Raw genomic sequence first — 144179 nt, 5'->3', positions numbered from 1 at the left:
GGACCACGACGCCAACCTCCAAAAATTCCTCCAGACCGCGAAAGCCTTGAACCTCACATACAACGAGGACAAGTGCGTGTTTAGCACAAACCGGCTAGCCATCTTGGGATATGTAGTGCGCAATGGGATAATAGGCCCCGACCCCGAACGCATGCGCCCCCTCATGGAATTTCCCCTCCCGCACTGCTCAAAAGCCCTAAAACGCTGCCTGGGTTTTTTTTCATATTACGCCCAGTGGGTTCCCCAGTACGCAGACAAGGCCCGCCCCCTAATACAGACCACGAACTTCCCTCTGTCGACAGAGGCTTGCCAGGCCTTCAGCCGCATCAAAGCGGATATCGCAACGGCCACGATGCGCGCCATCGACGAGTCCCTCCCCTTCCAGGTCGAGAGCGACGCCTCCGATGTAGCTCTAGCGGCCACCCTTAACCAAGCGGGCAGGCCCGTGGCCTTTTTCTCCCGAACCCTCCATGCTTCAGAAATCCGCCACTCCTCAGTGGAAAAGGAAGCCCAAGCCATAGTGGAAGCTGTGCGACATTGGAGGCATTACCTGGCCGGCAGGAGATTCACTCACCTCACGGACCAACGGTCGGTAGCCTTCATGTTCGATAATGCACAGCGGGGCAAAATTAAGAACGACAAGATCTTAAGGTGGAGGATCGAGCTCTCCACCTTCAACTATGAGATCATGTACCGTCCCGCAAAGCTGAACGAGCCGTCCGATGCCCTATCCCGCGGCACATGTGCCAACGCACAAATTAACCGTCTCCAAACCCTCCATGAGGACCTCTGCCACCCGGGGTCACTCGGTTCTACCACTTTATAAAGTCCCGCAACCTCCCCTACTCTGTGGAGGAGGACCGTACAGTCACAAGGAACTGCCACATCTGCGCAGAGTGGAAACCGCACTTTTTCAGGCCGGATGGTGCGCACCTGATCAAGGCTTCCCGTCCCTTTGAACGCCTTGGTCTGGATTTCAAAGGGCCCCTCCCCTCCACCGACCGCAACATATACTTCCTGAACGTGGTGGACGAGTACTCCCGTTTCCCCTTCGCCATCCCCTGCCCTGACATGACAGCGGCCACAGTCATTAAAGCCCTTAACACCATATTCACACTGTTCGGTTGCCCCGCATACGTCCACAGCAACAGGGGGTCCTCCTTCATGTGTGACGAGCTGCGCCAGTTCCTGCTCAGCAACGGGATAGCCTCGAGCAGAACGACCAGCTACAACCCCCGGGGGAACGGGCAAGTAGAGAGGGAGAACGGCACGGTCTGGAAGACCGTCCTACTGGCCCTACGGTCCAGGGACCTCCCAGTTTCACGGTGGCAGGAGGTCCCCCCGGACGCTCTCCACTCCATCCGGTCGCTACTGTGTACTAGCACTAACCAAACGCCTCATGAGCGCCTCCTTGTCTTCCCCAGGAAGTCCTCCTCTGGTCGAGAGGGTTCGCCTCCTCCACGCGAACCCGCAGTACGCTTACGTGGAGTACCCCGACGGCCGACAGGACACGGTCTCCCTGCGAGATCTGGCGCCCGCCGGCAACACGCACACCCCCCCGACACCAATCACCCCCTCCCTGCCACCGACGCACCCCGCGAGCGCCCCCTTCCCGGGGGGATCGGTCCTCCTCCCAGGTCCGACCAGAAGTGAAGCGGAAGCAGAAACCGTAAGGCTCCCGGAGACGACAACACGGGAACAAGCACCACCACCGGGGCCGAGGCGATCGACGAGGATGACCAGACCGCCCGACCGACTCGTGGCATCGATGTAACACTACTATATTGTGGACTGTAATGAGAACGTTTTCCTTTTCCCCCTTTTACTGTAAATAGTTCAAAACAAAAAAAAAAACTCTGTACATGCTGTGATGACATGCAAAGGTTTTCCTCCCAGGACCAGCCTTGTAAACCCTTACCACCATACGAAGCACCACCCCGCCGGGTTCATTTTTAACAAGGGGTGAATGTGGTAGTATGCATTAGGGGTCATGTGGGACTGTGAAGCCGTGATGTCATTGGCTGACTGATCCAGGGTCCTGGTTGGCTGTTGACCTCTAGCTCCGCCCTGAAGGCGGAGTATAAGAACCTGGAGTTCTCCCCCGCAGGCCAGTCTGCTACTGAACTGCGGGGAACAAGTCACGCTTAATAAAGCCTCATCAACTTCATCTCTATTCGTCTCTCATGAGTCTTTGTGTGCTACAAGTGCGCAGGGCTTTTTATCCTTTGTCTCTTTCGCGCCCTTTTGGGCGGTCCTTACTCCAGGTCCAATGGATCGATAGGGTTTTCAATCACCCTCATCGATCTCAGCCAATTAGGGGGCGGATACCTCGATGGCTGGGCGGGTCCTAGCTATCATTGTCCCAGGCACGGAGGCTTTTCCAAATAAGGGGGAAGGGGCTGGCGCCGGTTAGTCTGCTGTCGTTGATAGACCTTAATGCTAATGCCATTGTCTTGGGGAAAATGGTAATTGAGTCTCAACGGATGCAAGTTTCAGCCAAATCTGGTTTGTTTGCACAATACACAGAGGCTGTGTACCTGTCTGTGTCCCAAATTGACCACAATTCCCATGGTCCTTTGCAGGTGGCACTTTTACATGGCTACACCATCTCCCCTCACACTTGGGATTTTTCACAGACTTAGAGGATTGGGTTTTGTAGCATCTCCTTCCTCTTAGATTCGAAGGGTCAATCCTATATCATCGGGTCCCATCAGTGAAGACACACCACAACGGGTTGCCCGATGGTGGAGTGTGTGAACAACGGAAACCCTGTTAACAGCAGTGGGACCAGATGATCAAATGGTGGGCCACCTCCTCCTCTGTAGCACACAACAGGGGCTGAGTGAGGGTCATCCTGCCAAAAATAACAGCCAATTTATATACAATGCTGAAATCCACTTTAGGTTCTGCAAACCCTGGATAGTGCCTTGTAAAGTCATGACATATTCATAGCTTTCTATGGAAGCTTCTAGAACTGTCTTTTATTTCAAATGGGCACTGATAAATTGTTAAGATGGCTGCCAAGGGTTCAATGACTAGGGCAGCTTCAACACAGACTACCTGAATCATAGAATCCCCAGAGCGCAGACGGAGGCCATTCCACCTACCATGTCTGCACCGGCCCTTGGAAAGAGCACCCTACTTAAGCTCAAGCCTCCACCCTATCCCTGTAAACCTACCGATCCTTTTGGACACTAAGGGGCAATTTAACATGGCCAATCCACCAACCCGACACATCTTTGGACTGCAGGAGGATACTGGAATACCGTAAAGAAACCCACGGAGATACGGGGAGAAAGTGCAGACTCCACACAGTGAGTCACCCGAGGCCGTAATTGAACACGGGTCCCTGGAGCTGTGAGGTAGCATCAGTGCTAACCACTGTGCCGTCCTTCCAGAAATTTCCTGATTGCATCACCGTGCCTGTGTCGATTGGAGGTGGGGGTGTTGCTAACTTTCTCCTTGGTTCAATTGCTCTGTTTTATTACCTTTGCTCTCGAGTCGCCAGGTATCTTTGTGATACCGCCACGAGGTTCAAGTACGAATAATGATCAATAACCCAGTACACCGATTAGTAAGATTCAAATCAAAGCACATTTATTATACACAGTAATCGCTACTCATGCACAAATTCTATGTCTAAGCTACTTCTACAACTAACAGGCCTCTACTTAGCTTCGGACTGGCCCACCAGGTCAGGGGAACAAATGGCCTTTCGTTCAGGTTCTGAGTGTGCGGGATTCGAAGTTGGTACGGATTGGTAGCTAGGAGCACCTATCTCATAGCGAGCATTGAATTAAGACTTACTTCGTTCGGTGGTCACTGCACCGGTCACGGTCAATGTTGGTTTGTGTTGCTGGGTGACCCGGGCAGGACGAAGAGGTGAAGAGAGCAATTTGAACTTGGGGCTTAACTCTTATAGTCCCCAGGGGCTTCCCGCCTTTCGGGGCGGACCCTGTACCTGGTCCCAAGTGATTGGACTTTGTCCCAATCGCTTGGTTCGATTTCTCCAATACTGGAGCGGTTCCCTGATCGATGGGCGGTCTTGAGGTGCTCGTTCACCTCCTTTGGGTTGGCTCCTGTTGGCGCCGAGGAGTCTGGCTTTGCATTGTGTGTCCAAAATGTTACTTATTGTTCCGGGGATTGCTCATCAGTATGCAGATGGTTGCTACATTGTTATGCTGATGGTCGCTGGTATCGATATTGTCCGGCCTTTGCAGAGGTAAATACACAGCAAACCTGCAGCTGCTGGTTTCTGTCTATGTTGGCTGACTTTCCCATCAGCCTTTGCCGTTCGCCATTTTAAATCGGGAGCTGGTCAATTTAGGTGGCTACACACCCTCCTTGTGAATCTAACGCGAAGCGTGAAGGATCACATAACTACGTTGCTTTCCATTCCCTGACCTGGTGAGCACTTCTTTCATGGCCTCTACACTGGCCATAACTATGCAGAAAAATTTTAACTGACAATTCTAAGGGGCGCTATGTGAGACAGGGACATGCATTACAAAACAAGAAAATGGGAACCTCTAACTATCCTGAATACACTACACTCACTTAAACATTTCATCACTCTAACTTCCTCAACCATACAAACAAAATCATAACAGTTTATACACATGTTTCCTGGCTTGGCAGTCAAGCTCAGGATCGTACAATTGCACATGAACATTTCTTTATTTACAACAAAAACGCAAATGAAAGCTCATTATTATAGATCGCGGGGGTCGGGGGTCTGGTCATACCCGAAAATAGGGGATCTGATCCTATATACCGGGGTGCGAGCGCGGTCGGCTCTCCTTCTCCATTTTCTCAGATGCATAGTCTGCACGATGTAACAGATTATCGCCAATACCAATAAGGATTCTATTACTTAGGACAGGGAGTACCAGGTTATAAACCTGGCACACCAAGATGGTGCGGTGTCGCTGGTGACTGGGCTCTGGGTACTGTGGGGAAGTGAATCATTAATGGCTGGGGGGCTTGAGGTCATGGGGTTCGCGTTCACGCGCAACCAAATGTCCATTATCACGATGCACAATCCGGAGGATGTCCTCGGAGGATGTCCTCGTGGTGCGTCTTCTTTCACTTCTCTTCTCTTCCCTTCTCTTGTCCTGGAGCTTCTGGAGTTCTGTGGAATCAAGCATAGTGTCTGTAACTATCTTGGTTTAATATCTCGTATGATAGTCTGTCTGTCCTTTAGTGCCAATTACTCCCTTTATAATTGGTCACTATGTGTGACTCCCTCTTTTTTTCAAAAACCGAATTTTAGGACAAGACACACTTTCAAATAATGAACCAGTGCGAGCCGTCTCGCAGACTGTGCGATTTACCATCCACATGTTTCAGGATGTAAATAGCATAGGGTAGGCAACCTAAGGGTTACCTGAAACAAACAAAACTTTTTGAACTAAAACTTTCCAAAATGAGGTGCGTGTGGGCCGCGACGGGTAAGAGTTGGATGGAGTCCCCGGGTAGGACGGCGACCAAGGCCGTGTCTCCCCTACCCGAGTGTAGTTGACCAGAGGGGGGGTTCCCAGGCAGGGCGGGTCCCAAGCCGTTTCTCCACTGCCTGAGCAACCGACAAGAACGGGCAAGAAATGTAGTCATCGTGGGGTGCTGCCGTAGTGGTTCTACCTTCGAACCAGAAGGGCAGTTACGAACGGGCGTCTGTCGACAGACGAGTTCCTCTGAACTGGCGTCTGGGACAGTGGCAAGTCTCTGTGGGCAAGTCCTCAGAGGTTTCGGCCGAAAGGGCATGGGGCCGTGAAAAACATTTTTGGCGGTCTGACATACAACATTTAACAAAACACTACAAACAACATAAAACATGCTGCAGGTTGCATCAGAAAGGACACCGTTTCTCCAAAGCAGTTCCTTTAAAACATCATCTGGACACCTCAGTTATCGGTTGCGAACAGAGTCGCAAAGGGGTTCTCGTTTTGGGAGTCAGACTCAAGGTCGTCATCTTCTCCCTGATGCCAAACTCTTGAATGTATCAGGGCTGAAAGGGCTGCTTGGTATGATTTGGGGTCGCTCTCATCATTTCGGACGAGTCTGTATGAGTTGTCTCTGTCCCAATAGGCGGTGTCTAGTTGTGTAGGGACGGAATCGGGGTCGTCATGGTAGGTTGGTGGTCGGTGGTGGGGCTTGTTTAAGAAAGTGATCATGAAGGGATCACTCGAATAGTGGTCAGATTCGTTGGGTGTGGGTCCTGTTGCATGGGGATAGTAGGGAGGCATGCTGTGGCTATCGTCCGAGTCACATTCGCTGTCTCTGCTGCTGCAGTCTGTGGGCGTTCCGGGGCGGAGTGTATATTTTGGGGGTGGAGTCGAGGTCGAGTCCGTGGCTGGGCTGGATGTGTTGGGGATGGTAGGGTTACGTTGGCGGTGGACGGGGCGTGGTGTGCTGCGTCGAGCATGATGTGGTGTGTGTGGTTCGACTGTGTTCCATATGCCTTCAGCTGGTTGATATGGAACCACGCAGCCTTACCGTTGGGATACTTTATCTTGTACACAGAAGGTCTTACTTTGTCCACAATGGAGTACGGACCCGAGTACTTTGGTGACAGGAATGTGCTGGGGTTGTATACGGAGAGCATGACTTGCTGTCCTATACTGTACTCAGTCGCATGCACTGTCTTGTCGAAACAAGCCTTGCTCTGTTTCTTCCTGGTGCCCAATTTCACTACGGCTGCTAGCTGAGCCGTTTTAACATTCTCCATTAATTGCTCTACTGCTTTCTCGTGTGTAAGGGCCGTCACCTCGGGGCTGGTCAAGTCTAAACCTCATAAAAATTCTGTGCCTTTCATTCTGTGACCGGTCATGAGGGTGTGTGGGGTGTAACCTGTGGAAGATGAAATTGTATTACGCAAAAACATCAGCGCAAAAGGGAGGACTGAGTCCCAAGTGGTGTTGTTTTGCTGGACCATTTTTCTGAGGGTGGATTTTAGGGTCCGAGTCATGCGCTCCACAATACCACTCGACTGTGGGTGGTATGCTTTGTGGAATTTTTGGGTGATGCCTAATATTGTGAGGACATTCTGCATGACGCGTTCCGTAAAATGGGAACCTTGGTCGGATTCAATGCTGCGGGGGAATCCCCATCTTGTAAAGATGTGGTGGATCAAAATCTTGGCTGTGGTCTTTGCAGTGTTTGTTCTGGCTGGGAATGCTTCCACCCATTTCGTAAACGTGTCTATGACCATGAGTACATATTTATAAACATTCCTGCAAGGGGGCAATGGTCCTATGAAATCAATCTGGAGGTTAGTCCAGGGGCTATTAACGGGTCGGGTGTGACTAAGCTCAGCCTTTTTGGCATATCTGTCCGGATTATTCTGGGCGCAGATAAGACAATTCTCGATGTCGTGATTTATATCATCCTTTAAATTCGGCCACCAACAAAGCTGCTTGAGGTGGGCTGTAGTGGGATCTATTCCCTGATGTCCATGACCGTCATGGAACAAACAAATCAGTTGATTCCTGTCCTGTTCAGGAACCACATAAAGGGTGTCTTTTAACACCACACCGTCATGTGTGGTCAGAGCATTTTTAACTCTCTCGTAGGGTGCTGGATACTTTCCTTTTACAATCTCCCTGAGATTGCTGTCCTGCTTCTGGGCCAGCAATAGATCCTCGATCTTCGTCTGTGAGACCTGAACTGCATTCACTGGTGCGCTTTGGGGGGGTGTCCAAAAGTACCCGTGCCTGGAACCTGCTTTAGCCAGTGCGTCGGCTTTTACATTTCCAGGGGGGGAGGAGCGATGGTGACTACAAACTTTGACTCTCACAAAAGTCCTGTTCTGTGCTCTCTATAAAATGTGACGGAGCAATGGGGCTGAGGGGAGGGGTTTTCCGTCTGCGGTAACAAATCCTCTTGCTTTCCACAGGGGCAGGAATTCCGTAAGGCTGTTGCAGACATAGAGGCTGTCCGAGTATATGTCTGCTGGGCTGGGGAAGGAATCTGGGTGTTCCACTATATATGCGATGGCCGCAAGCTCTGCTGCCTGCGCGCCTAAGTGGCCTGGAAGTTTTTATGATATTTCCTCTAGGGCGCGTCCCTGCACGTCTTCGACATAAGTACCGCAACCAGTTATGCGCTTCCCATCCAACACTGTGGAAGATCCATCCACATATATCCTTATGGGCTCACACGTGTCTGTGTTCTGGGGGCTCTGGGACGAAGATAGTCAACATCTTTCCCAAAGGTAGGGGAGTCTAAAACTAGAGGGCATAGGTTTAAGGTGAGAGGGGAGAGATTCAGACGGGCCCAGAGGGGCAATTTCTTCACTCAGAGGATAGTGAGTGTCTGGAATGGGCTGCCAGAGGTAGTAGTAGAGGCGGGTACAATTGTGTCTTTTAAAAAACATTTAGATAGTTACATGGGTAAGATGGGTATAGAGGGTTATGGGCCAAGTGCGGGCAACTGGGACTAGCTTAATGGTAAAAACTGGGCGGGATGGACTGGTTGGGCCGAAGGGCCTGTTTCCATGCTGTAAACTTCTATGATTCTATGATTCTATCTATGAACTACCTATCTTTCTGGTGGGTGTTTTAGCAATAAAGGGGCCTGTGTTGTGGTGTGGAGAGATAATTTCACATTCATGGGGGGTTCCAGGGTACTGTAAGTTGTCGGCTAAAAAGGTGTGCACCTTTGTCCATTTAACAGTGATGTCCCATCCCTGCAAAAGAAGGGTCCATCTAGCTGCTCTAATCTGGCTTACTGTACCGTCCTTGAGTCATCCGTGCAGTAAATGTTGGGTGGAGGTGTGTTCAGTGAGAATTGTGATGGGGTTCAGTCCGGGAATGTACGAAAAATACTGAACTGCCCAAAATACTGTGAGCAGGTGCCTCTGACAGGCTGAAAATCCCTGCTCCACAGCATCTAAAATTCTGGAGGCGTAAGCTACGGGCCTTAACTGTGCCGTTCCTGGAGGAGCACGGCTGAAAAGGTGTGGTCTGTGGTTGCTACCTCTATAGCGTAAGGGGAAAGCGGGTCTGGAACTTGTAGTGCGGGGGCTGCTATGAGTGCCTGTTTTAAAGAGTCCACAGCATCCGTATGCTGCGGAAGCCATTCCCAGGGGGCTCCCTTCTTTAGGAGGTCTGAGAAACCGTCAATGTGGTTTCGGGAGTAGCCAACCAGTCCTAAAAACGACCGGAGGGCTGAAACGTTCTGGGGGAGGGGCAATTTAGTAATTGAGTCAATCCTTTTATGCTCGATCTCGCATTTACCATGTGTGAGAATTGTTCCCAAATATATCACCTTTTTTCCAAAATCTGGGCCTTTTTGGGGTTGACTTTACAACCGGTTGAGTGTTAGAGTTCCAGGAGTTTGGACAGAAGCTCAATGTGCTCTTCCTTGGTGTCTGTCTGCAGTAGCAGGTCATCAACGTACTGGATGAGACATTCGAGGCGAGAGAATTTGGCTAAACCATTTGCTAGCTGTCGGTGGAAAATGGAGGGGGAGTTGTGGAATCCTTGTGGGAGGCATGTCCACGTGTACTGCTGATTTTTAAAGGTGAAGGCAGTTTGCACTGGCACGCCTTTGCCAATGGAATGGACCAGAATCCATTACTGACATCCAAAATCGTAAAGAATCGGGAATTGAGTCCCTGCTTAAGCATGGTCTTGGGACTTGATGCTACTGTGGGGGCTGCTGCGGGGGTGATTTTGTTGAGTTTCCGGTAATCGATGGTCAGTCGCCATGATCCATCGGGCTTTCTCACTGGCCAAATCACGGGGCATTATTAGTGCAGGCTACTGATCTAAGTATGCCCTGCTCTAATAAGCTTTCTATTACCTTTGAGATTTCTCCCTCTGCCTCTTGGGGAAATCCATATTGTTTTTGGGGTCTAGGGTCAGGTCCTGTTATTTGTACGGAGCCAGTCATCCATCCACAGTCGTGCTTGTGGGTCGCGAATGCTGCCCTGTTCTTTTGCAGAACTGCCCTAACCTGCTTGTCCGTGCTAAGCGTGGTCGGGTTGAACCAAAATTCGCCTACTGCGCTAATTTTGTTTGCTTATTCTCCTGTGTTGAGCGTTGCGGGGGCTCTTGCAGACTTCGCCATTTTCCAGACGCACTGGTTGACTGGATCAAATGAAAGATTGTGGGAATTCATGAAATCGATTCCCAGAATGTGTTCTGCTGTGTGGGGCAGATCGACTAAGACTACGGGGTGCTTGGTGGTGATGGTGCCGATTTGAATGGTTATAGGGGCTGTGATGTGTCCTTGCTGTGAGTGTCCTATAAAGCCGCTGAGGGTGATAGTGGCTGTAGTGGGCCACGTGTCTTTTTGAAACATGGTGGAGGAATTTATTGTGGTGCGGGACCCTCCTGTGTCCCATAGAAATTCGATGGGCTGTCCCCGAATTTTCGCTGCAATTACCGGTTGTCCGGACCTATCCCAAAGGGTGTCGCAGACCCAACTGGGCGAGCCCGAACACCGTCAGTCCGTTCCGGTCAGGTCCGTCTGATCTGAACGAGCGCTAACACTATGAATGGGCTCTGTCTTCTTCTTACACAGAGTGCCCGTCTGCTGGGCTGTCTGTGGCTTTCTAGGGGCATTGCACTCTCTTGCGAAGTGTCCCAACTGTCCACAGTTGTAACACTCATGTGACTTGGGTGGGGGGCTGTTCTTTCCTTCATTCACCCATGCGGGGTTCTGGTGTGTTGTAACTGCCTGTATATCTGCGTCGGCCTGCTTTTCCTCGGGATTTTTGGACTGCGAGTTTGCTTTGTATAGATTGCTCTATATAGATAGGACAATCTTTTCACTATCCACTTCTCGTTATGGGCCTCCTCTGAGGGATCATAACTCGCGCAAGCTTTCTGTCCTGTTCCTGTGGCATGCGAGATAAGGGTGCGGGGTCCATTTGGCCATGTTGTCTGGGGACAAATGGGCGCGAACTAAGTCGCCGAAGGCTGCTGCAAAGTGGATCCACAGGCGTCCAGCAAACGCTGTGGGGTGCTCGGATTTCTTTTGCCTGCATTTGTTGAGGCCACCCCGGTTATACCCGATCACATCCAGGATCGCGGTATGCATTTCTGCAAGGGTGCCTTCTCCTACATTCTGTGGGTCGAGAAGGGCTGCTGCGACTTTAGGGTCTAAACTTAAAATTGTGAGCTTTCCATGCTCTCGCTCATCCAGGCCGTACATGGTCACCTGATGCTTTACTGTGGCAAATACATGGTGGGGGTCTGAGGTGGGGAGTAACGGTGTGATCTTATCGCACTCGTCCCGTAATTGGGTCACTGTTAAGGGGGTGGAGTATAGAAATTCCGCATCGTCCGATGTGGCTGTGCGGTGGGTGGTGACTGGGTTCATTGGAGCCTGAACTATCTGCTGTGTGGGGGGTTGGGGCGTTTTCCTCTTTTGTGGCTTTCCCTGCGCACATGTTTCCTGAACATATCTCTGAGCTGTCTCATTTAATTCTTCCCAATCAGGGCCGTCTTCCTCATCTAACTTTGCTCCAAAGGTTTCCTGGAAGCCTGTCTGAACTGAAAACAGCGATTGCAGCTCTGCAATCTGCTTCCGGCACTTTGCGTGATCTAGCGTGCTTTGTCTTTGCTCTGTGGTGGCAGCATCGAGTGGCAGCATAGAGTGCTCTTAATGCTGCCTTTCGGTCGCTGCACTATCTCTGCAATGCTGCTGCCTGTTTTTCTGTTTCTTCACATACCAGGACTGCACGTTGCGTGTCCTGATAGGCCTTTTCATATTGAGCCTGGAAGCTGCTTAAGTGCGCCAGACAAGACTGGTGAGCCCATTTGGCATCCTCCACCTCTCCATCTTTTGCTGCCAATTTCTGCCTCAATTCTAAGTTCTCTCTTTCTACCTCACTTACATCGACCTTACTCATTCGATGTATGCCCTCAACTTCTTTGCGGAGCGTCCTAACGACCACCTCTGTGCCTCGCAATTGTGCCAAGCAGGACATGATTGCCATCGGCTTGCGAGTTTTCCGTGAGCTCTTTTTGTGGATCTCGCTCAGGTTCTCCCACCAAGTATGTCCTTTCCACCCGGGGCCTGATTCCTTGTTGTCACAGAATTCATTCCAAAGGGGCCATCCTTTCCCTTTGAGATATTTCCTGATCTCTTCCTCCCAAATGGGACATTGTCCCACTCTACTGCTGCTGGTCGCTGTGACCGCAAATTCCTCTGGGTTCATGGGGGGCTGCATTGCCTGCATTGCCATCTTTCCTATCTGAATGCTGCTCTTCAAATTTGGGACAGGGGTATTAAAGCGGTGCTGTCAATACGGGTACAGCTTTCCCTACTTTCCGATATACAAACTCCCGACAGTTTTGTCACAACAACAGTTTTACCTTATCGCCCTGTTAGCTACGCATGCATACACACACTTCTGAATTATGAGTATTGATCAGAACTGCTTGAACGCTTGTGGTTTTCTGTTCCCAATTGGATCTCTTATTCAAATTCTGGGTTCTCCCGGAGTGGTTTTGCCACTTCTAGATCGGGTCCCGTCAGATGTCGCCAAATAATGTTGCTAACTTTCTCCTTGGTTCAATTGCTCTGTTTTATTACCTTTGCTCTCGAGTTGCCAGGTATCTTTGTGATACCGCCACGAGGTTCAAGTCTGAGTAATGATCAATAACCCAATACACCGATTAGTAAGATTCAAATCAAAGCACATTTATTATACACAGTAATCACTACTCATGCACAAATTCTACGTCTGAGCTACTTTTACAACTAACAGGCCTATACTTAACTTTGGACTGGCCCACCAGGTCAGGGGAACAAATGGCTTTTTGTTCGGGTTCTGAGTCTGCGGGATTCAAAGTTGGTACGGATTGGTAGCTAGGAGCGTCTATCTCATAGCGAGCATTGAATTAAGACTTACTTTGTTCGGTGGTCACTGCACCGGTCACGGTCAATGTTGGTTTGTGTTGCTGGGTGACCCGGGCAGGACGAAGAGGTGAAGAGAACGATTTGAACTTCGGGCTTAACTCTTATAGTCCCCAGGAGCTTCCCGCCTTTCGGGGCGGACCCTGTACCTGGTCCTAAGTGATTGGACTTTGTCCCAATCGCTTGGTTCAATTTCTTCAATACTGGAGCGGTTCCCTGATCGATGGGCGGTCTTGAGGTGCTCGTTCACCTCCTTTGTGTTGGCTGCTGCTGGCGCCGAGGAGTCTGGCTTTGCTTTGTGTGTCCAAAATGTTACTTATTGTTCCGGGGATTGCTCATCAGTATGCAGATGGCTGCCACATTGTTATGCTGATGGTCGTTGGTATCGATGTTGTCTGGCCTTTGCAGAGGTAAATACACAGCAAACCTGCAGCTGCTGGTTTCTGTCTATGTTGGCTGACTTTCCCATCAGCCTTTGCTGTTCGCCATTTTAAATCGGGAGCTGGCCAATTTAGGTGGCTACAGGGGTCAGTGTGGAAGAGGAGGAGGGGTCGGATTGGGGGTGGGGGTGGGGTAGGTCAGACCATGAACGGGGGGGGGGGGGGGGGGGGTGGAACCAAGGGGTTGTCGAGTCTGGTCAGACCAGATGGGAGTGTGTCAGTCAAGGGGGCAAGTGCCAGTCTGGGAGTGGTGGATGGTCCACGAGGGTGGGGGCACCAGAGGTGGGGTCAGTCCGGAAGGGGCCTGGGTGCTTGTGTTGGGTTGGACCAGGAGAGGACCGAGGAACGACCCAGGAGGGGTCTGATGTGTGCGCGGCATCTCATGCAAGACTCAGCCTGGGTTTGTTAAATAGTCACTCTGGAGTTAGAAGTGCCCTTTTCCTTCTAACTCTTTCAGAGTAACTATGAGGGTAAAACTAGCAGAACCATCAGAAGTATGCGATTTAAATCGCTTCTGTGGGATGGTTCCCAGCCCAGCGCAATTGTCCAGAGGAAGTTAGCACTTCTGGGCAATTGCCGGCCGAACCTTTACTACTTGTAACTTATTCGAGGGATTCCCCAGTGCATCATTGGTGTACCCCATAAATGCGACGCCGGAGAACCAGGAAGTTGAGTTTTATTGGGCAGTGTGCAGAAAACACTGAGACAGCAGCTACAGCCAAAGATTGTGTCCTCTTATCCTTAAAAAGCTGGAGGCCAAACATCTTAAAAGAGCCTGATTACAAACCTCCAAAGAAATTGAACCTTCTGATCCAAACATCGCAAGTGTCTAGCTTTGTGACACAATGGCAGTTCTTTTATACTGAGACTGTCACGTAAACTATTTTCTGTACTTTTGTTTAACAGTTGAAAAAGTGTACAGCAAGTGATGAAGGCTCAAAGACTAAGGGCCCTGGTAATATTCTGGCAATAGTACTGAAGATGCAATAGTACGGGTGCAAAAACTCAGCCCCACTTTCCTGTTATTTCTCCATAGCCCTACAGATTATTTTTGCTTCTTTTTCTTCAATTTCTTTTTGAAAGTTATGATTCAATTTTTCTCCAGCGTCTCTTTTCAGACAATGCATTCCTGATCAAAATAACTTGTGTAAAAGCATGTTTCTCATGTCACCTTTAGTTCTTTTGCTCGTCAACCCAAATCTCTGTTCTCTGGTTATGAACGCTTGTCAATGTATTGCAATGAATGCAATGAAAATTCATCCTTTGGGAGAGGGGTCATGATTCTTGATCTGCTCACACCTGGTCCTTTTAACCCAGGCAGCAAACAAACATTTTTCTACCTCTGATTTGGCCTGATTGTAACATTCAGATAAGTGCAATATTTGCTGTTGTGTGACTGACCATTCTAATGGCTGGCATGTAGTCCAGCTAGCCTGCAGCTCTTAAAGGCAGCCTGCCTCTCATAGAGGGATCTACTCTCATTACAAGGAAGCTGCTGCTGAATTATAATGCAACGCACTTCAAGTGTAAGCTGAAGAAATGAAGCACCAGGGGAGAGGGGAGCATCCCAGGTTCACATGATTGGCACAGGCGGGTTTAGTGATAGAGGTCAACAGGAGGAAAGAAGTCATATTTCAGTGCAGGAGGGGGTGGAGGTTTACGAGGATCATCCTCCAAAGAAAATGGGAGCAGGTGGCAAGGGAGAGTAACTCCCAGGCCAGGATCCCCCCGCCTCCCCCCCCCCGCCCCCCCCCCCCCCCCCCCCCACCCACAGATTGTTTTCCCTCTGTGGATGTGGCTCGCCAATTTGTGGCTGAAGGATCTTCTGGTTACACTGAAGCCTACCGCGTTTTACATGTCTGACCCACTCTGCTGCCATGGAACCCGCAATGGAACGTCACCTTCAGTGGGCAGAGGATCCCACTGGCCAGAGAATCCCATCCCCATTCTCAAATCCCACCTCACCCGAATTCTCCAACCCGACATGGTGAGCAAGGTGCTGATGCTGTGACCGTGGACCTCTTGATCTCCGTCCCACTCCCCCTCCCTCCCATTAACCATACCATTCTGATCTGCTGCTTTCAGACACCCAAGGCACATCCAGCCACAGCAGCCGTGGGAAAGGGCGAGAGCAACACCACAAAATAAATTAAATAATACCATCTGGCACTCACAGCTGCCAGCTCAGATATCAACGCTGCAAAATTTATATATTAGTATAGATCCACTTGGGGCAAGTCATCGAGCCTGACTGGGCTGCAACCAGGCCTAAATAAAGGATATTTTGTGTAACAGCTCACCAGAAGGTGAAGCCAAACAGGAGTTCAGGTACAGGGTACAGAGGTGAATACTCATGAACATGTACACTGATTCACAAATGGATCATCATGCTCAGAGACCGTTTTGATTATCACTGTTGCTATACTCAAAGTACAAAGTCTTACAACACCAGGTTAAAGTCCAACAGGTTTGTTTCGATGTCACTAGCTTTCGCAGCGCTGCTCCTTCCTCAGGTGAATGAAGAGGTCTGTTCCAGAAACACATATATAGACAAATTCAAAGATGCCAAACAATGCTAGGAATGCGAGCATTAGCAGGTGATTAAATCTTTACAGATCCAGAGATGATCGCGCAACAATCACCAGGCAGGAATGTTCCCTTCCAGTCGGGGAACACTTCAGCAGTCAAGGGCATTCAGCCTCTGATCTCCGGGTAAGCGTTCTCCAAGGCGGCCTTCAGGACCCGCGACAACGCAGAATCGCCGAGCAGAAACTTATAGCCAAGTTCCGCACACATGAGTGCGGCCTCAACCGGGACCTGGGATTCATGTCACATTACATTCATCCCCCACCATCTGGCCTGCGAAATCCTACCAACTGTCCTGGCTTGAGACAATTCACACCTCTTTAACCTGGGGTTACCCCATCTCTGGATCTGTAAAGATTTAATCACCTGCTAATGCTCGCATTCCTAGCATTGTTTGGCATCTTTGAATTTGTCTATATATGTGTTTCTGGAACAGACCTCTTCATTCACCTGAGGAAGGAGCAGCGCTCCGATGGCTAGTGACATCGAAACAAATCTGTTGGACTTTAACCTGGTGTTGTAAGACTTCGTACTGTGCTCACCCCAGTCCAACGCCGGCATCTCCACATCATGGCTATACTCAAAGACACCGACAAAAGTCTTGCCATAACATCTTTGCTCAACACACAGCTATTTTGATGTTTTAGCAGATCCACCTGAGAGCCTCTGGCAGCCACTGTCAAGAATCATGAAGGTGTCTGGCACTAAGGTAGTCTGTCGAGCTCAGAGCCCATTATTTCCAGTGTGCAACCGGTGGTCAGTTGCATAACAACACCTGCGATCCAGCCATGTTGTTTCCATTTCTATTGCCAGGCAGACGGAAGCCACCCAACGTCTCGGTGTTGGAATGGAAGCTTGGCAGGGGTCATGAGATCCATCCTTGCTGCTTTCCGACTCAGGCTACTAGAATTGCTGAGGTGCTGCCCAGTAGCAGTGGCTCCATGGAGCATGTGGCTGCTGCCCCCGCAGGATGATAGCATATGTGCTCCCACCACTGACGCATCGCCAATTGTCTTGGCTGTTGCCTCTCAGCCAGTCAGTCCAGTCCGCTGACAGCCATGCTGTGATGGTGCAGCCCGAGAGGCCCAGAACTGCGAGAGGCCATCCTCCATGTCCGTCTTTATTCTCCCTCAGTTAAAGTCAATGGACTTCTACGAGCAATTCTGGAGCCACTGTCATACGACAGTGTAGGCGCACTAGGAGAAGCAAAGGCACCCACAAGAAAAGATCTTAAGGGGATGCACAAGGTGGAATATGTTCTCTTTAAGTATCTGTGTGTTCAGTAAAGATATGCAAGGTTTGAGCTGGTGCCTTTGAGTGCAACATCTTGACCCAGAGCTGCTGTGATGGGACATCATAGATGGATGAGAAAGTGAGGGATAGTGCAGCAATGGTGGTGAAGCAATGACATTTAATTGAAGCTGAATATGATTACCCATGAATGCCCATCCAGAGCGCTTCATCGTCTCAACTTCTTCTTCCTCTGCTCGAGATTACCTCTGGATACTGGACATCAGTGGCTGCGCTCCCATAATTGTGATGTTATGAGGATACAGCAAACCAGCATGAATTTTGAGATTGGATCCAAAGATCACTCTGTAAGATTCCCTCCCGAGCAGTTGCATCAGCAACATTGTTGTTTAAGAACGCAGATGTCCCAAAAGACGTGCTTGTTAGGTGAATTGGACATTCTGAATTCTTCCTCAGTGTACCCGAACAGGCACCGGAGTGTGGCGGCTAGGGGATTTTCACAGTAACTTCATTACAGTGTTAATGTAAGCCGACTTGTGACACCAATAAAGATTATTATTATTGGATGGCCAGCTTCACGATATTTTCAACATAGCTCTCTGTCATTGCCATTAGCATCATAGAATCCCTACAATGCCGAAGGAGGCCATTCATCCTATCGAGTCTGCTCTGACCCTCCGAAAGAGCACTCTACAGAGGTCCACTCCTCCGCCTTGTTCCTGTAACCCCCAACCTAACCTGGACACTAAGCGGCAATTTTTGCATGGCCAATCTACGTAATCTTTGGATTGTGGGAGGAAACTGGGCTTCCCGTACGAAACCCACACATGCGTGGGAACAAAGTGCAAACTCCACTCAGACAAGGCTGAAATTGGACCCGGGTCCCTGGTGCTGTGAGGCAGCAGTGCTAACCACTGTGCCACCGTGCCGCCCTTGTGTTGTTCGTTGGTGGAGGGAACTCTTTAGCCATCTGGAGAAGGCTAACCCCTGTCTCCACACAGCCACCATGTGATTCCTCATGCTGACCTGAATTGGTGGAAATGCCTGTGTGCTCGAGAGGAGAGAAGGCATTCACTGTCATAATGGTTTGTGCAAGGACAGCACGATGGCGCAGTGGGTTGGCCCTGCTGCCTCACGGCGCCGAGGTCCCAGGTTCGATCCCGACTCTGGGTCACTGTCCGTGTGGAGTTTGCACATTCTCTCCGTGTTTGCGTGGGTTTCACCCCCACAACCCAAAGATGTGCAGGGTAGGTGCTTTGGCCACGCTAAATTGCCCCTTAATTGGAAAAAATGAATTGGGTACTCTAAATTTATTAAGCAAAAATAATGGTTTGTGCGTGATTTCCTTGCCATGTCTGTACTCCACCCTGTTGACAGGTGGTCCCCACAGAGCTTTGAGTGTGCAGTCGATGACTTGCACTCCATTGAGAATCCAACTGTGCTGACAAAGCCTTGTGCCCATTCAACATGCTCATGAACTCACCTCTTTGCATTTATTGGGCCTCTGCCACCTCCCTGATGCAGGGATGGACTACACACTGGGAAATGTAAGGGGAAATTTGACCATTTCCTCATCGTGTTTAGGCAAGAACATAAAACGTACGTCTGAAAGTAAGAATAGAATTGAAAATTGGCACATACATATCCACAGGGTGTCGAGACCTCTTGTAAATGCAGTGTTCTGGTGGAGAACGGTAATTCAGGGAACAGGTTTCGATTATCAAGAGACGTAATTAAGGAGGGAAGAATTATTAGTTTAATCTAAGACATTTAATAAAAGTGTTGAGCCCAGGGATAAAGGAATTAACTCAGGGATTAGTTGAATGATCAAAAAACAGGTTGATTTTTGATATCATGTGAATTCCATTGTGGCAAGCTCAGTGGGAAGTTTCCCTAGAGTACAGTTGTAAATCTTTTATGAATCTTGCATTGAGAGAGTGCAAACTAATCACAAATTAAGGATACTCAGGAGGGAAATCACAGAAGGAGGATATCCCCGGTGATATGATGATAACAATAAAAGCACTTGAATGTAACAGACCTGCATTTTCAAACTCCCGGCTGGATCAGTTCAGAATTATGGGCTAAAAATTTACAGTAAGATTGGGCAGGCGTAGAAATAAAAAGAAACAGTCAACAGTTGCAGTCGATCTCAAATAAATCAGGGACTGCTGGAAATACACAACAGGATCTGGAAAGAGGAACCTTTTTGCGGGTACCTCGCCGGCGGAGGGTGTGTACAACGGGACAGTGGTGGGAGCTGAAGATCCTGGCGCCATCCAATGGTGGGCCACTTCTGCTGCCGCAGAACACCCGGCGGTGGGGTGGGGGGGGGGGGGGCTGGCTGCTGTGTGTGTGCGTGACTTTTCCCCAGAATTCAGATGGATTCCGCAAAAGGGTCCATACCAGGGCTGGATTCTCTGATCGCCGACGCCAAAATCACATTCGGCAATGGGCTGGAGAATCCAAATTCCCAGCAGAATCGGGGGCGGCGCTGATTTTGCGATGCTCCAGCCCCTCCTAGAGTACGCCGCACCACGTATCCACGGCCTCAGGCCGTTGCCTGAGGTCCGCCCCCCCCCCCCCCCGCCCCCCCCGATGCTCCGCCCTAGACCGGCCGAGTTTCCGACAGCGAGGGACACGTGTGGTCTCACCCGTCGGGAACTCAGTGTGACAGCTGCGGATTCAGTCCAGCGGCGCCGCAGTCAGGGGAGGGCCGATCCGCAGGCAGGGGGCACATTATTCGGGGCTGGGGGCACTGTGTGGGGGCAGTCCGGGACGCATGAGTCGGCCAAAAGGGGGCACTATTTCACGGACCGGGTCTGCAAGCTGTCTCCACCATGAACCACGACGTGGACGGTACAGGCCGCCGCCGTGCGCATGCGCGGCCACGGACCCGGCAATTCTCCAGGCCGTATTGGCAGCTAGAGCCGCGTGTTCTACGCTACCTTCCTGCTAGCCCCAGCAAAACAAGGAATCGGTGGCCGCTTTACACCGGTTTTCATGGCATAACACGCCACCATTCCCATGTCGGCGTGGGGACTTAGTCTCCAAATCGGAGAATCCAGCCCCTGGCTTTTCAGACACTGACAGGGCTGCTGTGTGTGTTCAAGCATTTGCTGTTGTCCATGCCTAGAAAGAAATTGTTGTTTCGCACAACATTAATAGAGGTGAATAATAACAGGAATTGGCTTCCTTTTGTGAAACCACTTCAGAAGACACATCATAGTATCCAGGATACAATGGACCAGGGTGCGAGGGATAACAAAAAGGGAGTCAATTGTACAATTTGTTATCCGATAGCGTAAAGTACTTCTGTGCTGTTTCCTGGTTCAATTTATGCAAATGTAACAGGACCCATTTGCATGATGCCAAGATGTATTGTTTGTGTATCTGCCTGTGTAGCATTGCCAGCACACATCAGAAGGTGGGAATTATTCTTTCTCGGTCAGAAGTAAACATCATCTTTCTTGTGCTCGATGTGGCAGTGAGTTGTTTGACCTGATAATGCAGAACTCGTAGACTAGAGACATAGGTTTACTGATCTTCCAATTTTGGTGCTAGGAGACGCTATAGCATTATCAGATTAATGATCCCCTTTCCTTCACACGTCAGCACAGACTCTTCATCCACGGTCCTCTCTGAAGCAGCCTTTACTATTGAGTATATCTGTTTAATTACGATTATAGCAACCTTGGACTTAAGAGCAGGAGTCGGCCATTCAGCCCTACAAGCCTGCTCTATCATTGGACAAGATCATGGCTCACCTTAAGTCCATCTTCCTGCCTGCCTCCCAATATCACTTAACTCCCTTGCTGATCAAAAATGTATTTAACTCAGCCATGAATAAATTCAATGACCCAGTCTCCACTGCTTTTTGGTGAAGAGAATTCCACAGACTGACCACCCTCTGTGAGAAAGGAATTACTCCTGATCTCCGTCTTAAAACAGAGACCTCTTATTCTGAATCTGTGTCCCCTAGCTCTAGTCTCCCCTACAAGAGGAAACATCCTTCCAGTACCCACCCTATCAAGTCCCCTCGGGATCTTATATGGTTCAATAAAGATAAGCCTTTCATCCCAGGAATCAGTCAAGTAAGCCTGTTTCTGATCTGTTTCTAACACAATTATATCCTTTTTCAAATGAGGAGGCCAAAACCATACACAGTATTCCAGACCTGGTCTCACCAAGGCCCTGCCAGCTATCCTGAAACCTTCCTACTTTTATATTCCATTCCCTTTTGTCATGTGAGAGTCCCTTTAAGTAAAGTGTGTTTTATCAAACGGTTGCAGTGATGTCATTGTGTGGGGGAGCTGGAATGTGATTCTGCTTTTTACTTTCGTTTTGAGCTAGAAGCTCTTGTTTGGCTCTGTGTTTTAGTTTTGCTTTCAGTTGGAGAGCTGCATTCAAACCAAGCAGATGTATACTGGTCTCTCTCTGTATGTTAAACAATGTGTTTAGATCACTTGATAATTTAAAAGTGATAACTGTTCTCTGTAGAGAATTCAAACCTACTGTCTTTGTTAAAAAGTGTTTGGCTTATGGATGTTGTTAGGAAAGTTACTAAGGGTTACCTATAGAGCACTGTATCTTTTTGGGGGGGGTTATCAGTGTTGGTAGTTGGTAAGATGTTTACTGTGGGTTTATAAAATGTTAACTGGATTCATAGAACAAACATTGTTTTGTTTTTAAAATACTTTAAATCTCTGTTGCATCATACCTGTAAAGTGGGCCCTTGTGCTCCCCATAACCAAAATCTACTAAAACTTGTGAGTCAGGTGAATTCCATGATATAGTTTGGTGTTCTCTAAACCCTGGCCCATAACACTTTGCAATAAACACCAACATTCCATTCATCTTCCTAATCATTTACTGCACCTGCTTACCAACATTTGTGATTCACGTACCAGGACAACCAGATCCCTCTGTATCTCAATGTTCTGCAAACTCTCTCCATTTAAATAGAAATGTGTTTTTATTCTTCCTGCCAAAAAGTTGACCTTTTTCCACATTATACTCCATCTGTCAAATTTTTGTCCACTCACATAACTTGCTTTACCTCCTACTGACACGTAAGCTTACTTTCCTACTTTTCCTTGGTGACATCGGCAAATTTAGCTACCATACATCCGTTTTCTTTATTCAAGTCATTGATGCAGATTATAATTGAGGTCCCAGCAATGATCCCTGTGACACAGCACTAGTTACAGCTTGCCAATCTGACAAGGCCCCATTTATCCCAGATCTCTACTTTCTGTGAGCTAATCAATCCTTTATCCAGGCTAATATGTTACCCAGAGCATCATCTGCTCTTATCTTCGAGTAACCTTTTATGTGGCACATTATCAAATGCCATTTGGAAATCCAAGTATATTAGATCTACAGGTTCCCCTTTACCTACCTTGCTCGTTACTTCCTCAAAGAACTCTAACAAATTAGTCAAACATAAATTCCCTTTCTCAAAGCTATGTTGACTCTAAACAATTTCTAAATATCCTGATATAAACCTCCTTAATTATGGATTCTAGCAGTTTCCAATGACAGATGTTATGCAAATTGACCTATAATTTGCCACTCTCAGTTTCGCTCCTTTCATGTACATTCACTTTGTTTTAGGTATTTCCCTATCCATTTGGACCTTTCCGGAAACTAAGGAATATTGGCAGATTATAACCAATGTATCTAATATAGTACAGCCACTTCGCTTATGTCCCTAGAATGCAGGCCATCTGCTCCTGGGGCCCTGTCAGCATTTAGGTCCAATAGTTTCCCCAGCAGCTTTTCCGTAGTTATTATTTTTAAGTTCCTCCCACACTTTACCTTTTGATTTTCAAGTATCTTTGGGAAATGTTTGAAGTCTTCAGCAGAGAAGGCAGACAGAAAACAACCTTTAAACACCTCCTTCTTTTCATATTAAATTTGGCATGAACCACGCTGGTGGTATCTACAAGGGTATCCCAACTTGAAACACCGGTTTCAGGCAGTGTACAGTTTTGTTTTTGAAATAGTGTGAGGAGTCACGTGAAACCCTAGTGAGAATAACCAGCTCAGTCATTGTGTAACAATTATTAAAGAATATTTATTAAATTAAAGAAAAGGAAAATACACACAAACGTGACTGCAACACTCTAAGCCAATTAATTATATGAATCACTAATCACACACACACACAGTTTATGTAGAATGTGTCCCTTGTTCAAAAATATATTGATGATCTATGAACTCCTTAAGAGTTCCCCTTTCCCCAAACAAAATTAAAGAAATCTACAAGTCAAATCCAATTTATAGTTACCACGCAATGGAGGGCTGATAATCAAGTCTGGGAAATGTATTTTCCTAGTTCAGCAAAGTTTTTTATTCTGTCTTTACAAAGTATTCTGGATCTAAGACTTAGATGTGGGCCTTGCCTCCTGGCTGTGCGTTGTGGACTGGCCTCTCAGGCTGTTAGACGTAAACTTTCCTTTCAGTTTCTTGAAGGTGCTGGCACCCTTTTGATTTTCATTCTGTGTACTTGGCTGCCTGACTCCCTCAAATTCCTTGATTCTAGAAATTATCATGTGTATACCTCCACTGATCCCTCAGTCATCCAGGTAAGCTGTGTCTACTTATTGGGCAATTTGCGCCTATTTCTGTATAGATGCCTGTTAATCTCATTACTGGCAATGTCGCATCCTACCATGCGGTTGAATGCTTGTTACTTGTGTAGTTAGGCAGATTTATACTTTTTGCTGGGCAAATTACATCCCATCATCCTTTGTTAAATTTGTTTTACTGTTGTTACTAGGCAGACCTGTAACAAAGTGCATTGGTGAAAAAAGAGGAATAGCAATGCTGATGCTCATGTTGGCTGATGACGGGTACTTGTCTAAGAGTGTACTTGCTACGGTTCATCATCCTCCTTGTGGAATCTGATGGAAATGAGGGCCTCACGAACACGCCTGTCTCATTTGGCCCATGCAATTGCCTCTTTCTCCGCAGTCTCAACTTCCTCAACCTCACCAACCGCATTCCTTTCAAAGTCATCCTCATTGGAGGAAACGCGAAGCTTCTCCATCTCATAATCCAGCCAGCCCTCCCCTAATTGCAGTGCCAGGTTGTGGAGTGCGCAGTAAGTCACAATGATCCATTAGGCCCTTTGGAGTGCTCCGCCAGATCTGTCCATGCATTGGAATCAAAACTTTAGGATGCCTATGCCATGCTCCCCCATTACGCAGCCAGCAGTATGAACTTTGTTATACCTTTTTTCTACAGGCTGCCGCATTGAACTCATCAGCCAGGTCCTTTGCAGATATCATTTATCACCGAGGAACCATTCTTGTATCCTGTGTGATCTCTTGAAAATGTCCAGAACATTTAATCTATTCAGGATGTATGAGTTGTGGATGCTTTCTGGGTATCTGGTGCTGACCTGTATGATAAGTTTCTTATGGCCGCAGACCAGCTGTACATTAAGCGAGTGGGAGCCTTTACAGTTTTTATATTGAAGTCCCTGTTACCAGGGAGATTTTAAAGACAGGTGAGTGCAGTGAATGGCCCCCTGCACCTGTGGAAATCCAGAAATCTCAGCAAATACAAATGCTCTGGGCTCCTGGTTTTCTTGATCTCTGTTGATATTCATGTCATTGTGGGCATTGTCAAAAAGGGTGTCTGTAACCTTTTGAATGTATTTGTGCATGGGCATTTGAGAGGTCTCCAGTGGAGCCCTGGCAGGAACCACTGGTGTAGAAGTTCAGTGTAGCAATTACACTCACAGCCATCAGCAATGGATGCCTTCCCAGTCCCCGTGGTACTGACTCCTGGAGAATGTGGCAAATGTGAGACAAGATCCCTGGACATGCAAAGGTGTCAGCAACACTGGTCCTCGCTCATCTGCAGATAACACATGCGTGTTCTGTTGACCATGGTTCTTGTGAGCTGCCCTTCAATGATGTCTCTGTAAGCCAGGAGACCTTGTTGTTCTTTGGTCTGGAGGGTATTGCTCATCCCTTTGGTGACCCAGGAACCTCTGTCACAAACTTCTTCTTTCCACCTGCCTGTAAGCTAAAATGCAGGAAGCAATAAACTCTGGCTCCATCTTCCTGATGGTCTCCTCTCTCCAGTATCAATGAAAAACAGACAAGAGTCAGTAATAGTTTCCTGACGTCCTTTTTTTGATCAAAAACTGATCAGTGATTGCGGGTTCAAAGGCTTTGTCCCCATGTCATAAAGTACCAGCCCACTGGTGACCAGTGTTGTGCGGGTACAAAGTAGTACAAAGTGTCCTTACCACCCCCACCAACACCCGCCTCAACTCCCCACACCCCCACCTCTGACCCTCCTCCCCCCAACACATCTCTTCTCCCCCGCCAACATGACTGACTGCTTTGGCCAGGCACTTGGGAATTTGAATGTGCTGCTTTCAATCCAGATGCTGAGATCATCATTACTTGCGCTCGACAACTACACTCTTTGCATAAACGTGAAAGTCAAGATTAGGAAGTTAGGTTAATTGGGTTGGGGGAGGTGCAGGACTGAGACTTTTCCTCTATGAACTGCCCTGTGTCAACTTTCCCACAGGCTTCTGAAGGTTGCCCCGTTGCTCAGTTGCTCTGGAGTTTGTTATGACCCTGGGGTATTTCCAGACTGCGAGCAAGGGGTTAAAACAAGGAAGTCAATCAGTGCCATTTTCTGGTAATACTCGTGCATGAATGGACATCATTGCTTAACTTTTTGATTCCCTGCATTGTCTTTGAAAGGTTACTAACATGTCTCAGCTGTGCAAGCTCTTCTTTTGGGAATGTACAGTTCACTTGGGTGCCCCTTGAATCCACCCCAGAGTAAACTAAAGTGTTTATTCACTCAATGCTTCTCCCATTATGGCCCCAAGTGACTTATATCACTCTGACGGTAACTTCCCGGACCCTGTGATGAATGTAGGAATTTCAGATATGTTGTATTATATGTATTTGGTGCAGTAAGGATTAAAAGCCTGAGTTAGTATGTGTATGACTGCTTCAATGATTATTTTAAAACTCCTGGTTGCAAGACAGCTCAGCTTTTTGGGAGCCAGAGGAGTAATTAAAGCGTCGTAAATGTTTGGGCTCATGGATTTTTGTTTATATTGAGAGGGTTCCCTGCGGAGTAGTTAATTAGCAATATTATGTTTAGCTTAGCAAGATGATGAAGGGCAGCACAGTGGCACAGTGGTTAGCACGGCTGCCTCACAGCTCCAGGGACCTGGGTTCAATTCCGACCTCGGGTGACTATCTGTGTGGAGTTTACACTTTCTCTCCGTGTGTGCGTGGGTTTCCTCCAGGTGTACCTGTTTCCCACAGTCCAAAGATGTGCAGGTTAGGTGGATTGGCCATGCTAAATTGCCCCTTAGTATCAAAAAGGTTCGGTGGGATTACTGAGTTACGGGGATACGAGGGTAGGGTGGAAGCGTGGGCTTAAGTATAATGCTCTTTCCAAGGACCAGTGCAGACTCAATGGGCAGAATGGCCTCCTTATGAACTATAAATTGTATGGTAGTTAATAGGAGGAGCCATGAATTGAAGCAGCCTGGGGTTGAGGTTCAGTTTTAGTTTATGGCTGGAAGGCAAGCTGAGAGGTTTCTGAAGAAATACAGTCAGAGATTCTGCATTGTTCTGACAGAGTTAAGGTCTATCTTTTCAAATAGTCTCAAAAGCAGAAAATCCTGGCCATTATTTCGTGGACCAACACTGATCCTCGTTAATCTTTCCCCATTTAAGTACTTCTAGAGCCTCTTACTATTTGTTTTGATATTACTATCTACTTTTTTCATTGCCTTCTTTCTCCCATTTTTTGTCACTCTTTACTGGTTCTGAAAATCTGTCCAATCTTCTGATCTACCACTTATCTTTGCAGATTCATGCAATGTTTTGTTCAATTTCATACCATCCTTTACTTTCTTATTTTGCCAAAGGTTATGCAACCTTCTCAAAGATTCTTTCTTTCTCAGTATGGTAAATCTTGGCTGAGTTATTAAATATCTACCGAAGAATCTCCAGAGTCCTACGTTTTAACTTAGTTTCTCAGTTCGCTTTACCACCTCTGCCTTCATTCCCTTATAATTACTTTACCAAGGTTTAAAAACACTGGTCTTAGGCCTCCACTTCTCCACCTTTAAACTGAACGCAAAGTTATATCCTGTTACGATCGGTATAACAGCTTATTAATTAACCCTGTCTCATTGCTTAGAAGCATGTCTCGGATAGCCTGTTTCCAGGTTGGTTCTAGGACATACTGCTCTCAGAGATTGTTGCAAACTGTGAACTGATTGATTGATTTTCCAGCACAACTTTGCCAATCTATTTTGCCCAAACTATATGAAGTTTAAAGTCACCCATTATTATTAAGTTACCTTTCTTACATGAAGTTATTTGTGCATGTATATCATGAGCAGGTCTGTAAACTACTCCCACAAGTGACTTATTACCATCCCTATTTATTTTCTTTGCCCAAACTAATTCTACATCTTGCTCTTTCGAGCTAAGTTCATCTCTCACTACTGTACAACTGACATCCTTAATTAACCGAGATACTATACCATCTTTTTCAAGGTTCTTATATTTTTTGAAATGTCAAATATACATTATTATTCAAGTCCCAGCCTTAGTCACCTTGCAACCATGCCTCTGTAATTACTGTCAGGTCATACATATTTATTTTTATCTATGCTAACATCTGTCCATATTGTTACAAATGCTGTGTCTATTCAGGTACAGAACCTTTAACTCTGGTGCTTTACAATTTTTGTAATTCTGGCTATTCCTGCTGGGGCACTCTTACGTTTGTGTATTCTGCCCCTTCCCGCTGCACTCTTGTTATTATTGCCCAAATAGCCACACTCTATGAACTCGTTTCCCTTCAACTGGCCACATCTCCTCTCACATGATCTCTTCTGTCCACTGTTGAGTTTGAAGTCCTCTCTACCATCCTTGTTATATGATTTGGCAGAAATCTGATCCCAGAATTGTTCAGGGGAAGCTTATCCTTACAGTATAACCCCCACTTTCTCTAATGCTGATGCCATGAATCAAAACCCATTTTTGCACACCAATATTTTTAGCCCACATTTGTCATGCTAATTTTATTTACCCTATGCCGATTTGCTCGTGTCTCAGGTGATAATCCAGAGGTGAGTATCTTTGAGGTTCTGCTTTTCAATTCATCCTCTGGCTGCTCATGATCACTAAGCAGAACCTCTTTCCTAGTCCGCTCTTTGTCATTGGTGCCCACATGGACCACAAGGACTGGATCTTGCAACTCCCACTGCAGGTTCCTCTCCAGCCCTGAACAGATGTCCTGAACCCTGACACCAGGCAAGCAACACAGTCTTCTGTACTCATGCTCTCGGCTGCAGAGAATTATCTATCCCCCTGACTATACTGCCCCCAAATACCACATTGTTCTTATTTACTTCCCCACTTGAATGGTTTACTGGACAATGGTGCCATGGTCAGTTTGCCCATCCACCTTGCAGCCCCTGCCCTAATCCATACAACCTGCACAAACCTTTAACCTGTTAGCCAATTGAAAGAACTGCATCTCCTCTACTTTTACCTTCTCAGTCCACTTACCTGCCTCACTCACAGGCGCACCCCTCTGCCCCTGACCACTGACCACATCAAGCGACCCTACCCCAATGGGTGTGACTGCCTTTTGGAGCAAAGTGCCCTGGTTAGTTTCCCCCTCCCTGATACATTGCAGTGTCTGTAACTCAGCCTCCAGCTCGGTTACTTTGAGCTGATGCTCCAAGAGCCAGAGACACTTGCTACAGATGAAATTACCATGGATTACACTGGCATCCATCAGTTCCCCACACACTGCAGCTACTACACTGCCCTGTCATCTTTATTATGTTTTTTATTTTATTTTTGTCTTTTATTGGAATGAATACATCCTACTACTCCTAATGGGCTTTGCTCCTGCTTGTAATGAAGCATAAGGACATATCTTGTAGGTGGAAGGTTAGCCCCTGGCTCCTGCTTAACTCAATTTACCACAGTGATATTTGTAAGCCAGGCTCTGCTGCGTCTGTGCCCTTAACGTTGGAACAAATGTTTATCTATTCTGGAAATTGAGGTTGAAGCTTTTGTCACCAATTAAACATTCTCCTGTCGCTTTGCTAGATGATTATTTAACAGTGAAAAATAAAAATTTACAGTCTAGGTTGATGTTGTCACAGTGCGACATTAGGCCAAGTCTTGATTTGCATAACTGATTTCAACTACTGCAGCTGAAATTAGTGTTGAAGAGATGATTGGAAGTTTTGGATTTGCACCACACTCACTTGCCTTGAAGACACTTTATTCCGTGCTTCACAAATGTCAAAGTTTCCTGATGACTGAGGCTCCATTATTTGAGTCGGTTCAAGTTTGTTTTTTTGCTCCCATCTTTTGGAAACCAGCCTGCAAGCTCCGAGCTTGGTTCTCATGTATTTATATCTGAGTTTGTGATGCCCTGTGGTGTGGGTTCCAGTTCTCAGCTGGGTGTAGAGTACGACCTTTGGTGCCTGGGAATTCTTCATGCCAACTGTATGTCTGAGCTCTGATGAACATGCTCTCAATGTGATGTATGCAACACTGTGTCACATGAGAGTACTGTTGCTAACTTTTGTTTGGCTCTTAGTAAATGTTGCTCATTGTGTCTTTACTTAATTTACTCTGTTTTATAACCTTTGCTCTAGAGTCGCCAGGTATCTTTATGATACCACCTCGAGGTTCAAGTTCAAGTGCTGATCAATAACTCAATACACCAGTTAGTACGTTTCAAATCAAAACACATTTATTATACACAGTCAATCACTACTCATGTATAAAACTCTACTTACTAGACTATCGCTAACACTGAAAGGCCTATACTTAGCTTTGGAACTGGCCCAACCGGTCAGGGGAACAAATGGCCTTTTGTTCGATTCTGAGTCTGCAGGCTTCAAAGCTGGTATAGACTGGTAGCTAGGAGCGCCTGTCTCGTAGCGTGCGTTGACTGGAGACTTACTTGGTTGGTGCAGCTACTAGGCAAGTCACGGTCAAGGGTTGTTTTGAGCTGCTGAGAGACTCTGCCAAGAAGGACGAATTGAACTTGGGGACTCTATTTTATAGTCCCCAGGGGCTTTGCGCCATTCGGGGCAGACCCCTTACCTGGTTCCATGTGATTGGACTAAGTTCTGATCACTTGGATCGATTTCTCCAATACTGGAGCTGTTCCCTGATCGCTGGGCCGTTCCTAAGTGTCCGTTGGCCTTCCTTTGTCTTGGCTCTTGCTGGCGCCGAGGAGTCTGGCTTGGCCTTGTTTTCCTCAACTGTTTCCAATTGTACCCGGGGATCGCTCATTAATATGTAGATGGTTGTTAGTTTCAGTGCTGTATGGGTTCCTGCAAGTTCTGATTACAGGACACTTTGCACCTGCTTGTTTTTCCTGCGTTGGCTGAATTTCCCTGCATTCTTAGCGGATCTCCATTTTAAAGTCGGGAAGTGGCCAACCCAGGTGGCTACAGTACCTTTAAGAAATGGGTGTTTATAAATGGGTGTGTATATAAATATCTGTAGTGAGAATACCTTTAAGAAATTGGTGTTTATTACTGCAGTGATGTCAGAGAGTGGGTGGAGCTGGGCTGTCAGCTTTTTACTTTCATTTTAGGCTGTTTGCTGCAGGGTGTGTTTTAGTTTCATTTTCAGTGTTGGAGCTGACGCCAGACAAAGCAGGTGTACTGTTGATCTCTCTGCAATGAAAATACTATCTATTGATCATTTGATGAATTCAGAATGATAAATGTTTTCAGTAGTGAATGTAAACCTTCTGTGAATGTAATGTGCTTCTGTTAAAAGGTGTTTCTTCTGTCTTCTGGATGTTGTTTGGGAAGTTATTAAGGATAACTTAGTGTTGTATTCTTTGGGGGCTCTATTTTAATTGATGGTTGCTAAGATGTTCACTGTATGTTCTAAAACGGTTAACTTGAGTTCATAGAATAAACATTGTTTTGCTTTAAAAAATACTTTTCCATTTCTGCTGTATCACACCTGTAGAGTGGGCCATGTGCTCCCCATACCACAATCCATTAAAAGTTGTGGGTCAGGTGAACTCCATGATACACTTTGGGGTTCTCTAAACCCTGGACCATAATAACTGCAAGAGCTTTGGTGTTGGGGATTGTGTTCTGCCATCTGATTTTGCAAAGATGGAATGTTTCTACTTGTTTCATGTCATACCGGTTGGTTGTCCAAGCCTTGCACCCCTGAAGAATTTCAGAAGCACTGCGCCTTTGCTCTGGGACAGAACTCCCCAAAGTCTGAGTAAGCCTGCCAAAGGCTGAGCTTGCTTTTTCCAGGTGATGGTTAATTTTATCATCCAGCATAGTGTTTATTGGAGAGGATACTCCCAAGATAGCAAAACATCGGTATAGAATGGAGAGATGTGTTGTTGATAGTGACTACGATCTCTGGGAGACTGTGGCCACAGGAGGGTTGATACAGACTTCAGACTTAATTTCAGACCAAAGTGCTCTGAGGCTAAGGGGCAAAACTGATCAACAAGCAGCTGAATGTCCTGAATATGTGCAATGAGAGCACCGCTGACAAGAATTCACTCAGTCGCTCTTCAGTAACGTCTGTGCATGCCTTGACCCATTGCAAGATCGTAGAATTTACAGTGCAGAAGGAAGCCATTCGGCCCATCGAGTCTGCACCGGCCCTTACAATGAGCACCCTACTGAAGCCCACGTATCTACCCTATCCCCGTAACCCAGTAACCCCCACTTAACTTAAGATGAAGAGGTTGTGACAGGAAAGGGATCAATGTACCATCCTAAAGCACCCAAATTTGAAATTGCATTTTGGTTTTCCCATGTAATCTGCCCATCTAGTCCCCATCAGAAAGATCTGAATTTATAAAACGCCTTTTAAATCCTCAGTATGCTGTAGAGGCAATGAAGTGTATTTAGAGTGTAGTGATTGTCAGAATTTAGGGACATGACAACCAGTTCGCACACTAAAAGGTCCCACATTTAGCAATGAGGTAACAAGCAGAGTGCTGCTTTGAATATGGATTGAGAGATAAATATCGGCCAATGTGGGAAGAATTCTCCTGCTATTCTTTGAAACAGAGTGCCGGAGAAACATCTGCACCCATCAAACAGTGCAGCTAGGGCCTCGATTTAACATTTCATTCACAAAACAGTACCTCTGACAGTGCAGCGCTGGACTGTCAGCCTAGATTTAGTGCCCAAACCTCTGGAATGAGACTCAAACTCATGACCTTGTGATTTGAAGACCAGAGTCCAATCACCACTACTGACTCTACGTTTAATTTCAATACACCAAAATAAGTTTCAACTTCACAAAATAGTAACATGGGTGCAGCAAACTATAAAAAATACACTTGTAATCAGTAAATACACCCCATAACACTGGCAAGAAGGAAGACATTTTTGAGCCAGAGGGTTGCCTGAACTTTGTAAGATAATCATCGGAGATATCTTTGCAATTATATGTTTTTTGTTGCAGCGCTCCCAGACAGTGATGTGTTTTTGAATGTTTACAGGGTTCCAACCCAGCAAGCTTGTCAGTCGCAGTATGAGATTCCCAAAGCCCATATCTTTTTTTGCCATTCGTGGAGGAAAAGCAGGGATAGAAAAGAATGGAGGAAAGGAAGGTAAGACAGCATTTGAGGGGGATGCATTTCCCAAAGGAACGTGCAAGCAATGTAGATTGCATGAAAAGCCTCATTGAGGAACTCGGTGTTCACAATCCACGGGCAATAGGGGGAAGTGTGAGACTTTAGCTGAGGATCAGTGGGAACAGTTTTGCCACAAAGGTTGTGGGTTCAAGCCCTGCTCCCAAGGCTTAAGTACAAACCTGAGGCAGCAGCTCCAGTGCCGGACTGACAGAGAGCCATCTTTCTGGTGGAATGTTAATCCCATTGTTTGCATGGGAGTTCCTCAGTATTCTGGAAAAGACTAATGTGTCATTCAAAGTCAAAACAGAAACACATTGAACTGAACTGGAGTCTCCTCCCGTTTCCGGCAGCAGAATTATTCTGTCCCGCTGGAGTAAGTGGGAGATTTGGCTGGGTGCCAAATTCTCTGTCCTCGTTAGCAGTTGTAGCAGGGCAGACTCGCAATGGAGAATCCCGGCCATTATCTGGTTAATATCAAATTTCCGTCCTTGGAGCTTGCTATTCACAGTTTGCTTCATGTTTTCCTTTCAATACAGCGGTGACCAAACTTCAGAAACACTTCATTGGCTGTAGAAAGCATTGAGGTATCCTGAGATCATTGAAGGCACTGTATCAATGCAAGTTTGTTCCCTCCCTCTGCATGTCTTCAGAGTCCTGTGAAAACACATCTCTTTCTAGCTGTGAAGATTATGATTGCACTCATTTGTTATGACACTGGATTACTTCAGGGAGCCATGGGGATCAGTGCAGTATCAGCCAAGATGTGTTTAGGTGTGAATTCATCATGTATCTGGTGCATGTTTCTACAAAGCTGGGGAATTTATCCCAGCAAGGTAATGGCAGGGTCACTGGCTTTGCATGGCACAAACTTGCAATCGAGGCCACCCACATTGTTTTGTAAGAACCAACACTTAATCCCATCAATTTGCTCAACTGAAAACATTACCATCCAATCCACTTTCACAATGTGTCTGACAAAATGCTAAGAATCCTCCAGTCACTGTTTTAACCATCTGTGTGCAGATTTGGTCTCCTTACTCAGGCAGGGATATATTGAATTGGAAGTGGTTCAGAGACGTTTTGCTGGACTCATTCCTGGAAGGAAGGCGTTATCTTATCGGGGAGGATGAGAAGGCGGGCCTAATACTCACCGGAAGTTAGAAGAGTGAGAGATGACTTCATTAAAACAAACAAACCTCTGACTCTGCTTGACAGGGTAGATGTTGAGATGATGTTTATCCTCATGGGGAACATAGAACTAGGGTCTCAATGAAATGGAAGTGGTCTCCCAATGAAGGCTGAGGCGAGGAGAAATACTTTTTACTTTCAGAGAGCCATTATTCTTTGGAATTCTCTACTCCCAGAATGCAGTGGAGATTGGATCATTGAATATATTCAAGGCTGAGTTCGACTGAATTTGGATCAACAAGGGAGTCAAGGTTTACGGAAGATAGACAGGAATGACGAGTTAAGTTCACATTCAAATCAGATAAAATCTTATTGAATGACGGAGGAGGCTTGAGGAGCCAAATATCATACTCCTGCACCAATTTCTTATGTCCTTCTGTACCTCCAAGCCACCAAATTTCCAGTTGTCATAATGGTCTGAGTTTCACTTTCTAACAATGATGAGGTTGTCAGGGTTACTTCTGGTAAAATGTATACCGTCTGGCATCCTCACATGCACAGTTTAAAGTTAACAGAATCTTAAGTGGTAATTAGAAAGGAACAACCTCTCTGAACCTGAAAAATTAACATTACAAGTGTGAAGTCTCATTGCTTCAGCAGATAATTAATGTCGCAGATTATTAATCTTTGCAAACTTTCAGATAAGACATTAACCCCAGTCCGATCAGCCCTCTCACGTGAGCATGGAAGAAGTCCTGACACGGTTTTGATAGAAGAATAGGGAAATTATCCCTCAATCAATCATCACAAAAATAGATGATCTAGTCATGATCATATTGCTGTTTGTAGCAGCTTGCTGTGTTGGCTGCCATATTTCCTGCATTAATCTGGAAATAGTTGATGCATTGATGGTCATCTTCCAGGAGTCAATAGACTCTGGAACAGTCCCTGTAGATTGAAGGGTAGCTAATGTTACTCCAATATTTAAAAAGGGAGGTAGCGAGAAAACAGGTAATTATAGACCTGTGAGCCTAACATCGGTAGGAGGGAAAATTCTTAAATCCATTATCAAGTATTTTATATTGGAACATTTAGAAAGCAGTGGCAGTATCAGTCAGAGTCAGCATGTATTTATGAAGGGGAAATCATGCTTGACAAATTTGTTGGAATTCTTTGAAGATGCAAGTAGTCCAGTTGACAAGGGGAGCCAGTCGATGTGGTATATTTGGACTTTCTGAAGGCGTTTGACAAAGTTCCGCAAAAGAGATTGTTGTGCAAAATTAAAGCACATGGGATTGAGAGAAGTGTATTGAGGTGGATAGAAAACTGGTTGGCAGACAGGAAACAAAGAATAGGAATTAATGGGTCCTTTTCAAATTGGCAAGTAGTAACGAGTGGGGTGCCACAGGGGTCGGTGCTGGGACCCCAGCTATTTACATGTCAAAGTTTGCAGATGATACCAAGTTGGGTGGGAGGGTGAACTATGACGAGGATGCAGAGATCCTACAGCATGATCTGGACAGGACATTGTGCAAGTGGGCAAATCAATGGCTGATGCAGTATTATTTGGATAAGTGTCAGGTTATTCATTTTGAAAGGAAAACCAGGAAGGCAGATTACTACCTGAACGGTTGTAAATTTGGAGAGGGGAGTGTGCAGCGGAACCTGGGTGTCCTTGTGCACCAGTCACTGAAGGTAAGCATGCAGGTGCAGCAGGTGGTAAAGCAGGCTAATGGTATGTTGGCCTTCATTGCGAGAGGTTTCGAGTATAGGAGCAGGTATGTGTTGCTGCAATTGTACAGGGCCTTGGTGAGGCCACACCTGGAATATTGTGTGCAGTTTTGGTCTCCTTTTCTGAGGAAGGATGTTCTTGCTCTCGAGGGAGTGCAGCGAAGGTTTACCAGACTGATTCCCAGGATGGCGGGACTGTCATATGAGGAGAGATTGACTAGGTTAGGATTGTTCTCGCTGGAGTTCAGAAGAATGAGGAAGGATCTCATTGAAACTTATACAATTCTAATAGGACTAGACAGGGTAGAGGCAGGGAAGATATTCCCAATGATGGGTGTGTCCAGAACCAGGGATCACAGTCTGAAGATTCAGGGTAAACCATTTTGGACAGAGATGGGGAGACATTTCTTCACCCAAAGAGTGGTGAGCCTGTGGAATTCATTACCACAAGAAGGAGTTAATGCTAAATCATTTAATATATTCAAGAGGCTTCTGGATATAGCACTTGAGGTGAATAGGATCAAAGGTTATCAGGAGAAAACAGGATTAGTCAGGATTAGGCTATTGAGTTGGATGATCAGCCATGATCGTGTTAAATGGTGGAGTAGACATGAAGGGCTATAAGGCCTCCTCGTACTCCTATCTTCTATGTATCTATTACTACAGGGATTACACTGCAAAAGTACTTAATCAGCTGTAAAGCACTTTGAGACACAATGTAAGTCTTTCATCTTTGAGCTTTTTCTGTTTTTCCATTTGTGTTTCTCACTCCATTGTTTCTCCAAAACTATATTTTGCTTTTTGTACAAACATTCAAATGTAACATATATTTTAACTCACTTTTTAGGGCAGCATGGTGGTGCAGTGGTTAGCACTGCTACTTACGGCGCTGATGACCCGGGTTCCACCCTGGCTCAGGTTCACTGTCCATGTGGAGTTTGCACATTCTCCCCGTGTCTGCGTGGGTTTCACCCCCACAACCCAAAGATGTGCAGGCTAGGTGGATTGGCCACATTAAATTGCCCCTTAATTGGAAAAACATAATTGGGTACTCTAAATGTATTTTTCTAAAAAAATATACTTTTTATTTAACACACGCACCCCCTCCACCCCGCCCGCCAAACTGTTGGTTTTCCAGTTGGCAGGTCCCTTATAAAGGATGCTTTACTGGGCTGAATTTTACCAGCTCATTGGAGAGAGGTTGGGGGGCTGGTCAGGTGGTGGCAGGGGACCCAGTGTGTTCTCGCTGCCAAGGCATTTTACCAATGAGAGTAGCGTCAACAACATGGCCACACAACAGAGGGACAATTGTGGCAGTTAAAAAGCTCATTAAGGATCATCTCCTGCTCTTATCAGCATCAGCTAAAATTTAATTTAGGTCAGCATTTATTACTTATCCCTAGTTGCCATTGAGAAGGGGGCAGTGAGCTGCTTTCTTGAACCACAGCTGTGAGGTGTAGGTGCATCCACAGTGCTGCGAGGGAGGGAATTACAGGACCTTGACCCAGCGACATTGAAGAAGCGGTGATATATTTTCAGGTCAGGATGACGAGTGACTTGGAGGGCAACTTCCAGGTGTACCAGCATCAGGAGGAGTCACTTCTATATGGGAATACGAACAACATAATAAGAACAGCTTCTTAGAGGGTTCTTGCTCGGGGGCACTCCTCATTGGCGATTCCCTGGAGATACCCTTGGTAGCATTGGCCACCTCTACGGATTAGACACCCTCAATGGAATATTCCCCCATCCCTCATTTCTGTGCCTTGCTTTTCAGGCTCTGGCTTGCTCTTCGAAAATTTACCTCATCTTCAAGAGCACCTCACCATTGAGGCACCCTCTACTTCATGCTGCATGAACTTCGAATGGGGACACTGGCGAGGCTGCTGGACTGCTGGCCATCTGGTTCGGCCAGCAGCTCTGGGAAGTGGGCCATCGCTCGAACTTGGGCGGCAGTCCTGGTGATGGCCTCGTCATTGGCTGCCGCCAGTAAAATGCCACCTCCGGTTTCTATCGTCCGCTGGTGCAGGGTTGGGTCCTGGTAACGTAACCTTCCAATTCTACACCCTCTTACTTAAAGTTTCTTCTGACTAGCCTATGAAAGGTTTCTGTGCATCTGTCGAACTTCATCGCTCAAGTAAAATCGAGGGCCTGAATTTTTCGGCCATTGGGCGTGTGCACTTGACGGGCCTGGGAGTGGAAGCAAAACGCATTCCCGTCCGCAGTTGCCCCACAGCTCAATTTCAAAATAATGGCCATCCAGCAGGAAACATGCTCTGTGAAAGGCCGAGTGCAGTCAGGGAGAGAGGGAAGTGGGAGGGCACCAAGAAAAGGGAGGGGCAGGCTGGCTTTTCCAATGTGTTTCCTCGGGGGACAGCCGCTGCCGAGCTGTCTCAGGGAGCTCCTGACCCGTGAAAAATAAATATTGATGTTAATACTCTTCCATAAGTGTAGAGACAGCACAATCAAGCCTAGGCCTCAGCTCCGAGACATATTTGTTGGTTTTATTTCAGCTATGACATTTCATCCTGCGCTGGATTAAGGTTGCAGCTAAAATGTAAAGGCCGCCTTGCCAATTGGCTTGCCTGGCCACCGTAGAAGCAGATGGGCCACGTAAAATTGTGTCCAATTGATCCCTCAATGGGCTAGATTTCCTGCTTGCCTTTTGGCGGGCACGCTTCCAACTCTCGCCTGTTGACTGAAATATTGCAGAGTGTGCGATGGCGTAGGCATGTGTGTGCAACATCATCTCCCATGATTCCACATGCTTCTAGGTCAGGCGTGCACCCAATCAATGTAAACTCCTGGCTCAGGTGAATGCTAATGGTGCTGATTCAGGCTCAGGCAAGACTGCCACTAGAACAATGCAGAGCCGACTTATCATTCATGACTCAATGGCAACATCGGTACAGCAACACAGCATTAACGTCAAGGTTGAGAGTGTCCTGCCCTGTTTGCTGCCCAGTAGCAGAATCTAAGAATTATGCTTTTTTTTTCTCTGCATAAATCCAGTCTGTAGGAGGTGTGTCCTTTTTTCTTCTGAACTGATCTGTGAGGTAGATTGGTAGAATTGTAGTCATCCTTTAAAAATATACCTGTATTAGATTATACATACAAAAATACTAATTGGAAACAGGAAGCAGCCATTCGGCCCCTCAAGGCTAGTCCGCCATTCAATATAGTCATGGTTGAGCTGATTGTGGCCTCTGCTCCACATTCTGCCTGCCACCGATAATCTTTGACTCCTTTGCTAGTCAAGAATCTATCTACCTCTGCCTTAAAAGTATTAATTGACCCTGCCTTCACCACTCTCTGGGGAAGTGAGATTCAAAGGTTCATAACCGTCTGAGAAGAAAAAAAGTCTTCTCGTCTCCGTCATCAATGAGAGGCCCCTTTTTTTTTAAACTGTGTCCCCTAGTTCTAATCTCTCCCACAAGGGGAAACATCCACCCTGTCTTGCCCCCTCAGGATCTTGTATGTTTCAACAAGTTGAGCTCTCAATCTTAAAAACTCTGATCGATACGCCGTGAGCTTATCCCAACATCCCCACCCCAGGTATCAGATGAGTTAATGTTCTCTGAACTGCTTCTAATGCATTTATATTCTTTTTTAAAATACGGAGACCAAAACTGTACACAGTGCTCCAGATTGGTCTCACCACCGCCCTGTACAATTGCAGCAAGACAGTTTGAACTGTGAGAGAATAGAACTGCAGGAGTGGTGGGATCACAAAGGAATGTGTATGATACTGTGCATAGGTGAATGCTATTCACATGAACACACCCCTGCTTCTCGTTTTTTCATCTTCTTCCTTTGAGATGTTCATCATCTGGGGTGTTGGGTGGACCAGGTGGGTACATAGATAACTGCTAACGTTGATCTGCGCCCAGAAAGATCTATCCTCAGAACGTTCTGCTGCAAGTAGGATAGAATGCCACATACGATCGAGCTTTGGATGGGTTGCTGGCTCAGGATTTTCTCCCCTTGGGTTGCCTCTCTGCCTCAGATATGCCCTTGCTTTCGAAGGAGGCCGCACTGTTTCATTTTTGGTTGCATCAGGTGCAGCGATTCTGGGCAAGCTTCTCTTAGGACTCGAAGACAATATCAATACTCCCAAGTGAAGCCTTCAAGATGTTCTTGTAGTTCTTCCTTTGAATCCGCTATGAGGGCGTGCCCCAAATTCTCCGCAGACGATTCGCTTTGGTAAGCGAGTGTCAGGTATTCTGGCTACATGACCATCCCAACTCTTTAGTGGCTGTCTCAACATGGTGTGGGTGCTTGGCGTGCCAGCTTGGGTGAGCAGCTCAGTATCTGATGATTGGTCCTGTCATTTGATCTTCAGAAGCTTCTGAGAGGGAGGTCAAGTGAAAATGGTTGAGCCTCTTGACATGACACCGATACACAATCTGAGTCTCAGCTACATAGAGAAAAGTGGGCACTATTACTGCTCTGTAGGCTTTCATATTTGTGGGCAGACTTACTTGGTTCCTGGATAGGTACATACTTATGATTGGACACAAGCCACTTGATTGGTCATGAAATATTCATGGACAGTTGTAATTGGAAGGTTTGGTGGGCAGTCAGTAGGGGTATTGCCAGCATAAGAACCATCCCCTCAGGGTGTTTGATCTGATGGAGAAAGAACAAAGGTAGAGGAGGAAGAAAGAAGCAAGAAATCTGTAAATTATGCAGGAAAATTAGAAGTAACGAGTAAAGAGGTGAACCCTGCCACCCAGGCAAAACATGGAGGTATACAGCTCACAATATCCTGTAAATCACTCCCTGAATTTTATCTTTAGTGCATAGGTTTGTCATGCCTTTCTCTGAATAAAGTTGCTCCATTGCTGGCATTTATTGTCACGTCTGGTCCTGTTGTAAGTAAGGTATTGAATCCTGACAAGAAGGATGCTAGTTTGAGCCAACAGGTCAGAAGAGGCCACACTAAGTTTCCAAACATTCTTTTTCTTTGAAATTATCCTGAGCCAGGGGGAGCAGAAATGTTCCCCTCAGGCTCCACAAGGTATTCTTTGTCCTCCCAGCCCTACCATCCCCCCCAACCTTCGGTGAAATGCTCAGACATGGCAATATTATGATCATGCAAAACAAATTCATTAGCCTTTCTCCGATAAGAACATATGTGCCCTGAAATGCACACCCACCCACGCCCACTTCCTATTTAAATTGGGGCCTTTGCGTCCTCACGCGTTTCTCCATGGCCTGGTGGGACAATGGTTAGCACTGCTGCTTCGCAGCACCAGGGACCCGGGTTCAATTCCAGCCTTGGCTGACTGTCTGTGTGGGGATGGCATGTCGCCCCCGTGTCGGGTGGGTTTTCTCTGGGTGCTCCGGTTTCCTCCAAAGAAATGAATGAAATGAAATGAAAATGAAATGAAAATCACTTATTGTCATAAGTAGGATTCAAATGAAGTTACTGTGAAAAGCCCCTAGTCGCCACATTCCGGCGCCTGTTCGGGGAGGCTGGTATGGGAATTGAACCGTGCTGCTAGCCTGCCTTGGTCTGCTCTCAAAGCCAGCGATTTAGGTCTGTGCTAAACCAGCCCCTTGTGAAAAGCTCCTAGTCACCACATTCCGGCACCTGTTCGGGAAGGCTGGTACGGGAATTGAACTGTGCTGCTTGCCTGCCTTGGTCTGCTTTCAAAGCCAGCGATTTAGCTCTGTGCTAAACCAGCCCCTCGTGAAAAGCCCCTAGTCACCACATTCCGGCACCTGTTCAGGAAGGCTGGTACGGGAATTGAACCGTGCTGCTGGCCTGCCTTGGTCTGCTTTGAAAGCCAGCGATTTAGCCCAGTGTGCTAAACCAGCCTCGTAGTGCAGGTTAGGTGAATTGACCATGCTAAATTTCCCAGGGATGTGCGGATTAGGTGGGGTTATGGCGTTGCAGGGATAGGGAGCCTGGTTAGGACCCTCTTTCAGAGGGTTGGGGCAGGTCCGATGGGCCAAATGGCCTCCTTCTGCACTGTAGTGGTTCTCTGATTCCTTATAACCTTCCTGCTCTTCCTCATCGTCTGACCCTTTCTGCTACAATGAATCTGTAGGAGAGGAAGCTATATGTTAAGAATATAAAAGCATTATTAATGGTAGCCTAATGGATTTGGGGGAGTCAGGAGGATATGAAACTTAGAAATGTAGAAAATAGGAGCATGTTAGATCATTCGGCCCATCAATTGTATGCCACCATTTAATATGATGATGGCTGATCCTTTATCTCAATGACATGCCTCTGTTCTCCCCAAACCCTTTGACACATTTAGTCTAGAAATCTGTTTCTTTCTTAAATATATTCACTGAGTTGGCCTCCACAGCCTGATGTGGGAAAGAATTCCACAGGTTCACCACCTCTGATTGAAGAAATGTCTCCCCTTCTAATGCCTAAATGACCTATCCTGTACCATGAGACCGTGACCGCATGTTATAAACTCTCGAGTCAAGGAAACATCATCCCTGCATCCGGTCTGTCCAGCCCTGTTAGAATTTTATTTGTTTTAATGACATCCCCTCTTATTCTCCAAACTCCAGTGAATACAGACCGAGCTGACGCCATCTCTCCTTATGTGACAATCCTACCATCCCAGGAATCAGTCTGGTGAAACTTTGCTGAACTTTGTCCAAGGTTTTCTGAAGTAAGAGGAGCAAAGCTGCACACAATACTTGAGGTGTGTTCCATCCAGGCCCTGTACAGCTGCAGTAAGACATCCTTGCTTCTTTGCTCAAGTCTTCTTGTGATGAAGGTCAATATAGCATTTGCCTTCTCAACTGCTTGCTGCACCTGCCAATGAAGGACACCCAAGTTCCTTTGTACATCAACATTTCCCAATCCATTACCATTTAAATAATACTCTGCCATTCGTTTTTTCCGATTGAAGTGGATAACCTCACACTTACCCACATTATACTGCACCTGCCATGCAATTGTCCACTCACTCAACTTGTCTAAATCACCTTGAAGCTTCTTTACTTCCTCCTCACCATTCTTCAAAATGTCCTTAGTTTTGTGCGTCATCAGCAAACTTGAAAATATTGCATTTGATTCACTCGTCCAAATCGTTGACATATACTGTGAATAGCTGGGGCCAAACACTGATCCTCATGGTACCCTACCTGTCACCGCCTTCCACTCCAATAAAGAGCCATTTATTTCTCTGTTTGCTGCCTGCTAACTAATTCTCAATACATGTCAGTATATTTCCCTCAGTCCCAGCAGGTACACTTGCTGCATCGAATTGATCATGCCGTCCCTCCATACTGGAACTGAGGTTCTTTTGTGTAAAATACATGATGGTGCTCTGCACCTGGGGCTCAGTATCATTATTGTTTTCTTCTCTCGGAGGGCTCCGCTCCTTATTTCGGGAGGGGTTTTGAATGAGGAGAAAAAATTGCAGCCCTCATTGTTTGTGAATTCTAGAAGTAAGGTGGTAGTAGCTGCCTTCAACATCCGAGTGTGGCATCGAGGAACCCGAGCAAAATTGAAGTCAATGGCAATTATGGACAAATACTCTCGCTGGTAGCTGTAAAATCTAGCACGAAGGAAGATGGTAGTGGCTGATAGAGACCAGTCTCCAATGACATCAGTCCAGGAGTTCCTCAATGTAATGTCGAAGGTTCAATCATCTTCAGCTGCTTCATCAATGAATTTCCCTCCATTATAAGCTCAGAATTAGGGAGGTTTGCCCAGTGTTCAGTAAGTACCATTCACAATTCCTCAGATACTGATGAAGTTTGTGTAGGCATGAGGCAAGACTTGGACGAGGTTCACAGCACACAGGTGCCAGGCAATTATCATCACTAATAAGAGAGAATTAAATGTTCTTCCTTCGATATTCAATGGCATTACCATTCCTAAATCACCACCATCAACATCCTGGGGGTTATCATTGACCAGAAACGTATTTGGACCAGCTATATGAATATTGAGGCAACAAGCGCAGGTCAAAGGCTGAGAATTCGACAGAAAGTAGCTCATCGTCGAATTTCTAATTGCCTGTCCACCATCTACAAGGCATAAGTCAGGAGTGTGATGGAATGCTCCCCACTTCCCTGGGTGAGTGCAGCTCCAAGAAGATGCTCAGGATCCAACCACTATCCAAGACAATGCAGTCTACTTGACTGCCACTCCATCCACCACAATAAACACTCACTCCCTCACCACCTGCGCTCAGTGACAGCCGTGTGTCCCATCTACAGCGGCAACACACCAAGTTGCACAGCAGCAACTCACCAAGGCTCCTTCAAAAGTTATATCCAAAAACACAGCCTCTACCAGCCAGAAGGGCAAGGGCAGCAGATGCATGGGAGCACCACCACCTGTAAGTTTCCCTCCAAGTCACACACCACCCTGACTGGGAAATATATCGACATCTCGTCACTGGCACTGGGTCGAAATCTAGATAGTTCTGTTCGAAGAGCATTATGTGTACACCTACACTACGTGGACTGCAGCGGTTCAAATGGACGCCTCACCACCACCTTCTCAAGTCCAATTATAGACAGGAAACAAGTTCTGACATTCTCAGCATTGCTCGCTCACATCTGAAGGACAATTTTTAAACTAATAGTAATAATAATAATCTTTACTAGTGCCACAAGTAGGCTTACCTTAACACTGCAACAAGTTACTATGAAAATCCCCGAGTCACCACACTCCGCCATCTGTTTGAGTACACAGAGGGGGAATTTAGAATATCCAATTCACCTAACAGCACGTCTTTCGGGACTTGTGGGAGGAACCGGAGCACCCGGAGGAAACCCATGCAAACACGGGGAGAACATGCAGACTCCGCACAGACAGTGGCCCAAGCCAGGAATCGAAGCTAGGACCCTTGTGCTGTGAAGCAACAGTGCTAACCACTGTGCTACCCAAGGCACGTCAGGGCAAAATCCTTTGAAACAAAGCTCATTCTAATGTATTTGCCATTCAAAATCTTGAGCATTTGATTTTGGCGTATGATTGACAGAGAAAAAGAACATTAAGTACATTGTTTACTTTTCTACATTGTGTTAGGGTTAATTGATACACACTACCTTTCTCAAAATCCTATCTTTGTTACATTGTTTTTTAAAATGTGTAAGTGGCTTTTTTTGCTGATCAAATTATTTATTCAGAGTAGTTATTCAACAAAAAATATTGATTGTCAGCTTACTATGATTTTTATTACAAAACATATTATTGGCAGCCAAGATACATTGCAAGTCATACTCTATGTCCCAGGTCTTAACCTTTGTTTCTCTGGTTTGAAAATAGAATAAAACCAGCATTTATATAGTACCTTTCCTGGCCTCAAGACATTCCAAAGCAGTTAACAGCACATTTCCTCTGATTGTGTTGTGAGGAACCAGGCAATCAATTTCTGCACAGCAAGCTCCCACAATTTACAATGACCAACTAAGTTGACCTGGTGATGTTGGTCGAGAGACGTTAGGAGAACTCCATTACTCTTCTTAAAATAGTTCATGGGATCCTTTACATCCATCCAACAGGGAAGTTGGGATCTGTCCCTAACATACATGAGTGGCGGCACCTCTGTCAGTGCAGAATCCACTTCGTACTGTATTCAATTGTCAGGTAAAATTACTTGATGGTCTTCTGAGTCATGGTGGAAATGCTACCACTCAGATGAGTCTAACCCTAATCCGAGCTTGAATTTACCACTAGTAAACCCCTGCTGCATGCTCCATCAGCAGAAACTAATGGATATGTCAGAATTCCAATAGATTCTCTCAAATTGTCTCCTGAAACGTTTGCTCTAATTCTGTCTGCTTTCCAAAGCTACGAGAAAACATTTCTTTTCGACCTGCTTTTGACTTCCATTCCTTCCTTCCAAGTTGATTGTTTCCCATTCAGTGTCCATTTCTCCCTTGTAAAGCAGGGGTCATTAACTTTTTTAAAAATGAACTTTGTATTAATAGCTAAAACAGTGAGAACATAAGATTAAAACATTTGCTGTAACAAATGACTAAAAGTAACACTATTGACTAAATCCTACTTACCTTTTGTAGGCAACTTATACTTTAAACTACAGAAAGGAACATTCCCATTTATTCTTATCACACATCGCATCTCCATTGGATTGCAGCCATAACAGCAAATAGTCCACAGTTGCTCCCAGATTCCAATGGGTTAGCATTTCCTTGTTTCTCCAAGTAGCAACTTTGCGTGTCCACGTCCAGGTGCTTCTTTTAGTGTTTTGAGAATTTCTGAAATCCACTACCAGCAGTAAAGCCACTCACCATGCAAGGATGAATCTCCCGGAATCCTTAAATAGCTGTGGGATGTCTCTTTTTGATGAGAGGCCGTCGCCCTTCTGTGTCTCGGCTGTGGCAGTTTGCAAAGACAAGCAGCCTCTCCTCTCTGCTGACCGGACAAAACTGGTATCTGTCTGTGATGATATTCATTGATTTGTAGGAAAGCCTGCAACCTGATCTAAAAAGGGCTTGCTTTGCACCCTTTCCCATGGCAACATTGCATTGAGGTAGAATTGTTGATGTGCTATTCTTAGCCCTGACTCTCTTTCATCTTGGAAGTAAATGGAGGGCTTACAGCACAACTGCTTACAACCCAATAATTTCAACATCTTTATGGAACTTTGGGAGATTTGCAATCAACCGACTGTAAACTCAGAGACTGCTGCTATTTATTTCCAACCGTGAACACCCTACACCATTGCTCCACACATTCGGGGCATCATTTTGATCTGTAACCGCCAAGGCCTGTTCAGTAGACTTCAGTACAGGTCACGTGACCCTCTCCATTTTACCTTGAAGTAAATACACTGTTCTGAAACATATTAATTTTGCAAACCTAGTATTTGTAACAGGATGTGTAAACGCCTCGTCTTTTGCACCTGTGCATTTCACCATTTGTAACCCACAAAGGATGACCACTCAGATTGCCTGCAGAGATTTAATTCAACCTGGATATGGGGGTAGACGCCCCTGCTCCTGTAGATTGTGAAGTTCACAGTAAATGTTAGGTGAAGGGAGCCAGCCCAATTTACACCTCAAGTTGCCATGCCCACATAATACAGTGCATCCAGGCACAGGGGCAGGATTGCCTCCCACAGACAATTCAACTGTGAAACAAGATAACAGGGAAAATAAAATAATCAGTCACCTCAAATTCCTTCCCCGATACTTCAAAGCGTTTAGAAACTGTTTGACAAGATGAAAATAGACAGTGTTCATTACTCACTTGCAGAATTTTTGACAGTAAGACTTATATCAACATGGGGCTGAATCTTTCTGTTGTGGCTGACGCCCCACTGCTGGGCAAGGGCCGACTCCTCATTGGCCACAGGCAAAACATTGACAGTGGCCAGCTAAGTCATCTTTGTTGAGGCTGCTATCCGAATTAAGGGTAGTTACCCATCCTCAAGAGCTGTCAGCCTAATCAGAGCTAGTGGTGGCCAATGCTGAGGGTGCACCTGCCTGGAGAGGGCACCTTAAAGGCTGAGGCACCCACAAAGAGGGATAAGCGGGGCAAGGTTATGCTGGGTCAAGGCAGGCAACCTCCCATGGGGGAGAAGCGGGTGGGGGGTTCACGATGTACAGGCAGCATTGTGTGGTGTTAGCTATTGCCTGTGGGGCTAGCTATTGTCCCCATGGACCACGTGGTGCCAAAAATGGTGGCACCCCATGGGCAAGTTTCTAGCTGTTTTTTAGGTTTTGGTCGGTCGTCTCCCCATGTGGCAACAAACCCCCACAATATAGCAATGTGCCTGTGGACAGAGGCAGATTTGCAGTCCATGGGGCCCTCCGCTCACCTTCATTTCTGAAACCCCCCACAACGTCATATTGCTTCTGATGCCAACCACCCTCCCCTACAGAACAAAAAGATGGAAGCCCCAATAATATACAGATTGATTGATCACTGCTTCGTAAGGAAGCCTGCAACCAGATCTAAAAATATGTATGCACACTTGCTGAATCAAAATCCAATCTTACCTCTTGTGAAATTGACAGGAAAGATGGTCCCACCCTACACACACACACACACACACACACATAAGACAGTCACACAGTGGGGGTAGGGGAGGATCAATGTAATGGGGATTAAACTGGGAATGAGGGATAAGTTTCTTCACTGTTGAGGTCGGGGGCTTTGTAGGCAGTGATCTTTTTGGGACATGAAGTGTTGAAATCTACCAGTTGAATTGGCCCCTCTCGGCTGTGCCTTCAATTAAAACCTGCCACTGTAGAATTTCCTCTGGGAGTCACTTTCACTTGACAGACCTCATTCTCAATGAAACTATCTTTGAATTCTGTGCCTGAAAATTTGAAAGATGGTTTCCATCCACTCTGCCACTCAAATGCTTGTCTGCTCTTTATGCAGATCAAGATTAACTAGTGAAGAGAAAGAGAAGAGGGGTATTTTCCTCCAGACCTCTGGAGATTTCAGGAGAGAACTGTCAGCACTCTGCCTTCCTAAGCCTTCTAAACAGAGGTTAGGCTTTCACAGACCTGTCTGGAGACTGCTTGAAGCCTTTTAATCAGTGGTTAAACTTTCACAGGCCTGACTGGACAGATAGTGTTTTAACTTGCCAGCGTTGGCTGATAACGAGAGTGGTTCAAACCTGCTTCTTACTGCTCTCGAGGTCTAAGCAGAAATGATTTACAATGGGGTCTGCGCTTCTTTCCAGAAACCTCTGACACGCACCACCAATCAAAATTGAGAATTGAACAAGTCCCGGAATTCCAGAAGAGTTGATTGGCTGCTAGCCAAATCCATCAAAATGACACAACTAGACTGTGCCAAATAGCACATTGGACTGAATAAAGTGATTGGGTCAGTTCAAATAGCACATTAGACCACGGGTGTTTCAGTTTAAAATCAAAGTCTGCAGCTTCGTAGCAGCCAACAAGAAAGAAATAACAATGAGAAACAAGGGGCAGACAAGGATTCAAAAGAGGTTCCTTACACAATCAATAATGTTATATCAATATTTAGCAGCAATTTGCTCTTCGCATTAATTCTTTGACGTAAACAGTTCCACAAAAGAGTAAAAACAGCAATATTGTACTTTTCAAACTTCCCTGCTAAGGATTTTCTTTCAGCTTTCACAAGTGTTTTTTTCCTAAATTTGTTGTGGCTACGCCCAATAAGGTTTTCTTTCCATCAGCAAAGTTTATTTTCAAAACCAAAACAGCAACACAAGACTAAACTCATAAATTCTTTTGACGAAAAAATGTTTTCCATTTGCCTGCTCCAAACGTGATTGCAACATATCCCACCGATGCCTCAAAACCGAAAAAAAGGCAGATGCTTTTTGAACACATTCATGAAATGTACAGCTCTCTCACAGGATTCAGCTGCAGCATTGCAGATGAAATTGAAGTAATCACTGGGACATGGGATGAATAATGCATAGGGACTTGCATTGTTCCATTTTGCTTATAGACCTGAATATTTTCCTGCTATATTTTTGTTGTTAGCGAAGCCCGCCCATAACAATTTTTGATGTCCAAACCTAAATTTGCCATGATTTCCAAAACCATTGCCTCCAGACACGCAGAAGTGTGGGACTGTAGCTCAACAAAACACAACATTTCTTTACAACTTCACAATAGGTGATCACTTATCTTAGAATTAATGGTAATTGGTCAACATGACTTGCATCTGGGGCGGCATTCTCCCAGCCCTGGACCGGGTCGGAGAATCCCCGCGGCCGGGCCACACTGCCCCGAAAGTGGCATGTGATTCTCAGCAGAGTGGAGAATCGGCGCCTTTCGCGACGGCGTGGTTGGTGCCAGCGCCAGTCGCGGGCCGCTCTACGCGGCCCCGCTGCAATTCTCCGGCCCGAATGGGCCTAGCGGCCGTAAAAAAAAAAAAGAGTCCCGCCAGCGCCATTCTAAACTGCTCTGAGCTGGCGGGACCTCGGCGTTGCAGGGTCGGGTGGCGGCCAGTGGAAGGGGGGGTCCGACCCCGGGGGAGGCCTCCGATGTGGACTGCCCTGCGATCGGGGCCCACCGATCGGCGCGCCAACCTCTCTGGCTGGGGGCCTCCTTTCCTACACGCCGGCCCCTGTACCCCTGCACATGTTGCGTCGGGGCCAGCACGTTGAAGGAGGCCACTGCGCATGCGCCGGCACCACTCTGCATGTGCACGTGCCGCTGGCGCCACTGCGTATGCACGGATCCCGCGGCGCACAGTTCACGCTGTATCGGCAGCTGGAGCAGCGTGAATCACTCCAGTCTCGTGCTGGTCCCCTGTAGGGGCCAGAATGAGTCCTCGGCTCGGCCCGTTCACGCCGTCGTTAAATGCAATGGCGTTTACGACAACGTGGACACTCTGCCGCGGGATTAGAGAATCCTGCCCCTGATGCTGAATCAACTATTACGGAATAGCATTTTGCATCTTTTACTTCATGAGTGAATTGACATCTGAGCCTCTCTGCTAATTCTAGTGATGATGTCATCGTAGGTTTAGTCCGTTAAAAAGTTGGTCTTACCTGAGCCACAATATTAATAACTTGTCAAATGCTCCTCGAGATATTCACTGACATATTCTAGGCAGGCTAAAACATTTACCGTTTCAATTTGACAATGATAACTGATCATGTCCTTCTAGAGGTAGTTGTAAGGAAGACAGAAGTTTGACCCTGGCAACAACACGTCTCGGCACGTTCCTTCAGTAAGAACACTCCTTTTCAAACTGAGTCGATAATGCAGAATCAATTCTTCCACATAATTTACGTCTTTGAACGAACGCACACAAGGCTTTAATATGGGGCTGAATTCTCCGCTGTCGGGATTCTCCGTTTTGCCGGCAGCGTGGGGGTTTCCCGACGGCGTGGGGCTGCCCCACAATGGGAAACCCCATTGATCAGCCGGTGAAACAGAGAATCCCGATGGCGAGTCGCAGCAGAAATCTGGTGCGGTGGGACGGAGAAACCCGCTCACATGCTTTAGAAGTTTCATGGTCAGTAAGACTTCTTCCAACATATCTCCAGTTAGAGTACCCATCGACGAATGATTCTTTCCATTCCCTAGGGTCAGGGTATAATTTGCAAACATAACTGAAGAGGTTCCTGAAAAAAATCAACAATTTTTCATTTCTCTCCACCCACAGAAAATGTGAAGAATTCTAACCTGCTTTCGACCTCCAATATCAAACTCTTTGCTCATATTTTCCATATTACCTACGTTTTCTGGTTTATCTTATGCAAAATATTCAATCACCACCAGATGTTGTCCATAAGGAATGCTTTCAGGGTAGGTTTCTTCCCTCTATTCAATGAAGGAATCTACAATATCTTGATAGTTCCATTACTATTTGGGGGAGTCCACTTCTTGTTCAACTTTTCAGGTGATGTGGTGTCTCCAGAAATCCTTTTGGATGAGGATGAATGTGCAGTTTGTGTGCTGTTCAATGCTTTGAACTTTTTGAAGTAAAATTACAGACTGTCTTTTTGAGTAGCTTCCTCCTATTGCCTTGCCTTCAATTTTTTGTATTTTTGACTAGACGATTGATAATGTCATTTCATATTGCTTAAGAAACTGATCATGATTTTAGGCAGCTAATGAAGTGTCTGAAGGAGCAATTAAGTGTCTGAAAAATCCCACCATTTTACCAGATTCAAGCTGTGTAAAATTTGGATTCACCTTTTAACTATGAAGTTGCGATTCCAATCACCGATTTCAAACAACACTCACGCTATTCTCCGCCTGCCCATTTCTCTGACTAACTCTCCCTCCCCATGGTCACACAGCTCCATTGCAAACTCTCGATCCCTCCCTAATGCAACTTGGCCTTAACACAATCTCCCCCCCCCCCCTGCAAGTCTGTAACCCACCCTCCCCACACACTCTAGTCCCCCCCTCCCACCTCACCCTCATGCTCTTATCCCCCAGCCGCATCGCCTCACAGTCTCCCCCTCAACCCCTACACTCTCCCACTCTCACAATCACTCTCACCTCGCTTGCCTGGGGTCTTCAAGGCAGGCTGCCTCACTCGTCATGGCCGCCAGGCCTCTACCTCGCCTTGGGGCATTGGTGTGCTCCTGTTGCTAGCCTGGGTCTGCTCCTCTGCTCATCAGCTCCTCGTGGCTTGATTATTGGGGTCTGTGCTTCTTGCGACTGTTGCTGTTGCTGACCTGGGTCCGCTCGTGCCGGCCACCGGAGTAAACCTGCTTGCAGACTGATTAGCAAATCTCAGCAGCCTCTCCTTTCCTTCATCATGGTCTCGCCCGCACGGGCCTCAAGTCAACAGTTCGACATCAGTTTTCCCGCTCTTTCACATCCACAAATCAGAGTCTGATTTCACACTGCATTTGATGCCGACAGCCACATATATATTTGTTGAGCCTATCAGCAAATGCAGAGTAATGAGCCCCGATTGGATGCCCAATGCACCGGTCCGGAGCAGACCCCTTCCATTGGTTGGAGCCCTGTGCCTAAGCACGGTGCTTTGTTCTGAAAACACGCCGACCAGACACATAGGCCAGGAACAGAAACTGCCACAAGTGCACTCAAGTCAACACATAAACTCATTATTGCTGTACGGACTTTGTGATTACCCATTCATGTTTACACAACAGAATAAGGCCATGCTATGAACGTGCAACACATTCCCAGATGCTTTGCAGCAGGACGAAGGAAGAAGCCATCAGACTCCGCAATGCGCAATTAACTGGTCAGGTGAGGGTATTTCAGAGGACAATGGATCTTGATTGAATCACCCTAGATAAACAGGAGTATCCTGTTTTTTTTTCCCATTAATGAGTTGGGGTCTGGGTGAGACAATGGGACTCATAGAATTTAAAGTGCAGGAGGAGGCCATTCGGCCCATCGAGTCTGCACTGGCCCACTCAAGCCCACACCTCCACCCTATCCCCGTAACCCAGTAACTCCACCAAACCTTGTTGGACAATACACCTAACCCGCACACCTTTGGACTGTGGGAGGAAACCGGAGCACCCGGAGGAAACCCACGCACACATCGGGAGAATGCGCAGACTCCGCACAGACAGTGACCCAAGCTGGGAATCGAACCTGGATACTGGAGCTGTGAAGCAACTGTGCTAACCACTGTGCTACCGTGCTGGCTCGAGCTACTTCAGCCAGCTATGGGCGTATACCTATGACTCAATGCTAGCAGACCAGTCTAAAGGAAGGAATATCAGAACGGATCTTCAGCGATAACTTGTGAGTCCCCCAGACACAACCATAGCAATAAGACACCCTAGACGCTGAGCCCACATATGATATCCACATCGAGTGATCATTGCCAGCCATCCTCCTTTACTAAGTGCGTGGAGTACCTAGAGCTCAGCTGTGAGTCTGAGTCATACTTTGTGTGAGTGAGAGAATTAAACCATCGACCTGTTTTCATGGAATCATACAACTGTAGAATTTGCAGTGCAGAAGGAGGTATTTCGGCTCATCGAGTCTGCACCAACCCACTGAAAGAACGCCCTACTTTTTAAAATTACTTTATCAGAGTTACAAAGCCAGAGCTCAGAGTGTGGACAGGGACAGACCCCTAATCCAGCTCCTCGCCTGCTCCAAAACCAATTCAACTGAATCCAATTCATAATCCCCACAAGAGAGACATACCAGATCCAGGCATTACACCTGACCTCACGCTCATCTCAGCCAAAAGGCCAAGAAGCGACACCGAACTTAAGCTCACGCTTCCACCTTATCCCCATTACCCAGTAAACCCACCTAACGTTTTGACACCAAGGGGCAATTTAGCATGGACAATCCACCTAACCTGCACATCTTTGGACTGTGGGAGGAAACCGGAGCACCTGGAGTAAACCCACGCACACGCGGGGAGAATGTGCAGACTCCGCACAGACAGTGACCCAAGCCGGGAATCGAAACAGGGGCTCTGGAGCTGTGAAGCAACTGTGCTAACCACTGTGCTACCATGCTGGCTCGAGCTACTTCAGCCAGCTGTGGGCGTATACCTATAAATTAATGCTAGCAGACCAGTCTAAAGGAAGGAATATCAGAACGGATCTTCAGCGATAACTTGTGAGTCCCCCAGACACAACCATAGCAATAAGACACCCTAGACGCTGAGCCCACATATGATATCCACATCGAGTGATCATTGCCAGCCATCCTCCTTTACTAAGTGCGTGGAGTACCTAGAGCTCAGCTGTGAGTCTGAGTCATACTTTGTGTGGGTGAGAGAATTAAACCATCAGCCTGTTTTTATGGAATCAGAGAACTGTAGAATTTGCAGTGCGGAAGGAGGTATTTCGGCCCATCGAGTCTGCACCAACCCACTGAAAGAACGCCCTACTTTTTAAAATTACTTTATCAGAGTTACAAAGCCAGAGCTCAGAGTGTGGACAGGGACAGACCCCTAATCCAGCTCCTCGCTGCTCCAAAACCAATTCAACTGAATCCAATTCATAATCCCCACAGGAGAGACATACCAGATCCAGGCATTACACCTGACCTCACGCTCATCTCAGCCAAAAGGCCAAGAAGCGACACCGAACTTAAGCTCACGCTTCCACCTTATCCCCATTACCCAGTAAACCCACCTAACGTTTTGACACCAAGGGGCAATTTATCATGGCCAATCCACCTAACCTGCACATCTTTGGACTGTAGGAGGAAGCCGGAGCACCTGGAGTAAACCCACGCAGACACGGAGAGAAAGTACAAACTTCACACAGTCACCCGAGGCCGGAATTGAACCCAGGTCCCAGGAGCTGTGAAGCAGCAGTGCTAACCACTGTGCCACTGTGCCATTTCATCCTCTGTTCATCTCGCAAATAAGAGCACCTGGGTAAAACATTTTGATTATTACACTGGTCTATGTATCTGAGATTTTACAGATACAACATTGTGCCTCATTGTAAATCCTCCTCTGTCTGTGGTCATGGCAAATGGCCTTTAATTGGCTACTCAAGTGACTCAATTGGGTATCAGGTGAGTGATCGATGTGCCACCTTTCCCATCACTGACAAAATGGCATGGTGGTGGGAAGATATTGTACATCCTTGCTGACACCTTCCCATCATTTTGCCAGCCTTCCTACTTCCCAGCCTGTTGCCAAAGGCCTGTAGAAACTCCAGCCATCGATCTGATAATTGGACTTCCCAGCATGAACCTGTACAGATCCTGTCTTCTCTGCAGAATGTTTAATTACACAGGTTGTGTGTTTCCTTAATTGCTGTGATAACTACGACTTTGCAATCAAGATGCGTTCAGCAACACAATAATGTAGGTTCTTCATTCAAGGATGTTTGTGCATGTGCACACAGGTCTTCGCTGTACACGAACCTTCTTCAGACTGCTCGCATACGGAAATCACAGAGTATCTCACATCACATCGCTTACACTGCTGTACATTAGGAACATAGCCACACCTCCGAAAGGTGTACCACTGGGGATGCTCTGAGCACATTTGGTTTCGGGAAGCAAAAGTCATTGTTGATTTATTGAGATTTATTTCTCATTTATGATGGTTGTGTGTATCAATATTTCTTGATTCAAGCTTATTCCCTGTTTCTATAACCCTTGGACAGTTGGGGAAACCTCCTGAACTGCTGGTTAATGACCTGATTGTAAAGAAATGACTTAATTTTGCATTCTGTTTGCACATTAACGCTCATTACAATTTAAAGCAGAAACAATTGGGAGATAAAGTGAAGAAATTTGCCTTTGATGTCAAAGATGTGCAGGGTAGGTGGATTGGCCATGCTAAATCGTCCCTTAGTGTCCAAAGGTTAGGTGGAGTGAAGGGGTTACAGTGATAGGGCGGATGAATGTGCTCAGAGAGGGTGCTCTTTCAGAGAGTCGATGCTGACGCGATGGGCAGAATGGCCTCTTTCGTCATTGCAGGGATTCTCTGGTTCCATGTCAGTGCATCTAACTATTGCACATAATCTGGAAACTGAAGTAATGTTTCATCCATAATGGATAATATAAAACTCCTAAAATACAGATCATGCAATCATGAAGGCACCAAAATGGGTTATTTAAATGAAGGTTCGTCAACAGGCTGTGTTCCAAGTCTGATGAAAGGCTCCTGATGAAAGTTCCGATGAAAGGTCATCAATGCAAAATTTTAACTCTGTTTCTCTCCTCAGATGCTACCTGACCTGTTGAGATTTTTCAGCACTTTCCGCCCCTATTTCAGATTTCCAGTACCTGCAGTATTTTGCTTTAGAATTCCAAATCTCCAAGGTTAAAAAGATAATCATTACATTTCCATGAAAAGACAGTTTGGCGCCACTGTTTCACTTCATTCCATGCTGCAATTAACAAAGGATGGAATAAATTATTTCACACTTCACCTGTTAGCGAACTAAACACTACACAGGTCAATTGTTCTTTATACTGACGCTGAGTAAATCTACCTGAAGGAGGTCATGCTTGCTCCAACTGCTTCCTTTACAAAATATTCTCCTGGGCATTATGTCATATTTGCACTATGGCATTGGAGGATTCACTCCAAAGGAATCTTGTTGAGAAAATCCCACGTACTTGTCCAAAAGTGAGTCCAAAAGGCCTACTGGGTTCAAGCATCATATCATCAGTATTCTAGAAGCAGACTGCAGACAAAATATATTTGCCTCGGCAAGTTGATTATCCACTGCCAATTTTGTTGAAACACACTCTCCTGCTTTCTCCAATGTGTCCCCTAACTTTGCCCTCACATAAACAACTAACACGTGCCCCTTACAAGAATTGATCAACGTTACATTATCTATCAGGGTGGCACGATGGCACAGTGGATAGCACTGCTGTCTCACAGCACCAAGGACCCGGGTCAGTTTCCGGCCTTGGGGGACTGTCTGTGTGGAGTTTGCACTTTCTCCCCGTGTCTGCGTGGGTTTCCTCCGGCTGCTCCGATTTCCTCCCACAGTCCAAAGATGTGCAGGTTAGCTGGATTGGCCATGCAAAATTGCCCCTTAATGTCCAAAGATTAGGTGGGGTTGTGGGGATAGGTTGGGGAAGTGGGCCTAAGTAGGGTGCTCTTTCAGAAGGTCAGTGCAGACCCGATGGGCCAAATGGCCTCCTGCACTGTAGGAATTCTATGGTTTTATTCCATGGTTCTATACCAAGCATGAGAAAGTGCAAGCAACTTAGACCTTTTGAGGGCTGGATTTGATTTAAATAGAATCGGTGAGCTGCCTGCCCGACTCCTGACAATGTTCTCTACGTTTGACCTGAGCAATGTTGTTTTAATTATTCTTCCACAGGATGTGGATATTGCTGGCAAGGCTAACATTTGTTTCCCACCCTTAAATCCATTAAGAATATGGCAGTTTGACCCAGATGGCATCTGACTGGCAGCAAAGTAAGTCCTGGGATGGGCAGCCGCAAAGAGGAAGCAAGGGATGGGAAAAACAACTCAGGAATATTTTTCCTGGTGCCTGGAAAAACATGTCTGGCTCAAGAAAAATATATTTCCACTGAGGTTTGAGGGCCCATTTCATTCAGCAGACTTGATTAGATGGACTGTTTTTATCAGTAGGTTATAAAAAGTGGCTCTGGAGTTCTGTATACACCATAGGATCCTGATTTTGATATATTCATGAGGTTTCTACTTAAATCAGACAGTCACCTTAGCTGCCTCTTAAGCATGTGGCAAAATACCAACAAAATCTCCGATTTAACTCCCAAACCACCAGCTTCCTCCAAATGAGGGCAGCTTAAATTCAACTCCCACTTCTTGAGCTGGAAGGTTTGACTTTTATTTGCTCCTTTAATTAATTCAAACCCAGCTCAAAGACCAACCTATGGGATTTTCCATTGAGTCACTTAGCAACGATCGGATTGTGCTTTTGGTGATGCCCGAAGGCTAAAAATGAAGGGGAGAAAAAGGTTAAATGCAAATATCTCTGAGCACCAAGCACATTTTTGAAAAGGGATATTATCAAACCCCAGTGCGGAATTATTTTCAATATATTGAGAGCACTGTCCTTTATGCAGACAAGAACTCTGAAAGCAAACTCACTATCGGTCTGATGACCTTCATGGCAGGATGTGTTCCCTTGGTCCAAACAGCGGCCGGGAATATTTAAGACGTCCTTTGATTTAAGAGGAGGAGGTTTCAGTGGTTGACTCTTGCACAGAAAGCAAAAGTCAAAACCTGAAGCTATTGTTTCCGTGGAACAGTCGGCTCAGAGAGAAAAGCTCAAAACTGGAATGCACTGACTTCAAAGGACAGCTTGAGATCGATTTGATTAAACCAGAGAGATTAAAGGGAAGTAGGGCAGACTTTTCTCTCAGATTCAGCAAATATCTATGAAAGTGCATTGGTCCAGAACTTATGTACTACACGATCTGAAACTTTGAGACGATTAATAATGCTAAGGTAAGGCTGTCACAATCAATTTAATCTCTAACATTGTCAATTAACTTTTGAAACCAGATTCCGATATGAACCAAAATCTATTCACCAATTCGTAGTCACAGTATTTAGCAATGGAGCTAAGAAACACATTTACTGATATATCGCCTCGTTCTCAGGTGTTTGAAATAATCATACATTTAGACTCAAAATGCTGGAGTTTCATTAAATGCATTTCTTGCTGCTCTTGGTGGACCTGATAGGAGCTGATAGGATCTTCCGGTCTCCAGTTTGTCATAGACCAGACGTATGACCCAAGTTGCAAGTCAGGACCCTGCGGATGTCCCAACATGCTGACATCCAGGGAAATTGGTAGGGAAGTTTGAAATTCCAATGGTCAATTCCCCTATCCCCTGGGACCCACCACAAAAACCTCTGGGTGGAATTTTCTGATCCTTCCGGTGGCTGGTTTCGTGTGAGATTGAGAGACAAAATGTTAGAATCCCGCTGGCAGGAAATCAACTCGGAATTTCCCCCTCACCACTTTCATGGCGGGCTAATGATGGGTTGGGTTTCCCGCTGATCTATGTCGGGAACGCCATTTCCGTGCATTACCATGTTGTGCACAGTGTGTCTTTAATCCATATGCAGTGGACAAATGACTGCGAGTCGACTCCGTTTTAAATCAGTAATCTTTATGCACAGGCACAATGTTAGCACCAATCAATCACACTCATCAGTTTAAGTTATACTACAGAATGCTAAAGTGCCAAACCTTGACTTAACTTTGAGTGACTGACAAGGACCCAAACAGATATTGGCCTTTATCCGTGATCTGGTTTTTGTCATCCTCGATGTTTGGTCCTTGGACTGTTCTGATACTCTCGCTCAGGTCTTCCTTCTCCAGGTGGCATGAGGGCCCTCTGCGTGGTGGCCGGTGAAGATCACCATGGTTTTGTTCCTGTTCCTGGTTGCTGTAGAGCGAGATTGTAAGGTGGTGCGGCATCTTTTACCTTCATGAATTTTGCACCCTTTTGGGCGGTCTCTGGTAATGTGTTATGTACTCTGGGATAACACAAGCTGCAACTGGATGCAGCTTTAACCAAAAGATACTCCAGACCTTGAAGTTAGCTCAGTCTGATTTATTGAACCAATGGCACAGTTAGCACAGTTCTCTATGAGTTTGACTCTCTGCTAACCTAAGTGTGGTTACTCTGTCTGACTGAACCAGACTAGCTCTTAGCCACGTGCTGGAGGTGTGATACTGTACATACACCCTGACTCACTCTGTAGATGTTCATCAGTGGAAAGAGGCAGAGTGTGAGTGCCTCGTGCCTTTTATAGTGAGATACCACCCCTGAGTGTTTAGATCATAGATCATAGAATTTACAGTGCAGAAGGAGGCCATTCGGCCCATCCAGTCTGCACCGGCTCTTGGAAAGAGCACCCTACCAAAGGTCCACACCTCCACCCTATCCCCATAACCCAGTAACCCCACCCAACACTAAGGCCAATTTTTTGGACACAATGGGCAATTTAGTATGGCCAATCCACCTAACCCGCACATCTTTGGACTGTGGGAGGAAACCGGAGCACCCGGAGGAAACCCACGCACACACGGGGAGGATGTGCAGACTCCACACAGACAGTGACCCAAGTCAGGAATCGAACCTGGGACCCTGGAGCTGTGAAGCAATTGTGCTATCCACAATGCTACCGTGCTGCCCGTGTTCTGCCTGCTCATTGGTCATGTCCTGTTCTCTGATTTCATTAGCTGCCTGTCTGTGCCTGTCTGTATATCATTATCTGCATGTCTGCATATCAGACATCTCTCCTTTTTTTAATGTTTTGTTGGCACATGGGAATATATGGGCACATGGCATATATTAACATATTTACAAGCGGTGGCATTTGTGAACGTATTTACATGCGAGACAGCTGTCTAATGTAAGAAAATAGAACATAGAAAACAAAACAAATGTTCATAAGTCCAGTCTCTGGGGCTTGCGTCTGACCCTTGTCGACCGCCGGAGAGGTGGTGGTGGGGACGACAGCGCCTTGACAGGCGGAATGGAAGCCTGGCTGGTGGCCTTGCAGTTCGAGGTATCAGGAGGTGGCAAAACAACGGACAGAAACGGAGAAGAAAGCGGTTGCGGGCAGGCAACTTTGCGCAGTGCCCATCTGTTTTGTCGCACAACAGAACCATCAGCCATACGTACAACATACGAGCGTGGCGCAGCCTGTCGAACAACGACAGCTGGAGCAGACCAGCCACCATCCGGTATCTTGATCCTGACAGTGTCTGCCGGGGATAACACGGGCAAATCGGTGGCATGAGCATCATAGCCCTGCTTTTGCTGGTTTCGGAGCTGCTGCACCTTCTGCAGCACCGGGAGGTGATCCAGGTTGGGCAAGTGTATGGCTGGAAGTGTCGTCCGCAGGTCCCTGTTCATCAGTAGTTGAGCTGGCAACATGCCACTGAACAGTGGGGTCGCCCTGTACGCAAGCAGCGCGAGGTAGATGTCAGAAGCAGAATCTGCGGCCTTGCAGATGAGCTGTTTCACAACGCGCACCACTTTTTCAACCTTCCCATGGGACTGCGCATAGTGTGGGCTGGAAATGACATGTTTGAAATGGTATGACTTGGCAAACATAGACCACTCGTGGCTGTTGAAGCACGGGCCATTGTCACTCATGACAGTGAGTTTGATACCATGCCTGGAGAACGTCTCCTTACAGGCCTTGATGATGGTCTGAGATGTGAGGTCTGAGAACTTCATGACTTCAGGGTAATTGGAGAAATAGTCAATAATCAACACGTAGTCACCACCTTTCGCACAAAGGAGGTCGATGCCAACCTTGGACCACGGGGAGGTCTCGATTTCATGCTGCTGGAGCGTCTCCTTGCTCTGCGCCGGCTGGAAGCGTTGACAGGTCGCACAGTTGAGGACCATATTCGAGATGTCCTGGCTAATACCGGGCCAGTAGACAGCCTGCCTGGCTCTGCGTCTGCACTTCACGACGCCCAGGAGTCCCTCATGGATTTGGCAGAGCACCAAGCTCTGGAGACTGAGTGGAATGACAATCCGGTCCAGCTTGAAGAGGATACCATCAATCACCGTCAGGTCGTCCTTTACATTGTAAAATTGAGGGCACTGCCCTTTCTGCCAGCCATTGGCGAGGTGGTGCATGACACGCTGCAAGAGAGTGTCATTAGCTGTCTCCTCGCGGATACGAACCACCTTCTCATCAGATGCCGGGAGGGTGCTAGCACACAGCTGCACTTGTGATTCAATCTGCCGGATGATTTCCAGCGGTTCACTAGGTAATGTGATGGAGTGGGACAATGCATCAGCGATAATGGGCTCCTTGCCAGGTGTGTACATTAAGTCAAAGTCGTACTTTCTGAGTCTGAGGAGGATGCGCTGCAATCGAGGCGTCATGTCATTCAGGTCCTTGTGGGTAATGTGGACCAGAGGCCTATGATCCGTCTCGACAGTGAATGTCGGCAGGCCGTAGACATAGTTGTGAAATTTGAGAATGCCAATGAGAAGACCCAGGCATTCCTTCTCTATTTGCGCATACCTTGTTTCGGTGGGCGTCATGGCCCTCGATGCGCAGGCTACCGATGCCCAGGATGAAGTGTCATCGCGTTGAAGCAGCACCACACCGATGCCATCCTGGCTCGCATCTGTCGAGATCTTCATCTCCCTCTCTGGGTCGAAAAATGCCAAGACGGGTGCAGTGGTGAGCTTGGCTTTCAACTCCAAACACTGTGCCTGATGTGCTGCCTTCCACTCAAAGGCAGTGGACATTTTCACCAGGTTTGTAGGGCCGTGGTGTGTGAGGCCAGGTTTGGGATGAACTTGCCCGAAAAATTGACCATGCCCAGGAAGTACAGCACCGCCTTCTTGTCTTCAGGGACCTTCTTGGCTTCGATGGCCCTGACCTTGTCTGTGTCGGGGCACATGCCCTGCTGAGAGATCTAGTCACCTAGGAACTTGAGTGTCGACATGCCAAAGCAACATTTGGACCTCTTCAGCTTCAGGCCATTGGCATGGACACGGCGGACTACCTCCTCGAGACGGGAAACATGCTCTTCAGGGGTCGTGGACCATATGATGTTGTCATCCACGTACACACGAACCTCTTCAATGCCCTCCATCATCTGCTCCATGATGCGATGGAAGCTCTTCGATGCCGAGACAATGCCAAACGGCATGTGATTATAGCAGTATCTGCCAAATGGTGTATTGAAGGTGCAGAGCCTTCTGCTGGACTCATCCAGCTGGATTTGCCAAAATTCCTGTGACACATCTAACTTGGTGAAAAAACATGCATGTGCCATCTCACTGGTGAATTCCTCCCGCTTCGGGATGGGGTAGTGTTCTTATTGAGATCCTTGGGATCAATGCAGATGCGCAGGTCTCCCGAAGACGTTCTAACACCTACCATCGAGCTGACCCAGTCAGTCGGTTCAGTAACCTTGGAAATGATGCCCTGTTGCTGAAGATCCTTGAGCTGTGCCTTCAGGCGTTTCCTCAGCGGAGCCGGTACCCGGCGTGGTGCGTGGACCACTGGCTTGGCATCAAGTCATAGCAGAATCTTGTATCGATATGGCAGCGTGCCCATCCCGTCGAACACATCCGGATACTGAATGAGGATGTCGTTAATGCCGGCCTGAAGATCCACATTGGAGGATGTTGTTGTGTAAACCCGCTGCACGAGGTTCAGCTGCTTGCAGGCATGTGCGCCAAGTAGGGATGCCCTGTCTCGCTTCACAATTTCAAAACGTAACCGTGCATGGGTGCTCCGGTTGGAGATGAGTAGATGCAGGATCCCAGTGCCGTGATGGCATTTCCGTTGCAGTCCAGGAGCCTGCAGTCTGCTGGAAGGACCTTGGGGGGCTTCTTGATGCGTTTGAAATCTGCCTGTGAGAGGAGGTTGGCAGAAGCACCTGTGTCCAGCTTAAACTGGATGGAGCAGTGGTTGACCTGCATCACCGCATGCCATTCGTCTCCAGAATCCACAGCGAGGATGGATTGAATTTGTGATGAGTTGGATGTGGCATATTCACATTTGGTAATGATGCCCACACAGTAGGCGGAGTCCAGGCATTCTCCCTGTAGATCCATTGTGCTGCCAGGATCAGAATCCTGTGATCATTGTTGCACACTCTGAACGCGCCGTCGTCGGAACTGGGAGCACTGGCCCCTGACTGGTGGTGCAGACCTGCACAAGGCTGCATAGTGTCCAGGATTTCCGCAGTTTAAACATCGCCTGCCTCTTGCAGGGCAGTGTTTCTTTAAGTGGGCGCTGCCGCAGTTCGAGCGCGTCATGATGTCAGCGTCCTGACATTCTGCACGTCGTCGCACATGTGCAGTGCGGGTGTCGGCCACTTTGTTATCCCGTTCGCATCGCACCTGCGTGGGGCCCCGGGAAAAGCGCGCAAAATGGCCGCTTTCATCAATGCTGAGACGCTGCATCCGGGAGATGGCCTGCACACTCTCTGCCTTGTGGGAGGCTAGTTTCTCATTTTCAGCCGATTTGTACTGGGTAGGGCTATTTTTGCCGTGCTCATGCACTGTGCATGTTTCAATCGCGACTGGCAGGGTCATAAGCTTGATTTTCAGTAGCTGCTCCCTCAGAGGATCAGAGTGAACTCCAAAACCGATTTGGTCTCTGATCATGGAGTCAGCAATATCACCAAAGTTGCAGGACAGCGCAAGCAGGTGGAGGTTAGTTAAGAAGGAGTTGAAAGATTCACCTTTACCTTGTAGACGCTGTGTGAATATGTAGCGCTCGAAAATTTCATTGGTGTCCACGTCACAGTGCCTGTCAAACTTGTCCAAGATGGTCTGAAACTTTGTCTGTCCTGGCCTTCGGTGAAGTGAAAAGAGTTGAAGAGTTCAATGGCTTGATTACCCGCTGTTGAGAGGAGAAGCACGATCTTCCTTGCATCAGACGCACCCACGAGGTCTGAAGCTTCGATGTACAGCAGAAACTTTTGCTTGAATGTCCGCCAGTTGGCACTGAGATTGCCGGAGGTCCTGAGCTGGTGAGGAGCCTGAATCTTCTCCATGGTGCCAGGATATATTCGCTGGTCATCACGGAACGGACTGAGGTAAAAAAACCTAGATTAAGCAATCTCCTGGTAGCATGTTGTGTTATGTACTCTGGGATAACACAGGCTGCAACTGGATGCAGCTTTAACCAAAAGATACTCCAGACCTTGAAGTTAGTTCAATCTGATTTATTGAACCAGTAGCACAGTTAGCACAGTTCTCTATGAGTTCGACTCTATGCTTCCCTAAGTGTGGTTACTCTGTCTGACTGAACCAGACTAACTCTTAGCCACGGGCTGGAGGTGTGATACTGTACATACACCCTGACCCACTCTGTATATGTTCATCAGTGGAAAGAGGCGGAGTGTGAGTGCCTCGTGCCTTTTATAGTGAAATACCAGCCCTGAGTGTCCTGCCTGCTCATTGATCATGTCCTGTTCTCTGTGTTCATTAGCTGCCTGTCTGTGCCTGTCTGTATCTCATTATCTGCATGTCTGCATATCATGACATCTAGATCATTGCCAATCAGTTGATCAGGGTTCAATCATCCTGATCGATTAGGTCCAATCAGAGGCTGCCACACCAATTTTGGGGTGGGCCCTCAACTGCCATGCCTGTAGGTGTTGGGGGCATGTAGGCTTTTTGAAATAAGGAGCTTTGGTGCCACTGTGTCTGGTAAACAATCATTTTTGACTGGATAGTTCTATTGTTCCTGGGATGGCCTGCAGATGGCCTTTTTCCTGTGTATTGCGATGTCTCGGCCGCAGCTTGCTCATCAGTGTTTATTTTAACTGCAACATGCTTGTCCTTTTCTTGGCTACATTTCCCAGCATCCTTTGCAGGACACCATCTTAGGTGGCCATTCGGCCACAACTACGTCAGTAAAAAAGCTGCTTGCCGGAATCCCAACCGCTGGAGAATTCTGGCCAGTGTCTTTCAGACAACGACCGAATGTCTGTGCACTTTTGCTTAAAGTTCTCAAACACATTTACAACACAATCGGCTTCAGTTCATTATGAATTGCAGCTGTGTGTTCATTGCTGTAGTGGCAGCCATTTTGTGTTCCCATGGTTCACTTGAGCTTTTATCTCTCTCTGGCACTAATTTGGTTTGATGTTTTGCGATCAAATTCAACATTGAACCCAGTTAGAATGTTTGAGTCTTACTACTCACAGACATCCACTTCCACCATGAACGTCTAGTTCTCAGAAGTTCAAAATAATCACACTTTTAGACTCAAAATGCTCAAACTTCATTGAGTGTATTTCTTGCTGCTCTACATATTGGGGTGGACTAATACATTGCAGTGTTGTAGTAAATGTGGCACCTTGAGCGCACATTCTCATAATAATTAGTTCTGAGCACTTAAAGAATAACCTCGCAATATAACAGGTTTTATTTTGCCCGCATAAAGGCACCTCATAGAAACACCATATACATATTTTAAAACATCTGTTATTATATGCCTATAGAATTGAATATTGATTCAAATGTAATCTGCTTTGTAATTAGGAGGTTATGCAATCCCATTTGGCGCAGTTGCTTAAGTAAGCGATTGAGGAAAAAGACGGACTGAGGTAATAATTAAACACCCTGCCTCGTGTAGCCTCCAGCTTTGTCGTTGCTGATATTCTTTATTTTGGCTGCCCCAGTGATGTGAATGGCGGCCAGCTCTTTCTCACTGAAAGCCTGACTGTACACTGGCCCTCACGTGGTTTGGGGCCTGCTGCTGGTGGCATGAGTCATTTTCTCCTTCAGAAAGAGGGGACGAACACCGGTGAGTGGGTGTTGACTGAGTAAGTGCTCAGGGCTTTTTCACACTGTGTGCACGGAGAGACTGAGAAATAGCAAGTTTCAAGCATCATGCGGGGTGGTGATTGATGCTTGAAAGGAGCAGGGAAATGAAATGAGTATTTAGAAAGCAGACGAGGCAAGTGATTAACAATTGCTACTATTTGTGCCTTTTGTGAAGATGGCAAGCAACAGGTGAATAAATGTGCAATTTACATTTAATGGAGGAGGTGAGTCAGTAGACTGTCCACTTGTCATTGGTGCTGAGGAACACGGTGCGGCGGCAGCACGGTGACACAGTGGTTAGCACAGCTGCCTCACAGCGCCAGGGACCCGGGTTCGATTCGGGCCTTGGCAGGCTGTCAGTGTGGAGTTTGCATTTTGTCCCCGAGTGTGCATGGGTTTTCTCCGGGTGCTCTGATTTTCTCCCACAGTCCAACGACGTCCGGGTGAGGTGGATTGGCTGAGCTAAATTGCCTCTCAATGTCCAAAATTGCTTGGCGGTGTTACAGGGAGAGGGTGGGGGAGTGGTCCTCGGTAGGGTGCTTTTTCGGAGGGATGGTGCAGATTTGGTGGGCTGACTAGTCTCCTTCTGCACTGGAGGGATACTAAGAAAACTCTATGAAAACATATTGCACTCACAAAGGGAAAGCAAAGTGTTGTGGTTAGATGCACTGCAGAGAAATGGTGACCCACTTCTGGCCAGAAGTAAAAAAACAGTTTGCGGCAGTAATCTTATTTCCCAGTTGTTAATGGTGCTCCATTTTAAGATATACAACACTAGTTTGTAACAGCATTCTTAATTTCCCGTTTTTACTGTTCCTTTCCTTCTGGAAGGTCGTCGAAGCGCTTCCTCGGCTGAACCCAAGTCCTTAGGGTGATGCCATCATTCTAAATGCCTGGCACCTCTGCCCATGTCTGCTGCAGAATTTGTTTCAGCCCCTACCTATAGAATAGAATTTTGGCAATGCAGAAGGAGGCCATAAGGCCCACCGAGTCTGCACCCACCCTCTGAAATGAGCACACTATCTGGGCCCGTTCCCCCCACCCTACCTCTATAATCCCACCTAACCCAAGGAACACTAAGGAACAATTTCAGCATGGCCAATTGACCTAACTTGCACATCTATGGACTGTGGGAGGAAACCGGAGCACCCGGAGGAAACCCTCGCAGACACGGGGAGAAGGTGCAAACTCCACATATTTACCCTAGACTGGAATCGAACGCGGGTCCCTGGTGCTGTGAGGCAGCAGTGCTACCAACTGTGCCACCATGCCGCGCTGCGTGGGAACAGGATCTTCCCCCATGCCCTTACCAACTCCATCAGCAGCACGACTGGCATGCCAGTGAAGTGACCTGAAATGTTAACCCTGATGCCACCCGACCAGCAGAGCATTTGCAGCATTTTACTTGTTTCAGATCTCCAGCATCCACAGTATTTTATTTTTGTCAACCTAGGCACACTTCCCTGCTTCATTTCCAAATTATCTGTCCTTCCCCCTGCAGCCACAGGGAGGCAGTAGAGTTGAGAGAAACCGTTTTTTTACGAGATGCTTTACTGCTTTATATATTGGGGCATAAATTCAACTGGTGGCCATGTGGCAGTTACCACTGTTGTATTATATTGTATATATGGGTATTACGGTAAGGCTCCTGTCCTCCAGGTACGGGGGTAGATCCCTGCCTGCTGGCTCCGCCCTGTAGGCGGAGTATGAATGTGTGTGCTCTCCGAACAGCAGCCATTTCGTAAGCTGCTGTAGGAGGCCACACATCTCTGTGTAATAAATCCTCGATTACATTCTACTCTCGTCTCGTCGTAATTATACTGCATCAGGCCATGAGTTCGGAGGGCCATTTGGAATCCTGCCCTCTGACTGGCAAAGGTGCCTGACTCAACGTAATCAGCCCACCAATTCAATTCAATTCAAATGAGGCCCCAGCATCAAAAGGCCTCCAGAGGAACACTGAGCAGTCCTGCTGTATTGTCGATAAAAAGCCCAGATCAGCCTGAGGATGGAATCCACCCCGTTATGTCAAAATGGAATTTACATTGATGTGGGGATGTTTTGAGTATCACTGTTGTGTTTCAATTGCTACAGTGTATTTAGCTCCATGTAATTTTAATGCTGTGGAATAATGGTTGAACTTTGATGGAAGAAAGGTCACAGAGAGCTGTTGCTGATCATTAAAAGTAGAGCTATTAAATTGCTCAACGGGCATTGAGCTGAATTCTAACGTCTTGCAAAAATGATAGCCTTCTGCATATATCAAATCAAGTGTGTCCAAACACACAGCGAGACCAGATTTAACTAACCACGCAATCTTCATTTTCAGACAATACAAGTGCAGCAAAAAGAAGCTGTGCCAAGTCATAGAATCATAGAATTTATAGTGCAGAAGGAGGCCATTCGGCCCCATCATGTCTGCACCAGCCCCTGAATTAGCACTCGACCGAAGCCCACACCTCCACCCTATTCCCGTAACCCAGCAATCTCACCTAACTTTTGGACACTATAAGCTGTCCTAATTAAAGGAATGTGTTTACCTCCTCCACAAATTAAAATGATATCAAATTAATATCTGTTGGAACAACAATTTTTAAGTTGAATACATAAGTAAGGTAGTTTCATAAGGGTTTAGTGTGAGCCTTGGTGCCTCGAAGTCTGGGCAGACCTGTGGCTGAAAGGTAAGCCTTTTGGATTTGTTCGTGTATGCACATGTATGTAAGTGAGGTTTTAAAAAGCGCTGAAGTTAAAGAGATGAATTAAAAAGGGGACAGAAGTCTAGTAATTTTGGAAAAAGAGCACGAGGTGGAAAAAACTGTGTTGTTGCCTAGTGATAGTGGTCAGGCGACACAGAGACACAGGGCAGGATTTTCTGGCCCTTCCCACTGGCGGGATAGTCCGGTCACCGCCCAAGGTGACTCCCCCCAACCTCTCTTCCCAGGATAGGGGGGTAGTTCAGGGTGCAAATGTCAGAGAGTGAAGACAGGCATTCTAAGCTTTCTGATAACACATACATCAAGGATACTGGGGGACTGAGTTTAGAGAACTTGTGCTTGGTCTGCAATTGAGGTAACAGTGAGATTAAAGTGCAGTTTTTGGTGTCTTGGGGACAGATACCGGTTGGGTGAATTGCATCGAATGAATATTCAGAAATTCACCAGGAGAAAACCATTTACAACTGTGCCAGAACAAGCAAGAATCCTGGGGTCAGGGTTGTACACACCCACCATGATGCGTCGCCCTAGGTGAATGCGCCGAACCATTTAAATTACTGGTTAATTCAGTGGGACCGTACTTTCCCGCCAGACAGGAGGTGCCTTAGAATCCCAGCCCTGGTGTCAAGTGAGTGGTAAATCCTCACTGGGTTTGTGTCTGTAAGGATAGTTCTATTGTAAAGGAATATTGGAAAATTGAATCATCTTCTTGTGTTTGCAATGAGGTACTTTCAACCTTTTTGCCTGGTATAACTATAGTTCACTTTTCTTGTTTGATAAATACTGGGTGCTATTCTCCACCCCCACGCCGGGTGGGAGAATCGCCGGGGCGCCGCGCGAATCGTGCCACGCCGCCCCGGCCCCCACACGCAATTCTGCCACCTGCCGGAAACCAGCGGCGCGCAATTCGCACTGGGCCGCTCGGAGAACCGGCGAGCGGCTATTCTCCGGCCGGATGGGCCGAGCGGCCGCTACGACACGCAAGGTTCCCGCCGGCGCCGTCCACCCCTGGTCGCTGCCGGCGGGAACTCTGCGGGAATGCTTGTGGGGGAGGGGGGCTCCTTCACTGGGGTGGCCTCTGATGGGGTCTGGCCCGCGATTGGGGCCCACCAATCGGCAGGCCGGCCTCTCCCCCCGGGCCTACCTCCTTCCGCACGCAGCCCCTGAACACCGGCTCCATGTTGGTGCGGGGCCGGCGTGCTTAAGACGTTCCCCATGCACGTGCAGGATGGCGCGGCCCAACTGCGCATGCGCGGGTTGGCGCTGCACCCATTTGGCATCGCGTAAGGACGCTGAAGCGGCGTGAACCGCTCCAGCGCTTTGCTGGCCCCCTGTGGGGGCCAAAATAGGTCGTGTCCGGGCCCTGTTTGCGCCATCGTGAAACGCGACGGCGTTCACGACGGCGCAAACACTTGGCCTCAATATCGGAGAATCGCCCCCACTTCATTTTTTGTGTTGAAGGTTTGCCAGCAGACTCCTGTGAATTTGTTCTGTAACTTTCCTTCACGGTTTCCTAAAAAGAAAGTTAAGATATATTAAGCCAACTGTCACTCTAGGCTTTGACTTGTCCAGTACGAACAACAGCTGGGATCATAACACATCATATCCCACCCTGTTCTGATGACAGGTCAACAGCCTGTGTTTCTCTCTCCATAGGCGCTGAATGTTTGAACCTTTTTCTACTTTTATTTCACACCACTTCCACCACGACCAAATTGAACCTGAAGCCTCAGCCAAATGCTCATGAATGGGAGGACCTTGATCTTTCACATTGTGTCAATAGATGCAATCAGATGTGGAATGTGCCTAATGGAATCCAAAAGAGCTTCAAGCACATGGGGTATGATTATCTGCCTCGCCCCGCCCCCCCCCCCCCCCCCCCCCGCACATGGCCTATTTTACAGCGGCAGAGAGACCCCACCATTAGCCGATGTCTATGGGGCTTTGTATCCCTCGCCAGGGAACATCCCATGGGAGAGTTACCACCGGCAGGGCCAGAAGGATAAGCAGGAAATTTTGGTCATTGTCAAGTCAGACCCTACAGCTCATGGTCTCCTCATACTGATTTCTTGCAACCCCTTTGGTCAACCTTTTCGAGGCACGTTTTTTTCTGTGGGCTTTGGGGCCTTAACATCAGGCTCAAATGGGGGTCAGAAGCTTGTCATTCAATTGAGGATGCCAGGTGGGCTTTCAGAGTCAAATGGCCAATAGTAGGCCCTCCAGTTAGAAAGCTATGTGTGCAGCATATTTTATTCACAGTGCATAAAATGTCTGTTCCATGCTTCCAGCACTTGCTTCCAGCAACTCCCACTGTTTTGTTTATTTTCCCCTGCGTTCACACTTCGGCTTAACTAATCAAGCAGTGACCATCAATAGTAAACCAAGTCACATAATCAAACACGGAAAAATTGAACATTACTAGTGGCACGAAACTCCATGCCTGCCGCCTCCATTCTTGTCCCCAGCAAAGGCTAAAAACCCAGGCCTTAGGTTTCACCCTTTGTTTTACCCCTGAAGTGGTGACAAGATAACCACAGATGCCCACTCCCCCCACTGCCCCCCCTTCCACCATTCCCCTGCCATCCCCACCCCACCATCCCCACCCTACCTCACATCACAAACAGGAAATAAAGGTTGTTGATGCTACAAGCTTGTCCAAACAAAAAAATGCCCACAGAGACTGAACCAGGAGACATTTCCCCGATAATAGTTACGTTGGCCGATGGTACATGTAGCCCTATGTCCCTCGCCGCATGTGTAAGCAAAGCTGTCCTTGGAAGTTCACAAAGCCACAGCGGCACAGTTACTGAGATACAAAAGACATTCGTATCACCTTGACAATCAAAAGCAATAACATTTACCAGAATCAGTCAATAATCCATTATGTAAGATGTCCCACCATATTAGGTGTTATCTGTTTCATGTACACTGAACTGTACGCTAAACCAGCAGTGCATAAAAGTTTAATTTTGTGTTGTAAAGCTGCATAAAAAAATAAAAGGCAGATTGGTTTGTTTTGGTGCTACCAGGGCATTCAATGCTGAAAAGGGTGAATCATAGAATTTACAGTGCAGAAGGAGGCCATTCGGCCCATCGAGTCTGCACCGGCTCTTGGAAAGAGCACCCTACCCAAGGTCCACGCCTCCACCCTATCCCCATAACCCAGTAACCCCACCCAACACTAAGGGCAATTTTGGACACTAAGGGCAATTTATCATGTCCAATCCACCTAACCTGCACCTCTTTGCACTGTGGGAGGAAACCGGAGCACCCGGAGGAAACCCACGCACACACGGGGAGGATGTGCAGACTCCGCACAGACAGTGACCCAAGCCGGAATCGAACCTGGGACCCTGGAGCTGTGAAGCATTTGTGCTATCCACAATGCTACCGTGCTGCCCGTGAGAAATACAATTAGAAAGGAAATTCTATTCAACAGGGAGTTTTAATCCAATTGGCGTGACATGGAACCCTTGGGATCAGATGAAATGGTAATTTTATACCCTGTCCAATGGGGGCAATTTTACTCTACCCGACTGTGGTAGTCACCAGTGTTGTATTATATTGTATATATGGGTATTACGGTAAGGCCCCTGTACTACGGTACGGGGGTAGAACCCTGCCTGCTGGCTCCGCCCAGTAGGTGGAGTATAAATGTGTGTGCTCTCCGAACAGCAGCCATTTCGTAAGCTGCTGTAGGAGGCCACATATCTCTGTGTAATAAAGCCTCGATTACATTCTACTCTCGTCTCGTCATAATTGATAGTGGATCAATTTAATACACAGAGATTTTTCAGAGATGGACCTCCGCATCAAGCCGTGTCGCCTGCAGCTGAATCCTCAAGGAGACAACGCCAAAAATGACTTCCAACATTGGCTAGCTTGCTTTGAAGCATACATCAGGTCTGCGCCAGACCCAATCTCAGAAGCACAGAAGCTCCAGATTCTGTACACGCAGCTGAGCTCCAATGTTTTTCCCCTCGTTCAGGACGCGCCTACCGACGCAGAAGCCATGGCGCTACTGAAGGAGAACTATGCTCAGCAGACCAACAAGATCTACGCCAGGCACCTCCTATCCACGCGGCACCAACTTCCCGGTGAGCCTGTGGAAGATTTCTGGTGTGTCCTGCTCACCCTGGTGAGAGACTGTGACTGCTGTAGTGTTACCTGCGTGGTCGATAACACGTCACTCAATCCTTGGCTGATGGTGAGGTCCTCTGAATCTTGTTGAAGAAGACTCGAACTCATCCATTAACAACAAAGGTTTATTGAGGAACTATAACTATTAATGCATGAGTTCTTTACCTTAACATGGGAACTAGGAATTGGATAACAAGATTTAACAATTGTAACTAAATGTAACTCCACTAACTATCTATGTGATTGTGATGTTTCCCTGTTTACAGCACACCCGAGAGAGAGACAGAGACCCCGTGTGGCTGCCCTTTATACCCCTGTTGGTCCAGCCCTCTGTTGATTATGTGGTGCTGCTATCTACCCATTAACCCCTTGTGTGCATGCACCTACAGAGATCACCACAACTGCCAGGCCTTTTCGGCCACTGAACATTCGGACCTGCTAATGAGAGACGCGTTCGTTACGGGCATAGGGTCTGTCTACATCCGCCAGCACCTCTTAGAAGGGGCCACGCTTGACCTCGCGCCGACCAAGAAACTAGCGCTCTCGCTCACGGTCGCCTCACGCAATGTACAGGCTTACGCCCCCGACCGCATGGCCCACCCCCCCTGTGCACCGTGGACCCCGCCAGCGGCCACCCAGCATGGACCCCATCAGCGACCGCCCTCAGCCAACCGCACTTCCACCGGCCAGGCCGTGTGCGCCTGGTGAAGGCCTCCCGCACCTTTGAATGCCTCAGCAAGGACTTCAAAGGGCCCCTCCCCTCCACCGACCGCAACACGTACTTTCTTAATGTGGTCGACGAGTATTCCCGATTCCCCTTCGCCGTCCCATGCCCCGATATGGTGTCTGCCACCATTATCAAAACCCTCAACACCATCTTCGCTCTGTTTGGTTTCCCCGCCTACGTCCCCAGCGACCGAGGATCCACATTTATGTGCGAGGAGCTGCGCTCAGTACCTGCTCAACAGGGGCATTGCCTCGACCAGCTACAACCCCAGGGGAAATGGGCAGGTGGAGCGGAAGAATGGGACGGTGTGGAGGGCCATCCAGCTGGCCCTACGGTCCAGACATCTCCCGGCCTCCCACTGGCAGGAGGTCCTCCCCGACGCACTTCACTCCAATCGGTCGCTCCTGTGCACCGCGACCAATGAAACCCCCATGAACGTCTTTTTGCCTTCCCCAGGATGTCCACCTCCGGGGTTTTGCTCCCAACGTGGCTGGCAGCTCCAGGAACCTTTCTCCTCTGCAAGCACGTGCGGCTCCACAAGGCGGACCCGTTGGTTGAGAGTGTACAGCTACTCTACGCAAACCCGCAGTATGCCTACGTAGTGTACCCCGACGGCTGCCAAGACACAGTCTCCCTCAGGGATCTGGCACCAGCTGGCACCCCCCCCCGCCCTGGCGCAACCATCCCCTCCCCCGGTGCACCCCACTGCAGCCCCCGCTCCAGGACAATCCGTCCTCCCCTTGCTCCCACCCGGGGCTGAAGAAGATTTTGACATGCTCCCGGAGTCACCGAAGACCAAGCTGACACCTGGGTCGCCACCAGCACTGCGACGCTCTCAACGACAGATCAAGGCGCCCGATCGTCTAAATTTGTAACCTCTGTAATTTTAAAACCAATGTGTATGTATATAGTTTTCCACCACCCCCGCTGGACTCATTTTCAACAGGGGTGAATGTGATACTCACCACTGTTGTATTATATTGTATGTGTGAGTATTACGGTAAGGCCCCTGTACTACATGTAGATCCATGCCTGCTGGCTGTGCCCTGTAGGTGGAGTATAAATGGGGGTGCTCTCCGAACAGCAGCCATTTTGTAAGCTGCTGTAGGAGGCCACACATCTCTGTAATAAAGCCGCAATTACATTCTACTCTCGTCTCGTCGTAATTGATAGTGCATCACCGACCAGTCAGGAAACTGATGAGCTTGGTGGTCAATGTTTATTTTGAACTCTTCCTGATTTTAAACACCACTGAAGCCAATGAGTAATATTGGGCTGGGTTTAAAATCAATTTTCCACCTCATCCGCCACCAATGAGTTTGGTTAAAATGACTCCCAAAAGATTAAACAAAAAGGAGAAAGAAGGATTCCGGTGAAAATACATAGATGGAACATACAGTGCAGAAGGAGGCCATTCGGCCCATCGAGTCTGCACCGACCCACTTAAGCCCTCATTGCCACCCTATCCCCGTAACCCAATAACCCCTCCTAACCTTTTTGGCCACGAAGGGCAATTTATCTTGGCCAATCCATCTTACCTGCATGTCTTTGGACTGTGGGATGAAACCCACGCATACACGGGGAGAACGCGCAGACTCCGCACAGACAGTGACCCAGCGGGGAATCGAACCTGGGACCCTGGTACTGTGAAGCCACAGTGCTAACCACTTGTGCTACCATGCTGCCCCTGATATCAATTAGTTTGATCTTTAGCCCTGCAGTAACGCAGAACAGAACAGAAGCATTGACTGGCACTTTGAGGGTTAATCTCAGGAATAGCACCAAAAAGAAAAATGAATTTGCAAGAATTAAATCCGCTGATGCGGTGTGTGGGCAAGGCCAGAGAATGCAAAATTAATTTAATTGGTTCTCCTGGCAGTTCACTAGTGCAATGATCAGAGTGCCTGCTTCCTAATTCAGATTTGAGTGATCAGCTCTGTCAGCCTTAACTCTGACGTGTTTCATCTGGCGTTGGCAGGGCTGCAAAAATCAAAAGCGTTCTAATAATGGGGCATCCAATTGGAAGAAGAAAACCTAACTCCTGGCATGTGATTCCGGTGGCATCCCTGAGCTGCAGAACGAGAATTTGGAATCCCGAGGCCATGGGGAAAATCGGTTTCCTACTCGTGCCTTCATTTTCTGCAAAAATTAATCGCAAGGTTTGCGACCTCGTGCCTGCAAAAATGTTCGGAAAAAAAAATGGGAGCATAACAAGATTCCAGCTGTATTGCTTCACAATATGAATGGTGTTCAATTAAACTGGAGCACACTGAATAATGAAAATATGATCATTTTTACTGGGCAAACTCAAAAGGCTGTTCCAGCTGAAGGTTAAATAGGTTGTGTAGAATCAATGATATGGCAAACTGTATGTGGTCTGCTGGAGGAGTAGACTTTCTAGGATGAATGCTCTTCTCGTTCTGTGCTTTATGTCCTTAACTGTTCAGAGCACAGCTCCAGGGAAAGAAAAATTCCATCTTATCTTGTCTGGAAAAGCCTTTTTTATTAAACAACCGCTGGCAAAAGCTTTTTCTTTTTCTTTCCTTTCCATTGTCATTTTTCTTTTGCTGCAGGGTTTCAATTGGGACCTCACCACAATTGGGATTTCTGTTTAAATTTCCTCTTTCAAAATGCCCTTCGCCTTGTAGGCGTAGTGTAATATTTCATGAATTCTGCTCACATGCAATCCCTCCAACAACAACTTACATTTATGTAGCGGCCCCTTTAACATGGTCAAACATCCCAAGTTGCCTCATTGGATTGCTGCCTGATAGAAATTGACAGCAAACTTAGGAATGGGATGTTAGGACAGCTGGTGGTCGAAACCTTTGTCAGTGAGGTAGGCTTTTAAAAGTTCATTAAAGGTAGAGAGATTGAGAGGTTTAGAGAGGACAGTCCAGAACTTCAGGCTGAGGCACCTGAAGCCAAGGCTGCCAAGGATGGTGTGAAGGGAGCCAGGGATGCACAAAAGCAAGCCTGGTCAGTTCTCGGAGGGTTTTATGGCTCGAGGAGGCTGCAGGGTAGGGCCAGGGAGCGATTTGAACAGGCGGATGCAAATTTTCAATATGCAGCATTCGGGCCCGAAGAGTAACATTGATCAGTGTACACTGGATATATAAAGCTTAGGATGATATCAAATAATGTGAGATGGGAGGCATTGTAATAGCCAAGTCTGAAGGTAACACAACCATGGGTAAACAGAAACATTTAAGAAACTGGAGCTGGCCATTTGTTCCCGCGAGACTGTTCCACCGATCGATAAAATTGTGGCTAATCCGATTGCGGCCTTAACTCCATCTTCCTCCTTATCTGGGTCTTAAATTGAGACCTCTTACTTCTGAAACTATGCCCCTTACTTCTGGATTCCCATTCCTTTTGACCCCCAGATATTCTGTCCGACTGGATTTTAGCACCCAGGCAGCTTTCTCCTGCTGACGTCCTGGCAGTCTTGGTTAAAACAGTCCGAGCCTGCCTGCTGTTCACACAGAATGGATCCATTCCCACTCCACCCAGGAGTAAAGTGCAAGACCTTAGTCTCAGCCTGAGAGACTGGGTAGCGCACTGATTTTGCAGACAGTGCTTTCCCTTCAGGGCAGTAATGAATCCAGACAGGGTTAATATAATCCCACATTCTTCATTGACTGGGAGTGCCCTACAGTAACCAGTTTAAACTACCAACACATTTACAGTGAAAAAGCAAACCTGAGAGTGACAGGATTCCCTTGAAGGTAAACAGGTTGAGGAAGGCCGATTAATGAGCTCACCAGGAAAAGTAGAGGTTCGGACAGTGACCTCTGAAGAATGAGCTGACCTAGGTGGGCGTGGTCGTAGAGGTGCTACAATTTGTGGCCCTGGCAAAAGATGGTTGAATCAGTGAGGGTTTCTGCTTCTGTACAGCATCAAGTGTCCGCATTAATGGCACATATAAGATGGATGGAGAACTGGAATATTCTGTCTATCACCCACCTTTAACTTTCCACCGCTCTTCTATGACACACACATACACAACATAATACACGCACAGAATAATACACATTTAACACACCACAATACACAGACACACACACACCATGATACATACCATGATAAATATTTAACACATCATAATATATAGACACACTCACACACTATAATACACACACACCATGATACACATAGACCATGATATACACACACAACATAACACACACATACCATAAAAATCACACATCATAATGCACACACACACAGCATAATACACACACACCATAATGCACACACACAGCATGATTTGCACACACTTTGATACACACATGCACCATAATACACACACACATTCAGACACACATAATACACACAAACCATAATGCACACACATGAACCATAACACACACACACATACCATAAAACACACACACAGCATAATACACACACGCCATAATGCACACACATGAACCATAATACACACACACATACCATAAAACACACACACACTATAATACACATACCATAATACACACACCCATCATAATACACACACATCATGGTACACACACACACACCATAGTACACACACACATACAATAATAAGTCTTACAACACCAGGTTAAAGTCCAACAGGTTTGTTTCGAATCACTAGCTTACAGAGCGCAGCTCCTTCACCCCAGTCCTTTGATCTTTGACACTCCCTTGACAACGTTGACAGTTCTTTAACAGGTCTTTGCCAGCTGGATCGATTCAGTCCTTCCCTCTCCCAGGGGTCCTGCGACCCTATCCATAGGGGTTCCTTATCTTGCCAAATGGGTATACTGGCTATTCAAACAAATCCACCAAGTCCAGACATCCTTTCATCTGTTCTAATTTGCAAAACCTGTGTTTCAAACTCCTGATCTACAAAATCCCACTTCAATGGATGCAATTGATGACTTAAATGACCAGCTTCCTCCCTGAATAGCGCATGCTTAATAGAAGTAGATTACTGCGGATGCTGGAATCTGAAACAAAAACAGAAAATACTGGACAATTTCAGCAGGTCTGACAGCATCTGTGGAGAGAGCAGGGAGCAAACATTTCGAGTCTGGATGACTCTTTGTCAAATCCCACCCATGCTTGAATTGACCCACTCCCCCACCAAGATGGGAAAAGCCAAGTTCAGGGACGGGACTTAGAAATCTTGGCCATTTCAGGGATTTTTTGCCACAACAGAGAGCCATAATGAGAATCTAGGCCATTGTTACAGAAAAAAAAATGCTTTCTTCAGCATTTTGACCTTTGCCTGAAATACAAACATTTGCTGCTGATTGAAAGGGGAAAAAGGCGAGGTAATTTTTTCAACTTTAGCAGGGTATTCAAAATGGAGGAAGATCACTTAAAATGGAGGGGTACAGATGTCTGGTAACCACATGGTCTTGTGTCATTTGTTCTGTTATCTTGCAAATAATAGTGATGAAGTGCAAATTTAGGGATTGTGAGCGCCCTGCTGTGAATGGTGTGGATATGATTGGCTGGATATGATTGGCCGGAGCAGCCAGTTTGAATAAAGCATGAAGGACGAAGGAATTCGACACAAACCATGCAGAGGGACGGGTGTAATCTCAAGGGCAGCATGTGTAGCCCGTGATTGGTTAATTGTCAATAAGGATGATTAGCGATTGATTTATTTAAATATCTGTAACTCAATGCCATATAAACATGAAGATAAATGCAAATACTGCAGGTGCTGGGATCTGAAACAAAAACAGAAAATATTGGACAATCTCAGCCGGTCTGACAGCATCTGTGGAGAGAGAAGGGAGCAAACGTTTTGAGTCTGGATGCCTCTTTATCAAAGCTGGAAAGAACTGGAAATGGGGTCAGATTTATACTGTTGTGTGGTGGGGGTGTGGGTAGGGGTGGATGTTATGGAACAGTGGGCCTTGATAGACGGCCAGCGAGAGATGGAGATTGACAAAGATGTCGTATCGGAAGACAAAGGGAATGGGAATGAAGTGATCAAGACCGAAAAGGGTGCTGATACTGGCACATCAAGACATCAGAATGTGTTAATGACAGAACAAAGGTCAGCAATGTGTGTCAAAGGACAATTAGGGACAGGGAACAGATGGGTCCAAGCGGGGTGGGGTGAGGGGAGAAGGGGTAATGGTGAGGGAAAAACGGAAGGACGGAAGAAATGATAATAAATTGATAGAAATAAAAATGGAGTGAAGGTGGAATATGAGGCTTGTCCTATGAGGAATGGTTGAGGACTCTGGGTCTGTACTCGTTGGAGTTTAGAAGGATGAGAGGGGATCTTATTGAAACTTACAAGATGCTGCGAGGCCTGGATGGAGTGGACGTGGAGAGGATGTTTCCACTTGTCGGAAGGGCTAGAACCAGAAGGACTAGAACCAGAGGACACCATCTCAGACTAAAGGGACAATCCTTTGAAACAGAGATGAAGAGAAATGTCTTCAGCCAGAGGGTGGTGAACCTGTGGAACTCTTTGCCGCAGAAGGCTGTGGAGGCCAATTCACTGAGTGCCTTTAAGACAGAGATAAATACGTTCTTGATTAATAAGGGGATCAGGGGTGAGAGGGAGAAGGCAGGAGAATCGGGCTGAGAAAATATCAGTGATGATTGAATGGCAGAGCAGACTCGATGGGCCGAGTGGCCTAATTCTGCTCCTATGTCTTATGATCTTATGAAAGTGAGAGTTCATGGTCTGAAGTTGTTGAACTCACTGTTCAGTCCGGAAGGCTGTAATATGCCTAATCAGAAGGTGAGATGCTGTACCTCAAGTTTGCGCCGGACTTCACTGGAACATTGCAGCAGGCCAAAGGCAGACATGTGGACATAAGAGCAGGATGGTGAGTTGAAACGGCAAGCGACAGAAAGATCTGAGGCCTGGTTGCAGACAGACCAAAGGTGTTCTGCAAAGATGTCACCGAGTCTACCATATAAACAGCCTGTGTGTTGATGACCATTGAGTCCGTGCACTAGGCTGTCTTTGTACTTGCTCGAATAAACATCTGGAAGGAACTTGAGTCTTTTCTAATTGACTGGGAAAATTGGAGGGAGACTGAACTCCAAGAAATGCATCCTTTCACTGATATATTCACAAAGCTAGGCACCATGTTACGTTTTTTAGTACTGCTGTCCCTGATCTGCCATCAATGAACACACGACGAGTGGTGAACATAACTGAGGCTTTAATAAACTAAATGGAAAGCCTCCTGGCCTCGGATCCCAAACTGAGGCAGCGGTGGAGACTAGCCACCTTTATACCGAGTCCGAGGGAGGCGGAGTCAGCAGGCAGTAGTTTACCACATTACATATAATACAGTGGCAGTTTACCACAATACGCATATGATATACTACAGTGGTTCGGACACAGCAGGGACAAGCCCAGGCATGTAACAGTACAACGATACAATACAATACAGTGGTTTACCATATTCACCCCCTGTTATAAAAAGAGTCCAGCGGGGGTGAAGTGGACTTAAAGATCAAGTCTGTCGGGGGCCTTGACCTTCCGCCGTGATCGCCTCAGTCCCGGCTATGGTGTGGGCACCGGTGTCGAGACCTGCGCGTCCGGGAGCGTGTTGTCCTCTTCTTCACCCAGTAGTTGAGTCGGTGGAGGGGGGGGGGGTGGTGTGTGGGAGGGGTGGGCAGTGTGTGGGCGAGGGTTGTGGTGATGGCCGTCGGTGGGCTTGCGGGTGCCAGGCCTTGAAGTAGCTGGGTAGTGGTGGAGGGAGACAGTGTAGGATCGGGGGGGGGGGGTGACGGTCACTGGGGAACCTGCAGGCGCCAAATCCCAGAGGGAGACTGTGTCCTGTCGCCTGTCATGATGTGCCACGTAGATATATTGTGGATTGGCATGGAGGAGCATGACCTTCTCGACGAGGGGGTCTGATTTATGGCTCCTCACATGCTTCCGGAGGAGGACGGGCCCTGGGACTGCTAGCGAGAACCGGAGCGAGACCCCGGAAGTGGACTTCCTGGGGAAGGTAAACATACGCTCGTGAGGGGTCTCGTTGGTGGCAGTACACAGGAGCGATCGGGTGGAGTGGAGTGCATCAGAGAGAACGTCCTGCCAGCGGGAGACTGGGAGACTTCTAGACCATAGGGCCAGGAGGACGGCCTTCCAGACCGTCGCGTTCTCCCTCTCCACCTGTCCGTTGCCCCGGGGGTTGTAGTCGGTCATCCTGCTGGAGGCGATGCCCTTGCTGAGCAGGAACTGACGCAACTCGTCACTCATGAAGGAGGAACCCCGATCGCTGTGGATGTAGGTGGAGAACCCGAACAAGGTGAAAAGACTGTGCAGGGCCTTGATGACGGTGGCAGAGGTCATGTCAGGGCATGGGATGGCAAAGGGGAATCTTGAGTATTCGTCACCAATGTTGAGGAAGTACACGTTACGGCCAGTGGAGGAGAGGGCCCTTTGAAATCAATGCTGAGGCGCTCAAAGGGGCGAGAGGCCTTTACCAGGTGCACTCTGTCTGGCCAATAGAAGTGCGGTTTGCACTCTGCGCAGACCTGGCAGTCCCTGGTCATGGTCCTGACCTCCTCGATGGAGTAAGGCAGGTTGCGAGCCTTGATAAAGTGAAACAAAACGGGTGACCCCTGGGTGACAGAGGTCATTGTGGAGGGCCCGAGTCAGTCTACTTGTGCGCTGGCACATGTACCGCGGGATTGGGCATCTGGGGGCTCATTGAGCTTCCCAGGTTGATACAAGATATCATAGTTGTGGGTGGAGAGCTCCATCCTCCACCTCAGAATCTTGTCATTCTTGATTTTGCCCCGCTGTGTATTGTTAAACATGAAGGCAACCGACCGTTGGTCAGTGAGGAGAGTGAATCGCCTGCCGGCCAGGTAATGCCTCCAATGTCGCACAGCTTCTACAATGGCTTGGGCTTCCTTTTCGATGGAGGAGTGTCGAATTTCGGAGGCATGGGGGGGTACGGGAGAAAAAAGCCACGGGCCTGCCCGCCTGGTTGAGGATAACGGCCAGAGTAAAGTCTGACGCATCGCTCTCTACCTGGAACGGAATGGACTCGTCCACAGCGTGCATCGCGGCTTTGGCAATATCTGCCTTGATACGGTTGAAGGCCAGGGGGCCCTCAGCCGTCAGGGGAAAAACGATGGATTTAATAAGTGGACAGGCCTTGTCCGCATAATTGGGGACCCACTGGGCATAGTAAGAGAAGAACCCCAGGCATCTCTTCAGGGCCCTTCAGGGCAGTGGGGGAGGTGGAGTTCCAGGAGGGCGCGCATGCGGTCGGGGTCGGGCCCTAGGACTCCGTTTTAACATAAGAACATAAGAACTAGGAGCAGGAGTAGGCCATCTGGCCCCTCGAGCCTGCTCTGCCATTCAATGAGATCATGGCTGATCTTTTGTGGACTCAGCTCCACTTTCTGGCCTGAACACCATAAACCTTAATCCCTTTATTCTTCAAAAAACTATCTGTCTTTATCTTAAAAACATTTAATGAAGGAGCATCAACTGCTTCACTGGGCAAGGAATTCCATAGATTCACAACCCTTTGGGTGAAGAAGTTCCTCCTAAACTCAGTCCTAAATCTACTTCCCCTTATTTTGAGGCTATGCCCCCTAGTTCTGCTTTCACCTGCCAGTGGAAATAATCTGCCCGCATCTATCCTATCAATTCCCTTTATAATTTTATATGTTTCTATAAGATCCCCCCATCATCCTTCTAAATTCCAACGAGTACAGTCCCAGTCTACTCAACCTCTCCTCATAATCCAACCCGTTCAGCTCTGGGATTAACCTAGTGAATCTCCTCTGCACACCCTCCAGTGCCAGTACGTCCTTTCTCAAGTAAGGAGACCAAAACAGAACACAATACTCCAGGTGTGGCCTCACTAACACCTTATACAATTGCAGCATAACCTCCCTAGTCTTAAACTCCATCCCTCTAGCAATGAAGGAAAAAACTCAATTTGCCTTCTTAATCACCTGTTGCACCTGTAAACCAACTTTTTGCGACTCATGCACTAGCACACGCAGGTCTCTCTGCACAGCAGCATGTTTTAATATTTTATCATTTAAATAATAATCCCTTTTGCTGTTATTCCTCCCAAAATGGATAACCTCACATTTGTCAACATTGTATTCCATCTGCCAGACCCTAGCCCATTCACTTAGCCTACCCAAATCCCTCTGCAGACTTCCAGTATCCTCTGCACTTTTTGCTTTACCACTCATCTTAGTATTGTCTTCAAACTTGCCCTTGGTCCCCAACACCAAATCATCTATGTAAATTGTGAACAATTGTGGGCCCAACACTGATCCCTGAGGACACCACTAGCTACTGATTGCAACCAGAGAAACACCCATTAATCCCCACTCTTTGCTTTCTATTAATTAACCATTCCTCTATCCATGCTACTACTTTCCCCTTAATGCCATGCATCTTTATCTTATGCAGCAACCTTTTGTGTGGCACCCTTGTCAAAGGCTTTCTGGAAATCCAGATATACCACATCCATTGGCTCCCCATTATCTACCGCACTGGTAATGTCCTCAAAAAATTCCACTAAATTAGTTAGGCACGACCTGCCCTTTATGAACCCATGCTGCGTCTGTCCAATGAGACAATTTCCATCCAGATGCCTCGCTATTTCTGCCTTGACAATAGATTCCACCATCTTCCCTACTATCGAAGTTAAGCTCACTGGCCTATAATTACCCGCTTTCTGCCTATCTCCTTTTTTAAACAGTGGTGTCACATTTGCTAATTTCCAATCCACCGGAACCACCCCAGAGTCTAGTGAATTTTGGTAAATTATCACTAGTGCATTTGCAATTTCCCTAGCCATCTCTTTTAGCACTCTGGGATGCATTCCATCAGGGCCAGGAGACTTGTCTACCTTTAGTCCCATTAGCTTGCCCATCACTACCTCCTTAGTGATAACAATTCTCTCCAGGTCCTCACCTGTCATAGTCTCATTTCTATCAGTCACTGGCATGTTATTTGTGAAGACCGACCCAAAAAACCTGTTCAGTTCCTCAGCCATTTCCTCATCTCCCATTATTAAATCTCCCTTCTCATCCTCTAAAGGACCAATATTTACCTTAGCCACTCTTTTTTGTTTTATATGTTTGTAGAAACTTTTACTATCTGTTTTTATATTCTGAGCAAATTTACTCTCATAATCTATCTTACTATTCTTTGTAGCTTTTTCAGTAGCTTTCTGTTGCCCCCGAAAGATTTCCCAGTCCTCTAGTCTCCCACTAATTTTGCCACTTTGAATGCTTTTTCCTTCAATTTGATACTCTCCCTTATTTCCTGAGATATCCATGGTTGATTTCCCCTCTTTCTGCCATCCTTCCTTTTTGTTGGTATAAACCTCTTCTGAGCATTGTGAAAAATCGCTTGGAAGGTTCTCCACTGTTCCTCAACTATTTTGCCATAAAGTGTTTGCTCCCAGCCTACCTTAGCTAGTTCTTCTCTCATCCATTGTAATCTCCTTTGTTTAAGCACAAAACACCAGTGTTTGATTTTACCTTCTCACCCTCCATCTGTATTTTAAATACCACCATATTGTTATTGCTCCTTCCGAGAGGATCCCTAACTATGAGATCATGAATCAATCCTATCTCATTACACAGGACCAGATCTAGTACCGCTTGTTCCCTCGTAGGTTCCATTACATACTGTTCTTGGAAACTATCGCGGATACATTCTATAAACTCCTCCTCAAGGCTGCCTTGACCGATCTGGTTAAACCAATCGACATGTAGATTAAAATCCCCCATGATAACTGCTGTACCATTTCTACATGAAACCGTTATTTCTTTGTTTATTGCCTGCCCCACCATAATGTTACTATGTGGTGGCCTATAGACTACTCCTACCACAATGTAGCCAAGGATGGCTAGGCAGGTTGTGCGGAAAATGCATTTTTCCTTATTGTAGGTGAGGTTCAGGAGTTTAGCGGTGTGAAGGAAGTGCCGGAGGTTTTCCTCATGGTTCTGCTGGTCATGGCCGCAGATGGTGACATATCTAAGTACGGGAATGTGGCCCGCAGCCCGTACTGGTCAACCATTTGGTCCATTTCTCGTTGGAAGACCGAGACCCCGTTGGTGACGCCGAAGGGAACCCTGAGGATGTGGTTGAGGCGGCCATCTGCCTCGAAGGCAGTGTATTGGCGGTCCTCTGGGCGGATAGGGAGCTGGTGGTACGCGGACTTCAAGTCAACATGGATAAGACTCGATACTGCGCAATCTGATTGACCATGTCAGATATGGGGGGGGAGGGGGTACGCATCAGGCTGTGTGTAGCGGTTGATGGTCTGAACATACAACATAGAACATAGAAAATACAGCACAGAACAGGCCCTTCGGTCCACGATGTTGTGCCGAATCTTTGTCCTAGATTAATCATAGATTATCATTGAATCTACAGTGCAGAAGGAGGCCATCCGGCCCCCCAAGTCTGCACCGGCCCCTGCAAAGAGCACCACACCCAAACCCAACACCTCCACCCAACACCAAGGGCAATTTTGGACACTAAGGGCAATCCACCATGGCCAATCCACCCAACCCGCACATCTCTGGACTGTGGGAGGAAACCGGCGTACCCGGAGGAAACCCACGCAGACACGGGGAGGACGCGCAGACTCCGCCCAGACAGTGACCCAAGCCGGAATCGAACCTGGGACCCTGGAGCTGTGAAGCAACTGTGCTATTCACAATGCTACCGTGCTGCCCTTAAGAAAAAATAAATCTACACTATATCATTTTACCGTAATCCATGTACCTATCCAATAGCTGCTTGAAGGTCCCTAATGTTTCCGACTCAACTACTTCCACAGGCAGTGCATTCCATGCCCCCACTACTCTCTGGGTAAAGAACCTACCTCAGACATCCCTCCTATATCTTCCACCTTTCACCTTAAATTTATGTCCCCTTGTAATGGTTTGTTCCACCCGGGGAAAAAGTATCTGACTGTCTACTCTATCTATTCCCCTGATCATCTTATAAACCTCTATCAAGTCGCCCCTCATCCTTCTCCGTTCTAATGGTCATTGACTGTAGTCAATGACCATTCGGTGCTTCTCTCCAGTCTTGACGACCACCACTTGGGCTCTCCAGGGGCTGGTCCTAGCCTCAATGATCCCCTCTCGTAGGAGTCGCTGGACCTCCGACCTGATAAAGGCCCTGTCCCAGGCACTGTATCGTCTGCTCCTATTAGTGACGGGCTTGCAGTCGGGGGTGAGTTTAGCGAAGAGCGAGGGTGGGGCGACGTTAAGGGTCTCGAGGCTACAGACGGTGAGGGGGGGGGCAGGGGTCCACCGAACTTTAAAGTAAGTCTTTGGAGGTGGCACTGGAAGTCGGGCCCCTGTAATAGGGCGGCGCAGGGATGGGGAAAGTTGTAGAATTTAAAGTTAGCGTACTCTAGGCATTGTACGGTAAGGGTCGCGACACAGTACCCCCGGATTCCTACTGAATGTGATCCGGAAGCCAGGGAGATTTTCAGGGTCGCGGGTAAAATTGGGAGGGAGCAGCGCCTTACCGTATCTGGGTGAATGAAGCTGTCTGTGCTTCCGGAGTCGAAAAGGCAGGCCGTCTCGTGCCCGTTGATCCGGCGGTCATCGGAGATTTTGTGAGGTGATGAGGCCAGGACTGGTCGAGCGTGATGGAGGGAAGCTTCAGAAGGTGATGGGTTGGCCAGTCGGAGCTAGCGGCGGCCAGCGTACGATCGGGTGAGCAGGGCTCACGGGAAGCTGCAGAGTGGTCCCAAGATGGCGGCCCCCTAGGTCGCGCGTGGCGGGTGGCATCGGAGATGGCATCAAAAATGGCAGCCCCCATGGGTCGCGCGTGGCAGGCGGAGTACAAGATGGCGTTAAAGATGGCGGCCCCCATGGATCGCACGTGGCGGCCAAAATCGAAGATGGCGGCGAAGGTGGCGTCCATGGGTCACACATGGTGGGTGGGGCGGCAGCTGGGGGCAGACCCGACAGGCAGCAGGCAGCGCTGCTGGGCCTAGGTGTTTTCGGGAGAGATCAGGCCGGGCAGGCTTTCGCAAAGTGGCCCTTCCTCCCACACACGTTGCAAGTCGCGTTCCGTGCAGGGCAACGTTGTCTGGGATGCTGACCCTGGCAGCAAAAGTAGCACATCGGGCTTCCGGCGCTGGTGGGCTGCTGCGTGGCACAGGCTTGCGCCACACTCGAGTCGGGTGATGGCGGCGCCCACAAGGTCCACGAGCGTGCCGCGCGGTCGGAGGTGTAGGCCTACATATTTTGGGAGGCCACCTCCAGCGAGTTTGAGAGCTGCACTGTCTCTGGGAGGCCGAGTGTACCCCATTCTAGCAATCGCTGGCGGATGTAGTTTGATTTCATGCCTGCGACATAAGTGTCCCTGACCAACAGCTCCGCGCGTTGGGTAGCCGATACCGCCTGGCAGTCACAGTTCCGGCAGAGTACCCGCAAGGCATGCGGGAATTCTGCTAGTGACTCTCCAGGGCATTGTCGTCTCGTGGCAAGAAGGTGCCTAGCATACACTTTGTTTACCAACTTTACATAGTGTCCCTTCAGCAGCATTATCACCTCCGTCTACGAGGGGGCGTCCCTGATGAGAAGAAAGACTTGCGGGCTCACCCGTGCGTGGAGGATCTGCTTCTTTTGGAGGTCAGTGAAGTCTTCGGTGAAAGATCTGAGGTACACTTCGAAGCAGCTTAGCCAGTGCTCGATTGTTGCAGTGGTGTCGGCTGCCTGTGGGTCCAGCTCCAGGCAATCAGGCTTGAGTGATGAATTCATCTTAGATGTTTAGTTTATTAAATTGATATGCCATCAATGATCACACGACGAGTGGTGAACGTAACTGAGGCTTTAATAAACTAAACGGAAAGCCTCCTGGCCTCGGATCCCGAACTGAGGAAGCGGCGGAGACTAGCCACCTTTATACCGAGCCTGAGGGAGGCGGAGCCAGCAGGCAGTAGTTTACCACATTACATATAATACAGTGGCAGTTTACCACAATACCACATATTATATACTACAGTGGTTCAAACCCAGCAGGGACAAGCCCAGGCATGTAACAGTACAACAATACAAAACAGTGGTTTACCACAGTCCCTCAGAGAAACACACAAGATTGAGGCAGGTCCAGTTCTCCTCTCATAAAAGCACCTTCCCATATTTTAAATGATAATATGTACAATGTAATGAACGGTTGGAATAATATCATTGATTAATTGTGTTTCCCTCAACGTTTTTATGAAAATAAAATTAAGGTACATTGCAAAGATATGAACTGTAGTATGCATAAAATCTACTCGAATGTTACCACTATACACACTCCAAAATTTCCTCTGAGATTAATTTGAGTGCAATTTCCCAGCAAAGTAAAATTGCTGGAACAGGAATGCTCAATTTCCCAGCAAAGTAAAACTGCTGGAACAGGAATGCTCTCCGACATGGCAAAGATTCCTTTTCAGATGTAAATTTCAAATGGTGAAAAATTCATGAAGATTGACCTTAAAGCACCTCTTGGAATAACATTTAAATGACACATTTTTCATATTTGGGACAGATTTTAAAAAAAAAATAACGAGCTGAATATTTGCATGAATCATCAAATGCAATGAAATAAAAGGCAGAGCAATGAAATAAAAGGCAGAGTATTGCCTGCAGGGGATATTTCCCACGAGTACTAAGTTGAAATTGGCCGATGATTTCATGGCCATTAATGGATTTGCATAATTACTGCCGTTTGACCACCTGAGCCTAAACTGTGGACCTTCACAAGCGACAGTCACATAATTTTTTTCTCTCAGTCGGCATTTATATTAAACTATTAAAGCAATTCCATCTTAAAATGGAAGCTGCTGAGTTTGAATTGTAGGACTGCAACAGAAAATAGGCAGTTTACGTTTAATTAGGAATTATATACACAAAGGCATTTGGAATAAGGTCTTAATTGTCATTGACACAGAAATGGCGCTGCAAGAGGAGGTCATGCAGTAGCACATTTTGGAAGGTCAGTCCAATGCTAGGAGATGGGGGTTCTCTGCTTCAGGAGATCTGGGTGGGGTGCTGATTTATAGGGAAGTAGCTTATCTTTTTCTTTGCAGATGACCTTTCCCTGTGTTCATCTCTGGCAACTGCTGACTGCTTTGTGACAAAAGGCCTCATGTTGGCTTTAGGCCTGGGTAAATAATTCCTCTTGTTTCTTCTTATTCACCTGTCGGCTTTCCCTCAAAATGAGGATCACACCCAAAGGTTGCAAGTTTTTGCCATGAGTGACCAATTCTCAATCTACATATGTTTACAGATATATAGGAGGATATCCTGTGAAGCAGTGGGATCCGTAGGGCAGGATTTACTTTCTTTCCTCTCCTCTGCTGCCACTCTGTCTCATCATTGAGACATTGGGACTCAAAGCGTACGTTTTGCTTGATGGATAGGTTGAGACCGTTTTTACAGATTGATAGCAAGCTCCGACCAATCATGAACGCCAATGCTACTGTGCCTCATGGGAATTTCGCTGTTTCTTTGAATCATTTTCTTTGCCAACATCTGGGTCAAATTTGACAACAGAGGACCTGGTGGCAAAATAATTTTCTGGCCACCCAGACACAGTATCAAGCCTATTGAAGTTGACTTTGCCTGAATGCTTGTGGAGTTGGCTTCAAGAATGACACTGGTGTTCATTCCATGATCTTCCCATTGAGTCCAGAGAATGCGAGGGAGGTGATATCTCTAGAAATCTATGTTGCTGATACATAGTCCAGCCACATTGTAGTATAAGAGAGTGGTGATGACAACCATTATGTACACAAGGACTTTTGCTGACATGCGTAAGTCTTTGTTGCCAAATGCTCACTGACATAGATTTCCTCAATATGCTAAGACAGCCAGAATCTGATTACCATTTTGGGGCCTCATTAGATTGCATTCTGCCTGAATAACAGGCACCATGTGACACAATTTCTAAGCCTCTATGTTTTTTTACAGGGAAAAACAACATTCTGACTTTCATATTTTACCAAATTGTTCGGGGATAACTTTACCAGCAATGGAAAACAATCACCTTAAAATTAAACAAAATTAGCGATATATTTCTTCCTTCAGAAGTAGGTCCTTAACAAAATGCGAGCATTGTTTTTATGATGAACAATTTCACGGAATTGAGGAACATTGCTGATGTAAAGCATACTGGGCTGTTTGTGCCTGAGACCATGAAAGGCTGTTTTCTCCTGAAGGTGGATCAGTTGTAGCATACTGTTTCCTTAATGAGTTTTGAATCCTAAATCATACTTAACAATGTTGGCTGCTGTATGCTGCTGATCATTATCTTTGCTTCTGAAAATTGTACAAGTCAATAAATTTGATGAATTATCTTAGTCTAAATGCAGATGGCCTGAGAGCCAATAATTTCCCTTTGAGAAAGAGGAATCAATCGGATAACTGTCACCCCTGTAGCATGCAACCTGACCAGCTCAAGACATTCTGCTACAACCACCCTCTCCCACACCCTCCCACACCCACCTCACCCCCTCACCACCACCCTCCCTCACCCCCACCCTCACTCCCGGCCAGAATTTACTTGCTTCCTTGCAGCAAGGTGAAGCTTGATCTCCAGGCAACAAAGGTGAAGATCTTCCCACATGTTTCAAAGGATGTACCTTAATTGCAAGACTTTCCAAAACATATCCAAGTGGAATACTCCATCCTTTCCTCTGTTCAACCATTACTGAAATGTTCTGGTCTTCCGAAAGTTATTTGATTTGGTACTACATAATATACCACACAAGTTCATCGTTGTATTTGGCATGGATGGACAGGAAATAGAGAGTCAAGATAAATGGGTCATTTGCAGTTTGGCAATTTGTCACCACAGGGCAGCTCCAGGGATCAGTACTGGGGCTTCAATTATTTACAATCTACATGAATGGTGACTTGGGATGAAGGGACCGACTCTATGGTAGGCAAAGTTGCTGATGATATAAAGATAGGTGGGAAAGCAAATTGTGAGGAGGAAACAAAAGCCATAAAAAAGATAAAGTAAGTGGGCAAATATTTGGCCGATGGAGTGTAATGTGGGAAAATGTTGGATGGTCCACTTTATTGGGAAGAATAGAAAAGCAGAATGTTATTTAAATAGAGAGAGTGTGGAATGCTGGAGTACAGAATATCTGGTTGTCATGGATCTCAAAACGTTAGCATGCAAATACCGCAGGTAATTAGGAAGACACATGGGGTGCCGGCCTTTACTGCAGGGAGAATGGAGTACAAAATAAGAAAATCTTGCTACCACTGTACAGGCATTGGTAAGCTGCACCAAGAGTACTGTGTACAGTGTTATGGGTCAGAGTTTAGAGAACCCCAAAGTGTAGCATGGAGTTCAACTGACCCACAACTTTTAATAGATTGTGGTGTGGGGAGCACACGGTGCACTCTACAGGTGTGATACAGCATAAATGGACAAGTGTTTTTTAAAACAAAACAATGTTTATCCTATCAACAGAAGTTAACCTTTTTAAAACAGCCATTGAATATCTTAACACCCATTAATTCAAAGATAACACCCAAAGACTAAGTAATCATTTCAGCTGCCCTTTTAACATCCAAAAGACTTAACCAACCTTCAAACAGAAGCACATGAGGTTACATGCAATATATATAGTGAGAAAGGGTTCAACCGTGCTGCTGCTTTTGGTTACTTCAGCTACAGCCCCTTTGTTTTCTTCATGCAGCTCACTGGAAACACACAGACACACCCAAGCTGCTCTCTCAAACTGAAACTCAAAAAGCAGAAGTATAGCTCAGCTCCCCCCACACTCTGACATCACTTCAGTAACAGGAGCGGTTCCATTTCTTAAAGGCACATTTCTTAAACACCCATTTCTTAAAGGTACTCTCACTTGACAACAGTTTTGGAGTCCTTACTTAATGAGGGATATAGTTGTATTGGGGACAATTCAGAGAAGGTTACATGGTTGATTACAAGGATGGAGAGGTTGCCTAAAGAGGAAAATTTGAGCAGGTTGGGGCTGGACTCATTGAAGTTTAGAAGAATGAGAAGTCATGTTTTTGAAACATATGCAATTCTGAGGGGGGGGGGGGGGTCCTTGGAAGATTGGATGCTGAGAGGAGGTTGTCTCTTATGGGGGAGTCCAGAAACAGGGGTTTTATAAGACCACAAAGGTGTCCATACTGAGTAGATCAAAAAAACGTAGTTTATTTACAAAAAATATTATATACATCACACAGTATATCCCAACTGGATCTGCCTTGTCGGTGCTTAACTGGCCGATTTTATATACCATACAACTAGACATTTTTTAGATTTACCCCTTAACGGGGTAGGTCGTATTCTGCAACGTTCATGGGCAAATTGTTCCCACCCCGTATGATACTTGATTGGGGGTTATAACAAGGGGACACAGTTTCAAAATAAGATGGAAATAAGGTAAAATTTATTTTTCTGACGGGCTGTTAACATTTGGAATACGCTACCCCAGATAGCAGCTGAGGTTGACTCACTAAATATATCCAAGGTTGATTGAGACAGTTTTTTGACCTACAAGCAATTCAAGAATTATGGGAGCAGGTGGGAAAATGGAGTGAAGGTGACAACCAGATCCGCCATGATCTTACTGAATGGTGGAGCAAGCTCGAGTGGCCCTGTTTCCAATTCTTGGCCGGGATTCTCTGTCCGTTCAAGGCAGTGAGATTCTCCTATCCTGCTGCAGAGAACGGGAGATTTGGCTGAGCGCAAAATTCTCCATCCTCGCTAGCAGCGGTAGCGGGGCGGACTAGCAACAGAGAATTCTGCCCCTTATGTTTTGATCTTCTTACGTGTCACGATAATTGGATAGTTGAAGTGGTAGAAATTCAGTTGGAAGGAATCAGGAGTAGGGAAGGCCCAAGGTTTCCTTGTGGAGCCTGGAGGAGCATCCTTTTGCTTTAATGCACAGAAATTAAACTAAGAAATAAATAACTTAGCTCACTAGAGCCTCTGGTGCCTCTTGGCCTGGTGGGACAGCCAAGACTGCAAACTCCCACAACCTGACACCCTGACCACTCAGACCTCAGATTAAAATTGCAAATTGGACCCCAATTAAATCACCAGAATCACTCGATCTTTATATTTGGAGCTTGGGGCGAGCTCCCTTGCTGCTTGCAATTTCAAATTACCATCAGTCATATCAGGGTGGGAAAATAGCCTCACCCTCCCACACACAGACACGCACATACACCCTCAGCTCCATATTAATTGCACTCACCACACACCCAGCCAACTTGATTGCTGCCTTTTCCCAGTTAATAGCTATTTGCAACAGTTTTATAAAATATCTGCTGCTAACAATGGTTATGTTAAATCTGAAAGTACTTTGCATGTACAGTAAAACCAGTGATATTGTGGTGCCACCAGGTTGTGAAATGTTTATTGCAATAACTAATCGACCTTTCATCAGCAATTGCAAAATAGATATGAGATAATGCTGACATAAAACATACAGTGCAAAAGGAGGCCATTCAGCCCATCGAGTCTGCACCGACCCACTTAATCCCTCACTTTCACACTATCCCCGTAACCCAATAACCTCTCCTAAACTTTTTGGTCACTAAGGGCAATTTATCATGGCCAATCCACCTAACCTGCACGTCTTTGGACTGTGGGAGGAAACGCACGCAGACGCGTGGAGAACAGGCAGACTCCACACAGACAGTGACCCAGCAGGGAATCGAACCTAGAACCCTGGGATCCTGGCGCTGTGAAGCCACAGTGCTATCCACTTGTGCTACCGTGCTGACCTTTCAATGGGTAATAGAAACGGAATATTGAGACTTTAAAACTACTCTGAAAAGATTGTGAACTTCAGCAAAGTAGATGATTTTCATAAATATTTAATTTTAAAATCACTGCAGGATGAGATAGCTATCATAAGCTTACATAATACAAGAGTCATTTGTTATCTGGTCTACAAGCCATCACCGCATGCATTTTAAAGTTACATTTATGCAAGAAAAGTTGTGATTGATATTTTTGAAACAGACCATTTAATGTGCTTTTGTTTTAAGCAGAGGCTTCATAAATTATGGAGGATGTAGAAATTATGACTTTATTTTCGGGAGTTCAGTTCAATTGCGAACTCTGCTTTTTGATGTACTTAGTGTCTTATTGTTAGTGCACTCACTATCTGCACATCCATGTCCAATCTTTTGACGAGTAAACATTAATGGGGCAGATATCATGTTGCCCGCACTCGGAAAATTGCTCACGGGAGTAAATATGTCTAAAGTTAAATAACCCATACCTGGCCTTATTGTTCCACAGATTCAGGCACCACGGGAGTGATTCAGCGGAGTTGAAATGAAGTCCCCTTTTGGTTGCATTTGGTGGGATGTTTCTTGGTGGCTGCTGTGCCCATATTCACCCCCCTATACATCGGCACTTGGCTGTTTTGGGGCCTCGGTGAGCTGATGCCACACTTTTGTTAATTTCCTGCACTGGCAAACTGAGCTTGCCGGCAGGACCAGCTCCTCGCAGATTGGGGACAGGGCAAGGTGGTACCCAGGCACTCCCCTGCACCCGAGTACCCAGTCACCTTGGTACTGTCTACTGTTTCTTTGTGGCCTACCGCATCTTCTAGGTGTTATCCCAGACAGCACATTAGAAGTGAAGATGGCTTGCTGCCTGCCCTCTGCCCTGTAATACACTTGGCAGTCATTCTACGGAGGGCCTGGGCCTTGGATGGACCTGACCGACCTTCGGGTGTTACCATATACCAGAAGACCATAAGACCATTAGCATGGTAGCATTGTGGTTAGCACAATTGCTTCACAGCTCCAGGTCCTAGGTTCGATTCCGGCTTGGGTCACTGTCTGTGCGGAGTCTGCACATCCTCCCCGTATGTGCGTGGGTTTCCTCCGGGTGCTCCGGTTTCCTCCCACAGTCCAAAGATGTGCAGGTTAGGTGGATTGGCCATGATAAATTGCCCTTAGTGTCCAAAATCGCCCTTAGTGTTGGGTTGGGTTACTGGGTTATGGGGATAAGGTGGAGGTCTTGACCTTGGGTAAGGTGCTCTTTCCAAGAGCCGGTGCAGACTCGATGGGCCGAATGGCTTCCTTCTGCGCTGTAGATTCTCTGATAGTGAGACATAGGAGCAGATTTAGGCCACTCGGTCCATCAAGTCTGCTCCGCCATTCAATCATGACTGATATTTTTCTCATCCCCATTCTCCTGCCTTCTCCCCATTACCCCTGATCCCCTGATTGATCAAAACCCTATCTATCTCTGTCTTAAAGACACTCAGTGATTTGGCCTCCACAGTTTTCTGCGGCAAAGAGTTCCACAAATTCACCACCCTCTGGCTGAAGAAATTCCTCCTCATCTCTGTTTTAAAGGATTGTCCCTTTAGTCTGAGATTGTGTCCTCTGCTTCTAGTTTTTCCTACTAACTAGTGGAAACATCCTCTTCACGTCCACTCTATCCAGGCCTCGCAGTATCTTGTAAGTTTCAATAAGATCCCCCCTCATCCTTCTAAACTGCAATGAGTACAGACCCAGAGTCCTCACCCGTTCCTCATATGACAAACTGTTCATTCCAGGGATCATTTTTGTGAGCCTCCTCTGGACCCTTTCCAAGGCCAGCACATCCTTCCTTAGATACAGGGCCCAAAACTGCTCACAATGCTCCAAATGGAGTCTGACCAGAGCCTTTTATAGCCTCAGAACTACATCTCTGGTCTTGTATTCTAGTCCTCTTGACATGAATGCTAACATTGCATTTGCCTTCCTAACTGCCGACTGAACCTGCATGTTAACCTTAAGAGAAACGTGAACAAGGACTCCCAAGTCCCTTTGTGCTTCTGACTTCCTAAGCATCTCCCTATTTAGAAAATAGCCTATGCCTCCATTTCTCCTTCCAAAGTGCATAACCTCACACTTTTCCACATTGTATTCCATCTGCCACTTCTTTGCCCACTCTCCGAGCCTGTCCAAGTCCTTCTGCAGCCCGCCTGCTTTCTCAATACTATCTGTCCCTCTGCAGATCTTTGTATCATCTGCAAACTATATATTGTGAAAAGTTGTGGACTCAGCACCAACCCATGAGGCACACCACTAGTCACCGGCTGCCATTCTGAAAAAGACCCCTTTATCCCCACTCCCTGCCTTCTACCAGTCAGCCAATCCTCTCTCCATGCCACGATCTTACCCTTAACACCATGGATTCTTATTTAGCAGTTTCCTATGAGGTACCTTGTCAAAGGCCTTCTGAAAATCTAAATAAATCACGTCCACTGGTTCTCCTTTGTCTAACTTCCTTGTTACCTCTTCAAAGAACTCTATCAGGTTTGTCAGACATGACCTCCCCTTAAAAAACTGTGCTGACTCAGTCCTATTTTATCATGCACTTCCAAGTATTCTGCGATCTCATCTTTAATAATGAACTCTAAAATCTTACCAATGACCGAAGTCAGGCTAACCGGCCAATAATTTCTCATCTTCTGCCTCCCTCCCTTCTTAAACAGTGGTGTTACATTAGCCATTTTCTAGTCCTCTGGGACCCTTCCTGTCTCCAGTGATTCCTGAAAGATCATCACCAATGCTGCCACAATCTCCTCAGCTATCTCTTTTAGACCCTGGGGTGTACTCCATCTGGTCCAGGTGATTTATCCACCTTCAGACCTTTCAGTTTCCCCAGAACCTTCTCCTTAGTAATGGCCACTGCACTCACCTCTGCGCCCTGATTCTCCTGGAGTTCCGGCATCCCACTGGTGTCTTCCACCGTGAAGACTGATATAAAGTAACTGATGCGTGATCAATTAAACTCAAAGATGAGGTTGTATCATAACTGAAGGCTTTAATAGACTAGATCTGTTCCCCAGCAGCTTCGGTACAGAATGAGGGCTGCTGGGACGGCACCTGTTCTTATACCCCGCCTGTCAGGGCGGAGCCACATACCAAACAGCCAATGGTAAGCTGCTAGGCTTACCCAATGGTCTACAGCCTCTCGGGTACTGCAATACCTGATACTACCACAGTAACTATTCAGTTCCTCTGCCATTTCTTTTACAATTGACAACATATTAGCCTGTTCTATCCGCTGCCCAGTAGATGTGCCAGGGTTAGGTGGTGGGGGATTCGGAAGCACTGAGCTGTTTGCCGGCATTGGCCCCATAATGTCCCACTCGCTCGGGGTTCTCGCTGCCCCCACGGTACTCCATGGGACGAAGGGGAGGCCGGAGGCACCACTGACACCTGGCACAACCAGTGCTGGAGACTCTCCCTTGTCTGAACCATGGCCTCCTTGCCCTCAGCCATGGCGCACAGACTGGGTCATGTCCCTCATAGCCTATGTTGCATCCCTCACTGCCTCAGTCATGTTCCTCGGTGCCTGTGACATGACCCTCTGTGACTGGCAAAGGTCAGTCAGTGCTCGGCAATGCTCTCGATGCCCTCGACCATGACCCTTTGTGAATGGGCCAAACTCTGGTGCGCCGCAGTAATATCCATCTGCACTTGGAGCATGTCCACCTGTGACTGGGTACTCCTGTCCTGTGCATTGTCCATGGACAGCACAGTGTGCCCCAAACCTCTGTTAGCCTGGGTGCCATGCATTGTCGGCAACATTTCCTACACCTAGGGCAGCACGGTGGAGCAGTGGGTTAGCCCTGCTGTCTCACGGCGCCGAGGTCCCAGGTTCGATCCCGGCGCTGGGTCACTGTCCGTGCGGAGTTTGCACATTCGCCCTGTGTTTACGTGGGTTCGCCCCCACAACCAAAAGATGTGCAGGATAGGTGGATTGGCCACGCTAAATTACCACTTAATTTGAAAAAAATGAATTGGGTATTCTAAATTTATTTTAAAAAACATCTCCTGCATCTGAAGGTAGCTGAACTTGCAGGTACTGGAAAGTTGCTGACACCGCCTCTTGTAGATTCACGTTCTGCATCTACATCTGCACCAGTGACAGGATCAAATTTGTCAATATATGTCATGGGGCAGCTGTTCCTTGGGATAGGGAAGCCTTCCAACCGTCCACTCCCTTGGGAGTGCCTGCCTCCACCTGATGTGCTGCAGCATGCGTATGTGGTGCTCATACCCTGGAATTTGGGGAGGACCCATTTTATTTTTCCTTCTCAAACTCGATGAATTCCGCCTGAAGCACTAACGATTGAATGTTTGCCTGTGACAAGTGATATCGGTGCTGCAAAACGCTGAAGCGAATGGTGCAATCCCATTGGACCAGCGTCCCCTCCAACGTCCATGACGTGCCTGTTAAAAAAAGTTGCACAGCTCGATCACATGAGCGTTGTTTCAGATAGTGTTTGGATGACAGCATGCAAACATAGCTTTTGTGGTAACCTGACAGTGTCTAGTTTTTAGCCCGATTAAATTAGACATTTTAAATTATAAAATTGGGAACTTTAGTCAAACTGCAGTCAAGCCTCAGGTAGGCTGTGGGGAATTCAGACTTCACCAAAGTCAAAGGCAAAACCCACAGACCAACTGCCAGAAACATGCCTGAAACAAACCTGTCCATCACCCATTAGGAGATCATCGTACCCTATTGATATGCACCAGTCTATTGTCAGTAGCTCAGATCGAGCCAGACTGTCGGGCACCCAGCGTTTCTGCTGTTACCTTATGTGGGAAAAGTTTATGCGCAGCCGACACCACCAGAGATGGGACACCTGGGGTGGGCTCAGGTGTCCTGCCAAATGGTCACCACCCGGACCATTGGGTGTTGAGACCCCCTCCAGAGGCATTATTAGCAGAAAGCCGGAGGAAATGGCAAAAGGAAGCAAAGGGAAGGGACGTAGGATAAAAACAGGCACCCAAGGCACATCAGCAGCAAAGACTCCAGGCAAAGGCAATCAAGACATCTGAGAGTGAAGGAAGGAAGCAAGAAGCTGCCAACAAGATTCACGTTTGTGATGACGGACCAGAGGGACCCGAGAATCGGACCCACAGTCCAATCAAACCATCTTTGTGGCAGTATAAACGAATCTTGGGTGTTTCCAGGATTATATATTTTGGGTTAATTTACGGGTTAATTGTGAGTTTAATAAAGATTGTGAAATTTATACTTGTGTTTGTTCTTTGTTTTCCTTGCTATTAAAAGACACCGAGGTAAAACTTTTGAGTAAGTGAACTGGTTGAAAGTATCTGAATTGGACACTTTGAACCTGCCGAAAGTTAAAATCATCACTGCAGTGACCATCTGTGAATATAGGAAGGAGTTTTGTAATCTTCACAAAATTGAATGCCCCCCGAGCCCTACATTATCTTCCAGAAATGACATTTGTGATATCCTGCTTGGAAACAGATAAAGAACAGCAGCAAAGAACAACATGCCTTGCCTGATCTGGTGTTTTGCGGAAAGAAAGCAATGCTGCACATTTGTGTACATAATGCTCGTGTTCAGAATTGTGGAAAATTATGATTAAAAAATGAAATTAGGTTGAAAGAAAACAAAATGGAAATGTCTGAAGAGATGTTGAGATGCAAATTAGCAGATCAGTGAGAAAAGCAAGTGTATACCTTAGTGACTAGAGGAAAATAATGGGTGTATAGAAAAGGTAACTTCAAAGTGGAGAGATAAGGAAATTGACACATAATAAATGCGAAACGCCGGCTTCACAGGGTGGATAGCATCAATGGGAAAAATGGTACATCCATCGCAAAATGGCTGGAGATAAAGAGACAAAAACAAACACAACTGCCATCGGCCCCACCCAGCTGCATAAACAGTCTCCCGAAAACAAGCTATTGCTGAACAGGAGAGGGAGGGGGGAGATCCAGTTGTTGTGGTCCATGTTGGTACCAACAACATAGGCAAGTCTAGGAAAGAGGACCTGTTTAGAGATTATAAAGAGCTAGGATTCAAATTAAAAAACAGGTCCTCAAGGGTCATAATCTCCGGATTACTGCCCGAGCCACGTGCAAATTGGCATAGGGAGGCAAGAATAAGGGAAGTTAACACGTGGCTGAAAGAGTGGTGTGGGAACGAGGGGTTCCTTTTCATGGGACACTGGCATCAGTTTTGGGACAGGGGGACCTATACCGTTGGGATGGTCTCCACCTGAACCGAGGTGGGACCAGTGTTCTGGCGAAAAGAGTAAATAGGGTGGTCAATAGAACTTTAAACTAAAGATTGGGGGGAAGCGAAAGTCAGGGAACCAAGAGGTGAAGTAATCAGTGGGAAGCGTAGCTGCTTAGGTATACAAAAAAGCACAAAAAGACAAAACTCAGGAGAGGTTACGATCGTCCCCATCTCACAAAATATGACACAGTGTATGGAAAGGCTCAGTAAACCAAGGTCCACCACACTAAGAAAACAAAAAGGGACGGTCAATAAAGAATTAAAGGTGCTATATTTAAATGCACGCAGTGTACGGAACACGGTAGATGAGCTTGTAGCCCAGATTGTGACTGGCAGGTATGATGTGGTAGGCATCACAGAGACATGGTTGCAGGGGGTTCAGGACTGGCATTTAAACATCCAGGGATTCACAACCTATCGAAAAGACAGGGAGGTGGGCAGAGGGGGCGGTGTTGCTTTGTTAATTAGGAATGAAATTAAATCAATAGCACTAAACGACATAGGGTCAGATGATGTGGAGTTTGTGTGTGTAGAGTTGAGGAACCACAAAGGAAAAAAAACCATAATGGGAGTTATGTACAGGCCTCCTAACAGTGGTCAGGACCGGGGGCATAAAATGCACCACGAAATAGAAAGTGCATGTCAGAAAGGCAAGGTCACAGTGATCATGGGGGGACTTCAATATGCAGGTGGACTGGGTAAATAATGCTGCCAGTGGACCCAAGGAAAGGGAATTCATTGAATGTTTACAGGAGGGCTTTTTGGAACAGCTTGTGATGGAGCCCACGAGGGAACAGGCCATACTGGACTTAGTGTTATGTAATGAGCCAGACTTGATTAAAGATCTTAAAGTAAGGGAGCACTTAGGAGGCAGTGATCATAATATGGTAGAATTCAATCTCCAATTTGAAAGAAAGAAGGTAGAATCAGATGTAAAGCTGTTACAGTTAAATAAAGGTAACTACAGGGGCATGAGGGAGGAACTGACGAAAATCGACTGGGAGCAGAGCCTAGTGGGAAAGACAGTAGAACAGCAATGGCAGGAGTTTCTGGGAGTAATTGAGGACACAGTACAGAGGTTCATCCCAAAGAAAAGAAAGGTTATCAGAGGGGGAATTAGGCAGCCATGGCTGACAAAGGAAGTTAGGGAATGCATCAAAGCAAAAGAGAAAGCCTATAATGTGGCAAAGAGTAGTGGGAAGTCAGAAGATTGGGAAGGCTACAAAAACAAACAGAGGATAATAAAGAGAGAAATAAGGAAAGAGAGGATCAAATATGAAGGTAGGCTAGCCAGTAACATTAGGAATGATAGTAAAAGTTTCTTTAAATACATTAAAAACAAACGGGAGGCAAAAGTTGACATTGGGCCGCTCCAAAATGACGCTGGTAATCTAGTGATGGGAGACAAGGAAATAGCTGAGGAACTAAATAAGTACTTTGCGTCAGTCTTCACAGTAGAAGACATGAGTAATATCCCAACAATTCCGGAGAGTCAGGGGGCAGAGTTGAATATGGTAGCCATCACAAAGGAGAAAGTGCGAGAGAAACTAAGAGGTCTAAAAATTGATAAATCTCCGGGCCTAGATGTGCTACAGCCTAGAGTTCTAAAGGAGATAGCTGAAGAAATAGTGGAGGCGTTAGTTATGACCTTTCAAAAGTCACTGGAGTCAGGGAAAGTCCCAGAGGATTGGAAAATCGCTGTTGTAACCCCCCTGTTCAAGAAGGGAACAAGGAAAAAGATGGAAAATTATAGGCCAATTAGCCTAACCTCGGTTGTTGGCAAGATTCTAGAATCCATTGTTAAGGATGAGATTTCTAAATTCTTGGAAGTGCAGGGTCGAATTAGGACAAGTCAGCATGGATTTAGTAGGGGGAGGTCGTGCCTGACAAACCTGTTAGAGTTCATTGAAGAGATAACAAATAGGTTAGACCAAGGAGAGCCAATGGATGTTATCTATCTTGACTTCCAAAAGGCCTTTGATAAGGTGCCTCACGGGAGACTGCTGAGTAAAATAAGGACCCATGGTATTCGAGGCAAGGTACTAACTTGGATTGACGATTGGCTGTCAGGCAGAGAGTTGGGATAAAAGGTTCTTTTTCGGAATGGCAACCGGTGACGAGTGGTGTCCCGCAGGGTTCAGTGTTGGGGCCACAGCTGTTCTCTTTATATATTAACAATCTAGATGATGGGGCTGGGGGCATTCTGGCTAAGTTTGCCGATGATACAAAGATAGGTGGAGGGGCAGGTAGTATGGAGGAGGTGGGGAGGCTCCAGAAAGATTTAGACAGTTGAGGAGAGTGGTCCAAGAAATGGCTGATGAAATTCAACGTGGGCAATTGCGAGGTCTTGCACTTTGGAAAAAAGAATAGAGGCATGGACTATTTTCTAAACGGTGACAAAATTCATAATGCTGAAGTGCAAAGGGACTTGGGAGTCCTAGTCCAGGATTCTCTAAAGGTAAACTTGCAGGTTGAGTCCGTAATTAAGAAAGTAAATGCAATGTTGTCATTCATCTCAAGAGGCTTGGAATATAAAAGCAGGTATGTACTTCTGAAACTTTATAAAGCATTAGTTAGGCCCCATTTAGAATACTGTGAGCAATTTTGGGTCCCACACCTCAGGAAGGACATACTGGCACTGGAGCGGGTCCAGCGGAGATTCACACGGATGATCCCAGGAATGGTAGGCCTAACATACGATGACCGTCTGAGGATCCTGGGATTATATTCATTGGGGTTTAGGAGGTTGAGGGGAGATCTAATAGAAACTTACAAGGTAATGAATGGCTTAGATAGAGTGGATGTAGGGAAGTTGTTTCCATTAGCAGGGGAGACTAAGACCCGGGGGCACAGCCTTAGAATAAAAGGGAGTCACTTTAGAACAGAGATGAGGAGAAATTTCTTCAGCCAGAGAGTGGTGGGTCTGTGGAATTCATTACCACAGAGGGCGGTGGAGGCCGGGACGTTGAGTGTCTTTAAGACAGAAGTTGATAAATTCTTGATTTCTCGAGGAATTAAGGGCTATGGAGAGAGAGTGGGTAAATGGAGGTGAAATCAGCCATGATTGAATGGTGGAGTGGACTCGATGGGCCGAATGGCCTTACTTCCGCTCCTATGTCTTATGGTCTTATGGTCTTATGGACGGACTTTCCCACTCTGGGATACCAAGCCCCTGTCTTGCCCACCCTTCTTCACAAAGGCTGGGTGAGGCATAAAGAGTGAAAGCTCCCCGCCCACTCTGCCTCCCCCGCACCCCCCCAGATGCATCAGCGTGGAGAAACTGTGGTGAACCTCGAACCTTTTTCAGGCACTAGCTGCCATGAATGAGGTGTTCAAAGGGACAATTAAAAGGTAAGTGGTTCAGAGAATTCAGTTGGTGGGGGGGAGGGGGTTTGGTTCGGGTCAGGTTGGATGGGAAGAGAGAGGGGGTCGTCGGGCAGGTGGTAGGGTGGGGTTCAGTCTGGAAGGGGGTTAGTCTGGGAAGGGGGGGGTCATACTGGATGGAATGGGAGTTCAGTGTGGCGGCTGCGGACTCATTCAGTCCCAGTGGTGCCGGGTGGGGCGGATCACACCTATCTGGGGTGGAGTGGAGTTTGTACAGAAAGGGGGGTGGTGGTCAGTGTGGGAGAAGGGGGGGGCAGGTCAGTCCGGGAAGTGGGGTCAGTGTGGGGAAAGGGGGTCATGTAAGTCCGGGAAGTGGGGGTCAGTGTGGGGAAAGGGGGGGCATGTCAGTTTGGGAAGTGGGGGGAGGGGTCTGTCTGGTGGGGGGTATCAGTCTGGGAGGATGGGGGGATAAGTCCAGCAGAGGCTGTCAGTCTTTGGAGAGGGTCAGACCAGGAGAGGAGGGGTTCAGCCTGGTTGGGGTGGGAGGGATCAGTGAGGAAGAGGTGGGTGTCAGTCCAGGGGAGGGGAGTGTCAGTCTATTCTGGGGTCAGACCAGGGGGTCAATCTGGGAAGGGGGCGGTCAGCCCTTTGGGGTGGTGGGGGGGGTGGTCAGACTCAGAGAGGAGCATTCATTCTCGCAGGGGGAATGGTTCAGTACAGAAGGGGGGGAGCTATCCAGGAGGGTGTCCATCCATTGGGCTGTTCAGACCAGGAGATGGGGTGGAGTCAGTCTGGGGTGAGGGGGGGGGGGTCAGGCCGGGAGGTGGGGGCATCATTCCGGGAGTGGGGGGTTTCATTCTTGGGTGAGTACGGTCATTCCTGATGGGGAGGGTCAGTCCGGGAGGAGTTGACTTCAGTTCAAGGGGCCTCAGTCCAGTGGTTGACGGGGGTCAGTCCCAGTGTGTCTCAATGCGAGGGGTGGGGGTCAATCCGAGTGCGGTGGGGCCAGTCTGGGAGGGCGTAGGTTAGCCCAGGAGGGGGGTGGGTTTCAGTCTGGGATGGGGCATGTTTTGAGTGGGAAAGAGCGTTGTCAGGTCAGGCTAGGGGTTAGGGGTTGGTTCTGGAAGTTGGGGCTCGGTTCAGGTCAAGGTTGGGGATGGTGTGATGGGTCCCCTCTGGACATACAACCCTATGTATGGGGAGTGTCCCGTGTGAAGCCAGGTCTTGGTTTTTTAAATAGTTACTCTGGGGTTTGAAGTAATTTTTTTCCCCCCCTCTAACTCAGAGAACTATCAGGGTAAAACTGGCATTCCATCCAAAATTAGTGATTTAAATTGTTGCTGTTGGATGGTTCCCAGTCCAGTGCAATTATCCAAAGGAACTTCTGCTGAGCAATTGCTGGGTAATCCCTTACGTGGGCACTTCCTACAGGGATTCCCCAGTGCGGTGCCCCCTAAATGCGACTAACAAACCAGGAAGTTATGGGCCACAGTGTTGGATGTTGTTGGGAACCAAGGGGCTTCTCATAGTTGAGGGAATGTAGCTAGTTGGAACCAAGAGGTAATTTCCTGTAAGACTGTCTGTGTAGCCATCTGCATATTTACGTGTTGTAGTGTTTTATAGTCCTTGTAGTGTTCCCTTTTATTTTAAGTTAATAAATATTCTTTATCAATTGTTCACAAAATGACTGAACTCCCGAGTTCACATATTGCTCTCACAGTATGCCAGGTTGAAAATATATCCCACATACACCATTCTGGATTTTGGGATACTCCTGCATTTAAGATCAGCGGGGTTCTTAACGACTTGTCAAGTACTGTTCTTTTTTTTTTTACAAATAATTTTTAAAAAAATTTTTTATTAAGGTTTTCATAAAATATCAATAACAAAATGAAAAAGGAACCCAACAGGGTTAAGTACAAAACACAGTCTAGAAAAGCAACCCTCCATACCCCCCGGTACATAAATAATAAATTAACATTGACACCCCAACTTAACACAACAGGTATTTCCACCCCCTCAGACCCTCCAGTGTAAATAACAAAAATAAAAATAAAGTAAAGTAAACCCCCCCCACCCCCCCACCCCCGCGCCGCCCCCCCCCCCACCCCCCCGCCGAGTTGCTGCTGCCATTGAACAATGTCTACCGTTCTGCCAGGAAGTCTAAAAATGGTTGCCACCGCCTAAATAACCCTTGTACCGACCCTCTCAAGGCGAATTTCACCCTCACCAACTTAATAAATGCCGCCATATCGTTGGTCCAGGATTCCACGCTTGGGGGCCTCACATCCTTCCACTGAAGAAGAATCCTTTGCCGGGCTACCAGGGACGCAAAGGCCAGAATACCGGCCTCTTTCACCTCCTGCACTCCCGGCTCCTCTGCCACCCCAAATATTGCGAGCCCCAGCCCGGTTTGACCCTGAATCCTACCACCCTCGACACCGCCCTCGCTACGTCCTTCCAAAATTCCTCCAGCACTGGGCACGCCCAGAACATATGGGTGTGATTTGCTGGGCTCCCTGAGCACCTAACATACCTGTCCTCACCCCAAAAAAACCAGTTCATCCTTATCCCGGTCATGTGTGCCCTTTGTGCAGCACTTTAAACTGTATGAGGCTGAGCCTCGCGCACGAAGATGAAGAGTTCACCCTCCCTAGGGCATCTGTCCACGTCCCTTCCTCAATCTCCTCTCCCAACCCCTCCTCCCACTTGCCTTTCACCTCCACCACCGAGGCCTCCTCCTCCTCCTGCATCACCTGGTAAGTTTCCGAGATCTTTCCCCACTCAAACCCACCCCCCCGAGAGCACCCTGTCCTGTACTGTGTGTGGCAGCAGCCGTGGTAATTCCACCACCTGCCACCTGGCAAACGCCCTTGCCTGTAAGTAGCTGAAGATGTTCCCCGGGGGGGAGCCCGTACTTCTCCTCCAGCTCACCCAGGCTCGCGAACTTCCCGTCCACAAACAGGTCCCCCAACCTTCGTATCCCTGCCCTGTGCCACCCCGAAAACCCTCCATCTGTTCTCCCTGGGATGAACCGGTGGTTCCCCCATATTGGGGTCCACACCGAGGCCCCAGCTTCCCCCATGTGCCGCCTCCACTGTCCCCAGATTTTGAGGGCAGCCGCCACCACCGGGCTCGTGGTATACCTCCTTGGAGGGAACGGCAGTGGCGCCTTTGCCAGCGCCCCCAGACTCGTACCCACACACGACGCTGTCTCCAACCTGTTCCATGCAGCCCCCTCCCCCTCCATCACCCACTTGCGCACCATTGTCGCATTGGCGGCCCAGAAGTACCCACAGAGGTTGGGCAGCGCCAGCCCCCCCCTATCTCTACTCCGCTCCAGGAACACCCTTCTCACCCTCGGAGTCCCTCGCGCCCACACAAACCCCATTATACTCCTGTTGACCCGCCTAAAAAAGGCCTTCGGGATAAACACGGGGAGGCACTGGAACAGGAACAAAAACCTTGGGAGCACCGTCATCTTGACTGACTGGACCCTACCCCCCAAGGACAGCGACAACGCATCCCACCTCTTGAACTCCTCCTCCATTTGCTCCACCAGCCTTGTGAAATGAAGCCTATGCAGGGCCCCCCAGCTCCTGGCCACCTGGACCCCCAAATACCTGAAGCTCCTCTCCGCCTTTTTTAATGGGAGCCTGCCAATCCCCCTCTCCTGGTCCCCTGGGTGAACCACGAACAGCTCACTCTTCCCCATGTTGAGCTTGTACCCTGAGAAATCCCCAAATTCCCTCAGGATCCTCATTACCTCCGGCATTTCCCCCACCGGGTCCGCCACATATAGCAGCAAGTCGCCGCATAGAGCGACACCCTATGCTCCTCCCCACCCCGCACCTACCCTCTCCAGTTCCTCGACTCCCTCAGTGCCATAGCCAGGGTTTCAATCGCCAGTGCGAAGAGCAGGGGGGACAGGGGACACCCCGGCCTTGTCCCTCGGTGCAAACAAAAGTACTCGGACCTCCTCCTGTTTGTGGCCACATTTGCCAACGGGACCTCATACAACAGCCTAACCCACCTGACAAACCCCTCCCCAAACCCAAACCTCTTCAGCACCTCCCACAGGTACCCCCACTCTACCCTATCGAAGGCTTTCTCAGCGTCCATCGCCACCACTATCTCCGCCTCCCCCTCCCTCGCCGGCATCATGATAACGTTCAAAAGCTTCCGCACATTCGCGTTCAACTGCCTCCCCTTCACGAACCCCGTCTGGTCTTCATGGATCATCTGCTGCACACAATCCTCAATCCTCGTGGCTAAGACCTTCGCCAGCACCTTACCTTCTACGTTTAGCAACAAAATCGGACTGTAAGACCCACACTGCAGGGGAACCTTGTCCCGCTTCAGGATCAAGGAGATCAGTGCCCGGGACATCGTTGGGGCAAAGCACCCCCCTCCGTCCCTTGCCTCATTGAAGGTCCTAACTAGCAACGGGCCCAACAGGTCCATATATTTTTTGTAGAATTCGACCGGGAAACCGTCCGGCCCCGGTGCCTTCCCCGCCTGCATGCACCCTATCCCTTTGGTCAGCTTCTCCAGTCCAATCGGGGCCCCCAATCCCGCCACGAGTCCCTCCTCCACCTTCGGAAACCTCAATTGGTCCAGGAAGCGGCCCATCCCTCCCTCCTCCAGTGGGGGCTCGGACTGGTACAATTCCTCATAGAAGTCCCTGAAGACCCCATTGATGCCAACCCCACTCCGCACCACACTCCCTCCCCTGTCCTTAACTCCCCCGGTCTCCCTAGCTGCGTCCCGCTTCCGAAGCTGATGCGCCAGGATCTGGCTTGCCTTTTCCCCATACTCGTAAATCACCCCCTGGGCCTTCCTCCACTGCACCTCCGCCTTCCTGGTGGTCACCAGGTCGAATTCGGCCTGGAGGCTGCGACTGTTCCTCAACAATCTTTCCTCGGGCACCTCCGCATACCTCCTGTCTACCCTCACCATCTCCCCCACCAGCCTCTCCCTCTCCCCCCGCTCCCTCCTCTCCTTGTGGGCCCTAAGGGAGATCAGCTCTCAACTAACCACCGCCTTCAGCGCCTCCCATACCATCCCCACTCGGACCTCCCCGTTATCGTTGGCCTCCAGGTACCTCTCTATACTTCCTCGGACCCGCTCGCTCACCTCCTCGTCCGCCATCAACCCCATCTCCAAGCGCCATAACGGGCGCTGTTCACTCTCCTCCCCCAGCTCTACGTCCACCCAAGTGGGGCGTGGTCCGAAATGGCTATCGCCAAGAACTCGGTGTCCTCTACTCTCGCTATCAGCGCCCTGCTCAAAATAAAAAAGTCGATTCGGGAATAAGCCTTATGGGCATGTGAGAAGAATGAAAATCCGCACTCTATCCGCCGCCCGTCCTAGACCTGGATTGATCCAGTGCCGGATCCAGCACCGTGTTAAAGTTTCCCCCCATTATCAGGCACACCCACTTCCAAGTCTGGGATTCGACCCAACATGCGCCGCATTAAACCCGCATCGTCCCAATTCGGGGCATACACATTGACCAGTACCACCCTCTCTCCCTGCAGCTTACCACTTACCATTACGTACCGACTGCCATTGTCTGCCACAATGCTCGACGCCTCGAACGCCACCTTCTTTCCCACCAAGATCGCCACCCCTCGATTTTAGGCATCCAGCCCCAAATGAAACACCTGACCTCCCCACCCTTTCCTCAATCTTACCTGCTCTGCCACCTTCAGGTGTGTCTCCTGGAGCATAACCACATCCGCCTTCAGTCCCTTCAGGTGCGTGAACACGCGGGCCCGCTTGACCAGCCCATTCAGTCCCCTTACATTCCAGGTTATCAGCCGGATCAGGGGGCCACCCACCCCCCTCCCCCGCCGACTAGCCATAACCCCTCCTCGGCCAGCCACACGCCCGCACCCCACGCCCGGCCCGTTCCCCATGGCGGCAGACCTCCGTCTCGACCCCCCCCCCCACTCGCTCCAGCTCCCCCTTGACCATAGCAGCAGCAACTCGATTCCCCCACCCCACCCCACCCCCCCCCCACCCCCCACCCCCCACCCCACCCCCCACCCACCACCCGCTAGGACCCATCCTGGATGTATTACTCCCCCCATTGCACTTCCGCAAGTCAGCTGATTCCTGCTGACCCCGGCTACTCCCGCCTCTCCTTCGAATCCTCCCATTGTGTGACACACCCTCCTGTTCCGTTCCCCATCCACAGGCTCTCCCCCTCCCCCTTCCATCCTAAGTGCGGGAAACAACTCTCGCTTCCCTTCCCCCGGCCCCGCCCCCTCCAGTCTTTAGCGCGGGAAAAAGCCCGCGCTTTCCGCCTACCCGGCCGCGCCACCTCTGCCGCAGCTCCTTTTATAGGCCCAGTCCTTTCACGCCCGACTCGGGCCTCCCCCTCCCCCACGGGGCTCCATCTCACCGCCAGCCATCCACCCCTTTTCCCTTTGCTTACCCCCTCCAAGAGCCCCCCCCCGACCAACCCAACCAGAACAGTGCCCAACCAACCCTAACCACCCTCACCGATCAGAAAGAGAAAAACACAAAAGAAAAAAAAGAAACCAAGAGCAAAGGACCCCCTCCAAAAGTAACATATCAACCGCAGTCCCCAAACGCCCATCCCGACCCTCAATCTGTGCCCAACTTCTCGGCCTGAACAAAGGATCACGCCTCCTCCGGAGACTCAAAATAATGGTGCCGGTCCTTGTAGGTGACCCACAGTCGCGCCGGCTGCAACATGCCAAACTTCACCCCCTTCCTGTGCAGCACCGCCTTCGCTCGATTGTACCCGGCCCTCCTCTTCGCCACCTCCGCACTCCAGTCCTGGTATATTCGAACCTCCGCGTTCTCCCACCTGCTGCTCCTCTCCTTCTTGGCCCACCTGAGCACACACTCCCGATCAGCGAACCGATGAAACCGCACCAGCACCGCCCGCGGAGGCTCGTTAGCCTTGGGCCTTCTCGCCAGCACTCTATGGGCCCCTTCCAGCTCCAGGGGCCCCTGGGAGGACCCCAGTCCCATCAGCGAGTTCAACATGGTGACCACATAGGCCCCCACGTCCGGCCCCTCCGGGAGGCCCAGAATCCGCAGATTCTTCTGCCTCGACCGATTCTCCATCTCCTCGAACCGCTCCTGCCATTTCTTGTGGAGCGCCTCGTGCGCATCCACCTTTACCGCCAGGCCTAAGATCTCGTCCTCGTTGTCGGAGATCTTTTGTCGGGCCTCGCCGTCTGTGTCTCCAGCAGCTTACCAATAGAAGCCTTCATCGGCTCAAGCAGGTCCGCTTTAATCTCTCTGATGCAGTGCTGAATACCCTCCTGTTGCTCCTGCGCCCACTGCATCCACGCTGCCTGGTCTCCACCCACCGCCATTTTGTTCTTCTTCCCTCGCACCTTCTTCGGGTCCACCACCACCTTTTTAGTCGCCCCGCTCCTGGTAAAAGCCATATACTGTCGGGGAATTGTTGTAATCTCCTTCCCACACCGGGAAACGTAGAAAAAGTTCCGTTGGGGGCCCTGAAAAGAGCCCAAAAGTCCGTTTTTGTGGGAGCCGCCGAATGTGCGACTTAGATCTGCATAGATGCAACCAGAAGTCCTCGTCAAGTACTGTTCTGGCTGACAAGTAACAAAAAAACACAATGGGTAGTTTCTGTCATAATCAATTCTGTCTGTACATAGGGATCATAAGTTGATAATCATTCTCAGCTGGAACTTCATGTAAGCATCTTATAGCCTGTTACCATCACAAAAAATATCCTTATTACTTCTCTTTTGTGCTCCAAGTTCCAACATGCTGCTGAATAAATTTGATTTGCAATCCCCTTCTGTGGCATTACTTAACGTAATAGGCAACTGCAATTCGTTGCACAGGAAGGTAATTGGTAGTCACACTCATCTGTAAATACACAAGATAAGTGACAGTCCACTGATTGTCTATCATAGAAATTTCCTTTAAATGGACAAATTCATTGTCACATCCTTCCAAGTACAGAAAGCAGTAAACACTAAGTTTGCCTTCGATGCAATCGAGCTCCACACTTTCAGGGTGCGTGACTGGTGCACTAACCTCTCAAATCAAAATCTGTAGCTTGCTCATGACAGCCACAATACAATTTGCAAGATTTTATTCACAAATCACACTTTTGAGGATCTTCTTGCCTACTCCATAAGCAACCTGTTTTATGCACTGTACAGCTCGATCAAAGGGTTGATCATTATTTACGGTGGCTGTCTGCTCATTGGGATGGCAGACAGTGACGCAGGAACGTTATTGTAGCTACTGTCTGGTTGGTTGCTCAGTTGTGCAATCCCAGTCTCGTACCTTACCTCTCAGAACATTTACTGCGCAAATCTGTGTTCTCGTGCAGCGTTATTAAATAAATGGTCCCTCATTTCGCACACGGCATGTTAAGAATAGTTTCATTTCACTTCACTCGCCCAAAGAAATAGATGTTTCTGCAGTTCACTTTATTCCTTCAAGTTCAATCTTGATGGTGTTGGAGAAAACTGTCTGTCATTTTATTGTGCCTTTCAGAAGGTATATCAGAGAACACCTAAAAGCAGGTACCCTATTTAACCCACAAGAAGTTTGAACACCACTAAATTCCAACAAATCCTTGGTCCTGATCACACCTGCCCTATTAACCCTTGATGTCTGCTCGAACTTGCATTCTCCAACACCATTATTTTGGTCCCTCTCACCTTCCCTTGTCTTGGAAATGTACTTGTTTTAAGAAGTCATTTTACGGGTGGCACAGTGGAACTGCAGTTAGCACAGCTGACTCACAGCACCAGGGACTTGGGTTCGATTCCAGCCTTGGGTGACCTTTTAAATTCATTTATGGGATGTCGGCGTCGCTGGTTAGGCCAGCATTTATTGCCCAGCCCTTGATGCCCTTCAGAAGGTGGTGGTGAGTTGCCTTCTTGAAAAACTATAGTCTTTGAGGTGTAGGTACACCTACAATGCTGTTAGGGAGAGAGCTGTCCCAGCAACAGTGAAGGAACGGCGATATATTTTCAAGTCATGGTGGTGAGTGACTTGGAGGGGAACCTCCAGGTGGTGGGATTCCCAGGTATCTGCTGCTCTTGTCCTTCCAGGTTGGTAGTGGTTCTGTGTTTGGAAGATGCTGTCTAAGGGACTTTGGTGAGTTCCTACAGTGCATCTTGTAGATGGTACATACAGCTGCCATTGTTCGTCGGTGGTGGAGGGTATGGATGTTTGTGGAAGGTGGAGCAATCAAGCAGGCTGATTTATCCTGGATGGCATTGAGCTTCTTGAGTGTTGTTGGAGCTGCAAGGGGTGATGGTTACATCCTCTCTTGCAGGATATGGTCATTGCCTCAGACTTGTGTGGCGTGAATGTAACTTGCCACTTGTCAGCCCAAGCCTGGATGTTGTCCAGGTCTTATTGCATTTGGACATGGACTGCTCCATTATCTAAGCAGTCACGAAAGGTGCTGAACATTGTGCAGTCATCCGCAAACATCCCCACTCCTGACTTTATGATGGAAGAGAGGCCTTGATGAAGCAGCTGAAGATGATTGGGCCTAGGGTACTACCCTGAGGAATTCCGACAGTGATGTCCAGGAGCTGAGATGATGGACCTCCAACCACCACAGCCATCTTCCACAGTGGAGAGTTTTCCCCCTGATTCCCATTGACTCAGTTTAGCTCGGGCTCCTTGATGCCACGCTTGGTCAAATGCAGCCTTGATATCAAGGGCAGTCACTCTTACCTCACCTCTGGCAGTCAGCTCTTTTGTCTATGTTTGAACCAAGGCTGTTATGATGTCAGGAGCTGAGTGACCCTGGCGGAACCCAAACAGAGCTTCTGTGAGCAGGTTATGGCTGAGTAAGTGCCGCTTGATAGCACTTTGTTGACTCTTTCCATCACTTTGCTCATGATGGAGAGTGGACTGATAGGGCAGTAATTGGCTGGTTTGGATTTGGCCTGTTTCTTGTGTACAGGACACACCTGAGCAATTTTCCACATTGTTGGGTAGATGCATGTGCTGTAGCTGTACTGGAACAGCTCGTATGGCAAGTTACGGAGCACAAGTCTTCAGTACAATTGACTGGATATTGCCAGGGCCCAGTGAATTGTATTGGCTGAAGACTAACATCTGTGATGCTGTGGATCTCCGGAGTAGGCCGAGATGGATCCTCCACTGGGCACTTCTGGCTGAAGATTGTTCTTTGTGATTTTCTCCTGAATTTCTCAATCTGTATGATAAAATATGGCACTTTTCCCTCCATCTCTTTACTCCGTCCCCTCCCCCTTGTATTCTTTCTCTATTTCTATGACCTTTTCCAACATTAATCCTTTCATCTGAATTTAATCCCAATTGATATTCAGCAGCTTTTCTAATATTGCATGTACCCAGTTGTTACGGATGCCTGGTCAGCATTGGTAATGAACCAGACGCGTTAAGGGACCCAGGTTCGATTCCTGGCTTGGGTCACTGTCTGTGCAGAGTTTGCCCATTCTCCCCGTGTCTGTGTAAGTTCCCTTTGGGTGCTCCGGTTTCCTCCCACAAGTCCTGAAAGACGTGCTTGTTAGGTGAATTGGGCATTCTGAATTCTCCCTCAGTGTACCTGAACAGGTGCCAGAGTGTGACGACTATAGGCTTTTCACAGTAACTTCATTGCAGTGTTAATGTAAGCCTACTTGTGACACTAATAAAAATTATTATTATTTTTATATAATTTTATAAAAGTTTTAAGACTGTGCAGAAAGATCGATTCATTCCGGGAGTGAGAATATAAGAAATAGGGCTTGCTTATTTTATGAACAATATTTTATTAAAACAAAAGAAATGCAAACAATATTTAAACTTTTACTTCATAGTTCTAACAGTAACAGATTTTGTGCAGTTTCTTAACCTGAACACAATCAGTTCCCATTAAACATCACTCTAAATAACACAGAACTCCCTTTCTACTTACATAGACAGGCAAAGATGGTTCTTGCATTTCGGAAGTAATCTTCTGTATTTTAAAATATCTTACAGAATAATTGATTTCTTTATTTTTCATGACCGTTTTCATGGCTGCTCACATCCTTCTCTGTCTGTTCCAAGTCGATTCTCTCTCTCCCTAAGCTCCGCCCAGCCCTTCAAACAAAGATCCTCTTCTAGGATGTCCAGACTGGAACTCAACTGTAATGTGGGATTAATTGCCCACTCCTATTTACATAAAATACCAGAGCTATGCCATTCAGGTGCACCTAGCCTTCCTTTGACAGACAAATGGGTCATCAGACTCTATACTTCAATGATGGCTTGTCAAACAAACTTGTCCCAAATGACAATGGATCCCAAGTGAATTACCTTATTCATTCCCTAATGAGTTTAATGAGACCTTGTGACTCAGCCAGGTATGGGCGTATCCATTTGATTCTGCTGCTAGCAGTCTTCTTTTCTTTTCCAGTCTGTTTTAACCCCAAAATTGCCTGTTACATCTTGGACCCCATTTCTGGACCCAATTTCCTAATATCTCCCTATAATGAACAGTGCACTAGTTTCCTTCTCTCTGGTAGTTTACGTGCCGGGTTAATGCAGTAAAATCAGCTTCGATAAAAAGCTAATTGGCTCATAGTCAATCCTTTTATTTTTAATCTCCGGGCAGATTTTAACTGCATGATACTGATTGACAGTGTGCTTTGACTAATTGCCCAGGGCAGGTCTGGTCAATTCTGAAGGCTGGGACTCATTACCAGGCAATTGATTGTGGGCATTAAATGGGCAGCTCTCTGTTGCTCAGCAACCTGGGCTGACACCACATCAAGCAGCAATGTGACAACCTGACCGGTCAGAGCTATGGCACTGATGTAGGCTAGAGTGGGGGAGAGGTGGCATGGATATTCGAGGGGTAGCAGTGTACCACATTATTCTTGTGAAGAACTCCTGCTCCTCCTGGCCCCATGTAAATAATGTTCAGCTTGACTGCATGTGGTCCTCTTCAGTAGCACTGCTGGGTAATACTCGATGGACCACGGGTCGCGCTCTTCCACCTAGCTGTCTCCCAAAATGGCAGCATATGTCCCATGTATATTAGAGGACACTCGATTCATGATGTTAGGAGTTACCACCTGAAATGTAGCTATTGGGGTTAAAGGGATCAAGGGATATGGGGGGAAGGTGGGATCAGGGTATTAAACTTGATCAGCCATGATCAGAATGAATGACGGAGCAGGCTTGAAGGGCCAAATGGCCGCCTCCTGCTTCGATTTTCTATGTATGTTTCTATGAAACAGATAGACACACTGACAGCCCAAAGTTTTTCAGGATAATGTTATTTGGACTGCAAACGAGGGCTGTGTTCTACCCTGATTTTTGGGTGATACAGTCCTGCCTCTACTCGGTAAAGCAAATGAAAATTGTCCTCTCTGTGTCTTTCTCTATCTTGTAGTCATTACAGTTGTCAGTGGTTCTCTACACTTCCCTCTCTCGTTCCTCCGAAACTGCAATTATGCCGCCCGACGCGCACTTCCTCCTCTTTGTCTCTTCAAAATAAAGAATAATTACGGTGATTCCTACTCAACTTCATTCTTTATCTGTACCTGAAAATTACTGTGTAATAAACTTATTTCCCTACACTCTGCAGGTCTTTAACACTCAACGTCAGTGTCGCTCAAATACTAATTCTGAATTTACATTGTCTTTTCCAGGTGGTATCCAACACAAAGTGCTTTAGTCTTTCACCCAAGACAGTCGATGAAACAGTGCAAGTTTCAGGGTCCTTGTCAATATATTGATTTATTTAGCCTTGGTCAGAGACTTCCTGACATGTGATTCTCAATTTACCACAAACTCTCCGTGCATTTTCAGGCAGACCTGTGTTGGGTGGAGATGGGAAACAGGCTGCGAAGATGCCGGCCATTTTCAAGATTTTCTGTATCCTTGAGAAGGAGCAACGCTGATTGAATACAACCCCTCAGACATGGGCAAACGTCTTTAAAGGGCCAGTATTGATGCTCGAATGCGCCAAAAGACATCCAATTAGCGATTCTGTTCAAGATGTTCATTTTTTTTCAATAAGATTGTTTTTCCTTTGCAGCCAAGTTTGAACAAATATTATTTTATTCAACATTTTAAAACAAAGTCAAATTTTTTTTTTAAAATGAAGGTTTCAAAAGGGTTTTCATCGGCTAGCCGATCTCACATTGAAAATGAAATAAACATCTATGTAAAATATTAAAATTGTTGAAAATGTGACGTAGATCTATGATTTGTGTTGTGTTTAAAATCGTTGTCCACATGGTGATAAACATGGTGTAGAAAAATAAGATATCTGGGTTAATATGTTGAGTTCAGAAGATGGGTCAGATTCAAGTTGAAACATTTGGCGGCATTCCCTGCCGCCAACCCGGCATGTTTTACGGCTGTGGAGGTGGTCTGCCTTTGGCTGGCATCGGGATGGTCCAGTCCCACAGCTGTCAACGAGATTTCTCTCGAACCCTCTGCCGTCGGGGAAATCGGGGCAGATGTCGTCATCGGCGGGACCGGAAGCTCCCGCTGGCGGTAAAGACGGACAATCTTGTCCATTCACTCTGTTTATCTCCCTCTGCACATGCTACCAGGCGTGCCGAGTATTTTCAGCAGTTTTAGCATTTTATCTCAGATTTCCAGAATCTGCATCATTTTGCTTTTATTACATTTTCTGACTGGTCTTGGATGGGAATCGTCTATCGAACAGGGTTATATTTTAAAATATGGTAACTATTTGTTGAGGGGATGGCAACCTGTGCCATCTAGGATTCTAAAATGAGATAAAATGGAGAAATTCCTGATTTATGAGGACTCCGCTCCCGATGATGTTTGCTTTTTAAGACGCAGTTTATGCTTTAGATTTGTAGATGACATAAAGCTTGGTAGGAGGGTGAGCTATGAGGAGGATGCACAGATGCTTCAGTGTGATTTGAACAAGTTGAGTGAGTGGGCAAATGAATGGAAGATGCAGTATAATTTGGACAATTATGAGGTCATCTACTTTGGTCGCAAAAACGGGAAGACAGATTATTATCTAAATGGACAGAAATTAGGAGAGTGTAATGTGTAATGTGTAACAAGACCTGGGCAAAGGTAAGCATGCAGGTGCAGCAGGCAGTGAAGTAAATGGTATGTTGCCTTCAGAGCGAGAGGATTCAAGTGCAAGAGCAAGGATGTCTTGCTGCAATTATACAGGGCCTTGGTGAGGCCACACCTGGAATATTGTGTGCAGTTTTGGTCTCCTTATCTGAGGAAGAATGTTCTTGCTCCAGAGGGAGAGCAGCAAAGTTTAACACATTGATCCCTGGGGTGGCAGGACTGACGTATGAGCAGAGATTGAGTTGGTTAGGATTGTATTCACTAGAGTTCAGAAGAATGGGGGAGGGGGGGGGGGGCATGGTTCTCATAGAAACTGAGAAAATTCTAACAGGACTACACAGGGTAGATGCAAGAAAGATGTTGCCGATGGTGCCCAGGACCAGCAGGAACAGTCTGAGGATATGGGGTAGACTGTTTAGGACAGAGATGAGGATAATTCCCTTCCCCCAGAGAGTGGTCGACCTGTGGAATTCGCTGCCACAGAAATTAGTTGAGGCCAAAACATTGTATGTTTTCAAGGAACAGTTCGAAGTAGCACTTGCAGCAAAGAGGATCAAAGGATATGGGGGGAAGGCAGGATCAGGTTATTCAGTTGGATGATCAGCCATAATCATAATGAAGAGTGGAGCAGGCCTGAAGGGCCGAATGGCCTCCTCCTGCTCCTATTTTCTGTGTTTCTATGTTTATTTTATGCCAACAAGGTTTCCTGGAAAATGCTGGGATTCTAGCACACCCAAGTCCTGGTTGTTTATTCGTAAGATAGCAGCATTCCAATGAACACCTCAGGGAATTTGTAGCCCTTGTACTGCTGCTGAATGAAAAGTTGCCGCATTAAGAGACACAGAGGGAAAAATGTATTTGCATAGCGCCAAGGTGTGCAGGCTTAACTGCGATTCAACAAATGGCTTCGGGGGCATGGGCCACTTCCGCAAGGTTTTTTTCAAAGATACCTATGAAGAACTTTGTGCGGGCTGTTCAGGTTATGGCCTGCTCTGGTCAATCGATGGAAGTCTGCACAGTGTGACTTGAAGCTATAACCAATAAATCTCTCCCCACAGAGAACCATAGAGGAAGGCCAGTCAGCTCTTAGCACCTGTACTATATCTCTAAATGAGATCCCACTCCCCTGTTTTCCCCACATCCCCAACTTTTTCACCCCCTCAAGTGTTTATCTAATTCCTTTCAGTAAACCTGCGATAGAGATAACCACATTGGTCTCATTCTCCTGCATTTATCTCACAGCCTGACACATTTAATATTCTCCAGTTCCCTTTTGAAGGCTACTATTGAATCTGCTTCACCAGCATTCCAAGAGTTGCATTCTAGATCATGATAATCCACTGTGTTAAAAAAATTATCCTTATCTCACCTCTGACTCTTTTACCAATTAACTTAAATTTGTATGCTCTGGTTATTGACTCTTCTGCAACCGGAAACAGCTTCTCCTTATTTACTCTATATAGATCTTTCATGATTTAAATGTTTCCATTAAATCTTTCGTTGACCTTCTCTACACTAAGGAGAACAATCCAATCTTCTCCAAACACCCCTCATCCTGGCACATTCTCGCTAATCTCTCCTCCACCCTCTCTCGAGCCTTGACATCATTCTTAAAGTGGTGCTCAATATTGGACATAAGATGCTAACTGGGGCCCACTGGTCTTATGATCTTATGAACCAGTCCTCTGTAAAAATCTGAGATAATTTCCTTGGTTTTGTACTTATACCTCTAATCCCAAAGCAATGTGGATCCCTTTTGCTTTTTTGACAGCCTTATTAATGGAATCATAGAATTTACAATGCAGAAGGAGGCCATTCAGCCCATTGAGTCAGCACTGGCCCTTGGAAAGAGCACCCTACTTAAATCCATGCCTCTACCCTGTTCCCGTAACCAGTAACCCAACCTAACATTTTGGACACTAAGGCGCAATTTGGCATGGCCAATCCACCTAACATGCACATCTTCGGACTGTGGGAGGAAACCAGAGGAACCGGAGGGAGCCCATGCAGACACAGGGATAATGTACAAACTCCGCACATAATCAACCTGTCCTGCCACTTACAAAGATTTCTGCAAACAAATCCTATGGTGCTCTACCATTTTTTGAAATTGTACCATTCAGTTTATATCGTCCTCCTCATTCTTCCGAAATGCATATTGTTAAAAAATAATGCTGTCAACACCTTTGATTTGAACAAGTTAAGACAAATATGTATTCATATCAGTGTCAAAATAATTAAATATTGATTCAGGATACTTGATTCAGGTCTTGTTACCTTCTCACACAAATGTGTTCGAAGTATAACTCTGCAAGTTTGTCTTTCCTTGTTCCATGGCAAGTATTACATTAGGCTTGTTGAATTTGCTCCTCTAAAGGAGAACCTCCATTACGCCCTTGAAATCCAGGTTGTGTCATGAATATTCAGTTAGAAAATACCCACTTGCTGGAATTAACATTCTCAAACCTACTTTATACTTAGCTAACATGCGCAAACTTGGGTCCACGAACCAAGGTTTTGTCAGTAACATCAGCCTTACCAGTGACACGAGCAGCTTTTCCAACTGGCAATAAGACACAAGTATTTCTTTTGTGTCAGAGCTTCATCAATTCCAAAGATTCATGATTATTTTTTATACTCCCGGGAGTCATTGAAGTCATTCCCTCCCTCCAGTCACTTACAGTGATATGTATAACATAATAAGAGTTACATAAAGCTCATTGCGAGACTGTCTATTGAGGTCAAGGGTGTGTACTTTTCATTCCTGTCCTTAATAATAGAAAATGAGGCTGTTGGTGTAGTAGCTGTTCTGTGACAGCTCCAAGGACATATATCAGCATTTCTAGGCCATTAATGTATTTATTGAGAATACCAATTCGAAAAAGTGGTCTCAATCCCACAATGTAAGCATACTCTCGCACGGAATATATTACTTATTGCAACAATGGTGACAAATTAAAGAAAAAAGGTTTGGAATCAGGAAGCAAAGTGGCTTCTGAGGCGTCCACCGAGTTTCCTTTCCTCATGCGGCCTAGATTTTGGGGTTTGTGCAATTTAATCTGTTTCCCCATCATACATAGTGCAGCTGAGGCATTCCATTTTTCCAGCAGGTAACTAAGAAACAAACGGCGAGCAGTGGAAATTGTGAATGCGTAACACTCATTTTCTGAGTACTTTGCTTGGCCGTAAAGGCTCAAAGTGACATCTGGAGTGCCACACACACTTCTGATGCGAATCACACTTGTCTCTGGATAGGTGAATGTGTTACCAACTGCATAATGAGCATACACCACAAGGATACAAAGTAGTCAGGTGGGGGTCGCGCTATCAAAACGCATGGGAACACTGATTTGATGTCCATCTGATACTAGACTAGGTTAGATTAGTTGAACACACATTGAGCAGCTGGAGATAATGCTACCAGTGTGTATAAAGGGATTATCAACTATTTTCAGGGAACCTCTGATTTCTATTGGCTGAAGCGACATTTCGAGAAATCTTTCCGAGCTTTCTTAATGTTGTTCTAAGCAGAAAAAAATTAAAATGTTTTTTAAAAATTGGAGCAGTAAGCCTTAACCCCTTGAACCTACTCAGCCATTCATAAAGATTGCGGCTGATAGTCTACAAGGAGCAACCTGACGGGGTGGCATGGCAGCACAGTGGTTAGCACTGCTGCCTCACAGCACCAGGGACCGTGGTTCGATTCCGGCCTTGGGTGACTGCCTGTGTGGAGTTTGCACGTTCTCCCTGTGTCTGCGTGGGTTTCCTCCTGTTCCTCAGGTTTTCTTCCACAGTCCAAAGATGTGTGGGATAAGTGAATTGGCCATGTTAAATTGCCCCTTGGTGTCCAGGGATGTACAGGTTAGTTTATAGGGTTCGGGCGAGGTGGATGGGGGAGTGGACCTGAGTACAGTGCTCTTTCGGAGGGTCGGTGCAGACCCAATGGGCCAAATGGCCTCCTTCTGCACTGTAGGGATTCTCTGGGATTCTATGAAGATAGTGAAGAACTTGACTCTGACTATAAGGCTTGTGAACAAGCCAGTTACTCACAGGCAAGTGGGCAGTCTAAGGTTTTCTTCTTGGAATACAGAATGGCAAGGAGAATGAAGGAGAGGGTATGCAGAGCAGAACAAGCTGCTGGAACGATAGGAAGGGAGCAGGGCTCTCATAGGAGCAATTATCCCCGTGAACTTCAGCAAAGAGCAATGCAACAGATGTCTCCACTTCACCAAGGAAGTCCTCACTGAAACTTGCCACCTGCTACACCCATACCTGCAACCTCAGAACAGGGCAAGGGCGGCGTTGCTAAAGGCTGTGAAGGTGACTGTGGCTGAGAATTTTCATATGTCGGGCTCCTTCCAAGTAAACGCTGGAGAAATTTTCAGCATCTTTCAGTTTGCCATGCACTGTTGCATAAGACAAGTCATTGATTTTATCCATCCATAGAGGGATGTGGAGCCGTTCCCCAAATTTGGATGGAGGGAGGGGGCAGGGAAATTAAAGCTACATTGGGTGATATTGCTACATATACTTGCTATATATTGTAGCTTTAAGAATATGTGTGACTGGTTGACCACTGCAGAAAAAATATAATTATAATCATTGCATATCCAACAGTAATGTGGCAGCTATCCTTCGCCATTGTAAAATTAATACTTGCTTATTTTTCTCCCATATAACAGTTTAAAGCAATTATCACATAATTTTATAGAACAATACATTGTCCTGGGGATAGTGGCGTTTACCAGTTTTATCAATCATGATAAAATCTCCCTGAATAGACTTTGGGCTGAATTTTGCATGCCCCCAATGGGCATGTTTCCTGCAGAATTGGGGAGGGGCACGTGTCATGTAAAAAGGGGTGGGCACCCATGCGGGTACCCATCCCATCACTTTTGAGCCACCCGCGGGCTCTTGCTGATGATTCAGTGCCTGTCTGCCATATTCAAATGACCAACTATGGGTCAATGATGCCTGTGTCAAGACTATTGATCCGAATAAACCTCATTTTCACCTCAGGATGGAAGGGATGGTTACCCTTCGGGGGATACCCTTTGCTGATCATGGGACTATTCTTACTCACACTGAACCCCCTACCTTCCAAACTGCCCCCTCTCTTAACCAACCCCCTCTTTCCTCCACTGCCCCTCTCCCTAACACACCAAAATCATCCTGGCCCAAGACCCCAGATTTAATTGCTCTGGGATACTTGGCCTTGAGCTCCTTTCTTCCCCTGTAATCCACTCCTGACGCATTCCTGGCTGGCAGCTCCAAAGGGCGGGGCTTTCACCCCAATGAGGAACAAATTCCTTTTCAGCCCTCGTCAATGAGCCCTTCTGCATTTTATTGCTGCCAGGCTGGTCGACTTTATGCCAATGTGGTTTCTGAGTTGGGGGGTGCGGCCTGCTGGGGGGGGGGGGGGGGGGGGCGGAGGTGTCGAGAGAGAATGTGAGGGGAGGGGTGGTGTGTGTGATATCCGGCCCCATGTAATATCCTGTACTTTGAGGCCGCTGCACAAAGTAGCAATCGGCAAATTGCCTTTTCCAGTGACATCAGTGGGAAAAGGATTCAGGGAAGTTTGCAAAATGACTGCTGATTAGTGCTTGCCCGTTTTGTGCAGCCGTTCAAGACTGAATTAATTGTCTCTTTTTAGGAGAGGGGGGAATATTACCACTTCAAGTCCCTGCCACAATGTCAGGAGCATTTTCGGGTTTGGAACCCCAACTCTCTGCACAGTGCACCAGAGTTGCTCTTTACCAGAGAAAAGCAATTGTTACCCAGCTTCTGGGTTCCCCAACCAGTTAGGCAGGAAGGGCAGGATAACACATCTATTCTGTCAAAGGAAGGATTCTAATTGAAGGAACCGCAGCATGTGTTAGAAAGGTTCACCAGCCACTTATTTCAAGCTACAGCAACCAAGAGAATGGCGAGGGGACTTTGGAAGCCAGCTCCCCAAAGTCTCCTACTCTTACTTGGAGATCCTACTGTAGAATCCAAGAGTTTGCAGAATGGCAAGCACTCGTAAGCACAGGAGGGAGAGGACAAACTCTCCAATCAGGCAGGTGTCGATGGAAGTGGCCAAGGAGCTTAGCAGCAGGAGTGTGGTTGCTCCGGCCTGGAGACAAGCACCAAAAGGATCAAGGACCTCAGGAGGACATGGGAGGCAAGTAAAATAACACTTTCAGGCTCCAATCCCCAGGCTTTGACCTGCCCAGAATTTTGTTGCATGCCACACCTCGGAACAATATATCTTTTATCTCTCCAGCGCCTTACATCCCCACCTGAGCAGCCAACACTTACGCTTACACTCATCCTATTGCCCTCTCCTACCAGTGCCTCACAATCACACCCCAGAACTGGTCTCCTTCCCTTCTCTGCTCACAAGTCGCAACCAGCACTCAAATCTCTCTGCTTTCTCTTCTTGCAAGAGAAAAAAGGACATGACTGTGGTGAACTACTGTAATAGGAGATGTAAGGTAGGACCTGCACTACAGGTTCGCCGGTAGCTCCTGCCGGCTGGCTCCACCCACGGAGAACTGTATAAATATGTATGACCTCCAATGCCCTGCCATTTCGCCAGATGCAGCAGGAGGCCACGCATCTGACTGTAATAAAGCCACAGTTGTACCCAACTTTAGGCTTTGTGCAATTGATCGTGCATCAACGACTTGGTGAAAAGCGGAGCCCCATGGTGGGGCAGGGGGTGCCGAAGGTTGTGGCTGAGCCTCCAGTAACAGACACCTGGTTGAACAGTTGAGCCAAGTCGCCTGTTTCTAGTTGCCGATTCCATGTAGTTCAACAGACCAAGAATTTCTCGCGTTTTTCTGCTTTTATTTCAAGTTTCTTGAGCTCAAAATCTTTCCTTTCATTCAACTTAAAGACCTGTATCCGCATTATTAGGTAAGGTCATGATCAACTCCCTTTATGTGGCCTGGGATTCATCACAAGTGCTCAACAACTAGTGATGTAATTAATATTGGTTGGTGAAAAAGCGGCGTTTGTAATTAAGGGCATCAAGTGGGAGTCATCCTGACCCCATGTCGAGACACCACTTGATTATTATGCTGAAAAAACCCACAAATAGGCTACAAGTCCAGTCTTCAAGGACTCTGTATAGCCAAGGAAATATAACTGTAACTTATGCTTGTTGATGTTAATTGCTCTCAGTGTTTGAAAAGTAATTAGAAATCTACAACCATAATTCCCACTATGTTCTTAAGTTCAACCAAAATGGGCCCCTCAATACAGTTGATCTGAGCAATCTTTTTTATATTATTTTGATTACTAATAAAAAGTACCGAGTCAGCTTTGAAACAGTATCATGGAGCTCATTTACAGGGGTGGGGCGGTTGTGGTGTATATTTCTTGGGACACCCCCCCACCCCGTAGGAAAGACGAACAATTGAAATGACCGATTCTTTTTAAAAAGCTTAAGACCAGAAGACATCGGAGCAGAATTAGGCCACTCGGCCCATCAAGTCTGCTCCGCCATTCAGTCATGGCTGATATTTTCTCATCCCCATTCTCCTGCCTTTTCCCCATAACCCCTGATCCCCTTATTAATCAAGAACCCGCAGTGGTAATACACTGGAGGCGGCCTCAACCAACTCAGAGTGGGAGTACCCCCCCCCCCCCTCAGGGAAACAAGGTCCTGCCCCCCGAGAGCTGCTGATGGGCTGGCAGCTGAGTCGTCCAAGCAGCGCCAAAGCTCAGTAGTGGCAACCTCTGGGATGACAGGTAGTCATGAAGACCCATGGATGCCGGACTGAGAGGTGAATCCGGTGTTTTTGGTCAGGGAGGGATCCAGGATCCTAGGGAAAGGGAAATTGAGTCCTGCAGGCTGGTGGCAAGGGAAGGCACAAAGTTGGGGGTGGGGGGAGGTAACATCTTGAGGGATGTGGGGTGCCTCCGATGAGCACAGGGCATATTTCAAAGGAGTTCCCACCCCCCGTCAGTTTTTCCATCATTTAGTCGGAGTTGGTGAAAAAGCAGGCTGATCTACTTCAAGCTATCGTCCCCAACTGCACATGTCAAGGCAGGCTGATGGCTTCCCACCATCTTTAAATGAAGGGGGAAAACTTGGGGAGAGTGGGAAAGTGGTGGACTATCCAGCAGTTCTATTTTGCATGCGCCACACACTTGCCAATATGCTTATGAGTGAGGTGGAGCTTAAAATTCCCCCCCCCGCCCGGCCCCATGCGGTGGACTTTAACTGTTACCAGTAGTCAGTAAACTTGATTTTGTGGATTGCCCATCACATCATTCTTTCCAGTCATAAATTGACAAATTTATTGGAGTACTTTGAGGATATAATGAGCAGGATGGATAAAGGGAACCAGTGAATGAAATGTATATGGATTTCCAAAACGCATTCAGAAAGATGCCAGAGGAAAGGTTACTGAACAAGTGCTTTTGAGGGTAATAGTGAGCACCGATTAGCTAACTGGCAGCAAATAGAATGTCTGGATAAATGGGTCAGGTCGGGTTGACCAACTGTAAATAGAGGAAGTGATCAGTGGGTGATCAGTGCCGGGGCCTCAAATGTTTACAATCTGTTTTAATGAGTTGGATAAAAGCACTGCATTAATGGCAGCCAAACTTGATGACTGTCCAAAGATAGGCAGAAATGCAGCTTGGCAGGATGGCACAAGCTGTTTTCAGATGGATACAGATTGCTTGGGTGAGTGGGCGCAAGTTTGGAAAATGGAGTATAAGGGTGGAAAAATGACAGGAAGAATCAAACAAATTAAATAGAAGGAGGCAATCGGAATGCTGTGGTGCAGAGGTATCTGAGTTTGTCATCCATAAAACATATAGGTTCAGCCAGTGATTAAGAAGGAAAATGGCAGATTGGTCTTTGTTGCGAAGAGGATGGTGTACAGAAGTAGGCGAGTCTTGTTACAACTGTACAGGATGTTGCTGAGATCTTACCTAAATGTGCAGTTTCCGCCTCCTTATTTAAGGAGGGATGTATTTGCATTGGAGGCAGTTCAGAGAAGGTTCACTCGGTTGGTTTCTGGGATAATTAAGTTGTCTTCTGAAGAAAGGTCAAGCAAGTTGGGCCAATATTTATTGGAGTTCAGAAGGATGAAAGGTGATCTTACTAAAACAATAAGGTGCTGAGGGCCTTGGCAGGGTAGATTCCGAGAGGATGCTTCCTCTTGTGGGAGAATCTAGAACTAGGGGCATAGTACAGGGGTCATCTATTTAAGTCGGAGATGAGGAAGAATTTATTCTCTTGGAGGGTTTGAATCTTTGGAATTCTCTGTTCCAGAAAGCCACATAGGTTGAGTGAAATTAGTCGATTCAAGGCTGACAGGCTGAGATGGACAGATTCTTGAAATATCCAGGAATCAAATGTTATGGGGAACAGACAGGAAATTGGAGTTGGGGTCAAGCTAGGTTAGTCATGACCTTATTGAGTGGCAGAGCTTTCGGGGCTGAATGGTCCACTGTTCCTATCTCTTACATTCTGAAGTTCTTGTGCACTAGAGATCAGCCGCCTATTGGACACACTGGGTGGAATTCTTACATTTTGAAAGTTAGCGCCTTGACGGGGGCAAGATTGTAGAGTGCTTCCCGCTGCAGAGGCTGATGGGAAAACACACCAAATCTGCCAGCCCCAAACTCATTAATTCTGAACTCGGGTGTTCACACCCTATTCCATGGCGGGAAAGGCCTGCATAGCGGGTAGTCCGCCATTGTGTCTGGGCGCTATATTGAAACGGGGCCAAACATCACTGACACACTATTGAGGAAAGGAGGTGGACCCCCTGAAAATGAAGATAGCTCACCGAGAGCAGACTGGAAGATGGACCTCCTGAGAACGATGATGGATCTCCAGGAACGTTCTGGAAGATGGGCCTCCTCCAGGTAACCAAATCTGGAAGGTCCACCTGTAGATGCCTCCCCCGCCCACTGCTGTAGGTTGTGGGTGGCCTTAACCCTGAACTCCGGAGGCAGCCCTAGGGATTGTTCAGGTGAGTCCTGACATCTGAACGCCACATTGCCTCAAACGTGTTTCACGTCGGTGTGTTTTCCTGCCGGCATCGTGGAGACTCTGGATCCCATTGACGGGATGCAAACGAGAATCTGGCGTATTTTCTGACTCACTCCCTGGCAGACACAACGGAAGATCCCGCTGTAAATTCGCACCAGCGGGAAACTGGTTTCTGGGCATCCTGCCATATTCTCCTCCTGCGCCCACCATCAAAGCTGTCGGCGGGAGCTTGGGAGAATTTCTCCCACTGTCCCTTGAGGAAATACCCCGTGCTGCATGTTGGGTGGTCAATCTGTAATGATCAATTTACCTCCAACCAGTGCCAGTTCAGAACTATCCCTCTCTTTTGAAATCTTTCACCCACTTGTATGGTTATAAAAACTAGAGTGAAATGAACGGGAGGAAGAATTGAAAAGTGGAAGCAACACTCTCCATGTAGAGCCAACCATTTTCCTGCATTGAATGTCCGCCTCCAAATACATTACCTCATGGTGTTCAGAAAAAGGAACTAATTTATCGACGACGTTAATTTATGACGAACACATCAACACTTGTGTCGAACAGAAAATGTATTTTTTCAAGATTTAGCTTTCTTTGGCAGAAATATGTTATTATTTTGGATATTTTAGAATATTTCTCAGGAAGAAAGTTGGAAAACACATGCTGGTAAGTCTAGTATTCAGTATAAGCAGAGAAGGTCACACCAAAGCCAAAATGCAGCTATCAGCTGGATTCTTTGTACTTTGGACCAGAATGATGAGTGATTCATTCTGTTATTGTCACCAGTGTTGAGTATTGCAACCTGTAACTCAACACTAGTTAGGGGTGATTAAGTATACAAGGGAATTGTACAAAGAGGTGTGAATTACTGAGTAGATCGCAAGTTCAGGTCATTGTTGGCGTCTTCTCTGAGCAAATGGAAAAATGAAATTTCACTAAACACCTGTGAAAATTAAGACCATTTTCTAACCAGCTCTCACACCCCCTCCACATCCACCTTGGCTGCAAAATCCTGGAAAATGTGACCCACTTTCCATACTGTTATAACCTGCCTACTTACCATTGGCTGGGGTCTAATGACTATCCCACAATCCTGTGGGAGTATGAGCTTCCCCAATGAGGGGGGGGCGGAGAAACCACTAGTAAACTCCTAGTATAAATAAAGCTGGCCAGTTCAGGAACCAGCAGGAAGGAGTATGTAGCAAGGGAAGTTACTGCTACTGTTATGTATATATGTTATAGTAAATAAATGTTATTACTTTGTATCCTTAAAACTCGTGCTGGATTCTTCGTGGCCCTTACAAAACTGGCGACGAAGGTTAAAGTGAATAGCTGTCCACACAGCTGAAGCCACCTCCCTGGATTTTTGTTGGATACAGGTTGGAAGTTGATTTCTATTATACCATGCCTCTGTATGGACGTTTGGATGTTTTTGATGCTACGCTGGAAAGCTGGAACCAGTACACACAACGGATGCGTTACTATTTCCGGGCAAACAATATCACTGAAAACGAGCGCCAGGTGGTCATATTGCTCACCGCCTGCGGCCCGCATACATTTGGGGAGATTAGGAGCCTTACGTACCCAGCTGCGCCGGACACCAAAACGTTTGATGAACTTGTGAATATAGTGGGGCAACATTTTAATCCAACCCCGTCCACGATAGTCCAGCGTTACCGGTTTAATACTGCTGAGAGGACCCCTGGAGAATCCCTTGCCGATTTTCTATCCAGGATACGCAGGATTGAGGAGTACTGTGACTATGGTGAGACCTTGTCAGAAATGTTACGCGACCGTTTGGTTTGCGGTATTAACAATGCGGCCACCCAGAGAAAGTTGTTAGCAGAGCCAACATTGACTTTTCAACAGGCCATTCAAATAGTATTGTCCCGAGAGAGCGCAGAGCGAGGAGTACGGGAGCTACAGGGAATGGAAATGCATGCCTTGGGGCGCAACCCCTTCCGTCCTAAAACGTCCCCCCGTGCTCCTGCGGTACCTTGGGCGAGGCAACGTCCGGACCGACACCAGTGGCCGTCGGACATTCCTCCCTGAAGGGAGCCTGCTCCAGAGCCAATGGATGAGGAGCCATGTCCGTGTCAGACTTGTAGGCGCCGACCCCGTGGCGGACGGCGGTCCTGGGGGCGCCAGAGGCGCCGTCGTTCCGACCGAACCTGGGACCAGCCCAGGGGCCGTAACTGGGACCAGCCCAGAGGCCGTACCTTCCATGTGGATGAACCTGTGGCGACTAATCCTGAGGACGTGGAGTCGGAGGACGACTGCCTGCAGCTGCATTGTGTGGCAGCTCCCCGTGTGGCCCCCATTAAGGTGACAGTACGGGTCAATGGCCACCCACTTGAGATGGTGTTGGATACTGGCGCAGCGGTCTCCATGATCGCCCAGAGGACATTCGACCGCATCAAGCAGGGTATACAGAACCTTACATTAACCGACTCACAGGCCAGGTTGGCCACCTACACGGGGGAACCACTGGACATTGCAGGAACTACAATGACCCCTGTTGTCTATGGACGCCAGGAGGGGCGTTTCCCACTTATTGTGGTGCGCGGCCATGGGCCCAGCCTGTTGGGTCGGGACTGGCGTTGGGACATTGCGGTTGCAATGGCAGCACATCCTCCAAACAGTTTCTGAAGGGTTGACTGAGTTGCTACGACGATATCCAGATGTATTCCAGCCTGGTTTGGGGAAACTAAAAGGGACCGTAGCCCGTATCCAAGTTGAACCAGGAGCCACGCCGCGCTATTTCCGGGCGCGCCCAGTGCCTTACGCCATGCTCAAGAATGTAGAAGGGGAGCTCACTCGTTTGGAGAGTTTGGGTATTATCAGGCCCGTCCGTTTTGCTGACTGGGCAGCACCAATTGTACCTGTAATGAGGCCAGATGCCACAGTTCGCTTGTGTGGCGACTATAAACTTACAGTGAATACGGTTTCCCGACTCGACCGATATCCAATGCCTCGCCTCGAGGATCTCTTGCAGGTGGACTCTCGTTCACAAAATTAGATATGAGTCACGCCTACCTGCAGTTGGAGCTGGACCCTGCCTCCCGACCATATGTAACGATTAATACACACCGGGGCCTGTATGAATATACACGGTTGACCTTTGGAGTATCCTCTGCCTGCGCAATTTTTCAACGTGTTATGGAGGGCATTTTGAGAGGTTTACCACGTGTGGCTGTCTCCCTTGATGACGTTTTGATTACAGGGACGTCGGAGCAAGAGCATTTGGAAAATCGGGAGGCTGTCCTCAGACGCCTTTCGGAGGCTGGAGTCCGTTTACGTCGCACAAAGTGCGTATTTCAGGCAAAGCAAGTAGTCTACCTAGGTTATCGGGTGGACCGCGAAGGTCTGCACCCCATTGCAGAGAAGGTGCGTGCGATTCAACAGGCCCCCGCCCCGACTGACACTTCGCATCTTCGTTCTTTTCTCGGTCTCGTAAACTATTACGAGAATTTCATCCCCAATCTGGCAACTACGCTGGCCCCTTTGCACCTTCTGCTAAAGAAAAATTACACCTGGGTTTGGGGTCAGCCACAAGAAACCGCTTTCCGGCGGGTAAAGCAACAATTGTCGTCGTCTGGGTTACTAACCCACTATGATTCTGGAAAGCCTTTGCTTATCACATGTGATGCATCCCCGTATGGTATTGGGGCCGTCCTGTCCCACAAGATGGAGAACGGGGCCGAACGACCGATAGCTTTCGCCTCCCGCACATTGACTGCAGCGGAGAAAAAGTACGCGCAGATCGAGAAGGAGGGCCTGGCAGTGGTCTTTGCGGTGAAACGCTTCCACCAGTACGTGTGTGGCCGCCATTTCACTATCGTGACTGATCACCCGCCTCTGTTGGGACTTTTCAGAGAGGATAAGCCAATACCGCCCATTGCTTCTGCACGGATCCAGCGCTGGGCTTTGTTACTTGCTGCATACTAGTATTCTCTGGAGCACAAACCAGGTACGCAGATAGCAAATGCCGACGCACTGAGCCGATTGCCTTTATCGACCGGCCCCATGTCGACCCCCACGACCGGTGAGGTGGTTGCAACCCTAAATTTTATGGACACCTTGCCTGTCACAGCATCACAGATCCGTGAGTGGACCCAGACGGAACCAGTCCTGTCAAAGGTTCGGCACATAGTCCTGTATGGTGGGCAGCATAGACAGCTCCCAGGCGAGTTGCGGGCATTTTCCTCCAATCTGTCAGAATTCAGCGTGGAAGACAGCATCCTCTTGTGGGGGACGCGTGTGATTGTCCCGGAAAAACGCCAGGAGCTGATACTAACAGACTTGCACAATGGGCATCCAGGTGTGACCAAAATGAAAATGTTGGCCCGGAGTTATGTCTGGTGGCCAGGCCTCGACACCGACATTGAGAAGGTGGCCCAAAACTGCTCCATTTGCCAGGAGCATCAGAAGCTTCCGCCGGCCGCGCCCCTACATCACTGGGAATGGCCAGGGCGGCCTTGGGCACGCTTGCATGCAGATTTCGCAGGCCCTTTTCATGGATCCATGTTCCTTCTACTAATTGACACCCAGTCCAAATGGCTAGAGGTGCATAAGATGCAGGGGACAACGTCCTGCGCAACAATTGAAAAGATGCGTTTATCGTTTAGTACGCATGGCCTCCCCGAGGTGCTGGTCACGGATAACGGCACTCCATTCACTAGTGAGGAGTTTACGACGTTCACGAAGTTGAACGGCATCCGCCATATCCGCACTGCCCCTTACCACCCGGCTTCAAATGGGTTGGCAGAGCACAGTGCATACATTCAAAAGAGGCCTAAAGAAGCAGTCTTCCGGATCAATGGACACGAGACTGGCTCGGTTTTTGTTTACGTACAGGACCACCCCCCATGCAGTGACTGGGGTAGCTCCCGCAGAACCCCTAATGGGCCGGAGACTTCGCACCCGCCTTAGTATGGTTTTCCCTGACATTGGCGCAAAAGTACGCCGCACACAAGAACGGCAGGGACAGGGATTTTCTCGGCATCGGCCGATTCGGCAGTTTGCGCCCGGTGACCCAGTGTTCGTTCAGAATTTTGCTGGTGGTGCCCAATGGGTTCCTGGTGTAATCTTTCACCAAACGGGCCCTATATCTTACCAAGTGCAAGCCCAGGGTCGTCTCCAGCGAAAACATGTAGACCACGTTCGGTCCAGAAGACTATCCCCTCAAAAGATTCCCCGCCCCCGGAGCTCATTTCAACAGCCGCAGAGACCAGAGACAAGGGAAGGTACTCCTCACAATCTTCCACTGGTGCCTCACTCGAAGCCTGCGCAGGTCGTTATGGGACCAAATGGAGATAGAGACGCTGACATGACGGAGGCAGCAGACTCTGACTCCGAGATGGAGACACAGGATGCATCAGAGGGGGAATCCTCGGGTCCACGGGCCGTGGATGTACAACCGTTGCGCCGTTCATCACGGAAGCGCCGGTCTCCGTCTCGTTACACGCCGCCTGATCCAACACCGCGTGCAAATGGTGTCCGGCCTGCGGCAAAACGCGTCCAACGCCCTCCTTCGCCAGGGTCTTCGGTGGATTCCTTGGACTTTGGGGGGGAGGGATGTTATAACCTGCCTACGTACCATTGGCTGGGGACTAATGACTATCCCACAATCCTATGGGAGTATGAGCTTCCCCAATGAGGGGGGCGGAGAAACCACTAGTAAACTCCTAGTATAAATAAAGCTGGCCAGTTCAGGAACCAGCAGGAAGGAGTATGTAGCAAGGAAAGTTACTGCTACTGTTATGTATATATGTTATAGTAAATAAATGTTATTACTTTGTATCCTTAAAACTCGTGCTGGATTCTTCGTGGCCCTTACAAAACATACCTTGGGAGCCTCAACTTGACAAAAGCAGATATAGACATCAAAATTCATCGCTGCCTGGGAGGCACGATGGCCCAGTGGTTAGCACTGCTGCCTTAAGGCGCCAAAGACCCAGGTTTGATCCTGGCCCGGGTCACTGTCCATGTGGTGTCTGCACATTCTCCCAGTGTCTGCGTGCGCCTCACCCCACCACCCAACAATGTGCAGGGTAGGTGGATTGGCCAAGCTAAATTTCTCCTTAATTGAAAAAATTCAATTCACCACTGTCTTACAACACCAGGTTAAAGTTCAACAGGTTATTTTGAATCACTAGCTTTCGGAGTGCAGCTCCTTCCTCAGGTCATGTGCTAATTCAGCCTTCACCAATCTGAGACAGAGAGTATTTTACCAGGATATCAAACCCAAGGCTAAGATCATTGGTAACTGGTCAGCAGCGATTCCCATGCACCTCTCTGCTTCGGACTGGAAAACCTTCAGCAGGTAACTCAAAGCACTGGAAAAGTGCCATGAGCAATGCCTTTGCAAGATCCTTGAAATCCAGTACCATGAAAGGTGACACAGCAGCATGCTGTCCCAAACCAACATACTTGGCATCAGGGCATCACAAAAACCAGATCCACTGGATGGAACATGTCATTTGTATCGCTGGCATCAGACTCCTGAAGCACCTGCTCTACTCAACACTCGGGCATAACCGGAGACTCCCAGCAGGATACCCGAAAATCTTTAGGGATGTCCTCAAAGCAGCCCTGAAGAGTTCAAAAATCCCCACTGACGCAGACAAAACCTTGGCTTTTGAGAAGGTTTATTCAGGAAGTTTCTGAGAATATTGAGAGACGTTAGGCATGATTTAACACTGCGGTGCGCCTGGCGCAGATTTGGGTTCGCCAGTTAAATCGCGGGCAATGCCGAAATTGAGATTTGCGCAAGGAGCGATTCAGTTTGCTATCTAACCGGCCCGTACCTGATGGCGAGTTCTGGAACTCACCCAAATATGGCAAGCATGTCATTCACTCCAATTTCCAGTACTGGAAGATGTCTCAAGGCTTCTGCATTTCATATTTGTGTCCTTGGTCTGTGATGGGAAATATATTCCTAAGCGGCTGTAGCACCGTCAATATGACGCGAGGCAGGTTGAGGTAATGTCAATTGAAGGCTTTATTAAGCAGAACTTTATCCCCAGCAGCGTGGTTACAGAATGCAGCTGCTGAGGGAAATGGAGGGAAAAGCTGGGTTCTTATACCGGCATTTCTGGGTGGAGTCCAGTAGGTGGCAGATCCTATCAGGACCTGGCATCCCTCCACCAATAGCCTGTCGCCACGTGGTGCACCGTATTACCCCTAATACATACCACCACAGCAGCCATCAATAAAGCTCAATGTTCTACCCTGATGATGCTGTTGGATGGATGGCTTTATCTGGGAGGGATGGTTTTATCCTCTCGAAATAAATCTAGAAGGGGTTTATGATAAGTAATTATGGTGAAATGCCAACCATAAGCATATTAGTTGAATTTCTTTATCCCGAAGATGATGGCCAACCCCTCTTTCTCGATCTGTGAATATGCCTTTTCCACATCGTTTAGGATTCATGAAGAATAGCCAATGGGCCTTTCTAATCCGTCCTCCATTTTATGTGACAAGACAGCCCTAATCGCACATGGAGATGCATCACAATTGAGAATGATTCCTTTTGAAGGATCAAAATGGACTGACAGGCAGGATAACTGTAGGGTTTGCTTCACTTGTCTAAAGGCTTCTATTTGCTGTGTCTTTCAGTATCATCTCTAGTATATTTTTCAATAATGTATGTAGAGGTGTCAATATCATAACCCTAAATAAGTCACTTCAGTTACCTTAAAGTTAAATTAATCTTTAACCTTACTCCAGTTCCCTGGAACCTTTTGAAAACGTCCTCAAGGTTGGTTAGGTATTCCTCTTCTGTAACCCCCGTGATGAGCACATCATCAAAGTAAACAACTATCATAGGTAAATCTTGTAATAGACTCTCCATTGTGCATTGAAAGATTGCACAAGCCACAGAATGGCTCCAAATGGCAGTCTGGTTTACTGGCATAGGTCCTTATGTTTGTTGATAGCGATGAACTCTCTGGATGCCTTATCCGTCTCCAGCTGTTGTTATGCATGACTCATGTCCAATTTAGACTAAGTTAGATTTCCAATTAGTTTGGCGTACAGGTCCTCTATTTTAGGTATAGGATACCTGCCTGATTTTGCTACTTGATTGACCATTAATTTACAGTCGCCGCATATTCGTAGTCTTATCTGGCTTTAGTGTTGGCACAATGGGAGCTGTGTACTCCACAATGCACTTGGTAATGCCCAAATCTGCTGACGTGCTGAGCTTGGTTTCCACCTTCTCACGCAGGTAATCGGGCACGAGTCCTGCTCTGTATAATTTTGCTGTAGCCTCTGGACGTATGTAAATTTTGGCTTTCAAGCCTCGTATTTTGCCCAGCTCTTCTTGAAATACCTTCTGATATCTCCGGAGGTCATGCTATATGTCACCTTCATTAATTTTGAACATTTCTAGCCAATTAATTTATTTCCTGAAGCCAATCTTCTCCCATCAAACTTGGCCCTTGACTCTCAACTATAATTAAAGGCAGTTGGGACGACTTCTGAATGTTAGTGACAGGTTCTGTAGTTGTTCCTAAAATCCGGACAGCCTCCCCGTTTACATTGCCAGCATGGTTGTTGTGTTTTTTAATCTCAGAGGCTGAGGCCGGTCCCTGTAGGTATTGCTAAGTTTTTTCTCCCACTACTGAGGCTGAGGCTCCTGTGTCCACCTTCATTTTGAGCAGACAACCATTAACCATCAATACGATCATGACAGGACCCACTTTGCCCACCTGTGCACTGGAGCTGGGATTTTCATCTTGCATGGGAAGGTCCTGATTCGCCTTGTGTTTGCTTTTTATATGTCCCTTCCAGCTGCAGGCATAACACAGTTTCCCTAAACCTATTCTTCTCCTGGGGGCTTCCCAACACTAATAGCATTCTTCATCATTCTTGGTTTGTCGACTGAACCTCCCATACCTCTGCACTCTCTCTCGTTCTGTATTTATTCATTTGTTAAATTCTCTGCCCACTGGCGCGACTGCCATTAGTAATTCCCCTCCAAACTTCGCAAACTTTCTGTACTTTCCAAAGTAAGGGTAATTTCTAACATCTTCTTGAGGGTTACTTTTATTTCTGCCAATGGTCTTTCCTGTATGGCAGTATTATTCACCCCAAACAGAAGCCCGTCTCTCAACATCTCATTCAGGCCAGACGCAAATTCACCATGTTCAGCTATTTGCCTCAACCTCACCACAAAAATTGCTTTCACCTCCCCGGGAGATCTTGGCGTTGAATTAAATTTATAACTTTGCATAGTCACCGAGGGCTTTGGGTGATAATACCCTTTCATCAAATCCAAATGTTCTTTGAAGGTTTTAGCATCAGGGACATCTGGAGAAGTCAATTTCCTTATCAGCTTATATGTTTGAGCACCGCAGGCTGTTAACAGTATTATCCTCTGCTTCTCCTCCCCTACTATTTTGTTTGCTTTGAAGAAATAGCACTAGCGTTCAACATATTGAACGCAATCTTCTGAATTTTGGTCAAATGGCTCAAGCTTTCCGAATAGAGGCATATGACACCTCACTGACTGCTGAATAGACATGCTGCCAATGGCATGTACACAAGATCTGCTTTGCCATTGTCAGCGGCTCATGAAAAGCACTCCATTAATCCTCATCGCCAAATGTAATAACTTGGAAGGAGTGTCGACCACGAAGCAGAGCGACTACAGAATTATTTATTAACAATATACTTATGTGCAGATAATGTTAATGATTCTACTGATGACTTTTAATCTGGTGTCTAGACTGGCTAGAAAAACCCACGCTCAGCCCTAGGATTCCGACGCTCTGGCCTGATTGACCAGGCAGGTCACATGACACTCTGAGAACATGTCCCTGCCCACAGTGCACAAACCTCCAATCACCTCATCAAAATGACCTTCGAAGCATCACCTACCCCGCACATGACAAAGTCTGCCGATCGTGCATTGGACTAATCAGCCATCTCAGAACCCATTGCGAAAAAAAAGTCATCATTGATCCTGAGGGATTGCCTAAGAAGTCTGAGCGAAGCTGATTTTTCTACTCAAGCTAGTCGGTGTGTTTAACAGGCTGTAAGCAACAACTTTGTAAATTGACTGTATGGGGAATGGAAACTGGGTGGCACTTTAAATGATTGCTGAATCTAAACACGAGCAGTTCAAAGGATGAGACTGTGTTTGGTATTTTATTGTTCTTCAAAGCATTAAGAAGAATCTAGCAGAGTTTAGACAAACAGTGCTGTGCAGGATCAAGGTGATATTAATGATCCAAAATTGGCTTTAATGGGATTGGAGTGGGCTCGAAATGGAAGATATAATACCACTCCATTTATGCCAACACATCAGCTATTGCCATTTTGAAAGGGGAATTCCCATGGTGACCAAAACATCCATTCTGGATCATGTGCTAGGTACAGAATGTTATTGGATAATTAGGACCTCATTTGTAATTTTTAGTGACATATGTGTTAGTATGCACCAATCCAAGTGCCCTGACACTAAGTGGTCGAAGCTGTCATTCAGAAATGGCTCCTCCTGATTTCACAAAAGTACTGTGGCTTCTGCTTTTCCCGGCTCACCTCCATGCCCCAGTTTGACATCCCCGTCGATACCATCCTGAATTGGGCACTTAGCAACAGTTTCTGCTGTAAATTAAATGAATAGATAGCAGTGTTCTATACTTCAGTGTTGGTTAAATGGAGTTGTCATAGTAACATTAAATGTGTAACTGTACATACACTTCCAAATGATTTTAGGATGGTCAGTTCTGTTGGTTACAGTATCTGCCTTTTCACTATAAAAGGCAAAACAAATACTGCAAAGGAATTGCAGCTGATCAACATATAGTCAACTGCTTTTGGTAGCTATCAGCTTTTGTACAATTTGATGCAATTTAAGTTCTTGAACAATTTCTGACTCAGAATTTGATGCGGTGTGCATTAACAATACAATTACCTCATAAACTGCAGTTAAAATGTCTTCATCAGATCAACCTGTAAATAATATGAAGCTATTACACATTGCTGACATTAAAATTCAAGTTAACCTTTACAGCTGTCATTCCAAATGTTTTAAGGACATCACTTTCATGAGAAAGTACGAGGAATCATTCTTTTAATTGGAATGAAGAAGGACGTAAAAGATCTACACATCGTACATTTTTGTCACAATGACACTTTGTGTTCGTGACAAAGTAATGTTTCAGCATGACTTAAACCGTTGCCAACTGTGCCCATGTACAAAAATGGATTTCCCAATGTTTCTTCATGGAAATGGTAACTTCAATTCTCCTCACAACACTCGTTTCAACAAATCCTAATAGAATATGTCAATGATCCTTTTCTTTCACTTTTGCAAATGCATAAGAGACATTAGATCGTAAGTGTTAAACTTAGAGCTTGAATTTTGAGGATTAGTTTCATGCTTATAAACCAAATAAAACATCTTCCATACTCCTCATTTGATTGATCACTCTCTTATTGCCTACCCAATTACCACCATTCCAAGTGAATTATGGTTCTCCTGAAAAATTAACTGTCATTTTGGCCGGGAATCACAGGGTGATGACTTCCGTCGGGTATATTGGTGCAATCCAGATCGCATTACATCCACACTTGGGCAAAAAAGAACCACCATATGAAACACGCCGAGCCTGAGTAGGCAGACGTGTGATTCGCCCAATTGGAGGCTCAGTTGTTCACTGCTAACAAGGGGGAGCAGCATTTAAACGGTCCCTCAGGACTCACTGACAATCAAGCCAGGAGGGTGGCAGGGCGGAGTCCTGCTCCTCGCTTTCTGAACACAGTCCTGGCCAGGCTTCTGGATGGTGTTGAGAGGCGGGGCACCCGGATCCATGAGGGGTTGGAGAACCAAGAGCGCAGTGACTAATGCCACCTGCAGTTAGTGCCAGCAGCATGACAAGGAAGTCTGCCGTCCAATGTTCAGTCGCCCTTCTCCAGATGACCATCGGCTGCATTCCCCTTTGAGGGAGAGAGCTGACTGATGGTCATTTAACCTGAGGATCACCACACCTCAGGCAAGGGCCAAGGTTGAGAAGGCGGGCCTTCACTAATAACCTCAGCCAGTACGGGAATTGAACCCGTGCTATTATCCTCGCTCTGCACCACAAACCAGCTGTCTAGCCAAGTGAGCTCAATCGTGCGATGTAGGAAGAAGATGAATGACCTCCTACGAGCTGTAAGGGTAAGTTACCTCTTCTCTCGTCCTGGCATCAGTCCCACCTGCAACCCTTAAATTCCCAACCCCCTTCCCCATCTCCCCGCCACAATCCACTGGCTGACACCCTGCACCTTTCCAAAATCTGACCTTCTAGATTGCTCCACAGAACCCCTTGGCACTCACCATCACAACCCTTTAATGTCTAGTTGCAGTGCCCACACATGCTACCTGCAATAGACCCCCTGATCTATCAGGCTTGTGGCTCACAAAGTCCTCTTTTCCTCCTTGCAGAAGAAGATAGCCCATAATACAAAGGAAAAGGAGAAGATGAGGGTGGGACACCAGATGTGTGAGTCCTCACCCCCTATTGAGGAAAGGGACCTGGAGATCACGCCCCCCCAGCTCCACCCCCAACCTCCACAGTGGTCCAAAATAAAGTGCCCTTGATGCAGACACTGTCATGAGGATGGGTGGGAGCGTGTTGGCAGCAGAATGACAGGAGTCAGACACAATCAGAACCTGAGGAGCTTTCAGCTTTCCTCATATCAAATGGCCATCACCCTCCTGCTTTGAATAATGACCTTCTGACTGTGCCAACACAAGCCCATCTCCTTGGTGTGATGTAATAAAGACCCTTGTGGGGAGGGGGGCAGGGGGGTGGGGGGGAGGGGGGGGGGGTGATAGTGGAAATGGGAGCAGGGAGATCAGGGAAGGGGCAATGTGATGGGGGGACGTTATTGAGCTGAGACACACAGCTTGGTAACATGTGAATGTGGAGGCGATGAGGGCCTCCCTGGTCCTCCTAGTAGGTTGGAACTATGCTGCCGTCTGTCCTCCATCCTCCATATCCTCCTCAGGCTCATCCTCCAGCCTCTCCTTCTCAGACGAGTCCGCCTGGCCTTCCTCCTCCTTCAGAATGTCTCCCCGCTGCTGTGTCAGGATGTGGATAACACAGTAGACAACCACAAAGCGGGAGGCCCTGTGGGGATTGTATTGTAGAGCCTCGTCAGAACAGTCCAGGCAGAAAAGACACATTTTTAGCAGCCCAATCCACAACTCAAAGGCAGAATGGCCAGCAGCACGGGCCTCGTTGTAGCGGTTCTCTTCCTCGGTCTCAGGTCACTGCACTGGCGTCATCAGCCATGACCTCAATGGGTATCCTTTGTCCCTGTGAGCCAACCTGATAGCCTGGTGTGGTTCTCAAAGACCCCCGGGATCTCCAAGTGCCCAAGATGTAGCTGTCATGCACGCTCCAAGGAAAGCGTGCACACATGTGCATTATCCTGAAGCGGTAGTAGCACAGGATTTAGACATTAAGGGAGTTGAACCCCTTCCTGTTAATATAGGGCACTTCCTGATGCCACAGTGCTCATAGGGTCACATGTATGCCATCGATGCCCCCTGGCCCTGGGGCATCCTGGTGAATTCTGTAGCCGGGCATCTTGCTGGGCCTCGTCCAAGTCGAAGTTGATGTCGTCGGATTTCCAGGCACACTAAGCTTTCTTCACCTCCAGAATGCACCTGTAGGTTGACAACTGCGAGATGCCATACGGGTCCCTGCTCGAGCTCTGGGATGACCCAGTGGTGTCAAAATTGAGAACTGCGGTGACCTTCACGGCCACCGGGAACGTGTGTCCTCCTCCTCCTCAGGCTCTATGTCCTCAAGGTGCCGCACTGTCTCCCTGTAGAGATGCAGTCTTCTATGGCAAACGGTGTCTGGCAGCTTATTGTAGGATCATTGAGTCCTGTACACCGACCGCTCGTCATTGGTCCCCCCTTCTCGTCCCCTCCTCAGCCTGATGGGCAGCCGGGCCTTAAGCCTGTGTTGCAGCCGTCTGAAGATTTGGAGCTGGCTCCAGCCTGCGTTGGTCTTGATGCTTTCTGCGATGTCTGCTCACCTTGGCTGAGACAATCAGTATAATGGCAACATTAGTGGGATCAACACCAACATTCATCTTTGTATCTGGAAGGATTTGGAGAAGGAGAATGACAGACAATCAGTTAGGTCTTCCATCCCAGGCCTCTCAAAACGCCCAACCTCCCCCCAACCCCTTGCCCTCATGATCCTTGCAGCTGATCAGCCATCACTGTGCCTTGGTGCCCTTGGCCAACACTCAAAGTTGCCTGGCCCACGACACTCAGCCCTTGCCTTCGGGGAGCCTTCTCCTGACTCAGAAAGTGATGCAGCAGAGTGCTGAGGCATAATGATGATGGCCAAGTAGTTTTAGTGACCTGACTCGCTGGACTGTGAGGGATCACCAGATCCAACAGGGTAAACAAGGGGACAAACAATCATGTATAGTTGATACCCAGCCTTGGAAAACCGAGATGTCACGCCATCACACTCCAAGCACCAGGGTTGACAGAATTTGCACTGTGCCTTTCAGTCCAATGAGGTGTTGATGTTGCAACCCTCCCCCACCCTCAGCATGACTGTCCGCCTTTGCTCAGAGTGTCATCCAACAAGCCACATGTGCTGGCAACCTTTGCTCTGCACACTCACACTTACCCAGATCAGGGGCCCCTGGACCCGAGACCTTTGTCAACAACAAACCTTTGTGCTCAGCTGTCTTCTGCTCAGCCAGATAGTTACCCGTTGGCCACGCAAGGGTCCTCAGTGGTGACGCCCTGCTCTTTACTGTTTGAGTGCTGGCAGCCACCTCTATGATGCTGATAGAGTTCCTGGAGTACAGGCACACTGTTCAGGCATCAAAGGTTGCAGGATATCCAGTTCACTAATCATTCTCTCAGACAGGCCATCTGACCTTGCAAGGAAACACTTCAGAGTTAGGGACAGTCAAATGCTATCACAACTTACAATGCTCAGCCCTCCTTCGAGATAGCCTTCAGCTGCGAAGCTAAAGGCTTGTCACAGTCAACGAAGTGTGAAATGGAATGTCAACAACACTGAACAAAGGGATGAAAGAGGGCAGACTGCAACATTGAATCCACTGAACCTATTGGAACTTCAAGGTAAGGTGAAATTAACTTTCATGAGACACACTGCTGGTTCTGTCCTGAGAGACTTTGGTCGGAAGGCAAGCTGCAGCTGTGGTTAGCCCTGTTATGGGTATCCACGATATATAAGGATGGCTTGAATGCGTCACATAAGCAACCTCCCCCCACCCCACAAGCCCAGGGGTGATCCCTGACCTGGAACCCTCCAGCCCCCCATACAGCCCCGTTGAAGCACCCCCCAGCACTTGGCCATCAGTAATGGTGCCCTTGAGCTGCATAGAGGTAAGTGAAGAGGACTACTCATGCCATTGTTTCCCCTCATTGGCTATGGCACCTGGCCCCCCCGTTTTTGTAGAGGAGTACTATGCTTGCGTGACTTCTCACGGGGGGGCGTGCGGGCTGGGGGGTGGGGGGCGTTAGCGACCTCCGAGAGGCTGCTGCATTTGACTTTAATCTCACGAGCGAGATTGAAATAAAGCTCATGAGGTTTGACTGGGTTATCGCCCTTTCTGGACAAGATCCTAATCATGCCAGCTGGAATGCCAAACTCTGTGCTCCAGGCACACCGTGGCTGTAAAATCGCCCCCACAGTCATTGTTTGCTGTTGTTGTTTCTCTTCTTACACCTTGTGGGGTACAAGGCAGGCTCTCATCTGTTCCCAGAGTGAGGTTTTTCCTGGAACTGGTCACTGTGGTGTTCTTTGTGTTGCTTATTTTAGGGTGGTTGGCGCAGTGTTCACAAAGACCACAACATTTCTTGAACTCAAACAAAGCTATGAATTTATTAACACTAATTTGGATTCAACACTTACTTCTAAAGATACACAGTTGATTATGAACACTTAAACATTACAGCTACCCTTAATACTGATATAAATGATGATTTGCTCTCACTCACACCATTTGCACTTCTGACTCTCTCTTGCAAACTCCTGCACACACTCTCCCACAAGGCTTAGCATCACTCCCTATATACTTGTAGCTGTCGCTCCCTCTCATGGTTCCTCTCGACACTTGATTAACCCTTGCAGTTCTTACAGTTATGATAATACCATAGTCACTAGCCTGTGTCCAGAGGGCTGCTGCTCCTCTTCAAGCATGGCTGACCAGGATTAATTCCATCCCACAATTTTAAAAGGCACCCATCGATCAGTATTCTGCAAATCAGGGAGTCTCTTTGAAATTTATACATGAAAAGAGTCAGGCCAAATAACCTCTGCGGGCAGTG

At 47.4% G+C, this 144179-nt stretch overlaps 1 long non-coding RNA gene across 3 annotated transcripts; it reads left to right on the top strand.

Annotated features, from left to right (window-relative positions):
- The first annotated feature begins 57627 nt into the window (after window positions 1–57627).
- Window positions 57628–116950, top strand: LOC140391376 (uncharacterized). 3 transcript variants are annotated; one of them, XR_011935024.1, is made up of 4 exons: window positions 57628–57984; window positions 65538–65602; window positions 89459–89536; window positions 116424–116950. It is a non-coding gene; the product is annotated as an uncharacterized lncRNA (long non-coding RNA). The 3 variants fall into 3 exon arrangements; XR_011935026.1 differs by lacking the exon at window positions 65538–65602; XR_011935025.1 differs by lacking the exons at window positions 57628–57984; window positions 65538–65602 and adding an exon at window positions 65679–65802.
- Window positions 116951–144179: the final 27229 nt, after the last annotated feature.

The sequence above is a fragment of the Scyliorhinus torazame genome, chromosome 15 (assembly GCF_047496885.1).
Source record: "Scyliorhinus torazame isolate Kashiwa2021f chromosome 15, sScyTor2.1, whole genome shotgun sequence".
Lineage (NCBI taxonomy): Eukaryota > Metazoa > Chordata > Chondrichthyes > Carcharhiniformes > Scyliorhinidae > Scyliorhinus > Scyliorhinus torazame.
This window is presented reverse-complemented; position numbering and strand designations above follow the sequence as displayed.